Source organism: Sitophilus oryzae, unplaced genomic scaffold (genome assembly GCF_002938485.1).
Source record: "Sitophilus oryzae breed Bouriz unplaced genomic scaffold, Soryzae_2.0 scaffold_1063_pilon_pilon, whole genome shotgun sequence".
In the NCBI taxonomy this organism is placed as follows: Eukaryota; Metazoa; Arthropoda; class Insecta; order Coleoptera; family Curculionidae; genus Sitophilus; species Sitophilus oryzae.
The window spans coordinates 1,555,148-1,699,326 of NW_022145686.1; the positions used below are offsets into that span (position 1 = coordinate 1,555,148).

The following is a 144,179-nucleotide window of genomic DNA, read 5'->3' on the forward strand; positions in this document are numbered from 1 at the left end:
ATTGAACGAACCGCGGTCGCCATTAAAACTGCAGCATTTTTTAGGTTATTATATAGTTCTTATCACGAAACTTTTCCTCTATATTTTTCTACATTTGGCATCTTGTATGTCTGGCAAACGAAAAAAAAAACTGGGCAATACCTAGGCAGTGGATATAAATGTGTTCTGATGTAATGCTATATTACAGTCCAAAATAAGAATATTTAGATCTCAAGACATATTAATATTTTATTATCTAATCTAGATTAAACCTTATTTAACTCTTCTCTGCTGTCTCAGTAATTTTTAGCAACATTTTAAACAACAATTTAGACTTGGCTTTTAGTCCGTCCCCAATTCAAGCTAAGCATATACAGGGTGGTCCGAATTGTATTCCGAAAACTTCGGCAGCATATTCTACAGATAAAAATAGGTGAAAAATTCGTATAAATGTATGTCCTAAAATGCTTAGTTTCGGAGATACAGGGTGTAGAAATTTCATTTTTATTTAGATTTTTTCCAAATAATTTCTGAAGTAACGGCAATATTTAGATGAAAATTGATGTTTGGGAGTTTTTTGATATGAGAAATTTGATTTTGATGTCAATATCACTCCTACTGGTAGAGGGCGCCACCTACATGTGTTTTAACTGTTTTGAAGCGTAATAACTTTTTGTCCGTACCTGTATAAAACTACCGAGGAAAAAAATATACATCTCTGTGATTTTTTACGTAAAAAATATCTCTTTGTAAAAATCGCTACGAGCAACCGTTCTTAAGATATTTAGAATGGAAATAGTCAATACATGCCATTATTGACGAAAAATTAACACGTTGAGTAGATAGTTATTTCACTGAAATAATAAATTTGGGAAATTTTTATTTTTTTTTAACTTAATCATATTTTTCTGCAAAAAAATGATGATAAAACAGTTTTTGTTGAACTTTTGGTACAAAAACATTACAAATATATGATCTCAGTCTAATAACTATTTAGCCAACATGTTTAATTTATGTCTGTGATGACAGGTATTGATTATTTCGATTCCAAATATCTCGAAAACCATTACTCGTAGCGATTTTTACCTTTTTTATGTAGAAATCGTCGTAAATGTATATTTTTTTACTCAGTAGTTTTATACAGGTACGGACAAAAAGTTATTACTCTTCAAACCAGTTAAAAAATATGTAGGTGGCGCTCTCTACCAGTAGGAGTCATATTGACATCAAAATTAAATTCCTCATGTCAAAAAACTCCCAGACACCAATTTTCATCCAAGTATTGACGTTAATTCAAAAATTATTTGGAAAAAATCGAAATAAAAATGAAACTTCTACACCCTGTATCTCCGAAACTAAGCATTTTTGGACATACATTTATACGAACTTTTTTACTTATTTTTATCTGCAGAATATGCCGCCGAAGTTTCCGGAATACAGTTCGGACCACCCTGTATATATGTTTTCTCCGTTAACCGCAGTGTTCGCGTCAAATTCGTCTACCTTTTTTCAAAAGGGAGCTCGAAAAATATTGCAACCAGGCCCCCAGTTGTCAATCTACGCTACCGTATTCTTAATATACATTTAGATCGAGAGTATTTAAATTTACCTAATGCTAATCATTCTTTTTTTGTTGCCAGTCAGTCATATTTATTAATTATTAATAAAAGAATAGTGGATAAAACTATACAGGGTGAGTCTTAAATAAGTGCAAATATTTTCAGGAGTGGTATATTTCGACCCCAGGAACACGTCTGAGGTTTTTTTGCAAAAAAAGATGTTCAAAATCGAGCATTTTCTTTTAAATTTTCCTGTATATTTTAGAAAAATTTTTAGAACTTTCCGTTCACCGCAAATTTTCCCACGGTATAGTTTCTTAATCTCTGATATTACGGCACTAAAAGAGATGCAAATACCGAAAAATTGAGGTGGCTCAAATTTTTTTAAAAATAAATCTATTTTTTTAAATTTCCGAACTTTAATAACTCGATTGTACTTATTTGAAACTCGATAAAGAGAATACATTATGTTTATTTTATTGATATTTACCAGCCCTGAAAATATTTGCACTTATAGACTCACCTTGTATAATAAAAATTTTCAAACCGAACAAACAACATATTGTTAACTTTACTTTAGTCCAAATAAAGCACCATTAACTTAATTAATGTTTATTTTACACTTTTATTTCGTCAGCCGATATTAACAATAAATTATTATACTCTCTTGCTGTACAGTTCTCTTCTAAAACTCCCCTCTCTTCCTCTACGTCACCTTTTTCAAGGCTCTAGCTGTATAACGGGTTGCATACCATTAAATGTCGATAACAATCGGCCTTCCTGACGGTATTTTGTCCTCAAAATGGTAGAGAAAACTAAAACAAAGTAAAAAGAAAATAAACAAATTAAAATACAGATTTTCTTCAATAGTCTTCGGAGTCGATCAGCACAAAGTCTTGGTATCTTGCTGGGATCTTCCTGCTTCGTCGTAGTCTTTTCTCTTTCCCCATTTCTTCATGTTCATAAGGATCTTCCTCCTCTTCTTCAGAACTTACATCTTCTTCTATAGCATTCTTGTAAATTTTTAAATGTGAAATATGAACATTCATAGTATATTGTCGCACAGTTTCATCCAAAGTTTTCACCTTGTATATATTGCAGCCCAAGTCACTGATTATTACGTAAGGTCCTTTGTATTTATATTGTGTCTTGGTTGGTTGTCCCGTTGCTTCAGGTGATCTCTTTACCATGACAATATCTCCAACTGACAATTGTTCATAACACTTTTTCTTGTCATATCTAAATTTCCATTTCTTTTGTTTTTCTTTAATTTCTTTCTGAATTTCTTCTTGTAATATTTCAGGTCTCTGGTACTCTTCTATTACAACTTCATTCGCAAACTTGGCATCTTGAAACCTCGGTGTATATCCCAATAGGCATCTATATGGCGACTTTCCTGTTGTCTGATTTACAGCAAGATTTAAATTTCGTTCTACTTCTTTGATCTTACTGTCCCATTCTTCTTCATTTTCCAAACTAGTCGTAATGACTGGTACAAGAGTCCTGTTAACTCGCTCAACCTGTCCATTCGCTTGTGCCCATTTACTTGAAGTTAAATGATGTTTGATACCTCGTTTCGAACAAAATTCTTCAAATTCATCAGCTGTGAAAGCAGTTCCTCTGTCAGTAACAATTACTTTAGGACTTCCGTATCTATCAATGAAATGTTTAAATACCATTGCTGCCTCTTTGCTGGTCGTACTTCTAACAGGATATAAGGTTACAAACTTGGTCAAAGCATCTACAAAAACCAAAATATAGGAATTACCTCTGGTACTTTTGATAAACGGTCCTAAATGATCTGCATGAACTCTTTCCATTGGTCTTGAAGGTGGATCCACTAGATGTAAGGGTCCTGGTCTCTTACCTCCTGGTGTTTTCTCTGTAGCACACTCAAAACATCCATGTATATGTCTTCGGACATATCTTCTCATACCCTTAAACCAACATGTCTCTAGTATTTTCTGTACAGTTCTGTCAACTGAAAAGTGTCCCATTTGATTGTGATATTTCACCACTATGGATTTCCTCATATTCGGTGGTATTACATATAACAATCTCTGTTCTCCCTTGACTTCAACTTTTCTGTACAATCTGCCATTATCTAACTCATAATTCTGTACTTTATTTCTTTCTTCTTGGCTCCTATCTTCGGAATTCTTTCTCAAAATATCAATTAATGTACTTATACTTTCGTCATTTCGTTGTATCATTAATACTTTATCGTGTTCTTCTAGCAAACTGTAGACTCCTAAATTAAGATGTTCCATTTCACCTACTGGTGCTCGGCTTAATGCATCTACGTGTGCCATCTTTTCACCTTTTCTATGCCTGATCTCGAAATCATATTCCATCAATATGGCATACCATCTGGCTAGTTGTGGTTTCATTCGATGTGCGTTTAGGTATACTAAAGCTTGACAATCGGTGTATATGATAAAATGAATTCCCAATAACATAGCTCTCAGTCTCTCCACTGACCAAACTATTGCCAGTAGTTCTGTGCGGTAGGAATGGTATTTTTGCTCCGCCTCTGTGTTCTTCTTGGATACACAATAGACTAGATGCATCTTGTTATCATCACCTTTCTGCAATAACATCCCTGCTATTCCGATAGAACTGGCATCAGTGTGTAGTTCCGTTTCTGCACTTCGACTATACAGCTGCAAAGCTGGTGCATGTAGTAATTTGTCCTTTAATTCACGGAATGCTTGCTCTTCCTTTTTACCCCATTCAAAACTTCTATCCTTTCCAGTTAGGTCGGTTAATGGTCTAGTTATAACGGCATACCTTTCTACGAATCTCCTAAAAAATCCTGTCAATCCAAGGAATCGTCTAACCTCATGAGCGTTTCTAGGTTTTGGATAGTCCTCTATAGCTGTCATCTTTCCCTTTCCTGGTAATATACCCTTTTCTGATAATTCAAATCCCAAATAGGTTACCGTGTTACTGCCAAAAACACATTTTCCAAGGTTCAAGGTCAATTTGGCTTTTTGGAACGCTTCAAACACCATTTCTAATCTTTCCAGCATCTGTTGCCAATCCCTTGCTGGTATAAGAAATCATCTAAAAAATTAACACATATTTTATTCTTTAAGTCACCTAATACTAAATTCATGAGTCGCGAGAATTCATATGGTGCGTTTGTTAATCCAAATACCATTTTAGTAAATTGTCCTGTATCGTCATTGGTGATGAAAGCTGTCTTCTCCTGGGCCTTCTCCGTCAATGGTACCTGGAGATATCCACTTGTTAAGTCCAACGTGCTAAAAAGTGTACAGCCACTTAACCCTTCAAACTGTTCATCAATTTGTGGTATAGGGAAATTCTGCTTTATCGTTTGTTGGTTTAATTTTCTAAAATCCACCACCAACCTCTTTCCTCCGTTTTTCTTTCCAACCAATAGCACTGGGCTTGCATACTGAGAATTTGTCTCTTTAACGATACCCAACTGTTTTAGTTCACCAACCTGTCGTTTAATTTCTTGTCGATCCTCGTAAGAGTTTTTATATGGTTTATGCCTTACTGGTATGTCATTGTCAACAATATCCATCGTAATTAAATCGGTACATCCAATCTCCTTTAACGTCAATGCGAATATGGATCGGTACTGATTAACCAAATTTAATAAGTCTTCCACATGTTCGTGAGGTGTATGCTTATCCACATTCAGCATTTCCTTAGAAATCCGTTCACAGTCACTAACTGCCTGTACTGTATATTCCTGATCTCCACGTAACTTAATATTTTGTTCGGATATATCTATATCATGGTCTGTGGTATTAAGTATTGGTACGTACAACGCCTTATGATCTTTTATTTCTGCTTGAATCACATTAATGTGGTTCTTTCGAATGACTTGTCCCTTGGTAATTTGTATATGTTTACCTTGTTTATCTGCTTCTGGAAAATCACAAAATGGTTGTGTCTCTGAGTATCCAAACACTAGTTGATCTCCAACTCTATAGTAAGCTAAATGAGTCTGCTCTGTAAATGTCCTGCCCAAAATGACATCGACTTCCTGAGCATTCTTCGGCACTACAAAGACATCTACCTTAGCTGTTACATTATCTAAAGTGATTTCCTTAGCAATTTTCATATGTGTGGTTAGAACTGGTGCATTCTGTCCAAAACCATACAATACCGTATGACACGGGATAGTTACTACTCCTAGTTTCTCTACTATGTCGTTTCTTATTGTGCACACAGCGCTACCACAATCTATGAAAGCCACTATCTCTACGTTGTTTATACTTATCTTTTTGATGAATTTATCAATTGAATCTCCTTCACGGGACTTTTCCACAATTATTGACTGTATGTTCCTATTTTGGGTTTGATTATTTTCCCTTATTCCCCTAGGGCAATTTCTTTTCAAGTGTCCTCGTTCTTTGCACTTGAAGCATCTAGGTCCTTGTTGCTCCTGTCTTAAACTGTTTGGTTCTGATCGTTCCGTCAAATTTTCTTCATTGGTGGCACTCCGCATATTTCTTGACCCTTGAGCTTGATCTTCCACTTTAGAAAAATTGACAATGTCGTGCAATAATTCGTCTGCATCCTTGTGTTTTACTGCCATTAAACCTGGAATGATTTTTCTGTTTATTAAACCTATCAAAATTTGCTCTTTCATTTCTTCGAATTCTAAATTAAGTTGTTTACATAAAGAGATTTTATCATGGAAATACAGAAAAATACTTTCCGACCTATGTTGCCTTCTATTTTTCATTTTCTCCCAAATTTCAGTCATGCTAATTCTTAATTTAAATGTTTTCTCAAACTTAGATTTAAAATCGTTATACTCCTTTATTTCCCTGGCATTTGACATATACCAATTCTTAGCTGCTCCAACTAAATGTATTTTCGCAGTTTCTAACTTGAATTCTTCAGGCTATTTATGTATTATCGCAGTAGTTTCCAATTGTTCCAACCAATCCATTGCAGTCTTCCCCAATGTTTCTCCGTTAAAATCACTAATAGACTTACTGAAGTCTGGGATAATTTGATATTTCTGGACATTATCTTGTTGCTGAATAAGTCTCGTTAACCTTTCTTCACTCGTTATACGGTTCTGTTCCATCATTTGCATCAAAGCCATCATCTGTTTTGCTAAATCTGACGATTCCATAGCTCCAGAAGCTTCTGTAAAATTAGGATTCTCCATTTCCCCGGAATAACTTGTAAAATTCTGATTAAATCGAGGCATTCAGATTTCAGAATAAAATTCTCAAAACAACACTTTTTGTCCTTCACAAAACGTCAATTCTCTTCACCTAACTTCAGTTCTATTTTTAGCTGTCAATTGTCAACACTGTCTACTGCCTTGGTTTATTCTATATCTCTGGGTTTACTGCTTGTTTCAGACCAAATTTTCTTAAAAGAAGAACAGTACCAACTGTTCGATCAAAAAGTCAATATGTCCCTAGATTAAGACTCCTTTTCCACCACGTTGTCCACGTTTTCCCGTCTAACCTATATTTTTCACCATATAACTTATTTTCGATTCCCGGCACTACACGTTGTTATTAATCTCACTTCTGAATTGTTAACTTTACTTTAGTCCAAATAAAGCACCATTAACTTAATTAATGTTTATTTTACACTATTATTTCGTCAGCCGATATTAACAATAAATTATTATACTCTCTTGCTGTACAGTTCTCTTCTAAAACTCCCCTCTCTTTCTCTACGTCACCTTTTTCAAGGCTCTAGCTGTATAACGGGTTGCATACCATTAAATGTCGATAACAATATGATTATTAAAATTAGTGTCCTAGAGAAAGATATTTTACAATAGTTATTTTACAAATTGGTGTTTATGTTAAAAAGCAACTGACGATTATACTGATGCAAATTGATTAGTTAATTATGGATCACTAAGGATCTTACGTCGCTTTAGTTAGAAGATTAACCATTTAATTTTTGCTAATCCAATCTTTTTTGGGCTCTGATCGGGACCGGCCCACCGGCCCATCTTTCTACCGGCCCACCGGGAATTTTCCCGTTCTCCCATATGGCCCATCCACCCCTGACCTATGATCTTGTCTGGTTAATGCTAAATACTAGACGAGTGTTTCGCTGACTATGATAGCATTAACACTTCAGATTTAATAATCTGCTGATGCGATGCTAACACAAGGAAACGCGCGTCCAGTATACATAATAGTTTTGATGTATTAGTGATAAATAAACAGGCTATCTTTTTCAATATGCCTGCCTAAATGAAAAAGAAAATCAAGCCAGTGGACCATTGCAAGAAAAAAAAATTGCGGTATTATTTTTTCGAGGTATCTGTTAGGATTGCATGAGAGCCGTCTGAGCCGTAGTTACTATAAAATTTTATAAATAATAAACACTATATTATCCATCTTTTATGAGGAAACGGTTGCATTAATTAAACCAAAATAATTCAAAGACGGTTCACGCAAATACAGGGTGTCCCAGAAATAAGTGCAAATATTTTAACTGGTAGTTCAACCCCAGAAACACGCCTATGAGGTTTTTTTCGCAAAAAAAAATTTTGGAAAATTCGAAATTTTTTGAAAAATTTTTTGGAATTTTTTTTAGTTTTTAGTTAAAAAAATATAATTGCTTGATAATATGGCAACATAGGTATTAGATTAAATTTACCAGAAATAAAATCCAGAAAAGATCCAGTGGTTGTCAAAATTTTAGCAAAAAATCATTTTTTTGGAAATTTTCAAAGTAAAATAACTCCGTTATTTTGAACTTATTTGAAAAACGATAAAGAGAAAATATATTTCTTTTATCGAGATCTATCACCTCTTCAAATATTTGCACTTATTTCTGGGACACCCTGTATAGGCAAACATTTTAAACCGGAAGGCAAACTTTTTCAAAAAACTTAAAATATACAGGGTGTTCAATGTAAAAAAAAACGCAGTTATTTTTTTTATTAACTTTCTAGCTTGAATTTTGTTTACTTTTTATTTCACTTTCTTGTGGTTTAGGTGAAACCTTACAACTCCTAAATTTAAAGGTTTTGCTATCTCCAACAGGTAAGTCTGCAGGTATAGCATTAAATACTTTCCAAAAAAAAATCCTTTATGACTAAATTTCATTGACTATCCACCATATTTTATTGACAAAACATTAAACGAAATACAAACCCCAAATCACAATGATAACAATACACAATATATACAACTTACAATTCCATACATACGAGGCGTTTCAGAAAAAAATATGAAGGATAGGAAAACAATATAACATACGAACATCTTTCAAAACGCAAAATACACTTAGATCCATTTTATCACATACTAAACCAATGAATACAGAACAACAAACAAAAAATGTAATATACCAAAAAATACCCTGTGAATGCGATAAATTTTACATTGGTGAAACATGGCGACCCTTAAATGTTAGAATTAAAGAACATAAGATTATTTAAGAAAGGGAGATTTTCACAAATCTAAGATTTGTCAGCATTCATGGGACACAGGGCACAGAATAAATTTTAATAACGCCAAAATTATAATGAAAGAAGCGATAGCCTCTAAAAGAAAGATAAAAGAGGCTTTTTTAATTCAATCTAATAAAAATAAATGTATTGCTCATCCATCTGTAGATCAACATCTATATATATATTTTTAGAAAGTTTGGACTTTTGGCGAGCTTTTTGGTTTTACCTTATTAAGTAATTGTTATCAGGTAGTAATTGTTAATTTTGAAGTTTAACTTGATATAATGTCATTTTATCAGAACGTCAACGGTTTCTTGTAGACGTATCTGTTTTAAAAAAGTAATGTGTTCTCGAATAATTGAATTTAAATATTTTAAATAGTTTTTTCTTTATTCTTTGTATTTTTTTGCTTCCGACGACGGAAAGAGATAAACTTTCCGAAACGTTAAGCATTTTTTTCTTTGTTAGGCAAATTTGTATAACTGTAAATATTACTTCTGATAAGCAGTGTCCGTTTAGGTTTAACGCAGAAGTGTTTACAAAGAATAACTATCTTATTTTGTAGATTTTCTTGCAGTGCAGTGGCGAAATACCCATAAAGAATTTTTTTGGAGAGATGAATCCGCCACATAGGTATAGACATTTTTTACTATTAAATACTTTCTCTGAAAACCCTGTACCTGCCTATTTCCCTCCACAAGAGGCGTGCACCATTTTTAAGTCACCATTAAACCTAATCGATAATTGATGAGTGGCTTCTCTATCCTCAATATTGAATTCGCAAATAATATCGAGAATAATATGTAAGGAATGGACTTATCTGATGAAGTCAAAACATATTATAATGTAAAACTGAAATATTCAATCAAAAAATGAACTAAGAGCAAATAACTTATGCAACCAGATATACAATTCTAAATGTAGATATTAAATGGAGGTAATTTACGAATAATTTTATATTATTAATTGGTATTTTTAGAGGAATTTGAATACATATGTATAAGTAAAAGTATTTACAAGAACAATATTTCAGTACCTGTATATTTTTACAATTATTGTGTTATTCATAAGATTATACCGGATGTTCTCAAAAGTGGCTCACTCCTACAACTTTTTTATTTTTTTCAAATAAAAAAAAACGAGATTTGGCGCGTTTGGTATATGACGTAAATCAGGATTGATTGACGTATTCAATTGTTTTCGGTCACTTCATGTTTCACAGAAAATGACTACTACATTTTTGATTATTAAATGGCACCTTCCGTATGTTTTTACTTCAGAAGAAATTGATCTGAAAAAATTAAAAAGTTATAGAGGTGAGCCACTTTTGAGAAACACCCGGTATATTTTTATAACAATTTTAATAACTACTAACGTTTATTGACAACGTAAAATAAATCAACAAATTATTTAGTAAGTATACTACACTACATTATTTTTTATACCTACGAGATTTGGTATCTCGTTCTTTTATCTGAAAAAAATAAAAAAAGTTATAGGGGCGAGCCACTTTTGAAAAACATCCAGTAGCGTAAGTATAATTTTCCCTTCTTATTTTCTAATAGTCTACCCTCGAGTCTCCATTATAAAGTATAACAAAAAGCATAGTAAATAATATAGCACCGTAATGTAGGTATAATAAAAAGTATAACAAATTTCATACGTATGTAGATTTTACCTACCTACCCTATTTCAAAAAATACCTAAAGGTTGTTTAACCGCTTACCCCTTTAACGTTTAACTCTTTTAATTGTGACAAAAACTGACCATTTTTAAAAAAAAACTATTCAATGTAGGTCAAAAAGTTTTAAGATTTTATACTTAATAGAACTATACATTTTTGTTTTGTAGTTTAGATTAATTTAATTTACTCTAGATAAGAAAATTAATGTTTTCAATTAAAAATCTTATTTCTACTACTTTAAATTATTGTTTAAATATTGAGACGCATTTCAAACACAACATCAACATACCTATCCATGCGCAGTTGGCTGAAGCGTATGATGATGCCATCTGATGCCATGGCGCTTGCGTTCCGTTCTGAGTTTGGGATAATGGCATCTAGGGAAAAAACATATCCGCCATGGGTAAACATGAAGAAAGAAAGCACATTTACAAAGTTACTGTCTATTTTTAATCAGTAAAATTTCACATTATTAAGGGTGTACCGGATGGTACATCGTCGTTGGAAAATAGAAAATCCCAATCAAATTTTGAACTGTCCAAATATTGGCCTATTTTAATTTAAAGGTCTGCCTATGCTGAATACACATGCCAAATTTGAACAATTTTGGACAAGTCGATTTTAAATAATTTAATAAAAACAGCATCTATTTTTAAATTAAAACTGATCAGGTAACAACGCAAGTCAAATGTCAACATACCTTAAGTTGTCAACCTTTTATTATTGTCAAATGTAATTTGTTGGGCTGTCTACACTACTACTTTATAGCACCGTACATAAAACTCGTACATAAACATAAAAGAGTTTTATGTACGGTGTTTATAGTATGTACCTACGTAGGGTCCCCGAAATATATTTTAGTAATTTAAAACTGGTTCGAATGAGGCAAAAGCCTAACGTTATACAATTTGACATTGACAAAATTATAAGGTGTTGTGACAAAATTATTACTTGTTCAGTTTTAATTTAAAAATAGATGCAGCTTTTCTTAAATTACTTAAAATCGGATCATACCTATAAAAATTTATTTACAAATTCGCTTTATAATTAACAGCCCATATCTGAGCCAAAATAATTGAGAAATCGCACATAAACTGTATCTAACTTCCCTTAGGAGATGTAAGACCTTGTCGTTGGTGGGGAAGCTCCTGGTCAGCTGCTGGGGGGAATCCCCTCTAGCACTTGGCTTGGTCTAAGAAGCATCTCACTCATCGTCTTGTCCCTGACTGTAGTGTCGTGGCCAGAGAATTGCACCAAGACATATAACGATACCGGGCGGGGCTACAGACAGCCTCAACCTTGGGGCACCCCATTGTATTTTACCCCTTACTTCTACATGCGGGGCTCTCTAGAAGTGGACCGACTGTCCCTAGCGACTCATAGGAACACTATGAGATCTAGTAATAATAGTAATAAAAACATCACCGGTGAAGCTGTGGGGAAACCCCCTAGCGACACTGGGAACAGTAACAATGAAAGTTCCAAGGGGCCAAACCCAAAGAGAACTACAGGAGAGGTGGCTGACACTTGCGTGAGACCATCCTCCGCAAGTGACATACAAGCTACCACCTCCTCCAAGGGTCGGGAGCCTACCTCCTACCTCTAAACCCAACAAGCGACACAAGCTACCGTTTCGTCTACCCGGCCTGGGTCGTAGCTCCGCGACTGTGAGGGACACGGGTCTCCGTAGGAAGTCCTGGGACTGTATGATGAGTTATAACTCAGGAGGGGGGGACACAGTGGATCTCTAAGGTCGCAGAGATTAACCCCCCTCCCACTTATTCTAAATAGAAACGAAAACAATTGGAGTGAGTAATGAGTTAAATGTAATTAATCTAATCTAATAAACTTAAACTGTGAATGCTCATAATAATAGTTTACAAATTTGACATGATCATAGTCTGTCGGTGTCGGACAAACTTAGACACATTCTGTCCGCTTCCGATAGAATTCTGACAGTGACATTTGTCTGATATTGTAATTTTTATTGTTCATTTTTTATTTGTCTGATATTTTATTTTTTTATTAATTTAATTTTTTATTATTGAATTGAAAGATAAATTATTTATAGATTTTTGTATTAATTTTTGAATGTCATCTGTCTAGTCTTTCTTTGTATTAATGTTTGAATGTCAAAATTCATTCTCTTGTTGCACAGACTTTACTAGAGTTGATTACCAAAAATTAATAAAATAAATATATACCTCATGTGTTTATGAAACCTATTTGTTTTGAGATAGAATGAAAAATGGTTAATACAGGCATTTTAATTCAAATTAAAATATTAGAAGTTAAATATTCCTTTTTTGCAAATAAAACTGCAAGCGGAAGCTCAGTGTATTTTATTATTATTAATTTTAAGAATTGTATTTTATATTTTTCTAACTTTCTATTGAATTACACTGAAAATTACAGTAACAGTTGTCTGAATTTTAATTTAAATACATTTTTTTCCGTAAAATTTTTGGATGTCGTCTATCAAAATAGTCTCTTATGTTGTTGGACAGTCTATACTCTATGTTAATTTAAGTATTAATAAAATATTCATAAATTCTTAATTACTAATAAATACCATACGATAAAAAATGGGATCAAAGACGACTAGGCAATGAAAATGATTGATAATTTTGGCATCAAGCCTTAGATATCAGTTACTTGGCCTGTACTCTTCTTTATTTCATAATGGCACTTACTGCTTACTGCCAGTTGGCCTTAAGAAGGTTGTAATTTATTTTTATATCAAGTAGAAATGATATTTAAATGGTGCTTAAAAAAAAATTTTGGAAATAGATTTCCAATCTATCCCATTTAAATCTTTCTATAATAAGTGTTAACGTTAATAAGGTTTACGTTAACTTTTAGTAAATGACATCATCGAGAGATTGACCTCGCCAAAATTATTATCGATTGTCATTCCTCAGCCGTTTTCTTCGATCATACGATCATGCTGAAAGACAGACGACTGGTCAGTCAGTGTCAAAGACAAAGATAATCAGATAGTCGAATGTCGCAGACGTGTCTTCAACAAAAATGAAGCAAATTTACTTATCCACGAAGTTTATGAGATCTAGGATTTTCATTCAAATATTGACGTTGCTTGGAAAAAATCGAAATAAAAATGAAACTTCTAAACCCTGTATCTCCGAAACTAAGCATTTTAGACATACATTTATACGAACTTTCTTACTTATTTTTATCTGTAGAATATACTGCCGAAGTTTCCGGAATACAGTTCGGACCACCCTGTATATTGAAAATAACCTAGGTAGTTTGGCAAAGGCGCGGGGAAATACCGAAAATAAGAAAATAATAAGGAAGCCAGCTGGAGTTTTAGGGGTTAGGTCAGACCAGGGCCAGTCAACTGAGATATACGACCTTGAACGATCTGTTTTTGGGGAAGTAATTTCCTGGGGCGCTAGATGGCGTATTTTTATTTGAATTTTTATAGTTACCTTATAATTGCGTACAAAATTGTTTTTGTAGTTGCCTAAATAGGCCTATTAATTATGTTTTGTGATTGTTCTGTATGTCAAATCAGTTTTCCGTTTCCGGCTTCCTGCTTCCTCTTCAGTTGTGTTTTGCCATTGAACGGAGATGTGCGTTTCGCTGTTTTCTGGTTGTTTCGCTGTGTTTTTTTGCAATCTTCTTTTTACAATCGTGATTTTGTATTTTTGAATTTTTTTGAACTTTGTTTTGTGTTTGATATTTAAGATCTTTATTAAAGGTAAGGTCTGAGTTAAAGGTCTTTGATTTATCTAAAAATTTTATTTAATAATCCCAGAAAGTGAGGTGAGGTAACCTAACCAAGTCCAAATATTCGTGAATTTTATTTTTTAACAATGTAATATTTACGCCATATATTTTTACAAAAAAAATCGATCAACTCCATATTTTTGTACATAAACTCCACAATGTTATATTACATAACTGTTCAAGTCCATATGTAAAAAATACACGTAAATAAAATATTGTTTCTAATAGACTTAGTCACTTTCTCTTGTATTCCAACGATATTTGTTATGTGTTCTTAAATCTGGTACTATAGTAAACATTATACTTTTTAATCTGGTGTTTTATTTGTTTGTAAAATGTTTCATGGTATAATGTTCTGTAAATTAAAACCAAGCCAAACCAAACCAAACCAATAGCCGCGTAAGCGGCAGTCAGCGCAGAGATGTATTAAAAAAAATTTTATACGTGACGTAAAAAATTATTCGACTGGTGCTAGAACATAATTTAGATACACGTTTTTTAAATTGTTGACTTTAAATAAATATGCATTCTCAAATAAAAACATTTAAAAAACAAATTAATTAATTTATTTCTAGAAATAACAGCAAAATGAAATAGGTACATTGATTACTTATAGTTATTTACGAATGTTTCCAAATTAGGAGCTTTCGGTTTTTGTTTGCTACATTAAGTTCTTATTAATATTCTTTAAGGTATTAATAAATTAACTTTTGCGTATAATTTTAACAAAAAATACATTATAGGAAATGTTTGACATGGATGGTTGAATTTAATTGTCTGAAATAATTTAACGAATTTACATAATATATTTTCATTTAAGGTAAGTTCTTCAAAATTGTTCTGATAAATTTTATAACAACAACAATATTTTTTACAACTTTTTTAAAAACAAGTTTTCATTTAAATACACTAAAAAGAATAAAATAAACTTTTTCTTTAAAACTTTTATTATGAACTTATAACGTCATTACACAATTTTAATATTAATATATAAAAGCTTGCCGCGAAATTTGAGTGTACAGTTGCACTCATAAAAATCTGGTACGACAACTTTATCTTGTAATTCCTGGTCTAGTGGTCTATCATAACACAAACTTTGAAAATGAGACAGGGTAGACACAGGTTTTAGTTAATTTACTTGTTTATCGATGTAGAGAAATCTCGCGACAAGCTTTTATATAATATTAAAATTGTGTAATGGCGTTATAAGTTCATAATGAAAGTTTTTAAAGAAAAAAGTTTATTTTATTCTTTTAGTGTATTTAAATTTAAATAAAAGCTTGTTTTTTAAAAAAAGTTTTTTGTAAAATTTATTTTCTACTTTTTAGTTATGCTGGTTTCTCAGTGCCACACATTTAAACTCAATTTTTTCTTAAATAACTTTCTATGGGCATCCTAATAATATGTATATCGATTTTCATTAAAAAGGAGAACTTAAAAAAAACGACAGCTGTCAAATTTGACAGTTCAAATATGAGACAAATAAAATGAAAACCGACTATGGGGTAGGGGGCATCCAATATATCGATTTTTATCAAAATCGGACAAATTTGAAATTTTTTTGACAGCTGTCAAATTTGACAGCTCAAATTTTTTTTCTTTCATTTTAGCCCATGGCCATCATCGATTTTTATCCAAATCGGACAACTTTGAAATTTTTTTGACAGCTGTCAAATTTGACAGCTCAAAATTTTTTTCTTTCATTTTCGCCCATGGCCGTCCTATATATCAATTTTTATCAAAATCGGACAACTTTGAAATTTTTTTGACAGCTGTCAAATTTGACAGCTCCAAATTTTTTTCTTTCATTTTGCCCATGGCCATCCTATATATCAATTTTTATGAAAATCGGTTGACTGTGAAATTTTGACATGTCATTAAACTGTCATTTGGCAGTCCATATATGGCCATATATTTTTTTCATATGTATATACCCACAACATACCTATATATATATATATATATATATATATATATATATATATATATATATATATATATATATATATATATATATAATTTTAGCCCGATCCATTCATAAATAGAATTTTAAAAAATCAAAAACCTCAAAAATGCCCCCATTTTGACAGCTGCCAAAAATTCGGGTCATGCCTTGCAAAAAATGTATTGTCATCGGGTCTGAACCTACATGCCAAATTTCAATCTCCTACAATAAAAGGAAGTGGTTCTAATTTAGCTTACAAGATTTGCCCCGCAAAAACAAATAAAAAAATGGTCACTTGGCATTAGCAAGCCTCCAAATAAGTGGTCTTTATCGTTTTGAAAAGCTCTAAAGTGTGAATACTTTTGAATTGAACATTAATTTTGAATTGAAAATTAAACAGACTATATTTTGAATTATTTCCATAATTATTTGTGTAACCAGCAGCCGCACATCCCGGAAAACCTTTTCCCATTCCCACAATAAAAATAAAATTGAAATAAAAGCATAAAATAATATAAACTTAAATATAAGAAAAAATCGAATAATTAAAAACTTCCGTAATACGGCCCTACTCGTCACCGGTGGAGGTTATGCATCGACTGAATGAGGCTGACTGTCGCTCGCTTAATTCAGTTAAGCATCGTCGGAGTGGGGCGTTTTAAATTCGAGCGTGGGAAAAATTGGCGAGTGTCCAAGCTATATTATTCTGTAAGCTGTGACATTACTATGTACCACGTTTTGCTAAAGAATTCGTCCTTTCCAGCGAAAAATCTATGACTGGACCTGTCTGGTTAGCAGGAATTTGCTTTTAAATTAACCATTGTAAACAGCCGCAACCGAAAGAACCATTAGTACTTATGGATTTGTCCATATATATATAAAAAATTAAACACAAAAAAATATTTTCTAACTAACTAAACAAAACAGGTGCGTACTTTGAAAAGCAAACTTTCAAATTCCAAGTCCTTGGAATAATAATAATAATCCTTACAAACAAGAAACGAAAAAAGAAACTTTTCTAAACTAAAAAACATGCAGGTTCTTAGTCAGGCACTTTAGGAAACAGGTTCCAAACAACAAGCGTCTAGATTCTAAGTTCTGGATTTTCTTCCATTATAATTAAGCCGTCTTCATCTCTCTGTTTACTGTTCGTTTTCTACCTTTGCCAATTTCACAAGGTGTAACTGCGGTATTCATTATTATTTTTATTTTAACGAAGAATGGCAAACACGAGCGATGGTAATTATTACTACTACCCTTTACCAAATCCAGATAAAATAATAAATAATAATGCATAACATGCCTACGTGCACTTAATCACGCGACCACATAAGGCGCAACGCCATTGGCCAATTGCATTTACACAGTTTTGCATCTGACAAGTGAGAGCAAATACAGAGTTTTGCATTTAAGCTTTGTTTTCAAATGTATTTTTAGCATACAGATACACAGTTTAGCAACTTACTAACTAGTAGATAAGGTGCATGTTATGATAAGCAAGGGAATGGCGCGAAAATCCCGCTTTTCAAAATTTCGTCAAATACCGAGTTTTGCATTTAGGGGACTCAAATATAAAATACACGGAAATAACCTGATAACCGCTAGCCGTCCAGTGCTCTACTATAAAATTAGTAAAATGGCCCTTATAATGTTTTTTTTATGGACCCTTCATATGCAAAGTGAAAGTTATTTGTTGCTCTTAAACTATTAATTTCTAAAGTATAAAATTTAATTTTAAAGAAAAATAATTAGAATTAATTAAATTAATAATTAAATTTAAAAAATGGGCTTAAGAGAAATGTTGGTAGAGACTGCTGAGAAAGAAATGGATTGACTCAAAGAAAGCGAAAGAAGAACTATATGACAAGATTGAGGATGATTTACCATTATCCACTCTATTACGTACTATACAGGGTGTCCCAGAAATAAGTGCAGATATTTTAACTGGTAGTATAGTTCAACCCCAGAAACACGCCTATGAGGTTTTTTTTGCGAAAAAAAAATGTTGAAAATTTAAAATTTTTCTTGACATTTTCCGGGAAATTTGAAAAAACTTTTTAGTGCCACTTGTTTATTCACCTGAGATTTCTCTACGGTGTAACTAAACCATGCAGTGTTGTAACCTCCTATGTTATCCACATTCTACATAGTTCTACATTTATAAATTCATAGAAAAATTTCTACTCAAAAATTAAGAATGTTAAATTTTCATCAGTGCTCATTATTAATAATTATTATAGAAAAAAACACATTAATTATTTTTAGTACTTACCCTTTCAATGAAAACTTAACAAAACCACCGAAAATTAACTAAAACATTACGTTTATGACGTTTACGAAAATGATTCATCATATTATTCACAACCAGGTCACAAAAAGAAATTCCTAAAATGTTTATCGTAATTTAGAATTCAATATTTGTTTTCTTTCATGTTTCTCTGTTTTATTTGAACCACTGATTTACAAAACACCTTGAAAGCGCACATTACTTTGAATACCGTCTCTTATCGCCACTTTACGAACTACTTTCAATTTAAGACATGTTTCACTCAACAATTTTAAATACCTATTTTATTTTATGTATTTTGACAGACCGACCGTCGCGCGTCGGCCAAGAGTGCCACGTGTGAACTGGTCCTTTGAGCCGCGCCGTCGTGGCAGGCTTGCGTCAGACGACGATGTTAAGCAACGTTGCCGTAGTTACAACAATTTCAAATTCAAGAGATTCGAAGCAATCAAATTTGTATTAAATTTTAAAAATAAAACAGAGAAACATGAAAGGAAACAAACAAAACGAAAATGAATTGATTATTCGTCGGGCTGTTTTCGATACATTGAATTCTGAATTACGATAAACAATTTAGAAATTTCTTTTTTGTGACCTTATCAATAATCAATTCATTTGTGTTTTGTTTGTTTCCTTTCATGTTTTTCTGTTTTATTTTTAAAATTTAATAAGAATTTGATTGCTTCGAGTGTCTTGAATTTGAAATTGTTGAAACTACGGCAACCTCGCATGACGCAAGCTCGACACGCCGGCGCGACAAAGAAGCAGTGAGCAGTTACCAACCAGTGATGCGTGGCTGTCTTGGCCGACGGATGGTTGAGCTGTTGACGGAATTGTCGAAATACATCGAAAAAATAGCGAAAAAGCAAAATACGTATTTAAAATTGTTGAGTGAAACATGTATTTTCTTAGATTGAAAGTAGTTCGTAAAGTGGCGGCAAAAGACAATAATTCTCAACATTTATCCATTCAGAAAGATATTCAAAGTAATGTGTAATGTGTGCTTTTCAAGGTGTTTTGTAAATCAGTGGTTCAAATTGTGATGAAGCCTATACGAAAATAATGTGTTAAGTTAAAAATGGGGACTGTTATTTTAGCAGTTTTTATAATAGCACGTACAAGTAAAGCAGCACAATGAAGTGTATTTAGTTAAGTGTGTATCGCAAAAGAGAACTGTCTCAGTTAATACATCGATCTGTCATAAGTATCTTTTTTAATGTTGGGTAAGTTTTTTTAATTTAACTTTTAAACATTTAACTTTTAATTTATTTTATGTAATAATATCACAATCTTAAAAATGTAATGCATCTCTGCAAACTCCTCAGGTGTTGTGATTTTATGACTTACTTGTAAACATAGACTTTCTTGTCCATATGGCAACACAGTGCGTCGAATTAACTGAAATCCGGGCTTGATCGGGTAATTGGATGTAGTTGGCAATATCTGCCGGCGGTTCTCAAAATGTTGCGATTATTTTTTTAAATTTTCAAAGTTAAATAACTCAGTTATTTTCAATTTATTTTAAAAATGGTAAAGAGAAAATATGTTTATTTTGACCAGATCTACCACCTCTTAAAATATCTGCACTCATTTCTGGGACACCCTGTATATGTTATAACATAGACCACTCTGACTCTGACTAGCTTAAAAAACGTTCTTGTCTTTTTTTATGATGTTTTTACAGTTTTGAAATAAAAAATATGATATTATTTTATAGGCTGTTTTTTAAACAGTTAAACAGTTTTTATAAATTACTAATGTTACCGTAATATTACGGAATATTACCGGTAATATTACCGATTTATAAATTACCAGTAATTTTATATCACTATGTAGAACATCATTGCATACCTTTAGTAGCTGCAATGTCAAAAAATGGTATGAAAAAATAAATTAAATGAACCTGCAGCCTGCAGCTCGAAAAACTTGTATTACTTATAACAAGATTATAAAAAAATAATTAACTAAATAAATATGTAAAAAATATATACTTAGACAGAATTTTAAAAAATACAAAGTATTCAACATTTTTTCATTGGAAAAATCTCATACCGGGTGTTGCATCGTCGAGCGGGACATAGGAAATCCAATGTAAATTTTAATGGGGTCAATTATGGGCTTCCCTAATTATTTTAGAGAATAATTCTATTTAGGTTTATTGAAGAGCACTAAAACCCACATTCAAAAGAATAACTTTAGATATTTTTGATTAGCCCGTTTACGAGTTATCGCCGATTTCTTTTTAAATATTTCTCCTTTCTTATGGCCCTGTATTTACTTATGAGCACCAGTCAAGGTAAAAGTTAACTGTCAAATGAAGTTGTCATTTCAGAAATTTATCTATTTAGTGCTTTATTATTATTATTAAAACTCATACCTACATCGAAAATATTAGCCATGAATTACACTACCGAAGAAAAAGTATTGATGATTAAATGGTATTATCAAGGAAATAGTTATCAAAAGGTGTCGGACATGTCTGCTGCTCTGTATCCGAATAGACCGATACCTGGAAAATCTACAATCGCAAGGAATATCCAGAGATTTGAGACCAAAGGTACCCTAATAAATTAAAAAAAAAACAAAGAGAAGATGCAAGAAATGATACCGACTAGGAAGTTTTATTGTGCGTGGAATGGAACGATGGAAAGGTCAGCACAAGGAAACTTGAGGATGAAATAAGAATAGATCACACTACAGCGTTTCGAATTTTGAAACGACATAAATACTGTTCCTTCAAATATGAAAAGCACCAAGAGCTACGAGATGGGGACGAAATACGGCGGCAGGCGTTTTCGTCTCCCGTGTTTTGTTTTGATATTATGGAAAGAGCAAACACGGATAGGGAATTTTCAAAAAACATATGTTTGACTGACGAATGCACGTTTACCTTAAATAATGAACCTACTGTTCAAAATTATCGATATTGGAACAAAGAAAACCAACACAGGTTTGTCGAAACAAGGACGCAATATCCACAGAAAGTAAATGTTTGGGCAGGGATATTCGGACACAATATTATCGAGCCATTATTTCTTACGCGAAATTTAAATGCAGAATATTATTTGGAACTACTCAAAAATCATATTTTACCTGCTTTACATGATACCGCTAGGGAAAATCAGGAAGTTTGGTACCAAATGGATGGCTGCCCGGCATTTAGTACCCTGGCTGTTCGGGAATATTTAGACAATAGTTTTAACGGAAACGTTATTGACCTAAATTATACAGTAAATTGGCCAGCAAGATGTCCTGATATTTCGCCAAATGATTTTTTTCTCTGGGACCATTTAAAAAACAGGATATACAAGGATAAACAAGGATAAAAAGTACTCAAATCTAGACGAGTTAAAAAATGCTATTTCTGCCGAATGCAATAGAATTTCAGTTTACCAACTAGCGAATGTAAGAAGAGAATTTTATGATCGCCTGGGTTATTGACTAGCAGTCGATGGAGGAATATTTAAACATCTTCTTAAATCCTAAAGTTCTAACAATTTAATAGTACCTAAATTAATAAGTTTAATAAGTTGAATATTGTAATAATACTATAATTAACCTTGTAATTGATTACTTTATTTTACTTTAATTCAAATTAATTTGTATTTATATATATATATTTAAAGATTTCCGATGTAGGAATGGGTTTTCAATAATAATAAAGCACTAAATAGGTAAATTTCTGAAATGACAACTTCATTTGACTGTTATCTTTTACCTTGACTGGTGCTCATAAGTAAATACAGGGCCATAAGAAAGGAGAAATATTTAAAAAGAAATCGGCGATAACTCGTAAACGAGCTAATCAAAAATATCTAAAGTTATTCTTTTGAACTGTGGGTTTTAGTGCTCTTCAATAAACCTAAATAGAATTATTCTGTAAAATAATTAGGGAAGCCAATAATTGACCCCATTAAAATTTACATGGAATTTCCTATGTCCCGTCCGACGATGTAACATCGGGTATATCTGTTTATGGGGGGGGGGGGTTATAACATTTCTGTTTATTTAACACCCTATATAATATTCAAAATAGACACCTGATTATTTATTATCTACTTACCTGACTTTCTATTCTTCATTCAAGTTCTTCGTTTTAAATTTAATATCCAGCTGTCGATTTCTGTTTACAACTCTCGTTCAATTACCTTTCCAAAAGAAAAGCCCCCAACCGTTGGCGGCAACAGCCGTCGCCATAGGAAACAGATGCCTGCCGGTGGAGTAACGTGGGCAAAGTTGGTGGGGAGAACGTCAAAAACACACGAGACGACTGCGATTCGAGCATGGAGCGCAAATTTTATCAGTAACTATGAGCGTACAAAAATAAGCGACTTAAATCGAGTGAATTAGTTTATAATTTGACCGGCTCAATCTCAGAGTAGGTTAGTCGGCAAATTCCGAGAGTTTTTATCTTGGCCACTTGTGTGTTATCGCGAACGATCATCGCGCTGCCGACGATTTTTTTCAAAATTTCTACTCCCAGTGCTTTACATTCGATGACAATGGTCGCTGATGTTGTCCTATGCGTGTCGGATATCAATCACACCGCGACAGATATTTTCCGGGAAGAACTATCGGTTCCTATAATGCCAGAAATTCCGGGATTCTTCACAGGACTCGAATACACACCGAGCTTGTGGGCCATGTTTGGTTCCATCCTTGTCGGACTCAGTGGTGTGCTGCCGCTCCTCGTCATACCCATTGACCAGACTGACAATTTGAAACAAGGAGGTTAGTTTTGTTTACGTTTAGATTTTTCTGTAGTTCTGTGCTGTAGTTTGGCTGTAGTTTAATGTTACTGCTATTGTGTTTCTGTTAATATCGATGCATGTTTGTATATTTGCAGTAAATATGCAATTTCGGACTCGTTCACTCACGTTCTGAAGATAAATGTTTCTCAAGTGCCTAGATACCAATTAGAACAATTTAGACTACGGCAGTTTAATCTGAATTTATATTCGATATCGTTATTGAATGTTAGGTAATTTGTCTAATAATAAGTAAATAATACAATGTTAAAAATATTATATCACAAAACTATCTGTGGCAGACATTGATGTACCTACTTATTGATTAGACAAAAGGTATGTAAACAAATTCTTGATATTTTTTTTAATTTTACAATTATTGTATCTCAAGATGTTTCGATACATATTAATATATATTAATGTAATAGATATAGATACATATTAATGTAATAGATATAGGTAATGCCGGTTGTCATTTATAACTAGATGCATATAATGCTAAGGAATTATTAATGTGTGTTTCTGATATATTAACTATTTATCATAAACCAAAGTTTACAGTTCTGTAAACTTTGTCATAACTGGCATTTTTTTAAAGAAAAAAGAGAAGACAATATAATTAGTTTTCGCAACAAAATATAAAAATATAATGTAATTAATCAAATAAAACAATTTATGACGATATAATAATACCGACTGTTTATAATGTGATACACAGTATATACACACAACTAAATTATACAGTGTGGTTTGGTTTGAAACATAGGAAATCCCATGCAAATTTTGAACTGTCCAAATATTGGTTCCCTATTAATTTTACAACTAAATTGTAAATAGGGTTTTCAAAGGTCTGTCTGTCTAATACATATGCCAAATTTGAACAATTTTGCAAAATCCGATTTTAAGTAATTTGAGAAAAATTGCATCTATATTTAAATTAAAACTGTTAAAAATGCAAAACCAGTCAAATTTCAACATACCCTAAGTTATCAACCTATACTTAATTTTATCATTGTCAAATGTAATTTGTTGTGTACCTAAGCTAAGTGTCCACGAAATGTATTTTTGTAATTTAAAACTGGTTCGAATGAGGCAAAAACCTAACGTTTAGAAAATACAATTTGACATTGACAAAATTATAGGATGACAACTTAATGAACTTAAGGTACGTTGACATTTGCCTGGTTTTGCATTTTTACCTGGTCAGTTTTAATTTAAAAATGGGTGCAGTTTTTCTTAAATTACTTAAAATCGCCTTCTCCAAAATTGTCCAAATTTGGCATGGGTATTCAGCATACTCACACCTTTAAAAAAACTATTTACAACTTTGCTGTAAAATTAATAGGGGAGCCAATATCTGAACAGTTCAAAAATTGCATGGGATTTCCTATTTTCTAAGAGTTTCCAACGACAATGCACCACCCGGTATGTAGGTATGTTATTTCATTGATACCGGTACATTATAATATTTGTAACTATGTTTTCGATATCTCTATATGAGTTTCTTAGCGGGTTCCAATTTCATGAATTCATGAGTTTCCAGTTTACACAATAGTTTTTACTCATACAAGTCACAGGATCAAAATGTGACTACAAAATTTGTCTTTCCTAGCCTAATATGAAACTGAGTTATACAAAACAGCATACCTAATGTTTACTTAATGTTTAATTCTCTAATAGTCATATGATTTTTTTAAATAAAGCCGTGAAAATAACGCTATTTAAAATGGGATGTTTTTCATGTAATAATGCGTGTGTTATTAATACTAACAATGAAAATTTTGAAAGTGATACTGTTTGAAGCATATACCTATTATTAGATCAAACATAAGATAGAAAACATCATAACAAAGCTAAAAACTTTATCTGAGAGCTTGTTTGTATGTAGTCGGTAGCAACGGTGATATTTACTGTCTGTCAAGGTTTACAGAATTACCTGTAAAGTATTTGTCACTATTTACAAGTTTATATGTAAAGTCTGTCCATAGAGAGAACGAATTTTGACTTTTTAACCTCCAAAATCTGAAGAAAAATCAATTAATTTTTTAATTAAAATAACAACCATTATCTCTCTCTGTCATTGTAATAATAATATATACTCCCGCTGGACAGACTACATTTTTCACCTTAATAGTTATTAGTATAAACTTAAAATTTACTGTAAAGTCTGTTCAATGATAGTAAACTTAACAGTGACAGTTGTTTTCTGTAATTTTAATTCAGAGGTAAATTTTATTTTCTGTATTTTTTGGATTTTGTCGGTCAACATTTTCCCCGACGCGTTGGACAGGCTTAATTAGTTTAGGATTTTTTATTTAGTACATAGATTTTTAAGAGATTGAGTTAGAAATTTAGGACGTATCATATTAGAATAATATGGCCTTTATTAGGTGAATAGTGAGTCTGATTTTATTTATACACCTGCCTTATAGCATTTTACCTAAAATTTTAATATACCCATGCACATGCACTAATCGGTTTGGAGAATACGTTCACCTCCTATGAAAAAATGTACGTTATTGTTTTTTATCATCAAGCAGTCTTCTGCATCAATCGATGGACTTAGTATCAAATATAGACTTTGTTAGAATTAAATACCTCAAATGGGCAATGGCCAGGACACCTGGCAAGAAGGACCGACAACAGATGGACCACAAAAATTACAGCATGGTACCCACGAGGAATTAAGAGACCTATTATATGAAGACGAAACCTGAGATGGGACCATGATATTAGGAAATTAGCGAGGATAACTTGTGCCCGCATAGCCAACAATAGACAACAATGGGCCCAACTACAAAGAAAGTATCTTAATATGTGAGGGAGGCTAAATCATAATTGGAAATGGTCGAATAAACTGAAAATGATGATCATGATGACAGACTTTGTTAGTATGCTCTAATTTGTTTTATTTCCTGTGAAGTTGCTCTGTTTGTTGCAGTTATTGCATAAACTTTTGATGTTATCTAGTTCGTCTGCCCATTCGGATCGTCATTTAATTAGCCGTTTTGTCCATATATCGTTGCATACGATCTGTTAAGACCACACTTAGAATGGATATAGATTTTTCTGAGCTACTGTTATTTTTCTAGTGATTGCTGTTGTAAAGGGAGTTTCTGAGTCATCTGTCATCCCTAGTAACATGCACTGATATGCGTTATGCGTTCGCCTTTCTTGTTGGGTATTTCAATATCGCTCTTAAAAACCTTCTTAAATTTCCTTATTGCCTAATACAGAGTTAGCGTTCTATGTAGTTCGTATATTTAACCATTTCTAGAGATATAAATAATATGTGTGTACATCTCCTGATCTCCACCAATATCTAAGCTACAAGTGAGAACAAGGTTTGGTTATACATTTTTATTTGGATAATTATATGTTATTATGTCGAATAACTCATCTCGTAACATCAGTTGCATCTCCCTTTGTTCATAATCATAATAAGTGGTAATTACGGAGAAACTTATATTTTCATTTTCTTAATATTTTCCCAGGTTTCTCAGTATTTAGAAAACAAAATGTACTAAGATACCTCTATATAAGTACTTCCTAAGTGCAAAACAGATAATGTCAATCGAAATTGATGGATTGGAGAGATAGAGGGCATATTAATATACACAACCAAACTTATATGGAATCACTCTTTATTTCTGACTAAATTTCTTGCAAGGATAAAAATTGGTATACAACTTTAAGGTAAGGCATTTTGTTTTAAATAAACATGATAATAAAGAATAAACGACTGCTGCGATTTATTTTCTTTTGAATTTTGTGTTAAGCAGTAAAATCACGATTGTTTGGTAATTTTCATTCGATCCAAAAAAATTAAAAAATGCCTTATGTTGGATTAACAGTTGTATAGAGGAGAAGAATTATTGCTCTCACCGAACAAGAAATGCTCCAAAGAGACGTAGCATAGATAGTAGGCGTTACCAGGATATTGTATCGAACACATTTGCAAGGTACTTGGAATTAGGAACACACAAGAATATGACCAGACAAAGTCGTCAAAGAGTCACAGCTGAACAATATGACCGCATTGTGCGCCAAATTGCTAGAATAAATCGCAAAGTTTCTCATCCAGAGCTACAAAGACAACTTCTGGCAGCTACAAGTGTGAACGCTTCAGTTGAAACTATAAGAAAAAGGCTTCGTGGTCGAGAGTTTTACCGTAGGAGAGAGTTACGGATCCCACAGTTATCTCGGCAAAATAAAATTGACTGGCTAAATTGACGCCTTCAACATCAAAACTGGACAACTGAGAATTGGCAAAATGTTCATTTTTCGGATGAAACCAGAATTGGCCTAAGATCAGATAACCATCGAATTCGGGTTCTCAGAGCTCCAGGAAGACGAGCGAGACTTCAGGCTGCCAAATATGTACCAAGATATAAAGGAGGAACTGTAATATTCTGGGGAGGTATTATACTGGAAGCAAACAATCCATTGTTACCACTTCAACAAACTTTAACGGGTCGGAGATATGTTGATTTAGTGCTAGAACCAATCGTTAGTCTTTGGAGAGCTGCAATTAGGGATAATTTTAACTTCTTGTACGATAGTGTACCTCCCCATACCAGCAGAGTGACTAGAGACTAGAGAATGTCTTGAAACGGAAGATGTCATAGTTTTGGACTGGCCTGCATGTTCACCAGATCTAAACCCTATCGAACACTTGTGGGACTAGCTTAAAAGAATGGTTAGAGCTCGTCGAAACAATCCAGGAAATCTTGCACAGCTTATTGTTGCAGCATTAGCAGAATGGGAAAACATACCCCAAGACAACGTTGATAATTTAATAAAAAGCATGCCAGCGTGGATAAAAGCTTGCATAAGGGATAGAGGTGGCAACAGGGAATATTAATATTATCAATTTTCTTTTTGTTTTTACTTTTTGACCATTAAAAATTTAAATCTTAATTTCGTTTCAGAAACCAAAAAAATACCATTTTGTTTATTTTGGGAACTGATTTTTTTTATTGCTATATGGATTATTTTTCATTAAGTCATTAGTAAGGACTGAGTTTTATTCATAAACACAAAATTTTCATACATCTGAAAAATTATGAAAAATAATAGATGATTCCATATAAGTTTGGTTGTGTATATTTACAACTGACATAACAACAACAAATACGATTTTTGTATAATAAATAAATACAATAGAAGATATCACAGTAGTTTTCTTCGTGTATTTAGCATCGTATATTGGGCCTAGTATTCAACTTATCTTTATTTATTCTTATATTGACATCGTATTTAACAAAACTAGAAATTAAAAAAATATACTTGGGTTGTGTACCTTAGTGTGTTCTTTGTCGAAAGGTGCATGGTTCGTATCTAGAAAATTTTGATTTTTCTGATAGATTATCCTGCTGGAAGCTTCAATGGCTTGTTAAATTGTTGGTGTCTTTGCCAAGGCTCTATATTGGACTGTTAATTTTGAAGTATTCTGCGCAAAATTTCTAGTCCGTGGTTTTGGTGATCAACTAATTAAATAAATTGAAAGTATTTTTGTAGGAAGAGATTAGGATGTACTTTTTATTCACCTCATACATATTTAAAGTGATTTTAGAGTTGGGTACCACAGATCACAGAAATCTCACCTCGCACCTCTTCTATTTCTGCTTTAAACGCTATAAATGGTGAGCTCTTAAGAAATAGATAATTGTCATATTTAATTTTTGGTAATTTTAATTTACTGTTACAGTTGGGTAATCGTTTTCTAATATTTTTTTTCGAAAATTGTTCCTTTCAAAATGAATTCAGCTCGTATCAGACCTAATTTTTTTCGTTCCATAATTTTCTTGTAAATTTAATGTAAGGTATAAATCAAACAAGTATTTAGATCATACGACTTGGGTTTTAACTCCGACGGTCTACCCAAAGCGCAATTTATTACAAAATAATTCAATAAACCGTGACTCCTGTACTACAACAGTTTAGCAAAGCGTGAAAATTGATATTACACAATGTATTAAGAGGACATTGTCGCCGATTTTGACATAACGGTGTTCTAGAAAATTCTGCAGATATTTTTCAAGTGCAACCGGTGTAATGATAGCGTTTCGGCGTCTGAACGATGGCTGGGCAGCGGAGCAGCAAGAAATTCTTATTTTAGAGTTGGATGGACGACGCGACGTCAAGAAATATTGCCCTAATCTTATCTTTAAGAAACACTCTTCTAGGTATATTTTGTGTTATTTTGCATTTGTTATAAGCAGATCATAAAAGTAAATACTTAAGAATACATTATTTTTTAAATTATTTTTTAAATTATATTTAAATAATTCCCAGAAATTTTGCAGTTTTTCAATCATCATTAGATACTATTAAGTCAAAAAATAGTTAAACACATTATTAGTATGTAAAAATATAAAGAAAATGTTTATCTTAGCAATGTAATTTTCTGTAGTCTTTTATGACTTAGAATAAAATTATATTCAACATTTCTACAATTTGAATTAACTAAATACAGCGTATAGTCATTTTAAAACGAACCAATTTATCAGTATAGTTGTTGTCTTATTAATGTTGTATACGAGGCTGTATATTATGATCCATAATTGAACTCTCCAACAATGAACCTTGACATGTTTTTGGATAAATCGAATATCTTATTTACTTTCGATTATTTTACATTTATTACTATTTATTTGTTAACTCTCCAGGGAAAAAGTAGATATTATTATGACTATTTTAGGTGGATTTCAATATTATTTATCCCTTTTTTTAAAACTGGGTTTTTCAGAGTTTTGAACTATCCAACATTGAACCTTGACATGTTTAGAATAAATCGAATATCTTATTTACCTTCGATTATTTTACATTTATTACTATTTATATATTAACTCTCCAGAGAAAAAGTAGATATTATGACTATTTTAGGTGGATTTAAATATAATTTATCCCTTTTTGATACAGTTGAGTATATGACTAGGTATCATCACATGTAACATACTATATGTTACCTGTGGTCTCAAGTTTATCACGTGACCTATGATATCATGTAGGTACCTTGCTCTTACGACGTTTTTCCTTGTTAAAAACGCCCACCTATTTACTTTTCATTATAGTACATTATTATTAGTAACGGTTATACCACCGTTACTAATAAATCAATATTTCTGAATTTCTATTTACCACATTAAATAATTATGATAACGATATTACTCATTAGGCACTAACGAACATATTCCAATACGATTAAAATTATATTATGCTCTAATCGAATATTATTTTGAGAATCGTGTTATTGTATTTACAATTTACATGGTTTATAAAAATGCAGATGTTCCATTTAAAATATAAACAACGACGTAATGAGTCAATTCGTCAATAAAAATAACAAACTTATTTTTATGATCCTTTGTTGCCTTTATCAGCACCACAATATATCAGAACGAATGATAAATATGAAGATTTCAACTGGGATTTACCAGCTTTTTTTTGTGTTTGTTTTTTATTAATAGAAGTTTTGCAAATATTTTTAGAAGGGTTATAAAAAAATAAATAACGCTTTATTGTACAAAAAGCCAAAATAGCTTCATCGACAAAGCATTTACAAAACAAACAAAAGCACAAAAAGTATACAAATAATAAAAAAATATCATACAATACAAATTAATTCAAAAAAATTTTCGTTATTAAAATTACAAATGAAACATACATGGACATTGCAGAACACAAAAAAGGCGTTCAATAAAATTTTACAATAGGAAAATTGTAAATGGATATAATCATGTAAGAGTTATAAAATATTAAATATTAAATACTAGACCTTTAACCAGTGTGTGAGATGATCAAAATTTAAAAATTCAAAATTGTTCATGATTATACATCAACAAAAAAGTCGTTCGCTGGCTCTATATATCTATATAAGTATGATTTCAGAGCTTTTTGCGAAATGCGGGAAAGAATGAAAGCGACTTGATATTCAAAGGCAGATGATTGTACATTTTTTTGGCATTGTACAGTATTGAGTCTTTAACTAGTTCTGAGCTCGGGGCTGGCAGATAAAGATCGTGCTCCGCATTCCTAAGTGGATAGTTGTGAGATGGCCTTTCGGGAATAGCAGATATGTGCTTGCGAATTAAGCAAACGGATTCAAAAATGAATAAAGGAGGATCAGTATTTTGAAATTTTTAAAGAAATTCTGGCAGTGAGTTCTACTGTTCAGTCCCAATAAATATCGAACTGCTCCCTTTTGAAGTTTGAAAATACGATCAAATTTTGTTGCGCAGCAAGTACCCCAGAATGGAAGGGCATAACGAAGATGTGACTCAAAAAGGGCATAATAGGCTATTCTAGAGGTTTATAAGTTAAGTTCCTCTACAACAAGTCCTAAGAATTTCACAGAGTCCACGACTTCAATAGTGGTATTATTAGGTACAAAAGGTTGTATAGTACTTTTATATGACAAAACTTTAGTTTTTGATAGGTTGAGGCATAGGAGATTAGAATCGCACCAATATTTAATGGTGCGTAAGTCACTGGATATAGAATTATATAGTGCCGTAACATCTGGGCCGCTCCCAGTGAATCTAGTATCGTCCGCAAAAAGGCAGATTTTACCGCTAATGTCCAGATTTCCAATGTCGTTGATAAACCCCAAAAACAAAATAGGGCCAAGTACTAAACCCTGAGGGACACCACATTATATAGGCTTACAAGAAGACGTAGACGTATCAATCCTCACAAGCTGCCTTCTGTTGCCAAAATATGACTTAAGCCATTCGAGCGGCACTCCCCTGAATCCATAGTATTGCAGTTTGTTAATTAAGATATTATGATTTACAAAGTGGCAAGCCTTAGAGAAATCACAGAAAATTGTTGGTTAACTATATTACTTAAAATATTTATTTTCTTTTTGTTAAACTGACTATCATCATAAAGGTGCCCGGTGGCGTAGAGGTACAGGCTCTCGTCTACCAATCTGAAGGTAGTGGGTTCGATTCCCACACCCGGCATTTCATCAGCCGACTATTTTTATTAAAATAAAAATAGTTTGGGTACCTAGGTCGACTCAGCCTTAAATGAGTACTTGGGATTTACAATTCTGAGGTAATAATAGGCGGTTGAAGCGTAGTGCTACACTGAAAGAAAGGATCTCTCTGTCGAAATGAATATGACTTTGACCCAAAAGATTGGCGCTTTTCAAGGACCAAGAACGACATTTCTTTGCCCAAAGCATTAACTATCTTTTGATAAGCTTTAAAAATTACTTTAGAGAATAGAATAATCTATCTGTTCAAAGTATTTCACTCTTGACCCAAAATTAATATGCAAAGAAGTTCTTGCTACAAGAACAATAGTCTCTTTGATTCATGCAAAAATTCTTGATTGAAAAGGGACATTTCTTCACTAAAGAGACACTTTTCTTAAACCAATAGTGAATACCATTGACTCAACTAAAATTTATTTTGATCTAAGAGAAGTCTATACATCATCTACAGGCATATTACGAGGTATATTATTTTCTAATAAATTTAGGTTTTCCTGGTCTGTAGTAAGTAAAGTGATATTATTTTCCTCGATAGTAGTTATTTCTGCTTCTTCACTCCTTGGTATTTTTTGGGGTGGTTCATCTCACTCTACAAATTATAAAAAAATGTTACATCACGATTAATCAAAGTAAAGCAAACACATTATTAAAATTATAAGCTTTGGACACATTTTGAATTTTTTAATACGACTTGAAATTCTAAAATGTTTGTAATTATTTGCATAAAAAACGCATGTATTATCTAAACAGGTGCATTAGGTAAATGTCTCTTACCTTCAAATATAGCAAATATAACGATCATTAATTTGTTATACGATATGCGTTTAAAAAGAAAATTATGCAAAATTCCAAGTGGAAAATTTCAAGCAACAAAGCCCGTGCGTACTATGATGTGCAACCTATGAAATGCGACGTACGACTGATCGGACTGCCAACTTGTAATTGTATATACCGTCCTTCGTCATGGTCTTTGCGTGTCGTTATTATTTTTCATCAAAAGAGTATTTAGCTATTGGAAAAATGGCCATGTTTCTTGAATCAAGTACTTCCTAGCGTATTTTTGTTATTATCTTAAAACAAAGTAACTTGCACTTGGTTGAATGAAAATAGATTCAAGAGAAATTTTCGAATTTTTCAAGAGAACCAGTTTTCTTGAGTTAAAAGAGTTTTTCTTCAGGCAAAATATTTTCTTTTACGCTAAAATAAATTCTCTTGCCACCAAACTTTTTTTTCAAGAACGATGACGACTTTAGTTTAAGTCTATCTTTTTTATCAGTGTAGCCACATTACCTTCCTTGTATACCGAACGGCTCTAGTATGGCAAGCTGTACCTTGCTACTCCCAAGGCGTTAAACGCTATATACGGGAGCTACTATTATATACTATCATCATCAAAATTGTATTTACTAAAATTTTCCAATTTGTGAAATAAATATGAGATACTGTCGAGAATACTACGAAAATATATGTATAATGAAGTATCTGTAACATCAGTGCTACAACTTAACAAGTATAGCTAGAGACGTAAGAAATGCTATGAATGAAATGCGACCGGTGCTGTCCCCAAGTCTCTTCCTATATTTGTACAACTGTACTTTTATTAACACTATTTGTTTCTTTCTGTTTTTCTAAAATTACTTAAAACAGGATTGTTCAAAATGTTTCAAATTTGGCATGTTTTCAGCTTAGGCAGACCTTTAAAAAATATTTTTACGACTTAGCTGTAAAATTAATAGGGAAGCCAATATTTAGGCAGTTCAAAATTTGCATGGGATTTCCTATGTTTTCAAATTTCCAACGACGATGCACCACCCGGTATAATGCACAACAATAATCGAACGAAATATTTAGTTAACTATAAATTAAAATTGCTTTTTGATTAAAACAAAGGGACAAAAATGGCGTATTATGAATAGACACTATTATAACTCAATTTAATTATTACAGTTTAACGGCTGTTCACCGACGGCATTGAAAATACTCATTTGTTATTTAAATCAAGTTAAATTATTCACTAATAACTAATGGGTAAAATATAATTTTATAGTTGGTTATATTATACAGCTCCACTGTTGTATAAAAATATATGTATTAACAATTATTCTGATAATTAATATTATAGATTATTAATTATTGTTAATTATTATCGCTTAGATTATCTGAAATATTAAATATTTGTTTACCTATAATTTTAAGATTGTATTTAGCAGACATTAGGGAATGCTTTGCTTAGATTTATTTTTAATAATGTTATTGTTATCAGACAATTATTAGCTTATCAAAAGATAAAATATTAATTTCATAAGTGTAGGTACATTTCATTCAAAAATCTTTATCATAATTATTAACGTACTTTAAGTTGCTTTAAGGTGGGTCCCTGATATAAAATTTCCGATTAGGTATACCTAATTTAAGTACATTATTTTAGATCTAGGTATTTTTTATAATAACTACCATATGATCACATGAAAACTGGTCTATACATATTTATGAATTTTTCCTGTCATGGAAAACAATCAGTTTATATTATACAGTTTATATGATTTTATTAAAATAATATAAGCCTAAAAACATTAGTTTAGGTAATAATACCATTACTTTACTTAGATACAGTGCCAAGTAACTTTTGGTGCGTACAAATAAATTTTGGGGTCTGAAGTTGGATCGAGTAAGGCATTGAAATATCTGGGGGTATGGCTAGACAGCAAGCTAACTTTTGAAGAGCATGTAAGTAAAATTACTGCTAAAGCAGAAAGAACGGTTACGGCGCTATCCTCGTTGATGCCAAATATCCGAGGTCCTAGGTCATCCAAAAGACGGATCCTGACAAGCGTTGTGCATTCACAAATTCTATATGCCGCACCGGTATGGCATAAAATAGTTGAGAATCGCAAACGTTTGCAGAAGCTTTTTAAGAGAGCGTTATGTATAAGGGTGAGCAGTGCATATAGAACCATATCAGGAGAAGTTGGGGTCATATCTGGAATTTCTCCTATAGATCTCCTAATAAAAGAGAGAGAAGAGGTGTGAAGATTAGCCAGAGATTTACTGATAACCAGATGGCAGGAAAAATGGACACAGGGGACCTATGGAATATGGACGTTCAGACTGATTCCAAATGTGAAGAAGTGGTTGGATCGACCCTGTGGTGAGGTGGACTACTATCTCACCCAGGCATTACCGGGGCATGGTTACTTTGGAAAGTATCTACATATACGAGGTAGAGCAAACACCCTTGTGTGTAACCAATCCCAGGAAGAAGAGGATGTAGAACATTCTTTGTTCAAGTGTCTCCGATGGAATGAAAGAAGAAGAGAATACTTTAGAACAACAGGCAGAATATTTGATTGATGAAGTAGTAGAAAGACTGGTAGGAACTGAACAAGACTATCAAGATGTGAGTGAGGGATATAGTGAGAGAGAAGAGACCAGCAACATGATTTAAAGTAGTTTTGTATACAGCCACTGCGATGAAGTAATGCGCGAGCGGTTCCGTTGCAGTTGGTGAAGTAAAAGGAGGCGGTTTTTTTAGTCGGTAAGAATCCGGCACTACCTCGACAACTAAACATCAGTCGTGGTGTCTTATGCAAGATTTTTTCCCCTCCAACAAAAAAAATACAGTGCGCCATCAACATAAATTCTAGAATTTATAACTCGTTGTGACCGCTTCAGTTTATTATCGTATAGGAATGAATAATGAAATAAAGTAATACTACATTTCTTCCCATTTTCAATATTTTTAATTATATTAAATTTTTCTATAATTTGTTTGATTTCACAAAATCATTTAATACCATTTTTTATCTGACAAGTATTTTTAGCCGACCATACCAACAATGGTAGGCTATTAAGATCGGCAAAAAAATAGTTTTTTTAATTTCACCCAAAATGAGTTATTTGGGTGATAAATGACCTAACTGATGACGACTTACTAAATTGCAATATTAATTACAATTAGGAGTAATCCTGATTTAATACAGACATCTATTTTAACAACTACAACTGTGTTTTCTTCCGTATTTTGCCAACCTTTTCAGTTTTAGTGTAATTATTGTCTTTCTCTAGTGAAATATTGATGAACTTATAACTCGGCTTTCCGAACAATACAAGCTGCCCTGTGCAAAGGCTTTGGTAATAATAGTTTTTTAATAATAATTTTTTATTAACAAAAACCGTTACGCCCTTATTTTGGCGCCCAACGTGGGGCCAAGATCTCTACACTTGTCCAGCGTACTTCTTAGACTGAAACACAGAAACTGTTGTCAAAAAAAATAGAAGGTATTTAATAATCTTGCGTACCATACTACCTCTATTTTATTTTATTTTGGCGAACAGTATAGCTTGAGTATCTCTACACTTTACAGCGTATCCAGTGACCTGCAACAACTTGTTACACGATTATACGGTATATGCACAAAATAAATGTTACTAGAACATTTAACACACTTCTTAAATATCAAATAAACATTGAATAAGAACTATAGTAAACATCAAGGAGTTTTAGTAATTTTGACATTTGACATGTTCTTTGGCAGCTCTGAATCAAAAATACAATATAATCGAACAAAACGGCGTCCATCTGGTTTGGAGATGACGTTCGATGACATTCCTCATATAATTCTACATATTATAAAATGACAGCGATCTTCATTTCATAGCCATCGCTGACGCCGTTTTTTTATCATATTGTATATTTTGATACAGGTCAAATTTCCTGTCATTTTCTAATTTCTTCCATAATTAATTGGACAGACTTTATAGTATTTATTTTTCCCTATCTTTTGTTTGTAAGTACTTTGTTTGTTTATATTAAATGATTCTCGAGATGATTCTGAAAACTCATAACAAAGAAAATGCATTTTAGAATGTGGCTGGATAGAATCTTCCAGGAATATAAGATTAGTCGTTTAAAAAATATCTGGCACTTTAAACGGTTTATTGCGCGTCAATATTCTATATAAAGCAGACCATTTCTGCTTTTTGTTCTGATATTTATTTTTAAATATGTACGAATTAGTGTACCTAATTGAATTATTTGGCATATTAATTGATTATTTGTAACAAAATATAGTTAAACAGATCGGTATAATAATTATATGTACCATTACTAAAAGGCCATTACTAAAAAATTCTCCATAAGTTCTGAAAAATAAAAAAAAATATTTTTAGTAAAATGTCCCTGTGTAGAGTACTAATGGAAACCATTTTGTCAGTGGCTTTTTACTAGTAAAACAAATTTGCCCATCCATAAAAAGAATGCTTAACGTTTCAGGAGGTGTATCTCCTCCCGGCGGCATTTAAGCAAAATGTACCATTATATAGTCCATAATGTGATTTTCCTTGCTCTCATTGGTTGAGACTAAACGCTAGTGCGTTTTGCCAACCGTGACTAAAACGTGGTACGTTCTGCCATATTCTTTCTAGCATCATGCAAATGTTTTAAGGACAATGCAGATTACACTAATATGTTATAAACGCCATTATTAAAATCTTTGATTTTTAGGAATGACCACAGAATTATCCTATTTAATATTTGATCGTCTTTTTAGGATCAGCGTGAAATGTTAAGAAAACGCATATTTTATAAAAATATTAGTCTGACACTTCTGAAAAATTGTTTGTTTGATTTCCGTGTGTCGTGGCGTCTTTGTAACACAGACAGGTATATGTGGGAAGGCAATGTACATAATTTAAAATTATTTTGAAATGTACAAGGTGTGTCAGAACTAAGATCCATATAGGTATTTTATTTCATTTTTGGATTTTTGAACATAAAATAAGACATTTATTATAACGTTTTAATATGTTTATTTGCTTTGGTTTTTGAGATATTTAAAGATATTTAAATATGCATGCTATGATAAAAAAGTTTGTCATCACCTTGTACATTACTTTTCAGAATTAATTCTTGTGCTGACTTTCAAGCCAGAGAAATAAACCTTACTAAAAAAATTGATTGCTTCCTTAAATGTATACAGGGGTATCAAAAATTGCATCATACATAGAAATAACGAAGTTTTTATGCAAAATAAATATTTAAAATAGGCCAGCAATTTTTGATATCCCTGTATACATTTAAGAAAGCAATACATTGTTTTAGTAAAGTTAATTTCTCTGGCTTCAAAGTCACCACAAGAATAAACTTTGAAAAGTAATGTACGGGGTGTTGACAAACTTTTTTATTAGAGCATGCATATTTAAATGTCTATAAATATCTCAAAAACCAAAGCATCTAAACATATTAAACCCTTTAAATAAATGCCATATTTTATGCCCAAGAATCCAAAAATGAAATAAAATACCGGGTGTGTGTTCCATAAGAAAAAATATAACTTTGGTATGGATCTTAGTTCTAACACACCCTGTACATTTCAAAACAATTTTAAATTGTGGAAATTGTTTCTCTACATATACCCATAAAAAAATTGTTTCTACCTCTTTCCGTTTAATCAACCAAGGCGAATGAGGTGCGCCACCCTGTATAATAATGGTCGATCTTCTTTGGAAACTGCGTGATTTTTGTCACAAAGCCACCTCCATACAGCCTGTCCAAATCGGAATCCATTACTTTGTTCTGTAATAGTTCGCCGTCCAATCCAGGAAACTGAATTTAGTCGCGAAAATTCTGAAATCCATGCGTCGCAATCTTCTGCTATTTTTAGTTCGGCATAAATAATTTACCTTAAACCAAAACCAAAACTTCTTTTACACTGTATCGAAATTGATCTGGTAAAATATACGTTGAACCTTCAGATGTCAGTGTAGATATCAATTAAAAATGCTAAAGATTATTCAAACACACAAAAGCAACGTATGTCTAATGAAAACTACTTGATAGAAGCGTATAACGGCGCGGCGGCGTGTTTTTGGCGAGGTTGTCATATCAATCCGTCAATTCTTTTTTATTTTTCTCAGGGCAATTGAAAAGGTTAATGCCATTCGATCTCAGGCATAATACACCACGTTTTAGTAAAGTTTAACAACATGTACCTGCGTTTGGAATACCTCACGCTAACGTGGCAAAATGCACCGCATTTTAGTCATATTTGGCAAAAAGCACCAGCGTTTAGTCTCGACCAATGAGAACAGGGAAAATCACATTACGGACTAAATAATGGTACATTTTGCTTAAATGCCTCCCGGCGTCAAAAGCAAAAATATATCACAAAGAAAAAAAACTAATTAAAATATCTTATTTTTGTGTCTCCCTGTAACAGAGAGGAATGGTCTTATATCGAAAAGGATATTAGTACTGTCTAATGTCTAAGTGTAAAGTACTTACGGACTTACTACGCTAAATTAAAGAAGGCAGAAGTTAGCTTGATCAACATAGAACTATTTCAAAAAAGATATAAAACAGCCTTGATACCAGAATATTTTCTGACAATGATTAGATATTCTCGGGAATGAAGATTAGCCTAATATCAGAAGAAACTTTTCACAAAAAACAGTTCTTCACTATAGTACAAAAATCGGTCCAACGTTTTAAGCAAGTGTCAAATTTTATTTGATGAAGAGATATAAAGTCTATTTGTTATAGGAATAATTTTTATACCTATATAGAATAGATATTTACGATACAAGTGAGTTAACAGCATCATTAAGATACGGGTGTGAAGTGTAACCACACAAGTATCGTAATGAAGTTAACTCCCGTGTATTTTACAATATTTTATCTACGTCTAACTATAAAAACACACAATTAATTTTAGAAATTATTGTACTTAACTCTATACCTATCCTAAAAATCAATTACCTTAATACTTTTGTTCAAATAACACCATGCATGGCAATTTCAATATGACAGTAAATAATATTGATGTCACTAGTTTAAAAATGAGCGATTCGGAAAGTATTCCCTCTGACATTGAAGATGCATTCAGAGCTATTTCTGGATTGCTTCCAGCAAGATCGAAACAGAGGTATGCATACACATACTCTAAGCACAGCTTCTCTAAGTATGAAAAATGGCGCACCGAAAAAAAAGTACACAACTATGGAAATGAAAAGGTACTCATAACATATTTTTCCAATTTAGTGCAAAATAAATGTTACAAAATATTTTTTTTCTCTTTGGTAGTCATCTAAACAAGGAGTGCGGTAATGAAAATGCATGATTTAAGAGCTTCTTAACTCACTGACGTAGATAAAAAGTTAAGTTTTTAAAAAATTTGTTTTTTTATTTAAATCTACGATTAAAATAAAAAAAAAATCCGTAGATTTAAATCTTGCACCCTGGGTATAACAAAGAAAGCAGCAATAACAAAGCAGAAATCTTAATTTATTATTACTAATTTTTTTCGTTTAAATGGTACAACTAAAATATTAGTGAAGTATTGAGAAAAAATAAAATATAATTTGTGAGAAAGTATAAAATAAATAAGAAAATTATGGAAATTAAAGGAATTATGATATAAAGACGATAACTTTTGCGCACGTTGACTGATACAGTATGTTTTTCACTCGGTTTGAGAGGCGAATTTTACGAATTGAAAACCGTCTAACATATTGTAGCACCAAGTACTACTGTACAGCATCGTTGCCAAACCATAAGTAATTCTGTAGAATTTTATTAACTTTGAATTGGTGAAACAAAATCGTATTAAAAACAGAATTGTTTTATTCAAAAAGTATATTAACATTTTTAAGACATTACCAGAATTTGTAATTTTTATTTAGTTCACTTTACGATTCAACTTCCAAATAATAGGTAGGTTTTGAAAACCAACTTAATGTATCAATTTATGTATTTTGTTCATTAATGAGACCAAAAAGCTAATCTGTCCATTTTGGCATTTAATGTTTTGGGTGAATTTTGAACTTTATTTAAATAAAGAATTGATTTAAGAATGACAAACCTTAATCTGAAAATACCTAGTTGCTAAGCTGTTTTCATAGTTTCACAACTATTAGAAAAAGTAAAAAATAAGGCTTCAACATAATCTATTAGAAAAAAGACAGCCCAAATATATAAATGAAGTTATTAACAAAGAAAAGTATATCTTGGAAAGAACAAAAATAATAGTGAACTAAATTTATTTCTTCTTTAAAAACTAATAACAATAATTTAGTTCCTCACAATATACTTTTAGAAATATACCTACTGTATATTTTTAGAAAAACTTTCTTAAAGTATATTGAGAAAAACAGTTACATTATTCCGTTATTTTTTTTTTTTTTGTTTTTTAAAATTTTGATATATAAATTTAAACTGGATATTTCGAAAACGCATTATTACAAGAAAAACATTAATTTTATGAGAAGAAACTTGACAACGTCGTTCTTGTATATGTTTTGCACACGAATCTCGATTGCACTTGGTCTTGCTGTGTTATTGTTTTTTAATTGTAATGCATTATCATTTCTGGCATATCCTTCGATTAATAATTACGCATTATTATTAAACATTGCATATAATAATACTTGTAACCTATACTATAGAAAGCGACCTTATTTCCTTATTCCTTATTATAATTATTAAAATTTTGTTACTCTTTTTATTCGGATGTTATTGTTTTGGCAATTTTTCAACTATTTTTAACGAGTCTTTGGAATGACATTCACTAACAATCACTGACAGTTTGAGTTTGGCAAATACATTAATAATAATGCGTAAGAGTATAAAATTATATTTAGTTCTGTTTATGTGTCCTTGAGTAGCCCGATCTCTGAGTTCATTAACATTTTCTTTGTATTTTTGTTCCAATTTAATAATTATAAAATAAGTTAGTAAGAACCGAATTTCAATAAAAAAAATAGTTTCTTTTGCCCAATGTAATGAAATATTAGATTATATGGCATCATCTTCTTAATTGTTTTTTTCTAGGTTACAAAGAAATTGACAAGTTCCTAATGTATGTCCATTGTACATTAAGAATATAATTAAGTATTAAGCTAATTATGAATTCTGTAAACAGTGTCATGGTATAACAACGTTGGGGTTTTTATTATTATTATTAACTGGCAAAATTTTGTTTCGTTTTGATTATACCGAGGTTTAATACCTAAATATATTTGCTTATTAAAAAAATAACACAAATAATATCATAATTAATCTCTTTTAAATCGTAAGGCACTTGTCCTCTAGTGCGTATCTAGCTAATGATTAACGGTGATTCACTGATTAACAAGTGTTAAGCCATTTATTTTTTTTTCTTATCATAACTACACTATGACAATAAATGCATAACATATTTTTATTTAAATTAGAATTTACTTTTGTATAAAATGGATTTTCAGTAATTACATATTATTTTTCAATTTTTTTTCTAAAATGTATTCTGTTAAATTTACTGCAAAACTAGTATTGTACAGGGTTTACAGATATATTTAGTGCTATATAATTGTGAAAAATAAAGTTCCAACCCTCAATGCAACATTTTTTGTAAACGTCTACTTGTGCGGTTTGAAATTTTGATGCAAAATCCACCACTACCCTAGAAATATATCAACTAAAATTTTATCACTTTTTAATGCATTTGATTTTTTATTAAGGTGTCTACGACACTGTCTTACAATCTTAGGTTATAATCCAGACAACGCTTTTACGATGACCCAATGAGGTTATAAGGGGGGGAGGCGACATAAGCTATCGAGAAGTGTACCCAGTTACGCCATATTGGTACTGGCAATTCTGACAGTTCAGTTTTTGAGGTTAATTGCGTTGCTGCGAGTGTTTTTTTAATTTTCCAAGACTATTTTTGTGTTTTTATTTGAATATTTGGACTTTCCGAACATGTCTTCGTGTGCTGTAAGTAGTTGTTGCAGTCCACAACGTGTAGAGAGGAAGAAATCCACTGAAATTGCATTTCACAGGTAATTGTAAACATAATACAGGACCTGATTAAATTATTTTCCATTTAACTAGTTATGCGTTTATTAATTAAATATTAAGTGTTTCTATATTGACAAAGTGTTTAGTTATTTAATACTTTGTTAGAGGCAATTAAGTAATTAAAACATGCCTCGACTTCTATTCTTGTAAAAAAATTCTTAACAATATCTGTTATTTTTACTACATATACTTTTTTGAGAGGAAAGAGTATTTTGCTAGCCAAATTTAAAAGTTTTGTTTTAACTACGGTTTATTTTTCTATTTTTACACTAAGATTTTGTACTTAAACATTTATTTACATTCCTTTTTAGCATCTGCTAGCATATACTATGTACAAACTTTATATAGTATAGCTTCAATTTTTAGATAAATATTATAAAATCAACAAAGTAAATTTACTTTTTGCAGATAAAGTCTTAACAACTTATATTTATTGATAAACATTTATTATTTTAATAAAATTTTATATCAGAACATTTTAAATTTAGTACGTAGTATATAAATTTTGCTCTCTTTAGAAAATTTTTATCAAATAAATATTATATTAAATTTGATTTTTAGGTTTCAAAAATCCCATCCGTCGAGAAGCTTAGGTGAAGTTTATGAACAGGAGAAACTGGCAAGCTACATCAGGTAGTGTTCTATGCTCGAAACATTTTTCTGATAGCTGTTTTGACAGAACATCTCAATAAAATATCTCAAATAAATAATTATTTCCTAAGATTTCTAAATTTTAATGATTATCAAAATGTTAATTATGGTAAATCAGTAATCATGTTTAATTATTTTCCGCTTTTTTTCTAATTTTTTTTAAAAATGTTAAGGTTATTATTGTTAGATACATCAATAAAAACAAGGCAATTAGTTTAAGACATACTAGCAACAAAACAGTGTTATTTAGTGAGCAATAAAATTTAATTTATTTAATGTGTATTATTTTTTTGTGTTTCCTCCTTAAATATACATAGTATATAGTCATTAAAATTAATCTTGTAATTTATATTTTTGAAAAAATTGTAGGTTTTGTATAGTGATTTTGATTAATTAATTTTTTATTTAAAAAAGTTGAGGTCGTTATATTGTGTAAAATAAAATTTTTCAAAGAAGTTTCTCTAATCCGGCCCTGCTAATGCCGCCATATTGGTGCTGGCTTAAGCCACGCCTAGTGTTACCATTTTTCGCAAGCACTTTAAATGCTCATAGCGTCTCCCTCTATATAACCTCATTGCGATGACCCGATCATTATACAGGGTCGCTGTATGGAAACGGATGATTATTGCGTAAAATAGAGGAGGTACCGCAAAAAGTTAAATACAAAAATTATAGGGTTTTTAAATGTCTATTGGCCAGTAATAAGTTTATGTATACAAGGTAACTCATAAAGTCGTGGCACACCAAAGTTGCATTTTTTAAATGTACACTGATAAAAAAGATAGACTTGAACTAAAGTCGTCATCGTTCTTGAAAAAAAAAATTAGTGGCAAGAGAGTTTATTTTAGCGCAAAAGAAAATATTTTTCCTGAAGAAAAACTCTCTTAACTCAAGAAAACTGGTTCTCTTGAAAAATTCGAAAATTTCTCTTGAATCTATTTTCATTCAACCAAGTGCAAGTTACTTTGTTTTAAGATAACAAGAAAAATACGCTAGGAAGTACTTCATTCAAGAAACATGGCCATTTTTCCAATAGCTAAATACTCTTTTGATGAAAAATAATAACGAGACGCAAAGACGACGACGAAGGACGATATATATATACAATCAGTCTGCAGTCCGATCAGTCGTACGTCGCATTTCATAGGTAGCACATCATAGTACGCACGGGTTTTGTTGCTTGGCATTTTCCACTTGGAATTTTATTAGGATCGTTATTAACATGCATTTGTCATTTTTTATGGACACATTTTAGAATATTTGGATTTTTTAAAGGAGTTTCTGAAAAAATGGAAATTAGAGCATTTATTTGCTATATTTGAAGGTAAGAGACATTTACCTAATGCACCTGTTTAGATAATGCATGCGTGACTATAGATAGAATAAGAATATAGGTGTCGATTTTTTTATGCAAATAATTACAAAAATTTTAGAATTTCAAGTGGTCGTATTAAAAAATTCAAAATGTGACCGAAGCTTATAATTTTAATAATTTATTTGCTTTACTTTGATTAATCGTGATGTAACATTTTTTTGTAATTTGTAGAGTGATGAGCCACCCCAAAAAATACAAAGGAGTGAAGAAGCAGAAATAACTACTGTCGAGGAAAATAATATCACTTTACTTACTACAGACCAGGAAAACCTAAATTTATCAGAAAATAATATACCTCGTAATATGCCTGCACTGAAAAAAAGGATCTCTCAGTCGAAATGAATATGACTTTGACCCAAAAGATTGGCGCTTTTCAATAGGGCCAAGAACGACGTTTCTTTGCCCAAAGCATTAACTCTCTTTTCTTAAGCTTTAAAAAATTACTTTAGAGAATAGAAGAATCTATCTGTCCAAAGTATTTCACTCTTGACCCAAAATTAATATGCAAAGTTCTTGCTACAAGAACAATAGTCTCTTTGATTCATGCATTTCTTGATTGAAAAGGGACATTTCTTGATTAAAGAGACACTTTTCTTAAACCAATAGCGAATACCATTGACTCAGCTAAAATTTATTTTGATCTAAGAGAAGTCTATACATCATATATAGGCATACAGGCATATTACGAGATATATTATTTTCTGATAAATTTAGGTTTTCCTAGCCTGTAGTAAGTAAAGTGATATTTCCCTCGATAGTAGGTAGTTATTTCTGCTTCTTCACTCCTTGGTATTTTTTGGGGTGGTTCATCACTCTACAAATTACAAAAAAATGTTATATCACGATTAATCAAAGTAAAGCAAACAAATTATTAAAATTATAAGCTTTAGTCACATTTTGATTTTTTAATACGACGACTTGAAATTCTAAAATTTTTGTAATTATTTGCATAAAAAAATCGATACCTATATTCTTATTCTATCTATAGTCAGGCATGCATTATCTAAACAGGTGCACTAGGTAAATGTCTCTTACCTTCAAATAAAGCAAATAAATGCTCTAATTTCCATTTTTTCAGAAACTCCTTTAAAGAATCCATATATTCTAAAATTTGTCAATAAAAAGTGACAAATACATGTTAATAACGATCACTAATTTGTTATATGATAGGCGTTTAAAAAGCAAATTATGCAAAATTCCAAGCAACAAAACCCGTGCGTACTATGATGTGCTACCTATGAAATGCGACGTACGACTGATCGGACTGCAGACTGATTGTATATATATCGTCCTTCGTCATCGTCTTTGCGTGTCGTTATTATTTTTCATCAAAAGAGTATTTAGCTATTGGAAAAATGGCCATGTGTCTTGAATGAAGTACTTCCTAGCGTATTTTTCTTGTTATCTTAAAACAAAGTAACTTGCACTTGGTTGAATGAAAGTAGATTCAAGAGAAATTTTCGAATCTTTCAAGAGAACAAGTTTTCTTGAGTTAAGAGAGTTTTTCTGCAGGGAACATTTTTTTTTACGCTAAAATAAATTCTTCCCACTAATTTTTTTGTTTTTCTAGAACGATGACGACTTTAGTTCAAGTCTATCTTTTTTATCAATGTGTATATGATATATAGACTTCTCTTAGATCAAAATAAATTTTAGTTGAGTCAATAATATTCGCTATTGGTTTAAGAAAAGTGTCTCTTTAATCAAGAAATGTCCCTTTTCAATCAAGAATTTTTGCATGAATCAAAGAGACTATTGTTCTTGTAGCAAGAACTTCTTTGCATATTCATTTTGGGTCAAGAGTGAAATACTTTGGACAGATAGATTCTTCTATTCTCTAAAGTAATTTTTTAAAGCTTATGAAAAGATAGTTAATGCTTTGAGCAAAGAAACGTCGTTCTTGGCCCTATTGAAAAGCGCCAATCTTTTGGGTCAAAGTTATATTCATTTCGACTGAGAGATCCTTTTTTTCAGTGTATGATTCTACGATATTACCTCGGTAGGCCTGTATATTATTGCCATATTTCAATTCTTCCTTCAATTCTAAGCAAAAATCGAAATACACAGAATGTACTTCAAACCAACCGTTTCCGAGTTATTGACTTTTGAAAATATCAAGATATGTTCAGTTACATTTAACGATGCCTTTCTGCCGAAACTGTGATACTTAATAATATTTGACATTACTTCTCAAGTTAGCATTTATAGATGTATAAAATGAGATTATATCAAGTCTGGAAATTACAAAATTTTCGTTTAACATTTCAATTCTTCAATTTATGTACATTGTATATTATGATTACTGCTTAAAATTGAAGGAAGAATTGAAATATGCAATAATATACAGGGGGTTTCTTTAAAAAAAAGAGAAAGTTTGATGTGCCACAACTTTATGACCGACCCTGTATACTTAAATTTACTAGTAGCTAATAGGCATTTAAAAACCCATTACAACAGTATCACAGTTTCGGCAGAATGGCATCATTAAATGAAACTGAACATATCCAAATTAATTAAATCAAATTGTTTAAGTGATACGTTCGAAAGTCAATAACTCGGAAACGGTTGGTTGGAGGTACATTGTGTGTATTTCGATTTATGTTTAGAATTGAAGGAAGAATGGAAATATAGAATAATATAGAGGGGGTTCCATTTAAAAAATGAAACTTTGATGTGTCACGACTTTATGACCGACCCTGTATACATAAATTTATTACTCGCCAATAGACATTTAAATACCCTATAATTTTTGTATTTAACTTTTTGCGATACCTCCTACATTTTACCTAATAATCGACCGTGTTCTAACCTAACACAGCGACCCTGTATATCACCCTGTATTTAACACTGGGCCATCCTGTATACATTTATAATTGTTTAGGTTTAGGTATTATGTGCAATGAACAAGTTTTAAAACTGCGCGTCTTATAGCTGTTTTTTTTATCCAATTACAAATGTTTGCGACATATATCAGATGCGTTCCAAATTCCACGATTACCATGCTACTTTTACACTGCAAATATTTGCAAAATATTGCAAAAACACTTGTAAACAGGTATTCGACCGATAAGACTCTTAAATTCAATAAAGAAATTTATAGATATTTTATTATTAGCACAGTAATTAGGATTTTTTGTAATCTATATGGATTAAATGAATTGTATTTTTAATTCTACTTTTGTTTGTTTACAGCGAGCGCAAACAAACTGAAGTCTCTGCTGAGTTTCGCTGTTGGAGGACTATTAGGAGATGTTTTTCTACATTCCCTCCCAGAAATATGGGCGAACGACTTGTCTAAAGATGGTAAGTAAATTTGGATTAATATAGAAATAGTTTATGTAGAAAGGCAAAAAAAGATCTAATTAGTTAAAATGTATTACATCGCGTGATCCCCGAAGTTGGAATAAAATCAATTTCATTCATTTTTTTCGGAATATATACTCGGATAGGTATGTAGAAGACCAATACACAATTTAAATAACATAAAAGACTCATTACACTAAAACTAATACACAGCTGGGGATCTCTACTACCAGAACTTAAAAGAATTAAGTTAGCATGGAGTACTTATGGAAGAAACTCAATCATATTCAAAAATCTAGAATCTTCAAAAAGAAATTAGAAATTCAAAAATCTAGAAAATGTAACTCTTGTTTTGTTGATACAATTTTTAAAGAGATATCAAGTAACTCATGCGTTCAAATTTTGATTCCTATATAAAAAATGTGGGAAATATTGAGGAGTTGAAAGATTGTAAGAGTATAAGAGACTCGTTTTTGCCGAACCAGTTAAAAATGAAATTAATGTAAATGACCTATTGGGGCCCTCTAATATTTAGATTTACATTCTCAGTGGTATGCTTTTCACAAAGTCTAATGGAGATAATGTTTCATATAGTTCTTTTTCAGTGGCTTATCATTGCCAACTATAAAATTTGCTATCGCATTGACAAAAATTGTGTTTTACCTATTCTTTATCTGATTGACAGAATCTGCACACAGCTTCGTCTGTTAATCCTATCAGGTTTAAATGTGTATTGAGCTTGCAATGCTCATTCACCGATATTCATCGGTAAATGGTCTCTTTTCTTGCATTTATTCAAATGCAAGACCAAGACCAGGGACCAGGGCTCTCTTGGTTTTGCAGGACCCATTTATTGTTTTCTTCTTGCTGCAATATGAATGAAACTTTAAAGAAAGAATTAATAGAACATTTTTCTGGCGAAAACTTTTATTTTTCAATGTATTATTATTTTGAATCAGCATTTCTTTCTTTATTTTTTTTCAATAATCAGGAAACTTTTTGTAATAAATTATAACCATAATTTTGAACAAATAAGTAATTTCTTATACAAAAACGTGAAAAAATGCAAGACCGCAAAAGTCTTGCATGCTTGGTCTTGGCCTTGCGAAAGAGTTGCACTGGTCTGTCTTGGTCTTGGTCTTGCAGATCAAATGATCTTGGTAATTGTGTTGCACCAACTACATCTGTCATAAATTTTGGAGAGTGTTTTACTTTGAACTGTTTTGCTTGCCTCTGTTAGTGATTTATTGGGCACCAAGTTTTGTGGTCATTTTTGTTATTGCGTTTACAGAACTAAATGTTGCAATTTGCAATTTCTATTGATAACTTGTATTGCAGCATCAGAAATTTCAATATCATTTTACAGTTTTGTAATACTCATCGTATCCAAATTGAAAGCTATTCATGTTGCAACTGTTAAGGCGGTATAGACATAACATTTGTATGGTAATACTTAGCTCCTCTATAATTGAAAAAAAGAAGGGTAATAATGAGTAGACATACAAAAAAAGTGAACATGTTATTATCACGTATTATTTTTATTGCAACTGTTTAATGCCACGTAGGTAACATATTAAATTAAAAAAAGGAGTAATTTAAAAACGATTAGAGGTAGTTACTAACCGAAATGCTGTGAATAAATATTAAGGAAATAAATAAACAGCACTATGCTAGTTCAAAAAGCGTTTAAACTCAAAACTGTCTACTTTCTTCAAATGAAATAAAAAACACTGTTTACAGATTTAATATAAGCAGTAAAAACTTAACGATCAAGATGTTGCAAAATTAATTTGAAACTTGACGAAGAAAATTATTACGAATAAAATTAACGTCATTTTTAAATTAATCTGGTTATACAGATTTATGCAGCTTATAGGGTGTAAAGTTTTACTAAACAATGTTAAAAACGGACAAGCAATTATGGATTAGTCTTCTAAATTTTCATTTTAATTAAGTTTGCTAACGTATTTGGTTTTTTATTTCAAGCAAATATACTTCTACTTGTGTTAACTATAATTTTCTTATTTTCTTTGCTTCCAGCTAAAATAGTATAAAAATCAGGGTTGGAAAAAATCATGATTTTTTTTAAAAAATCAAAAAAATCAGATTTATTTGATTTAAATCAGATTTTTTTGATTTTAATTCAAAACAATATTTAAATCGGATTTCCAAATGACTAGGACTTATTTCCAATTAAAGTCCTATCCTAAATGGATAAATCATTATAACTCTACCCGTTATCAATAACATTAATAATTCTAGGGTGCGTTTGTCATTTTTCCACATCGGTCACCAATATATTTCGCAAAAAAGTCGCTCGCTTCAGATCAAAAGGATTTTTTTTTCAAACGTCTCAAAAGTATTAATTTTTGTCATTTTAACGCCTAGGTATAAAAGTAAAGCACTGTTACGCCTAAGCATAAAACTACAAAAATATATTATTAAACTGATATTAAGTGTCAAATTCAACCAGTGTACAAATTGTTGCTCGATTACTGTTTATATTATTTGCAATGTTTGAAATTGATTAAAAATGATTTGTAATGTTTTAAAAATATAGTATGTATGTTTTATTAGGAGTAAAAATGTACTTCTTGTGCTTCCTTGTAACGTCGGAATAGCTTTACGATGGTCCTTCAAAGGTACAGCATCATCAAAAAAAGAATAATTTTTACTCCTAATAAAACAATACATTATTTTTCGGAAATACTCTTCAGTCGAGACTGAAATTAGTATTTTTGTCACTTATACATAAATTTTAAAATAAATCCCTGCGTTTAGCAGTCTAATGGATTCACACGAAATTACTTCAAAAATCGGTCCAACATTTAAATTGATGAATAGATAGTTTTATACCTTTTTTATAGTTTTCTAGGACTCATTTTTATAACTTTTATATTTATTTTTTGATTTATAATAAAGTTTTAATAAAATTATTTTTTTTTTATTTAAATCAATGATTAAAATTAAAAAAATCACTTGATTTAAATCATTTGATTTAAATCATGCCAATCCTGATAAAAATGCTTTGATAATAAATGAATTCAAAGTCGTAATAATTTCTTTTGAATGAATTGTCTGATTATTTATTAATTAAATTTTATGTCGATGTTGTGCATGTGGTGCTAATAAACAAATATTTTAGCATAACATACTGAACATGCACACGATTACTATATTATAATATTCTATTGTTAAGAGAAGTGATAATATTTTAATGGATAGTTTTTATTATGCATTAATTTCGAAAGATTTGTTTAATATTTTTTTTATCAGTAAAACAGGAAGAGCAGTCATTTGACATTTAAAAAGTACTTAAACATTTTGTGCCAAGGTTATGATATAATAATTACACTGATGAATTTATTTTGTATTGTTATTGTTAGCGATTTCCTTATTGGTTAAATACTTGGTGTCGGTATTCATGCAGTACATATTAAAATGGATACCGTACGTGTTTTAATAGTGATAAACGGTTTAATATAGGATATCAGATATTTTTCAAATTAATAAATTGTAGAATGTAGAATGACTGAGGGGGGGGGGGTTAATCACCGCGACGCGCGACGGTTAAAGATTTATTGTGTTCCACTTTTTTTTCTGTAGTAGGGGGGACAGGGTATTTCCCATCCTCTTCCGAACATCTGACAACAGATGTTCTTCCTCCGAGGAGTGGACATCTACCTCCTACGAGGGTTTACACCCTTCCACGGTTTGGGTTTGGTGCTCCGTGTCCTTCACAGTCGAGGAGCTTTTCAGCTACTCTGGCTGAGGTACCCGTGATGTGAAGGCTGGATGATCTCTCTCCTTTTCCTCTACCTCTTTAACTTGATCTCTCCTTAGATCTGATACCTGTGTTGTACCGATATATCTATCGTATGGCTCACAGCAAAACACATGAGACCGGTATCATCGTACAAATAAAAGTAAAAACATAAATATGCGTGTAAATAATAATCGGGCAGAATTTAAAATGTACAAACAAATATAAAAAAAACTCAAAATTTAAGTGAGGATGCAGTCAATAATCACCACATAGGCTAATAAAACTACCTTTTGAAATTTGTCAAGCTTTCGGGAATTTTATTCGAATCATCAGTACAGTTCACTCAGTCAAACTGTCCTGATGATGGGAATAAACTTCTCGAAAGCTTGACAAATTTGAAAAAGTAGTTTTATTAGCCTATGTGGTGATTATTGACTGCACCCTCACTTAAATTTTGAGTTTTTTTCTTAACTTAGTCAGTCACGACTAACCTGCTATTTTTCAAACAAATATACATATAGCAAATTTAACAAACAAATATCTAAATTGCGGATGTATTCGACTTCACTGTCTGTAGCTTCCGGGAAATCATCAAAGGGGCCGGAATAGGATCTTAATGGGCATGCTTCTACTATGTGCCGGATAATTTGACTGCCGATGTTGCAGTCGCATTCTGGGGAAGCTGTCTTTCCCCATTTAAACGTAGAATCAGCACACCTCCCATGATTTGTCCTTATACTGTTCAACGCACACCATGTTTTTCGTGGCATATCAAAGCCTGGTGGGTTCTGGGTTATAGCCGGCATATCCCCGGCGTGACCTGGCAACTCTGATTCCCCCTCTACTCCAAAACTCCATTAATTTAAAATTGTTCCGATGTAGGCTGATTGCTGTTGTCAATGTTGGATGCCTTGAACGGAGCCTGTTCCTATCCGGATCTTGGACATTCAAATATATCGGCAGTTGAGACATGTTTGTAATTTTAGAGTATTCTATAATAAGTGCGTTGTGTCCGCGAACATGTGGTGGAGGAATATGACTTAGAATAGGAAGCGATTGGGTGGGAGTTGCTTTTACTGTTCCTGATATGACAGCCAGTTACTTTCAAACTTTATTTTAAGTTCTTGGTTTACTAATTTATTATTAAGATGGAAACAACTAACTTCCGTCTTCATCGCGCTCGGTTGTAGCCTCCACCTACGGAAATAATTTCCCAGGGAAGACAGATCCTCCGCAAGAATAGCCTCAGTCTCTCGAGGTGTCTATGTCTTGTTTTCTATAGCCCAATCATCCGCATATCCAATTTTTTTAGCTGAAGTAGCCGGTATATCAGCGATATATAAATTAAATAGCAATTGAACTAACACAGAACCTTGTGGCAATCCGTTATTAAGTTTCATCTTTTTGCTTTCTCTCTCCCTCAGATTTACCTGAAAGAGTCTGTTTCAGAGCATATCATCGATTAGGCTGACGGTTTTTCGGCAGGGGATTTTTGTTGCTAGCTTGCAGATTAATCCATGTCTCCAAAGTGTATCGTACGCTGAGGGCAAGTCAATAAAAGAAACTGATGTTTTTTCTTGGCGTTGAAATTCTGCTTCGATGTAAGTTGTTAATGATAAAACCTGATCTACGCACCTACGTCCGGGTCGAAAGCCAGCTTGTTCAATCGGTAATCTTCATAATTTTTGGGCTTATTCTGTTGTAGATTAATCTCTCCAGCAGCTTGTAGGTCGTGCTCAGCAGTGCGATTGAGCGGTAACTTTGCAGCTTGTCCTTAGGCTTACCAGGCTTTAGGATGGCAATGATTTTAGCTCTTTTAATGGTTGTGGAATAGTGCCTGTTTTAATTATATCGGTGAGAAAGTACCGATATAATTAGATCATGTAGTAGATCAACCATCGTTTTGTAAATTCACCACAATTCAGAAGGAATTCTGAGTGGATTCCGTCAAATCCTGGAGCTTTGCCAACTTAGTATGTTCCAAGTCTCCTCAGCACAAAAATATCCCGAATCTATAATGGAGGATAAGGCTCAGCAGGTAGGTGGTGTCTTTCCCTTTGCTCCTCGGCAGAAAAACCGTGATGTTGAAGAATTAATAAATTACAGAGACTTTTAAAACTTGCTTAGTAGATTGCTTAGTAGATGTTTTATACTCCTGAATTAAATGTGAAATTAATTTTGTTGATGTTGCCTCATAATTAAGTAGCATTTTCTAAACAAAATAAACAAAATGTAATACTAAATCGAAGGCTTTTATCAATGTAAAAGAAAATTGCTTATTATGACTTTTATGAAATAATATTAGTTTACACTGAATTGAGAGTTTTTTTTATCAATCTTGTGCTAGGGATGACTGATTGACTAAATGATCTGGAATGATTGAGACCAACGATTGAATTATTAATACGCTATAAACGTGCGTGACATGAGCTCTCAATTGAAGAAGGTGGCGGAGTTCCAAACATAAGATATTTAAAAGTTAATTTTCTGTATTATTTTTTTTTCGTTAATTTTTCCAATATTTTAATAGTTATTCTGTTATTCGGGGAGGAGATGAATCTTTGAAATCAGAGATCATTAAAGTCAGTCCAGCCATTAAAGTTCGATCCAGCCGTTCAAAATTTTAAGGTGCCGGTTTTTATTGCCGGTGAGTGTAGTATCTAAATTTAGCAAACTTTTAGATGGGATATATTTAAGTGTTCTAAATTATTTTATAGTTTTTTTTAGATAAAGAGGCTCTATTTTCATAACTATAAGTGTATCATAATTATAACTGTATAAGCATAAAATAATGTAGCTGTGTAAAATATTTTATAGGATTTTTCATGCGAGCAGATGAGTATTAAAGTTTATATATCTATTATTAAAGTATATCAAAAATAAATAGGATGTTCAAAGATTTTACACAATTAGAAGTGATATTAACAGCCTATTGTAATAGGAATTTTTAATACTTTCTAAAATATTTGTTTTTCAAATTTATGGATTTAATTTATTATGCAGCACATAGTCACGTCATTTATTCGTGTTTTTTTTTGTTCTTTGGTTCCTTGTTTCTATCTGGATTTCCGGACCATACTGGACTGATATTTGTAATAGCTCGTTTAGTTTGAGCACGTGGGAAACGGTTGAACAAAAGAACATTATTAATCGTAGATATTTTTTGACAATATACGTGGTTGGAAAGTGCCATAAATTTTGTCGGAAATGTATTTATCTATACATCCATAAAAAGATAAAATATAGCGCAAAACACTATTTTGTAGAGAATATTTGTATAACCATTTTGCGAGTAGTAAACATTGTGTGCTAAATGTAGGGTTGCCAACTGTCCTCTATTCCAGAGGACAGTTTTCTTTTTGATCTCACCGTCCTCTTTTCTCCCACTTATTGAAAAAGTCCTCTTTTTTACATACCAAACTCGCCACAATGCTTTAAAAAATGGTTAATCCGAGGGTTAATCTGTGTCTTTCGCTACTCCCACCCGTTTCTAGCGATAAACATGTTTAACTATTATATATTTACTTACTGTTAGCTTAAGTACAATGCGCGGGAGAACACAATAGAAGAACTTATTCACTAGCTCATCTATTATGCTCAGACAGTCAGGCGGCACTTAAGGCGCTCATGAGCCCAAAGGTATCGTCGAATTCCTGGATGAACCACACATTGTTTAATAACAGAGGTCTTTGCCAGGAATATTGAGTCCAAAGAAAGAATGTATTTTTAAAATTGTATTTAATATGTGAATAATTGTTTTAAGGAACTGGTATCAGGATAAATAAGTGGGGTAAAGAGTCAGATAAAAATTATTGTATATTTGATAGCGCCGATTCGTTATTATAGGCAGTATAAAAATACATAATATATTTACAACAAAATACCTTAATACTTAATTGTGCCTGAAATAAGTTTTAATCTGAGAGAACTGATCTGATCTGAAATGCCCAAATTTGTTTCAAACAATCAAAATGTATTACTTAGTTAAAAAAAATATTTTATTATGCGAATAAATGCTGATGCATATTCGCCATCTTTTTTCAATGTACTAAATATTCAGTGCACTAAATATTTTATTCGATCATCCTTTATCGCTTGATCACATACAACGACCCTATTCACTGTCGGTCTCATTGCCAATTTCAAGTTAACTTAATAAAGCAAATTGTTCCGTCCTTTGTAAAGCAATTTGTATGCTAAATTTATATCCTCTCACATTGACTAGCCACTCGATTTTCGTAATAGGATTTTATATATTATGCTAATAATTGAATTATCTTGTTTTAGGGGGCCATCATAACAATTACAGCGGATTATTGATCCTCGCCGGACTCATTACTTTTGTGATAGCAGAAAAAATATTTTCGGTGATAGAAAAAGAAGCCGAAAAAGCGGAAGAAAAGGAAAAGGTTATGGAAAACAACAATACAAAAGGGATAATGGAGAGTACGAGTAAAAAACAGGTAATAAATATATTTCTGTATAAATTTGAATGGTAATAGATACATACTTATTGTTGATATAAAGTTCTAAGAAAATTAAATATAGAAATATAACAAAGTAAAAACAAAAAATAAAATACAAATAAAACATTAAGAAATTAAATACTAAGATTAAATACTCAATCGTAATTTCTATCTTTCTTTTCTTTGTTGTAAAAATTATCAATTTTAGTTTCTCCATCTCTACTAACTAGGGTGTCCGTTATTTACCAAGTTGGTCATTTCTCTCACGACGCGACGCCCTCTAAATTTTTAGTTTATTGTCTAAAAAAAATAACAGACCATTGTAAACCCTTAATATTCACATTACATACATACATACAGCCGTTACTCGCTGACGAGTATTCGACACACATAAAGAAGATGGTCACACAAGGCGTTTTCTTTCATGAGCTTTTCTGTGACTGAAAAGCCCGATACGTGATGTTATCAAAAATTGCATTGCTTTATTGCTTCTTTACTTTTTGGTTGACGCTGTTAACTGAGGTTACAACTCTTCTCCATTAAGTTCTATTGTGAGCCGCTTTTGCCCACTCATTCTTCATGTTAATCCCCTTAAGTTTTCGTGGAAAATGTCCTTGTACCTTTTCAGTTGTCCACCCGGCCTCCTCTTACCGTCTACAAGCTCACCGTAAAGCAGAGATTTTGGTATGCGGTTTTCTTGCATTCTGCATACGTGACCAGCCCATCTTAAGCGGGATTTTGTGACCATAACTTCAATACTCGCGCAGTTAGCTTTTTCAAGGACCGATACGTTTGAGACATGATGGAACCACCGGATGCTTAAGAGTTGTCTAAGCTGTCTCTGTTGCAACTTGTTTAATGCGTTCATGTGTCGGCGGTACAGCACCCAGGTTTCACTCCCATATAACATGGTGGGGATTATAATTGCTCGGTACACTGCAAGTTTTGTTTTTGTACTCAAGTAATGATGACCCGTTTGCGATTCTGGAAGGATTTTTTCTATATATGGGTGCAGGCGGTTTGACATTATTTTTGCAAGATTTTTTCCGCCGATTTTTCTTTGATGGCTTCCCGGAGGGCGTCGGCAGTATTGTTGTTCTCTAAACCCCGTACGTTCAATCTGGTCACGTTGTTTTGCTTTTTACAGTGTGGATGTTTGGGTTTTAACTGGATTTTCATTTTTGAAATTAACAGTCGGTGGTCAGTGCCTCATTCGGCATCTATTCTAGCTTTTGTGAGCCTAACATCTTTTAGATGCGTCTTTCGAACGATTATGTGGTCCAATTGATGCCAGTGGCCCGATCTAGGATGTTTCCAGGTACCTTTAAACTTGTCCTTCAACATGAACCACGTATTGGTGATGGAAAGATTATACTCTGCGCATGTTAATAAGCGTTCACATATGTTAATAAGCGTTCACCATTGCTATTTACGTTTCACATTCCATGTTTTCCCAATACGTCAGGCCATATTTCCTGTTGTTTGCCAACACGGGCATTAAAGTCACCTAGCAAGATGATTCGTTCGTGCTTTGGAATTCGTTGGAGGGCATTTTGTAAAGCTTGGTAAAATTTATCCTTTTCCTCAATTTTAGCGTCAAGGGTGGGAGCGTAGTCACTAATGATGTTGACGTGAGTTTTGTCTGAAATGCTTCTAAAATGCTTAATCCCGTTTATACTTTTCCAACTTTCCACACCGTTTTAGAGAAAATAAAAAAACATGAAATGCGATTGCTATGTGTAATATTATTTTCATTTTTCCAGATATCGGGATACCTGAACTTAGTTGCCAACACAATCGATAACTTCACCCACGGCCTGTCGCTAGGCGGCGCCTTCCTGGTATCGCCCAAACTAGGACTACTGACCACGTTCGCCATTTTGGTGCACGAGATTCCTCACGAAGTGGGCGACTTCGCTATTTTGCTCAAATCGGGCTTCACCAGGTGGCACGCCGCAGTTTTCCAACTGATGACGGCCGGCGGAGGCTTAGTAGGGGCACTGTTCGCCATCACGTTCAGTGGGGCCAAAACTTCTTTAGGTAAATATTTTTGTTTGGTATAACGCTTCCTTGCTATACCTAATTAGAATGTTAAAGATCTCGTAGTTTATTATACTAGGTGATAATAAAATTTTTGGACAGTCTGCCATGCCATCGTTTTTTAATGAATAAATATTATATTCGGCTACATAGAAAATATAGAACATAATATCTTACATTTTCCATTAAAAAAATATTAAAAACGCACGATTTTAAAGAAAAATTTCCTATAAACATACGCCCTAAAATGACTCCCGAAGAAATTGCAACCTCGAAAGCATAAATAAAGAATATATATACTGAAACTCGAAAGAAGATCATATATGGTAATCGCAAAACAATTTCCGATGCACGTGATCAACTTTGAGTGACAAGCGATGGCAGATTGTGATGGATTTATGGGATGAATCTTAATATAAAATTGGGAAACAACATATTTATTATATCTAAACGTTCTATTCTATTTATATCATTTTTTAAAGATTTTTACGTTTTATTTTTAATTTTATAATTCATATTTTAGTAATAGATTTATTTGTTTTCTAAGCGTTATTATGAGTTAAGGTTGATTCTCACTATACCTTCCATTTCCATTCCATATCCGTTCAGTATTTTTTATTGTATTGGCGCTATACCTAAGCTTCCATTCCATATCAGTTCCATACTTTTTATTGTACGATCTATATCTCTACTCGAATGTTTACCAATATTTACCAATGACATCGAAATAAATTTATTTAGAGGTCATTGATATTTACTATAAACTAACTAAATATTTTTGAATATTATTTTTGTTTTTTTATTTTTTTTTATTCTTTGACATTGTAAAAATTTATAAATGTTTATTTTAAACAATAAGACTGACAATATTATTTGTGTAATGTTTTGTATTATCTTTTGTTTGTTTGTTTGTGTACCTTGTTTGTTTACTTTGTTTGTTTACTTTACCTTTGTCTACAAATTGTATTTTTTTTTACATTAAAGACATTTATTTATTTATCAGTACGAAAGTTTTATTTTAAAAATTTGTATCTTTTGAAAAAGATAATAGATTTAATTAAGAAGTGAAAGAATAAATATCAGCAAAATGTTAACAGAGCTGGTACAAATGTAAAAATTTGACAACGCTGTTTCCTATACGCTTCAGTCCGTCCGCCAAAAAAATGTATGGAAGGAAAGGATATGGAACGGAAAGGAAACGGAACGGATAGTGTGCAATGTCCTATTCATTTACATGATATAACATTTTATGTGAACGGAAGGGACCTGATATGGAAGGTATAGTGAGAATCAATCTTTATTTATTTAGTGATGTACAACTTATACCACAACAAGTGGTAATAACAAGTAAGAGGGTGCCATTAATACACAAACTAATAATCACAGAATGTACTAAAAACTAACATAGAAATAACTTTGAAAGTGGTATAATGTGCTTACCAATCAAACTTACTTCTCTGTATATTTTAATTTCCAAGCGAATGGGTATAGTGTAAAAATCCGTAACAGTCCTGAAAGGAAACTTTCCATTAGGGCAGAGGGAACTATGGTGGTAGCTTTAAAATCCTAATGGATACAGCAATTTCAACAGGTGATATAAAAAGTTAGGACTTTTTACGTAAAAAAAGGTTCTCTTCGTTCAGTTCAAAACGGTGAATGATTTTTAAGACAATGGCTTAACTTTGCTAAAGCTTACGATGCGTCGATTTTAGTATTAGCGAAATCATGAAATGTAAGGAAATTTTTGGAGTGTATTAAAACAATTAACAATGTAGTTACATACCGGATATGATCTAAAAAATTACAAGATATGTTTCAAGTGAGGACTGAAAGAACTGTAAAGAGTTTCTGTAAAGGCTGTAGATAAAATATTGTAAACTTCAGTGGATGAAAAAGATAAAGAAAGGATAAAAATAAAAGAAAAAGTTCCTATAAACACATGCCATAAAATGCTTCCTAAGGACGTTACAGTCCTTACAACCGTCAATTTTTTAGATCATATCTTTTATGTAACTACATTCTTAATTAACATTATTACATTAATTAATCATAACATCTCATGGAGTCGCTAATACTACAATCGACGCTTAGTAACCTTTAAACAGAAATATCTTCAAAACCGTTTACCATTTTGAAGTAAACGAAGGGAAGTATGCGAAACGAAGGAGTATCCATTAGGACATAAAAATATACTACAAGTAGTATACTCTTACTCTAATGGAAAGTACCCCTTCCAGCACAGCTACGAATTATACACTATCGCCATTCGCTTTGGAATTAAAATGTTTTTAAGAATACTAAATTTCAAGAAACCCGGTTTACTAAAGCGTTTAAAAATAACCAAACTATATTATTTTTATTTCCCTTTCGAGGTCTGTGACTTCCTCGTGAAGCATTTTAGGGCGTATGTTCATAAGAATTCCCAAGTTTGGTACACTATTTTTTACACCTTGTATATATAAAAAGAATAATAATTATACATAGTCCTTAAACCCATATTTTTAATTTTACTTATAACTGGTTGGTATTGAATAATAATTTTCTTTTTTTTTCATATCCGAATTATTACGTAAATTCGCGCTAACAATTTTCTATCATTAAATTTAATTATCATAATTTAGTTAAAAATTGTTACCGTAGATAAACAGCGACACTGGAAAAGTTTTCAGCAAAATCACAAAAGATCTTTTAGGTACCTACTAAAATATTTATTTTTATGTATAATTTTGCTGTTATTACTAGATAACAAAAAATACTCATTTCCGTTTTAAAGATATGTTATTTCGATCTAATTTTAATATATTAAGTGATATAATTATTAATTATTTATAATAGATTTTTTTGTATGGTATTATGGTACATTCAAAATATTTTGTTATTTACTTTGGGGGGAACAATTTTCCTTATAATTAACGCTAAATAATACCTGGGATTAATAAGTCAAGAGAATCTATCATATCTTAATCTGAAGATTAATATGTACTATAGAAAGTGATTATGGTCTGTACATATATAGTTCCTAGTTTTTTTTTTATTAAATGACTTCCATTAACGAGATAAATATATTTTATATAACTTACTATGTCTACTTTTAATTTTTATAGCTTTATGCACACATAAAGTAAACGAGCAGTTTAAGATTATAAGGATTTTCACACAATCAAAACAATGTAAGAATAATAACAGCTAGGCAATGACTTCTTTAAGTATGGCATGACATAATATCCGACTCCCACGCTTAGATTCCAATATAATAAAATGCCCAGTTAGTTCACTAAACAAACAATGTACTAAAGTGAGTAAAATCAAAACAGAATCTTTACATTATTTGTTTTTAACTGCAAACGTAACTAACTGATGAAGATGTAAACGAAACGTCGTATCCGACTTTGCAGGGTGGGACCGTGTGCACCATCGCTCACATAGTCAACCTACCAAATTTGGTCGCGACTGGAGACTAACTTTTGACGTTTCTTACGGCAAAGCTAACTGTCACAGTGACACGTATGGTACACGGTCAAGTTGGCCTTGGTCCAGTCTATCGACATACCAAATTTCATTTGAATCGGACAAATTTTTTATTTGATTCATTGATTATGGGGTTTCGTAGTGCACGAAACGTCGTCTAAATATCATGACAAGATGGAGCTAGAAGAGCCCATCTACATTCCGAATTTCAGCCCCCTAGCTCACTTAGGGCCCGAGTTACGATGCTACAAAAATCCATCTCAACTTCCTCATTGACTTACTACTTTTTTCTCGCTAGCTCCTCTGTCAACGCCGTGCTGTGTCAAGGCCTTGAATTTTTACTCTCATCGCGCGTAAGAAAGTCTCACTTCAATAATGTACATGAAAGATTATTTTTGGTTTCTTAGAATTGCATTTTAGTTTACGATTTAGTAATTTTTTGTACTTAATTCTCATTAAAGGTCAATAACTCAACAAGGAAATTAAATGTAACTTGAATGCCTTTGTCAGTAGGTTCCAAAAATAATCGTATGGCTTATTGTTCAATAGGAATTAAATTATTTATAGGAAACTGGGACACAAAGTAAAATTTGCATTATACTAAAGATATATGGTAATCGCGAAACAATTTCCGATGCACGTGATCAACTTTGAGTGACAAGCAGTAGCGACAGCGCTGCCAGATTTTGATGGATTTATGAGATGAATGTTAATTTAAAAGTGACGAACAATATATTTATTATATCATTTTTTAAAGATTTTTACGTTTTATTTTTAATTTAATAACTAATATTTTAGTAATTAATTGATTTATTTGTTTTATAGCTTATTTTACTTATTACATATTGGCAAAAACTAGTCCATTATGAACATTATTCTAAGCAGTTATTATGGGTTATTTATTTATTTATTTATTGATGTACATTTTACAACGCTATAAGTGGTAATAAAAAGTAAGAGGGTTTATTTTCTATTAATGCACAAACTAATAATCACTGAATTTAATAAAAACTAACGTAGAAATAACTTTGAAGGTAGTGTAATGTGCTTATCAATAAAACTTACTTCTCTGACTGCAGTTAAGGGTAATAAAGGTCCTTTATTGTCACGTTCTCGTTCAAAATAGTTTATCAGGGAAGCTTCAAGTTCTTTGTTTCGACTGTTTAAATGCTTCGGCATATTTTTAACACACAATTTTAAAAAATACAATACAAAAACTCGAAAGTTTAGTTCCTAAAAGAACTGTTTGTACTTAAAAGTGCCATTTTTAAAAAAAGACTATGAAAATAGGCAAAAAAACTAGAATTACTCGCAAAGATTCAACAACACGATATTATACAAAATAATGATTGGCATTAGGATAATTGTCAAATTTTAGTAAAATAAACGACAACCTTGCTGAAAACGGCGCAGTGTGATATAGCGATAATAACATTCGGTTTAAACTAATTTTTGCAGCTTTAATCTAAATAAAATATCTGTTACAATCATTTGTAACAGATATTTGCTCTATAAAGTAAAATGAAGAGCTGCTCGGTATCTTAAATTATACAGGGTGAACGTTATCCAAGGAGAACGACAGTTTGTATTAAAATAAAATTTTGTGAGCATATGTAGGTTAATTCAGAGCACTTTTTAAAAATATAGAGAGTTCTACAGGGTGTCCCCAAAAAAGTTACATATCAAAGTGTTGTTTTTTGTAATGGAACACCCTATATATTAATTGATTTTCGGATTCTGGAAGAAAAATAAAGGTGAGTTTTATAAGAGAAGTATATGACTAAAATGTAAGTTTTTTGACATATTTAACATTTTCTAGAAATAAAGAACCATTTTTAAGTTACAATAAAAGCTACCTAAATTGGAGTTTACCCGGTATAGCCTAATATTTAGTTAAATTAACTATTATACTTTAAATCAAATCAAAACTTGACCCAAAAAGTTATACAGGGTGAGACAAAATTAATATTGAACATTGGTCACATTTAAAAACCATGTCACTCTCTTATTTTAAATGGAACACCCAGTATATTATTCCGATATTCAATGGAGAATTCATATCTCTTCAAAATACTATTAAGGTTGCCTATCCCTCAAACAAAGATTTTCCTAGATATGTTCACTTACATAATTTGATCTGAGTAGATCTTTATTATTTGATAAAATCTAGGTGGCTGCGATATGCCTGACGTTACTTCAACATAGCTGTCTAGTTAGTCCAACAACTAGTTGTTTTAACAACTAGTTATCATTTTGTAACAGTTAAAACAAAACAAAATCTCAGATATTTGCCGAAAATGCAAACTTATACTACATCATCAGAGAGAATTGATATGATTCTATAAGTTGATGAATGCAATGTGCATTCACCAAATAATAGAATATGTTTTAAACGTGTATATTTTTATTGTGGCAGTGTATCTTAAATGGCAGCTCTACACCGAGAAATTAACTGAGTATAATAAGGAGATTAGAAGGGCAAAACGGTCTGACTTCAGATCCTTTTGCGAAAACATCACTTCAACTACTTATGCAGCTAGACTACACAAAGCTATGGCCAAGAGTGGGCCCATCCCCAACATGGCACTTAAGAAACCTGACGGAAGCTACACGGAAGGAGATGAAGAGAGAGCCAACCTCCTACTTCATACACACTTTCCAGGTAGCATATCTATTGATACGCAAGTAGCTCCGACCGAACCCCACAATCCTCACAGGGAAGACTGGGAGATGGCGAAGCTAGTAATAACAGAACAAAAACTGAAATGGGCTATTGACACCTTTCAGCCTTATAAAACAGCAGGAATAGATGGGATTTTTCCTGCCCTTCTAAAGAAGGGTGAGGAAATAGCTACACACCATCTATTAAACATTACAAGAAGCAGCTTAGCTATGGGATATATACCAACCATCTGTAGAAGAGCGAAAGTAATATTCATACCCAAAATAGGCAAACCTGACTGGGCTAACCCCAAATCATTTAGGCCTATTAGTCTCACATCGTTCATATTAAAAACGATGGAGAAAGTAGTGGACAACCATATTAGAGTAAATCATCTAAACCACTGCACGATAGTCAGCATGCATATAGAGCGGGCAGATACACAGAAACTGCTCTGTACCAGTTAACTGAACTAATACAGGCAAGCCTGGATAGCAAAGAAACAGCACTTTGTGCCTTCTTGGACATTGCAGGGGCGTTTGACAATATACCTCACAAGGTGGTCAAGCGATCTCTTGAAACAAGAGGGGTGAACAATACGATAATTCGCTGGTTTTGGGAAATGCTCTCAACACGAACAGCAGAAGCTGAGATAGGTACCAAAACTGTAGTTGTTAAAACAACGCAAGGAGCTCCACAAGGTGGAGTGACCTCCCCCCTACTGTGGAGCTTGGTAGTGGATGAACTACTGGAAGAATTAACTCTAGCGGGAATACACTGCATAGGGTATGCAGATGACATAGTCATGATTGCACGGGGGAAACATGAAGGCACCCTGTGTGGTATTATCCAAAGAGGAGTCCGCATCACTGAGAGATGGTGCAGGACTGTCGGGCTGAGTATCAACTCAGATAAAACTGCGGTAGTGCCATTCACCAGAAAGCGAAGTTTGAAAAACTTGAAAAGAATCCATCTAGATGGAAAGCAAATACTGCCATCACAGGGGATTAGAAGGGCAAAAGGAGATAGTGAACCCTGGATAGTAAACTTCTCTGGAACAGGCATATTAAGAACATTACCAGCAAATCCACAAAGGCTCTCATGATATGCAGAAGACTGGCGGGAAATAAGTGGGGCTGCGCCCCTAAAATTTTGCGCTGGATGTATACCATGATAGTAAGACCCATGATTACATATGGAGCAGTTGCTTGGTATACAAAACTAGAGCAACGTACAGCAAGGCAAAACCTGTGCAAAGTACAGAGACTGGCATGTATCTGTATCACAGGTGCCATGAGAACATGTCCAACAGCAGCAATGGAGGTCATTTTAGACCTAACACCACTGCGCATTGTCGTCGGTAGTTATACCAATGCGACAATGATTAGAATGGTCATTGACGGAAACAGTACTGGGAGAATTTATTTATTTAGGTCAGGGGCTTGGAACACCCTCAAAAAGAAAATTCCACTTCTCCAACTCCCAGTGGATAACATACCAAGAATTTACAACTTTGAGAAACACCTCACTGTAGTATTGAGTAATAAAAAGGATTGGAAGGAAGAAACGCTTACTCAGCATATAAAAGACCATACCATAACGTGGTATACTGATGCTTCAAAACCAAAGCAGGGACAGGGATAGGAGTATTTGGGCCGAAACCAAATACTCCGAACCAATGGGCACCTACCCCAGTATCCTTCAGGCAGAAATTTACGCTATCGAAAGGTGTGTACAATTTATCTTAGATAAGGAACTATCGAAAACAGGAAATTGCCATCCTATCCGATAGTCATGCAGCACTAAACGCGATCAACTCACTAACCATCAATTCGAGGTTGGTCAAAGAATGCCTAGAGAAGCTCAACAAGTTGGGCAAAGAAAATAAAGTCCTCCTACTCTGGGTGCCTGCTCACCAAGGGATAGAAGGCAATGAAAAAGCAAATAATCTAGCTAGGAAAGGAGCGAACACTCCACTAACTGGACCAGAACCGTTCTGTTTTCCAAGCGGAAACCATCTGAAAGCGGAACTGAAGAATCTGGAAGACTCCAACCGTAATTTGGAATGGGTGTCCTCCAACGGTCTAAGACATTCGAAAAAGTTCCTCAGAACCTACGACCGAGAAAAATCAAAGGTTTTCCTTGATTTAAGTAAAAACAATCTTCGGATTGTCACGGGGTTTCTAACAGGACACTCAACGAACACCTCAGTAGGCTGAAGCTGAGAAACAACGGCGAATGCAGATTCTGTGGGGAATATGGGGAAACACCTGAACACCTCATCACTGAGTGCGCCGAGACGACGACCATTCGTGCCATGAACTTTGGTACGGCTGATGTCAAGGATGGAGAGCTAGCCTCTGTGGAGCCGTCTCAGATACTGGCTTTTGTTAAAGCCTTGAGACTGTATGATGAGTTATAACTCGTTATAACTCAAGAAAGGGGAACACATAATAGATCTTTAAGGTCGCGGTGACTAACTCCCCTCCTAAACATTCTACATTCTACATCTTTTTATTACCCTTGAGTATTTTACTCTACAATCTTTAATTTTTAACTTTTAACTTCAACTAAAATTTAGGTAGCTGTGTTCGAAATTTAAAATTTACTCTTCATTTTCACAAAATATGAAATATGTCAAAATTCTTAGATTTTAGGTAATAGGCAAAAAAACTAGAATTACTCGCAAAGATTCAACAACAACACGATGTTATACAAAATAATGACTGGCATTAGGATAATTGTCAAATAAAATAAACGATAACCGTGCTGAAAACGGCGCAATGTGATATAGCGATAATAAAATTCGATTTAAACTAATTGTTGCAGCTTTAATCTAAATAAAATATCTGTTACAATCATTTGCTCTATAAAGTCATTTTACTTTCTAGATATGAAATATGTCAAAATTCTTAGATTTTAGGTATATGCTTCTTTAATAAAACTCACCGTTATTTTGATCCCAGAATCCGAAAATAAATTAATATATAGGGCTATTAGAAAAAATACAACTTTCATGTGTAACTTTTTTGGGGACATCCTGGATAATTGTATATATTTTTATAAAATGCTTTCAGTTAACCTACATACCTATATGATGCCAACATTTCATTTCGATATAAACTACCGTTCTCCTTGGAGCGTCCGCGGCGTATGAGAGGCGCCATCCTGTACAACAAATTTAAAAATTGTTGCCAAAATTTCATTTAGTCAGATTTATAGACTTTAGTGTCAATGTCGATATGATTGATGACGTGCATCGGAAAATATTTTGCGATTACAATATATGAAGTAGTGCTTATTTATGTTTTAAGCCAACCACTATGATTAATTAATAAGTGATTAAAGTAACATATTTATTTTCTTTTACAGAAGCCAGAACATCTTGGATTATGCCATTTACTGCAGGCACGTTTCTACACATAGCCTTAGTTACCGTCCTGCCAGACCTCCTTAAAGAAGAAAGCCCCAAAGAATCTTTCAAACAGATGCTGGCCCTTCTAACCGGCATTTTCATCATGGGCGTAGTTACTAATCTTGTGGAGTAATTATTATTATTGTTTGTTTTTCATTAAACTGTGTGCCATAAAGATGCAGTTCGGAACAGAATTCTTCAGTGATTTTTTCAGTTACTATTAGCAGTATTGTTTTAGATATTAGTTTTTTGTTTAGTCGAAACTGTTAAGTAATCTGAACGGACAAAACGAGTTTCTCTGTGGCACAGCGGCTGTAATAAGATATAAGTAGATTATTGTTATACCTTGTTACACTAAATCACTCAAATACTCATATTTTTTTTGATATAATCAAAGCTATTTGCTGCAGGCCAGTCAAGAACAAAAATATATACTTATAAAAATATTTAAACAACATTTTCATATTATGGTAAAATAAAAAAACACGGTTTATTTATGAAAATCACTTTTATAGCTCACATTCTTTTTTACGATATGAGAACTATGAGTTATTTACATATGAAGATCGTAGTACTGTTGTGGTTTTATCATAATACCTAATATAACACGAATTGCCATATATTTTATACTTTCGTTGTTTTCTATTAAATAGATTGTAGAATAGTATTTAAGTCTAAATATATTTTTATACTTGTTAAAGAGTGATTTTAAAACAATTGAAAAATGGGAGAAAATATTACTGAACAAATGAAAATGTACTAATGATGACTTAAGAAGAGTTATTTTGTGATATTGTAACAATTTGTGAAATGATGTACAAAAAACGTTCCAGTTGAGAAAAGGGCAGTACTTAGGAGTGCTGTTACAATATTACCTTATAAATAAATAAAGACATTCTTAAAAAAATAACTTGTTTCATTCTAAAAATTCTTCTTAGTTTATAATAAACAACTCTTAAGGTATTGTTTTAAGAGTCTATTTCACTAGTCCGAAAAAGTAGCAAAATAAGCGTTCGGCATTTAACGTTTTATGTAAAACTGGCTATGTATTTTTACACAAATGAACAAGGGAATTAAAGATAAAGGATTATATATCCGTACTAGTTGAAGCCTGGCGCATCCGCCACGACATCAGGAAAAAAATACTTTTTATTTTTTGTTTAATTAAATGAAAAACAAAAAATCCGGCGACGACAGTTTTTAGAAAAGCCAATTAGCCATCTTTTAGTAAAAAAGCAACTTTCTAGAGCAAGTCGTTACTGCAGTAGAGACGACACAGATAAATATTAGCATTTTATATACAAATTGTAGTATATTTTGGACAACTTCATTATTTTTAAGATTTTGATGGTCAAACAGCAACAAAATATTCCTTATATTTGGACTACATTTTCTCGAAAATAAAGGCATAATTTAAAATTTCGTTACAATACGAAAATAGATTGAAGTTTTGTGATTACAGTGATATATAATTGATATGGTTTTGTAACAAATTGCTCGCTATTTTGTGGCAAATGGTAAAGCTCTGCAAATCTTAACCAAGCCTTAATCAAGGCACCTGTGTTTGGAATTTTGGGTGTGGCTTAACACGACAGTTCGGGCTAAGCCTTAGGCAGATTTCTGAAATATAATATATATTTCCTTCGGCCACACACCCGCTTTACCCAACCCCTGAAAGCAACCCGAACAGTACAGCGTAATAGACTCTTAAGGCTGAGGCCACGCTGAGACACTGGTAGTGCGCAGATACTGCCAGTTGCAGAATTCAAACCCACAACCTTTAGATTGTTAGACGAGGTTGTACCTCTATGCCACCGGGCATCATAAAGGTCTTTTTTTCTCATCAATATTGTAATATTTTTTTTAATTAGTTACTAGTGTTGTTTCTTCAGGTTCTCTTTACCTCTTGACTGTGGGGAATTCGTCCTTCTGGTTAGTACTGGGTAGTACTGGTGGTTCTGTAGTGCAGGAAGTTTCTATCGAAGATATTTGATGCATAAAAATTCTCTGGAGCGGCGTTATGTCACTCTATTGAACTCCCGCTGAAGAAATATTCTTTTCCTGTTTTTTGTGTGGGTAAAGATTAGTTGTTATTACTTTAGTTTTGATCTTTTACTTCGATTTTTTTCGCTAGTTATCAAATGTTTTCTTTCATTGTGCAAAGAAAATTCTCATTCCTCAAAAAGAATCAAGAAGTTCTTTCCATAAATATGCCATGCACTTAACACAATAATTTTGTTGTTCAGATGGTATTTTTTATATTTAAGTAATTAGTGGTCAATCAAATTCCCTTGCTTGAAATACCTATGATCGAAACAATACGGCGTCAGCGATGGCTATGAAATGATGAAATATAACTAATGTGATAAAGGTTTTTAAAAGCAGCGTAGTTCTGACCTTTGGTCCTGACATAAAAATGTCGGAATGTCGAAACGTCGCGTTGACTTCTTTCTAAACTAAAAAATAAGTTTTATTTGATCCAGATCCAACAAAACAGAAAGAACCAAATCAAACCAATAAAAAAAAGATTAAATGCATTAAATAAAAACTCAACTTAACATTTCTTGAGAAAATTATTCTCTTTACGGGGCACAGTGCCATTCACATTAGTTGAAACCTTGTTGAAACCAATTGGTCGAATTTCCAATGAAAAGCAAACATTACTTTCCGGATAATGCAGTTCCCAAACCAAGTATATAATAGCTATATACCTACTAACTAGCGTTGATTCAATCAACGCTACTAGTTAGTTGATCCTATACCAATACTATTTCAGTGCACCCTTAAATGCATCTAGTTATCTGTCTTAAATGCATTATGGGGAAAATGCTTGGTTGGAAATTGCTGGATGGGGACCTTATACCTATATTGCCATTCAGTGTTCAACTCCCTAATCCCTATAACTCAGTAGTTTCTTTAGAAATAATTTTCTATACATTTTGTGAATGTAGAGTTTCCAGAAATTATTTTCATTCAGTACAGCCATTTCTGTACAAATTTTTATCAAAGGAAATACAGTAATGTCTGCCTATAAGGAACCCGCTTATTGCAAACTTTCGTTTATAACAAACCAAATCTATAGGTACGAACTTCCGTATTACAAAACGTGTGTTATTTTTTTCGCAAATAACGAACCCATTTATAACGAACTTTCGGATAAAACGAACCTTAAATTTTGATATAATCGTAAAACTTTTTCTTTTATAACGAACCTAAAACGGTATTTTACCGCTCATGCCACCAAATACCAGTTCCAAATAACAACCTATGAATCAGGGTGTCATCCATAGCTTAAATAGTCATTATCGTCGACTTCTTCTTTCGAAAATGGCACATTTTATTGATAGTGGGGGTGACATTTTTTCTATCAACCTCTTGAATGGAATAAACTTCATTCATATGGCATGGCAGAGGATATCAAAACAAACAATTTTTAATGGTTTTCAACACGGTGGTTTCCTAAAAGTAGAAAATGATCTCGATTCAGACGATGACTTGACAGTAGCCGAATGGCTGAAAAAAGTATGTAAAAATATTCTAGACAATCTTCCTTGCTCTGAAAATGAGTTTAATGAATTTGTCCATATATATTGATGATAATCTTATAAGTGTCGAGTACTTGGACGATGATGCCATTGTCGCTTCTGTGTCTTCTTCAGTTTATATTGATGATGAGGAGGAGGCGGAAGATGAAGAACCTGTGACTACAGAATTGAGACCAGTTCCGACCACATCAGAGGCACTTCAACATATTGATAATGTTCATCATTTCCTTCAGTCACGAAATACTCCGCAAAGTGTTCTTAATCAATTAGCCGAAGTAGAATTACATATTAATGATATTCGATTTCACAAAAATAAAACAAACTAAAATAAAAGATTTCTTTTTAAATTAGACTCTTAAGAACAGTTGTTAATGTATCTAGCAATATTACATAATATATATTATGTTTATGTTTAGTTTTATGTTTAATGTAGTTTTTATGAAGGTCTTTTCTGTACCACGTTATAAGTAAGTTTTTTCTTCTTAACTTTTAGAGCAATAATTGTCTAACATCTATTTCCATTTTAGTGTCCTGAGGAAGGAATGAATAAATTCCGAAAGCTTGACAATTAACAAAGTGTATTAATTCTTTGTCAAACCCTTCCGACTGCAACCCCACTAGTTCCTAGATTTTCTTTCTCAAGTCGAGACTACTTTCTGGCTAATATATTTTATGTACCATATCTATATATGTATTAATCACATCTTTTCTATTTATCGGCATTTATCGTATATTGAGAACTTTGCTTATAACGGACCGTTTCCGCCGGTCCCATGAGGTTCGTTATAACCTTAGATTAAGAATGTTATAACCGAACATTACTGTATTGCGGAAAAATAATTTAAACTTAATGAAAAAAAAAACAATATATTAATTTAAACATACAGATAATAAACTTATTATAATAAAATCACTTTTAAATAATACAGTTACAAGTGAACAATCGAGGCACGATAAAATCTTTCAAAGTTGAATTTTCAGCAGTCGGTACGTTTTGTCTAACGTAGAACTCCATCGAGTACAAACTCACTAACCATCCAGACCCCAAGGCCATGATATACCAAAACATTATATTAACGAAACTGTGGTTGGGAGTCCGTAGGAATGTTAAACAACTACCGGTAAATAAGAACACTAGAAACAAAGCTGGGAAGAAGAACCCGAACATGTAGGTCAAAACCCATTCGTGCACGACAGCCGAAATAAAAAACACTAAAACTTTGGCGAAGGTTTTGTTTCCGGGCATTAATATTTCGTAACAGTCTTTATAAATGTACGTGTATAACCAATCGGACACCACTATGTTCCATGTTCGGAAATAGACGGAATAATTCGTAGATGTCCACCAATCTTTGTAGAATTCTCTGTCACCAAACATAAGTAGTTCTCCAACTAGGTTCTGTACGACATGTAGAACGACGTAGAAGGCCACCAACATGAACAGTAGTCCAATGGTACCGTGGTCGCACATGATCAAGAAGAGTTCGCTGGTTGAGTAGTGTCTTAGGCCGATGTCTTTATGCGATGGGATTACGAATCGTTCTAGTAGAAAGGCGTAGTAGAATATTACTCCCACGACTTCTAAGGTCCAAGAGAATATGAAGTCCCAACGGATTGTTTTGCTCCTAGAAGAAAGAAATTTATTAATTTATATCTGAAAATATACTAAATCAATACAAAATATTGTTTTTGCTTAATATTGGGACAACTAATACACAGCTCGGGATCTCTACTACCAAACTACAGGTCGCACAACGCTCATTGGAACGAAATATGCTGGGAATAACCAAGAAAGGCGCTAAAAGAATAGAGTGGTTACAACAAAAGACCCAGGTAATAGATGTCATCCACAGAATCAAATCCCACAAGTGGCAATTGGCAGGACACTTGAGAAAGACAACAGATGGGCCACAAAAATTACAGCACGGTGCCCACGAGGAATCAAGAGATCTAGAGGAAGACCAAACTTGAGATGGGACCATGATATTAGGAAATTAGCAGGGATAACTAGGGCCCTTATAGCCAATAATAGACAACAATGGGCCCAACTACAAACAGAGTAGGGGAGGTCGGGGCATGATGACGAACGGGGCAAGATGACGAAGTACTGATTTAAAGAAAACTGTACATCCTAAAAATCCCATTTATTTTTCTATAAATGCCTTTAGGTGTATAATACGTCGGGTTACACATAGATGGAGCTATCACTTTTTCAGCGGGTTTAAAAAATCATAACCGCTTTTCACACCTGTTAGATGTAAACATCCAGCTCCAGAAAATAAGCAATTTCGCAGGTTTAAAGAAAAATAGAAGCCCCTTTCATAGTTAATCTTGATTATTGTGAACATTTTAAATATTAGACGGTAAGATACAACCTAATTTCACTTAATTAATATTTTAATTTTTGCTGTTTCTTAAAAAATGTTTCCTGGGGCAAGTTGACGGAGGCAAGATGATGAATTCGTCAACGGAGCTACGTTCCACCCTTTTTATTTTTGGAGGAGTTAGGATGCGACCAGATCTTTTAAATGGATATCCTCCAAACTCTGGTGGTATAGCTCAACCCAGTAGATGGATGAATACAGAAGCCTTTGTCCTATGCCTTAAACATTTCGTGAAATTTGTTCGCCCAAACAAAGAGATACCCGTATTGTTGATCGTTGACAATCACTCGTCTCACACTTCACTGGAAGCTATCAATTATTGTAGGGATAATGGAGTACCCACCGCCTACAACCGTTGGATGTTGGTTTTTTTGGAGCTCTCAAAACTTTCTATAACCGGACTTGTGATAACTATTTGATAAAGAAGTTGGTCAGTTGTTCGGGCAAGCTTATCTAAGGGCTGCAACTGTAGGAACAGCCATAAAAAGTTTTCCCGCTTGCGGCATTGAGTCTTGTAATTGCAAAATCTTTGGAGATGCCGATTTTGCCCCTTCTATGGTGAGTGAAAGGCACCTAACTGCAGAACACGAGTTCTTAAGCAGTGACGATGAACCACTAGCAGTTCCTGGGTTTTCAGGCTCAAACAGAATTGATCTAGCCAAAACGAAAAACAATGAAATACAAGATGGTAAACCACCGCCGCGAAAAGCTTGTTAATTTAATTCTCCCAGGACCCTCAGGATTGAATAAAATGGATTCTGCAAAGAATAAAAACTATGAAACACCAGATGCTGAACCCCCATTGCTTTCCAAAAAAAATCAGCAGGCAAGGTCAATGAATTTGTCTCTTCTTGAACCTTCAGGCCTACAGCAAAAAAATCCTGCAAAAAACAATGAAGCACAAGCTCTTGGTACTATAAGTTCATCCAGCTCCAGTCAAACAGTCTCTAATGTTGATAGTCGAGTTACACTACTTGAAATGAGACCCTTTCCCAAATATACACGTCCCATAAAAACTACCAAAAGAATTAAACAAAGGGCTTCTCTCATCATCTCACCACCCAACAGGAAAGGAAAAACAGTGAAAAAACTTAAAAGAAATTAAAAGAAGGAAGGTTGATTCTGTGAAAGTCAAGAGAAAGGTATTTCAAGAAAATCGTGAAAAGCAGGTAGGAAAGAAGAAGAAAACTAATGACATTTTTGTCCTGGCTGCCAGTAATCCTATATTGAGCCTCCTACAGAAGACTGGATTCCACTGTAACACGTGCGAGAGTTGGTGGCACGAGTCGTGCACAGTCTACGAAAAAGATGGCACATATACCTGCGACATTTGTTTATAATCGTCATCTTGCCCCTATAGGCTCCTTATCTTACCCCGGTACTGGGGTAAGTTGACGAAAATGCACTTTTTTGTTTTTTTCTTTATATTTTTTCAAGAGTACACTTTTATTTTGTTTTTTATATTTTATTATGTACCTGAATAAATGTACTAACAGATGAAATGGGATCTTTTTTTTAAACCCGTTAGTTCGTGTTTTGGAGCCTTTTGTATTTTACTTCGCCAACTTGCCCCGATCTCCCCTATCTAAATATGTGAGATAGGCTACACCATAATTGGAAATGGCTGAATAAGCTGAAAATGATGATGATGATAAGACATGAAACTTATGTTTAATTAGAGGTGATCGATAAAATAAAATAAAATGTAAGAAATGGTGTAAACGTTGTGTATATCTGTAGTCAACAATGCTTAGATGAAATTTTATCTACACAAATAAATCGAAGAGTGCACTCAGTTTACAAACACCCTTTATGATATTTGCTTACTTTGGATATGCATCTTTGTAAACTGCTGTAGGGGCAAATAGAAAATAAATATAATGCGATAAACTTGCAAGCTTGAAACTGTTTTCGCTTTGTGGCTTAAAGTTTATAACTTTTTCAGCATTACTTCTTATAAAGGCGTGAGTCTTCATTAGCAGTCTCGTCTAAAAAATATTCAATTTATTACTATTTAATAATTTACTTATATACAACATATCAAACGTTATGATTAAAAATGTTTAAATCTTTAAAACATATACCAAAATCATACTTATAATACTTTTTAAAATTTATACTATCTTGAATATTTCAATACTAGTGTTAAACGTCTATTTCTATTTAAAATTATGTGGCAAAGTTAGATAAATATTCAGCTTAAATATACAATATGAAATATGATCGAAAAAAAACCGGCGTCAGTCATGGTTATGAAATGAAGATTGCTGTCATTTTATATGTAAAGTTATATGGGGAATGTCATCGATCGTCATTTCTAAGCCAACTGTCCAACGCTGTTTTTTTAGCACTCGTATTTAACATTTATGTAATTATTTTAAAACCAAAGGCAAATCTAACATTAAGAAGACAGTTTGTCTAGTTTTTTTAAGGATTGCCAATTATTCAGTACGTTTTTTAGTAATTATTTAATTTTATACTTTACCTGTTCCAGACATATTATGGCTGACGATGCTATAGGCATATTTAAATGTCTCACTATAAACGATACTGCTCGAAAATGGAGTAGGTAGTAGATAGGTACAGCAGAGAACCAGATATTGTCCCATATTTTTAAATTCCTGGCTAAATTAGGTTAAATTAGACAAATAACTACGTAACATTATGTATATTATGTATTATGGATTGATATAAACTTAAAGAAAATCAATATTTTTAATTAACATTATTTGCAGTTAAATAATTTTTTTTTCGTTGTTTTTTTCCATCAATACTCTTACTTAGTTGCGTTCAGACTGCAATATTATTTGTGTTGGCCTACTTAGTAGTTACCAATAAAGGAATAAGAACATTAATCTTTATTGGTTTCGTTTCGTACTTATGTTGTACATTGTGATACATTCATAATACATTCATAATTTAAGGTTTGCATTTAACTAGAACGAAACCTTTTTTTATCACAAATATCCAAAATGTTTTAAAATTCTGAAATTAAGTGACTGACAACTGAAATGATAATTTTCAAAAATAATATTTTCAATTAAATTGATGAAAGTGAATTGTGATGTGAACTAATAGATACTTAATTGTTCTATATCAGAATTGTGATGTTACTAATAGATACTTAATTGTTCTATATCAGATAATCACTTATGAGAAAATAAGGGAATGTATAGAATATATCTTTCTGCATTCTTGTATTGTTTTAAAATAATGTAAAAATCAATATCTTTTTATTCAACTTACATTTTGGAAATATTCTTATCCGTATATCAGCCCAAAGGTGAAAACAGAAATAACACAGTATGGAGAAAATGTTTAATACTATCCATATGGCAATCACCATACCAAATTTTCCAAAACCTTGTGATATAACTCCTAAGCCCACTTTAACTCTAAAAATGAGAAATATTTTATATTAAAAATAATTTCAATTCAAATCGACTTAGTTGCTTTTTCAAAATGCCAACAACTTGAACTACTTCAAATAATAAAGGCAATAAAAAACGCTGCTAAGGCTATCAAAATGTTGATCTAAGAACAATTTGACGTTTATACTATTACGTCAAAAGCAACTTTTTTCCAACGCCTACCATGACTTCACTGAATCATCGTTTCTTGTTCACTGTTATTAATATCTTAATTATTAGATATTAATACATCTGGTATTATGGTATTCTGGTATTTCGTCGATTTTAAAATAAACTAGCTGTTTTTATCTTATTTTTTGTTAGAATGGGCATAAAGGGCTACTGATACCGTATTGTAAAAATAAGGTAATTAAAGGCTTATTTTTTGGTATTTATTATAATTTGGTAATATTTTCGGTTTGAAAGAAGATATCAAGATGCGATTTTCGCTGACTTTTTAAGCTTTTACTACTCTTTCCGATCAGCTAAAATTGCATATACTATTGCATTTAATTTTTTTGAAAAAACGCGCAATGTTTGTTAAATTGTAAGACAACGCCCCCTAGCGTCTATGTTTAAAAGTTTATTATTATTGTTTATATCGTATAATATAGAGTAAGAAACGCTCTTTTACGAGCCCTCGTTTGTTGGATTCTAATCATCCAGTCCAGAGTTATTAATATTTAAATAAAAAGAGATCTAACCTTCCCCCACCACTTTATTTTGGTAGATAGAGGAAAATGACTCTAACAAAAAATATTCAAAATTTACTAGATATTATGAAGCTATTCCTTATAGTACACCTTATCTAGGCAAAATTGTGAAAAAACTCCATTTTCTTATTTTTTTGTTGTAGTTGCGCCCCGTAGCGGTCGTTCTACAAACTTGAAAATAATTTCCAGCAATTTCTCATAGCCTCTTTAGTTATAAATATTTTTTTCCGCAGCCCCTAGGGCTAATACTTTCCGAGATACAGCCGAGAGCTATTCGTAGTGGGACACCCGGTACATGTAGACATGTAGTGCTATTATTTTTTAGGCTTTGATTTGTTTATTAGTTTCTAAATTGTAAAGAACCGTTCATAAAACATTCTGTTTTTTTATAAGTTTTAATCATAATAGAATAAGAATACCATGCCAACTAAGTGAAATTTGTCAAAAAAGATAAGAATTTGCTATAACTTAGTAAGTTTTCGAAAAAAAAACGTATTATAGCTTTTATCGCTGCAATGCTTTAAAAGTTACTCTTTTTATGAGGTCATGGCCAACTATGGTTTACATTTAAAAAAAAACATATGTTTGTGTCATATGTCAAAAATAGGCTTTAGAGAAAAGCCTCATTTCATTAAGGATGTGATTATCTACAACTTTTATCTGAAAACTTTTTGTCTAAAATAGACTATAATGGAATTTGGGAGCATTTATAAAACAGCTAAAATTGTTTCTTTTTTCGAAATATCTAGTAAGCCATACACTTTTTCAAAAACTCGAAAGACGCATATTTATTACTCCACAAAACTGCAATTATTTTCTCATTTAATCGACTCTCTATATCCTGTAGTTTCCGAAATACCCTTTCTAGATTTTTCAAAATATTATATTAAATTCATTTTTTACACAAAGTTTTGAGAATTTGAGGAGAGCTGATAAGAAAAATACGTGTTCGAACTTAAGTTTTATCATCAATTTGCTGCAAAAACTCATTATATCAATAATTGTTCATTTATTATAATAATTTACTATGCAAAAACTATGATTGAAAGCACATTTTCTTCTTCTTGCAATAGCAAGTGTCCCTGTGTATAAAACAGCTATTTAAGTCTATTCTTATCTAGTCAATCTTTTTGGTATACTGCCAGACGTTCCAAACTTTTACAGAAATTTAAACTATATTAATATTCTTGTTTAATATCAATAGAAAACTAATATAGTTTTTGAAATATACTATATCTAACTAGACATGGAAAGACTACTTTACATTTAAAAATATTCAGACCTCTGACCTCAAACTCTAATACAGTACAGTAGGTATTGTTTGCTTAGTAGGAAATTGGTAGAAGGCCAATAGCAGGACAGGCATATATTATATCAAGTTGTTCTTTCGGGCATATGGGAAATTGAAGTGTAACATCTCAAATTATATGTAGTAAATGCTACTATATGTATGTATAATCCGGTCGAGATATTAAACCCGTGAGTTTTTTTAGAGGGCCTTTTTATGATTCTAAATAATTTTTCAGGTGCTGACGTTGAAATTGAGCGTGGAAGTCACTTCGAAAATCTTGGCGTTTGGTCGCTACATTAAATTATACCCAGCAGAAAAAAAATAACGGTGTAAATAAAAATAAGATGATTCCTCTCAGAAACGGTAAGTAGCTAAACGACCAGTGAAGCCTCTACGGATAGAGCTAGTGGAGCTCTATATTCGCTCCATTTAAACTGTTTCGAAAATGAACAGTTTCCGAGATATTTACTTAGAAAAATTTCGATTGTCGATTTTCTGGAATAGCCCTTTAATAAAAATCTATTTTTTTAGTTATTAACTTTTTCCACTTTTCTCACCTGGTGCTGTTAGAAGACGTTAATGTAAGAATTCTAAATGCAATTTGACCCCATTTTAGGTTATGTTGTATTTTTAAAAATTGCCGAAAATTAAAAAATTATTTTTATTTTTTTTTACCCAAATTTAACTAATCAAACTGCATCGATCCACGCACAAATATCTTTTAAATCGGAATATGTGAAAAAAGCTCGATTTTGGCAGGGACATTTTTTTGAAAATTTTGCTTTTTCAACTTTTTTTTAATATCTACCAAACCCTTCAATTCTAAGAAACAATTTTTGCATCCTCGGATATAAGACTGATGGGATGGGGCCCTCCCATGGCCTATTTTTCATTTCTTAGATCTTCATAAGGACTCGTTGAAAACGAGTTAAAGTTGAAATTTTGCCAATATCGAAAAATGCAAATATCTCGGAAACGGTAAGTAGCTAAACGACCAGTGAAGCCTCTACGGATAGAGCTAGTGGAGCTCTTAATCGCCCCAATAAAAAAAAAATTCTTCGAAAATTTCCAAAAATGTTCCCAGCCAAAATCGAGCTTTCTTTACTTATTCCTATTTGAAAGATTTTTGGGCGGATCGATACAGATTGATTATTTAAATTTTTTACTATACTGGGTGAGAAAAAAAAATAAAAACCGATTTTTTAATTTGCGGCAATTTTTTTAAAATACAACATAGGGGATTAAATTGCGTTTAGAACTCTTACATTAACGTCTTCTATAGTAACAGTATCAGGTGAGAAAAGTGGAATAAGCTAACCTAACTAAAAAAAATCGATTTTTTTTAAAGGGGTGTATCCAGAAATCGACAATCGAAATCTTTCTAACTAAATATCTCGGAAACTGTGCATTTTCGAAACACAGTTTAAATGGGGCGAATATTGAGCTACACTAGCCCTATCCGTAGAAGCCTCTCTGGTCGTTTAGCTACTTTACCGTTTTCGAGAGGAAACATTTTTATTTACACCTTTATTTTTTTTGTGCTGGTATAATTTATGTAGCGACCAAACCCCAAATTTTTCGAAGTGACTTCCACGCTTATTTTCAACGTTAACAACTTAAAAATGATTTAGAATCATAAAAAATAGACCCCTTCTAAAACACACAGATTTTGGTAGCTCGACCGGACTAATAATAATTATTATTAATTATAAAAAAAGGTTATTGCGATAATGATTGTCTAAAATTATAAAAATATACATATAGTTAGTCAAATATTGGATGATAAGTTTAATGTTTAGTAGACAGTATGATATTCACCGAGGTTTAATTTGTATCTGCTGCCCGTTTTACATTTGTATAGTCTGCGAAAAAATTTCGTTTTTATTTTTATGACTATACAACCCAGGGTGCTCAGGCCGTCTATTCTCTCCACACGTTTCGGGCCTGAGTGGTTTCTTTCCAGTTTTTGACGCCCAGAGTTTGGTGGTTTGGCCAAGATCCCCAGTCAAGGTCTTTACGGATCTAATCACGCCTTAGGCGTTCAAGTGGTCTTTTGTTGTTATAGGGGTTTCATTCAGACCATTTTGATTAGTCTTCAGTCATTGTTCCCCTGAACATGTCCTAGCTATCTTAGTCTGCTTGATTTAATTTCCAGTACTATACTTGCGCTATTATACTATAATTTATTGTACTAAATGCATAAGATGTGTATTGTGTGAAGAGGGGGTGGCAATATTTATATACCCCGCTGGCAAGCGAAATCTTGGGTCGGCGTTTAAATGTATAGGAGTGAATCGCTATGGCAATTACTGTTCCATTCCCGCAGTTGTGCAGCTTGGAACTGTTCAAGAACGCGCGATACTCTCACTCCATTTAATTGAGTCATAAAGTTCAGAACTTGTTCAGAACTGTTCCGCGCCATATGGAGGCACCAGGCTATCGCGCACAGCTCCTTTCAAAACCGTTCTCGAGTAGCCCAGGGCGTAAAGCTCTGGAACATTAAATTCGCGAAAGGAGGACAGCAAATCTAGTAAGTCGGAGAGAGCAAAAATACGAAGTATTTATTACATAATCACTTAATCTGACGCTAGATTCCATGCGCTTGGGAAAATACTTGCCTTCTGTCTTTATTTAGTGCATCTTATTTTACTAAGCGTATTGACCCCACTCTTCGTACACACGAAAATCGGCTGACCCGACAAACGTTGTTTCGCCATAGGAACAGCAGTCATTTTAATTCACGGGGTTGAAAATTTCTGAATTACTAATATCGCTATTAAAAAATAGGGGCTGATGGTAGAAGGGCAAAAATTTGCGGTTGTATGTATTTTTTTAATGCCACATCATAACAAGATAAAAATAATAAAAAAAATCTGTGTGGTAATGATCCTGATAAAGTCCCCCCGCCCCCCTAGTATATACCTAGATAAGACATAACCAACTTCATTAGCGGGGAATAGGTACATTGTACTAGTGCAAATTTATGAATTACATAATTGCTAACTAGCACTCATTAAGCTAATACAGCTATAAATTTTTGTAACACGTGGGGAAATTAAATTACAAACAGTGTAATCCGGGGGGCTAGTTTTGAAATAATTATCTATATCAGGATGTTAATTCTAATATAATTTTGGTACGTGCTAGCAAACGGTTCATTCTAGGAAAAATACAATTAAACTGACAAATTTTAATCAATTATTGAATTTTTAAAATGTTTTTAGCGACATGTAAACAGGGAAGTACACTCTTTTAGAGAGGGTTATCAAAAAATCGAATTTCTATAAAAAATGTAATTTATATGAAAGAGAGAGAATATGGTTTTATTTAATATATTGACAGGCAGTTGATTTTTTTATCAAAATGGTAATTTTCAAATTGGTTTGTGTATTTAGAGCCACTCGAGAATTTTGATAATACGAATTTATTCCTTAGTTTATGGCACTTTTTTCTTTAATTATTTTATACAAAGTCCGCATTAAGGTTGATACTCACCATACCTTCCTGATCAGCTATCTTCCGTTTACATAAAATATTATATCATGTAAATGAATAGGACAATGCACACTATCCGTTCCGTTTCTCTTCCGTTCCATATCCTTTCCATCCATACATTTTTTTAGCGGACGAACTGAAGCGTATCGGAAACAGCGTTGTCAAGTTCTTACATTTGTACCAGCTCTGTTAATATTTTGCTGATATTTATTGATTCTTTCACCTCTTTCATCTTTCGAAGTTATATAATATATAACGTCAATACAATAAAAAATACAGAACGGATATGGAATGAAAACGGAAGGTATAATGAGAATCAACCTTCATAAGGAACTTTTTTTATTTATTAACTTAGATGAAATTTGACTTTAGCTATAGTTTCTGCTTTAATTTCTATTAAAAATAAGATCAGAAAATCGTGCCTGTTGCTCTCGGGTATCTGTCAAATTTGACATTTAAAGTAATAAATGGCTAAAAATTGGTTTTTATGTGCCTACATAACTTCTCATACAGCACATCAAATCATATTTACGATGTGTTTACATTATTAGATGTAGACACAGGGTGACACAATTCCCCCGATGTAAATATGCTACGTTTACACATTGTAGTTCAACACGTATGCACAAAGGTTAAACGTCCGCCTCACAATGTAGCCACAGTATAGCATTTACGTATACACAAAGTCAGGGATACACAGTGTGCCGTAGGATACACAGTGCTTATGTATTACGTTTAAACTATGTTTACACATTGCAGTTGTGACTACCGCGTGTATACGTATGCATTTTGCTTCGTACATACATACATCTTGTGCTAGATAAAACTACTTCTTATGAACGAATTTAGGAAATAATACAAGTTTTGATGCCTAACTTTTCGTTCTTTTTAAGAAATATTTATTCAATGATACAAATTATATCTTTTTAGAACGAAAATTAGGAAGGCAAAACTTTGTATTTTCCAAGAGAAGTAGTCTTAAAATTGTTCCATTTTTGTTTTGTATTAAATGTACCATTTTTCTTCCATAAAATGGATTCAGTGGTTAAAAAATAAAATTCTTATATTTCTTTATATCATGGAACGCAATAGCGCAAATAACACAATAATAATAATTATTTACACTGCAGAAACCAGAAGTAAGAAAACACTGTAAAAGAACAGAATTTGTATCAAAATGTATTAAAAATATAAGTACCTAGTATAACAACATACTAAAATGGTAAACACTGGTATATCGCCACGATTTGGTGGACCTCGTTTAGTCATTTTTCTCCTCTTTTCCCTCCAAGCAGTTGGTTTATTAGCATACTCATTCATCGAGCACTCTGTTGGACTTTGTTGTATTTTATTTCCAGATTAACAATTTCACCCTTAAATTTTATATGAAACTGATTATTGAATATTAAACATATCTGTATATTGATCCATCAATAACTTACCGAATATCAGTGTAAGAAGTTCTTTGCAGTGTTTAAATCTTTCTTTCTCTGGTCCATTTAGATTTTTATTATTTCTAAATTAAAAAAAATTATATTGCAGAGCTAACTCAGCTAACCTCTTTATCATTATACGAGAATATTTGGAGTGTTCATTCATTGGAGTCAAAATTTGGTAAAATGGGTATCGAGTAAGGGACGATTCGCTGCTATAATATTAATAATACTCTTAGGAAGGTGTAACAAGGTAATTAAAAACTTGTACTTACCTTAAAATCTCTTTTAAACTACACACAAACAGAACATTTATATAGAGCTTCCGAATGATAAAACAATAATGGCTGCTAGCCACACACATACCACTCCTAGAAAGGAGAAAGGAGAGAGGACACATAAGATACACTTGGTCGGTGTATCTACGCTGAGGCCATCCGCGCATGCGCACACCTTCATTTCATGCTAGAATGTAGACACAACAGTACACTATTACAAAGTGTCTATATAGATATTTATATTATGTGTATACGTCACATTTTTACAAGGAGTGTACTATAGGCACAACTATGATACGAAGTATCACACATACATATGACTTATACATTGTATGTCTCATATACCGACGTCAGGTTTCATCATTTTAATAATTATTTGTTACGTTACAAAAAACTCTTTAGAACCTTGAGTGCATACGGTATACAACTAGTAAACACTGTATCACACAATTCTGTCAATATAAACCTGCGTGTATCTCATATGTATATGTTAGAACTAGATGAACACTTAGGTTCACTTTAACATATGTTGTTTCTCATGTGTCTCCCTTGTAGAAACGTAATTTCATTTGGACGTGCTATATGGGTTAATGTGACAAGAATCATTCTTTGTAAGTCAGCTTCAGAGAAACATTCTTTTTTTCCTCAAAAGTTATGCGCGGTGGCGTTTTTTAAGGGACAAAAAATGTAGTAAATACTAGAAGGACTATTTACGAAATAAAAATCAATCGTCGCGCGTCGGTGGAGTCGGAAAATATTTTTACGAAAATTTATGCAAGGGTGGAGGCACTTACCAAAATATAGCCTCACCAAGTCTCGTTCAAATCGAAGTAGCGGTTCTTAAAATATATTAAAAAATGTTTTATTTTTTTTTAAAGTTTCATTTAAAAAAAACATTTTAAAACATAAGTACTGTACGCGTCAGGCATCTGTAGCTCCTAGAATAAAAAATAAAACTTGGGAACTTAGTTTAAAGGCAAACGTAAAGTATGTACTAGGATGTTTTTCACGAAAATATTTTAACTTCTATAGGTTGGCTCAAAAAAGTATGAGTGGATCGGATTATTTTTTTTAAATAGAACACCCTGTATATTATTGCATTTGTGGCTTCCTTTCTAGATCACTTTACGCAATGCTATGATATGAGTAAATATATTTCGATAGTTTCAGAGATATTAAAATTAAAAAAATTGGCGGCGGGAGGCACGTATAGCCGCCCATACTAAAATATGTTAATATCTCGAAAACTGCGACTTTGTCTGATTTTGACGTTATAACAAATTTTGTTGCAAATATTATTCCTAATCTTAAATTGAAAACCGCGTTTCGCTAGCTACTGTAATTTTGGAGTTACGACTTTTTTAAATTTTTAACCCCCTCCCATACCCCCTTACCAACCCCCACCCCCACCAAAAACTAATGGCCAGATTCTCGGGTGCCACAATATTTTTGTGCCAAATTTGGTTAAAATCAGTTCAGCGGTTTTTGAGTTATCGTGTTACAGACGGCAGACGGACGGACGGACGGACGGACAGACAGACAGACAGACAGACAGACAGACAGACAGACAGACAGACAGACAGACAGACAGACAGACAGACAGACAGACAGACAGACAGACAGACCTATTGGTATGGTCGGCTAAAAAAGATAAAAAAATTAAAAAAAAACTTAGAAAAAAATTCTTGGGGATAGTGGTCTGAAGGCAAAAATTAATAATAATAACTAATTAATTTTTCCTTTCTATGTCATTTTTTTTATAAATGTCTATAATCATGACTGTTTAAGAGGTTTTTTTTAACACAGCCTTTCTTAAAAAAAACAAAGAAAAATCATTTAATTCTTGTACCTATTTATAATATATTTTTTAAAGAAGGTTGTAAAATTGGTATGTATATATTTTTTATTTAATTATTAATATCTCTGAAATTATTATTATACAGGGTTGTTCACCACATACGACACGGAGTATTGTAGCAAAACGATGAGATTTTTACAAATTGTAAGTTTTGGGTTCGATGAAGGACTATTAGAGGTACAATTTAAAAATAATTTTACAAGATACAGAGTGTCCCAAATAAGTAAAAAATATCAAAGTTGTATTTTTTTAAACGGAACACCCTGTATATTATTACATTTTTAGTTTCTACGATTAAAATAAAGGTAAATTTGATTACGATTTATTATACTTAAACCTTACCGTTTTTGAAATATTTTCAATTTTGTGAAATTGCAGTAAACATTTTAAGGCTTCATTTCTTCAAGGGTATCAAAGTTTTTAATACTAAATATTTACTGTAGTTTATTTACTGATCAGTTATTGTGTTGCAATAATAAAAATAATACTACCTTATACAGAATGTCTAAAAATTTATTTTAAATAATTATTAGCTTCAAACGGCAATAACTTGTTTAATTTAAATGGAACACCCTGTATATTTTACCAGAATCAGATGCACAATTTAATTGTCTATCAAATTATATTTACCATTTTTTACCTATCTCTTTAAGTTTCCGTAGAAAATTTATTTTCTTGTAATTTAGAACTTATTTATCAATATATCCATGGACTATTGACATTTTAGATTATTTTTAAAGATGTATCAAATTTTTAAAGAGTACAGATACTAATATTGTCGATATAATTCGTTTATTTCATTAAAAAATAAAAAAAAACTGTTCAAATATTTGTTAAAGAGGACCAATTAATATGATCCAGTATTCAAACTACATTAACTGACTGTTTGCATTGATTAATAATAATTGCTCCAAATACTAAAAAACTGAATTTTGTATGGGCATTAGACAGTGTGATAAAAAGTAACACCTTAAAAATGATATTTCATTTTTTAATAAATGCTTATTTATAACAACAGAGACTTTAATTTGATAACTTATTATTATATTGATTTCTGACTCAAATCCACATTTATTTATAATAATTTATTAACGAACACAATTAAGTATGTAATTAATTAGTATATGGGCGGAAATAATGGTGTTATATTTAATTAATGGTATACTCTTTTATAAAGATTTAAATAGTTTTCTTTTTGCATACAAGTGAAGTCTGTACATTTTGTACATTTGTTTCTTTAAAAACAATCTAAAATGTCAATATTCCATGGATATATTGATAAATGAGGTCTAAATTATAAGAAAATGCATTTTCTACGAAAACTTGAAGGGATAGGTAAAAAATGGTATAATACAATTTGATAGACAATTTAATTGTGCATCTGATTCTCCTAAAATATACAGGGCATTCTATTTAAATTAAAGAAGTTATTGCCGTTTGAAGCTAATAATTATTTAAAATAAATTTTTAGACACTCTGTATAAGGTAGTATTATTTTTATTATTGCAACACAATAACTGATCAATAAATAAACTTCATTAAATATTTAGTATTAAAAACATTGATACCCTTGGAGAAATGAAGCTTTAAAATTTTTACTGCAATTTCACAAAATTGAAAATATTTCAGAAACGGTAAGGTTTAAGTATAATAAACCTTAATCAAATTTACCCTTATTTTAATCGTAGAAACTAAAAATGTAATAATATACAGGGTGTTCCATTTAAAAAAATACAACTTTGATATTTTTTATTTATTTGGGACACTCTGTATCTTGTAAAAATATTTTTAAATTGTAGCTCTAATAGTCCTTCAACGAACCCCAAACTTACAATTTGTAAAAATCTCATCGTTTAGCTACAATACTCCGTGTCGTATGTGGTAAACAACCTTGTATATATTATCTATTATATTATTATCTCTGGAATATATTTACTGATACCTTAGGATTATGTAAACTGATCTGAAAGGTAAAGAAATCTAACTAAACCAAAAATGCAAAAATATACAGGGTATTCAATTTAAAAAAAATCATCCCGATCCACTCAAAATATTTTCCTGAAATAAATCCTATACCTTCGTCCTGTACATAGGTACTTTAGATTTGCACTAAATTTTCAAGTTTTTTATTCTAGGAGCTACAGATGCCCGATGGTCGACGCACTATTGCCGGACCCTGTATAAAAAAATCAACTTACTCTCCTTTTTTAACATAATCATGGACACAGGTATTTACAAACAATCCTATCAACGACGCAATGAATATATGTTTCACCACTTTTATATGAGGATTATCAAAAAGAATAGTTAATAATGATTCCTTCACTTGAAACTGTTTAACCGGCAACACTTTTTTCTTTCTGAAGCTTAAAATGACGAATATTATTAATCTCGAAAATATAGTCGCATAAAATTATTACCTGCCATTCTGTACACCTGAATTTGAAGATTTAACACTATTTGATTTAGTACTTTGATCACTTTGTTCACTATTTGTTGACATGGTAATATAAAATAAATAAGACTAGTTTTGTTCACTCTAAAAAGAAGTTTAAAAAGTGTTCTCGGATTATAATACAGGAAACTAAAACGACTCACCCAGACAGTATAAAAATATCACAGAACTGATATATTTGAAGTCATATTTTATTGTTTACTATTTTGAATCACACAAACATTACGATACATTTTAGGCGGTTAATAGCTGTATTTAGTAATTTAGAGATAAGTACCGGGAAGATATGGATGTACTCGTACGATTTTCTAATCAATTTTATTACTGTAGCGCGAGGATGCGTTGAATAGTGACACTACACTGAATCAAATGCGGCGACAGGAAAAATAAAGTGGCTAAATCAGACTTGAATCGTTCTGAATAATTTTTCTTTTTTATTCAAGTTATTGTTAAATTTTGCGCATGCTTTCTCCCTTATTCTTTTCTTCTTTATTGGCGTAAGTGGATTAGGAATGTTTTTACTTTAACCTTTGGTCAATATTTACGAACTTATTTTGGTATGCTTGATCTTTCATCCGTATACAGTAGTTGGGATAAATCTAATTTTTATTCTTCTTGTGTATAACTTTATACAGGGTGTTTCAAAAAGCATGTGCCATTCAGATTCCTCACGTAAAAAGGAGGTTTATTTTTCATATCAACATAGGGTCCGATTCTGCTTTGCTTTGTAGCTACAGGGTGTTAAAGTCTTAATAATCTTTCTATATGTTATAATTTTCTTGCAAGTACTTGAAGTGATTCGAATGAAGTTGAGGGTAAAAGTTACTATAAGTAATTTTAATGCTAAAAAAGTGTCGATAAATTAACCAGGGACGTGCACTGGAATCTTCTTTTCTCATAAAGAAACATGTGCGTCACTGACTTTTTTCTTTTGATGTCAAAATTGTGTAGGCCGTTTAATGCCAATTAATAGTTATCTCTTGATATTTTGAAGAATTCGGCCTCCTTGATGAGATAAACGGAATTTTATTAACACAATTAATAAAATTAAAAGAAAACTAAAATTAATAAATTATATATTTTACCTAATTTATTATTAAGTATTATTACTATTAGTTATTTTATTACTATTACTCCAATATGTAGCAATTTCAAATAAAAAAATAATAGTATTTAAGATAATTAAAAAAATCTCATTTTAAAAAGTTTTAACATCCTCTGTAACTCTAAAACTATGCATTTCCATATCCATGTATATAGGAACTTGACTTTTTTCTTTGATGGAACCATGATATTAAGAAATTAGCAGGAATAACTTGGGCCTGCATAGCCAAGCATTTAAAAAATGTGAGAGAGGCTACACCATAATTGGAAATGGTGAAATAAGCCGAAAATTATGATGATAATTCTCTATGATATCGAGACTTTTCTCCAATGTTCTTTTCTCTAAGATCTGATGGCAAGAATGCAAAATAATTTACTGTACCTCCCACAATCACTGGTAGCTCTACGTAAAAAAGTTCAGGTGGCAGAATAAAGGTAGGAGAATAATACCCCAAGAAGAGATTAACAACCTTATCTAATCCATGCCGTGACAACTTCATGTGTCAGAAAATATATAAAAGACAGGAGATATGAATGTTAGGTATATTATTACGAGTTTTATGAAATGTTTCAGATATTAATTCTAATCACTAACTACTTAGTGGGAGGCCAACATGTTACTATCCCAAGCAGCATTTGGACGTCGGGACAACGTCGTGTCACGCGACTAAACGTCGGGGCGCAACGTCGGCACAACCTCGTGCCAACCCTAGTCTGCACTACTTTGGAGAATAATTTTTGGGTCGAAACGACGTTGGATACCGACGTTGGCTAGAAGCCTAATTTAGTACAAATTGCAACGTTGTTTAAAATCCTAATTCACAGAAATACAAAACTAATATGGCGTCTAAGTCGCGTTTTATCCTAAATTGGGATAATTATAGTAAAAATATTATTTTTATGATTTAGTTAGAGACATATGACAGATGGCAGTGAAAGAAAACAATACAAAAGTATTTAAGTGTGGAGGATGTTTTGAGATCATAATTATTGAAACACTTTAACCGACTCTGTAACTCATTACCCAAGGCAAAAAAGTTAAACGCAAACAACTTTATTGATAAATGTATTGTTTCTACTTTAAAAAATACTAATGGGCCTTAAAATTAAAGAAGTTTTAAAAATTTTCTTGAATTTTTTTTTAGTAAAATGAGAATAATTTATTCGCAGTCGAAAAAATTGTTTCCGCGTGTTTTTAGGGTCAAATATTTCAAGTTAATGTATTCAAAAAGCAGGAATTGCTATTTTAGGAACGAAACATTTTCTTATTTAACAACATGGCGGCTTTCACTTTGTTGTTTTGGAGATTAAGATGGAGTAGTTCGAGTAGTCGCATACTGGACTAATAAAGTCGCAGTTCGGCCTTAACAAGTAGTATACTAGTCGCAAGATTATCTAATTTAGTCATCCTAGAGTCTAGCTTGTGCCGCCCTCTATAATATAAATAAACGAGGGAGTGGATAAACTATCGGTAATATATGTCGATGTATATTTAAATTTAGTTTTATATGTACCTTTCTTATGTCCCATTTTAATTAAGTTTTTTTATAAAAACAAAAACAGCACTGAACTGTCTGACTGAACAGAACAATGAAGTGAAGATTTAAAATTTAAGGTTATGGTTCAATACAGTTGCAAAAAGGTAGTGACTCGACGTCCTACCAACGTAAGAATAAGGAAATCTAAACAACGTTGGAATTAGTAAAACAGACGACGTTTGCATAACGTTGGAATAGGTCCTGAAACTGACGTCGGAAAACTCTATATTGTCCAACGTTGTAACTACGTTGTCCGAATCACCTAAAGATCACTTAAGCAAAAAAAGGTTACAAGACAACGTTTATTCGACGTCGCAGAAGCTTCTACTTTGCTGTAGTACTAGTCCAACGTCGGCACAACGTTATAAAAACGTTTAAATTTATTTTAATACCCAAGGTAGGGAGCTAACTATTTTTTGGAACTAACCCAACGCTGTGTTTAGTAAACATGTGGTCGCAAGTCGTGAAAATGCTACTTGGGTATAGATAGGGTTGTCAACCGTCCTCTATTCCAATGAACAGTCCTCTTTTTGATCTCGCTGTCCTCTTTTGTCTCACGTAATGAGAAAATCCTCTTTTTAACAATCGAAGCTCAAAATCTAAATTGTATAGGCCATCAAAATTGAATAGGCCGCTTAATTCCAATTAAAAGTTATCTCTTGATATTTTCTCCAATTCGGCCTCTCTCATGATATAAACGAAATTTTATTAATCACAATTAATAAAATTAAGAATAAAATTAATAAATTATAAATGTTTTACATAATTTATTATTAAACATTTTTACTATTAGTTATTATTACTATTTGTACAACCTAGAGCAATTTCAAATAAAAAAATAATGGTATTTAAGCTTATTATTATTTAAGGTATTTTAGATTACAAAAAAACTAATTTTAAAATGTTATAACATCCTGTAACTCTATAATTATGCATTTCCATGTTTATAGGAAATTTTTTATGAGGAATCAATGAGTACTTATTTAAAACTTTTGCAAGTTAATGCTATTAGGTTGTAATTAGACTGCATGGCATGATTCGAAGGCCCATTAAATCGGACGATTTTTTCGCCATTGAGGATGTAGTTTCATAGTGTACAAAATACCATGAAAAGATGTGGCTCGAAGAGAACATTTCGAGTTTCAGCTTCCTAACCTCCCTAACCTCCTCCTACCAACCATCTGGAGAAGAGCGAAAGTCATCTTCATACCCAAAATAGGCAAAACTGACTGGGCTAACCCCAAATCGCTTAGGCCTATTAGTCTCACATCGTTCGTATTAAAAACGATGGAGAAAGTAGTGGACAATCATATTAGAGTAAATCATCTACAGGTTAAACCACTGCACGATAGTCAGCATGCATATAGAGCTGGCAGATCCACAGAAATTGTTCTGTACCAGTTAACTGAGCTAATACAGGCAAGCCTCGATAGCAAAGAAACAGCACTTTGTGCCTTCTTGGACATTGCAGGGGCGTTTGACAATATACCTCACAAGGTGGTCAAGCGATCTTTTGAAACAAGAGGGGTGAACAGTACGATAATTCGCTGGTTTTGGGAAATGCTCTCAACACGAACAGTAGAGGCTGAGATAGGTACCAAAACTGTAGTTGTTAAAACAACGCAAGGAACTCCACAAGGTGGAGAGACCTCCCCCCTACTGTGGAGCTTGGTAGTGGATGAACTGCGGGAAGAATTAACTCTAGCGGGAATACACTGCATAGGGTATGCAGATGACATAGTCATCATTGCACGGGGGAAACATGAAGGCACCCTATGTGATATTATCCAAAGAGGACTCCGCATCACTGAGAGGTGGTGCAGGACTGTCGGGCTGAGTGTTAACTCAGATAAATCCGCAGTAGTGCCATTCACCAGAAAGCGAAGTTTGAAAAACTTGAAAAGAATCCATCTAGATGGAAAGGAAATACTGCCATCACAGGAAGTAAACTGCCATCACAGGAAGTAAACTGCCATCACAGGGAATAACCGCGGATATTAAATTTCTCTGGAACAGGCATATTAAGAACATTACCAGCAAAGCCATAAAGACTCTCATGATATGCAGAAGACTTGCGGGAAATAGGTAGGGCTGCGCCCCTAACATTTTGCGCTGGATGTATACCATGATAGTAAGACCCATGATTACTTATGGAGCAGGTGCTTGGTATACAAAACTAGAGCAACGTACAGCAAGGCAAAACCTGTGCAAAGTACAGAGACTGGCATGTATTTGCATCACAGGTGCCATGAGAACATGTCCAACAGCAGCAATGGAGGTCATTCTAGACCCAACACCACTGCATATTGTCGTCGGTAGTTATGCCAATGCGACAATTATTAGAATGGTCATTGACGGAAACAGTACTGGGAGAATTTTCAGGTCAGGGGCTTGGAACACCCTCAAAAAGAAAATTCCACTTCTCCAACTCCCAGTGGATGACATACCAAGAATTTACAACTTTGAGAAACACCTTACTGTAGTATTGAGTAATAAAAAGGATTGGAAGAAAGAAACGCTTACTCAGCATATGAAAGACCATACCATCACGTGGGATACTGATGCTTCCAAAACCAAAGTAGGGACAGAGATAGGAGTATTTTGGCCGAAAACTAAATACTCCGAACCAATGGGCACCTACCCTCGTATCCTTCAGGCAGAAATTTACGCTATCGGAAGATGCGTACAATTTATCTTAGATAGGAACTATCGAAAACTGGAAATTGCCATCCTATCCGATAGTCAAGCAGCAGTTAATGCGATCAACTCAGTAACCATCAAATCGAAGTTGGTGAAAGAATGCCTAGAGAAGCTCAACAAATTAGGCAAAGAAAATAAAGTCCTCCTACTCTGGGTGCCTGCTCACCAAGGGATAGAAGGCAATGAAAAAACAAAATGATATAGCTAGAAAAGGAGCGAATACTCCACTATCTGGACCAGAACCGTTCTGTTTTCCAAACGGAAACCAACTGAAAGCGGATATGAAGAATCTGGAAGACTCCATCCGTAACTTGGAATGGGTGTCCTCCAACGGTCTAAGACACTCGAAAAAGTTCCTCAGAACTTACGACCGAGAAAAATCAAAGGTTTTCCTTGACTTAAATAAAAACAATCTTCGGATTGTTACGGGGTTTCTAACAGGACACTGTCTCCTCAACGAACACCTCAGCAGGCTGAAACTGAGAAACAACGGCGAATGCAGATTTTGTGGGGGAAATGGGGAAACACTAGAACACCTTATCACTGAGTGTACCGAGACGACGACCATTCGTGCCAACCTTGGTACGTCTGATATCGAGGATGGAGAGCTGGCCTCTGTGGAGCCGTCTCAGGGCTTTTGTTAAAGCCCTGAGACTGTATAATGAGTTATAACTCGTTATAACTCAAGAAAGGGGAACACACAATAGATCTATAAGGTCGCGGTGATTAACTCCCCTCCTAAACCTTCTACATTCTACATTGAGCCCCCTAGCTTACATAGGGCCCGAGTTGCGACGCTTCGTCGTAACCTCCGCTCGTTACCACTTTTCCTGACGCTTAGCTCGTGTGTCACGACGTTGAATTTTTACTCCCAATACGCGTAAAGAAGTTTCACTTCAAAATTGCATGTTTATTTTTTGAAATTTGATGCCCTCTAACATACAAATGAAACATTTTGCATAGGGGTAATTTTAGTCCAGTGAACTTATTTTGATTCCAAAAAAATATGTAATAGTAATAAAATGACCGCTAGGTCAACTATGACGCTATTTTTTTTCGATCGCATTATCGTATTTCATTAGGTAGTAATTGAAAACAGATAAACATACGAGGTCATTAACGACGATGTCCTTTGCCTTGACAACTATACATCATCTGATTTTCTTTTATTTATACTGTTATCACTAACAATGTCAAGTGTCAACGAATATCATTAACAGTGTCAAAAATATCAACACTCAGTAAGTCATATTGTTCTAGTATATTGTACAGGGTGTTTCAAAAAACATGTGCCATATCTCGTAGGGAGATTCCTCACGTAAAAAAAATATTTTTTATATCAACATAGGTCCAACGTAAAATTATTTTAAATGATAAAAAGCATTTTTTGGAAATTACCCAACTAAAATAAATATAAATCAACTTACTTTCCTTTTTCAACATAGTCGTGGACATAGGTATTTACAAACAATCCGACCAATGACGCAATGAATACATGTTTCACCACTTTTATATGGGGATTATCAAAAAGTGTAGTTAATAAGGAATCTCTAACTTGAAATTCTTTAACCGGCAACACTTTCTTCTTTCTGAAGCATACACGCATTGATGACTATAGGATTGGTGCATTTCAGTTGATTTTCAACAAATTTCGACCGCAGAGCTTCAACGGCGGAAATCAGAAATTATCAGTTCAATTTTTATCACACACAATCTATTTCACGCCGCTGCACTATGGGGTATAACCAAAACCTGGCCAATAATATTTTTCTTTTTTTTGCATTCTTCCGCCTTTTAAAACGTGAGAAAATAAAAAAATTGCTTCAAATTTTAATACATACCTAGCGTTTTTTTATTGACAAGATTAAGATTGAATTATATAATATAAATACATAAGTTTATTCAGGGGTTCCTCATCATTCAATAACATGTCAATACTCGAGGGAGTGATTCCTCAGGTCATTTTATGGAGAAAAGTTCCAATAAACATACGTCCAAAAATGCATTGTTTCTAAGATACAGGGTGTTGAAAGTGAAAAACACTACATTTTTATTCGATTAAAAAAAATGTAACTGCCAAACTCGCAAAAATTAGCAAAATTTCTTATCAAGGCCTTCTAAAGGAATACTTACGCTACAAAACCACCCAGATTGATATACTTGATAAGGTTCGATTACATACTGAAAGTTTACATAAACATTCTGTTATAAATGAAATAATATGTCTATTATTAACTAGCAGATTAATATTCTTCTAACTACAAAAAAACAGTTATACTAAAGAGTAATACTAAACAAGTCTTTCTTCAACCCCTCCATACTAATATAAGATCAATAAAAGATAGCGATTAGTAAGAAAAACTAAGATAATTATTATTAATTAAATTTTCTAAAAGCACAGCGATACACAACCCGTCTATTCGAAGAACAATTTGTGATTGGCGCGGAGTGTAACACGGCATGTCATTGACCCCTACCACCCACCCTCAAATACTTTCATGTTTATACAAATAATTCCTGGTATCAGTTGTTTGATATCTTGAATTTAGATTTTTGAATATTGGCCAACTTTTTGAGTTAAATACCCTTTAGTGCGCCGCGCCGGCCGCGCTGGCATAATAGTGATTATAATATATTAAATTAGAATTATGTACTTTTTAAAAAAAAATCGTTATAGCCGAAATAGCCCCAACTGTGCCCCACTAGCAAAACCGGTGATTAAAACTATGCTCGCTAACGTACTTGAACTCAACGTAACGCTTGAACTCATCTAAAAGGTTTTTTTTAACTGAAATAATAATTTATAACAATACAAGTTCAAATTAATCTGTTCAAAAATCAAAATATTTACTTTTTTATTTTTATTTTAAGAATTTTCACAAATTATACTTCCTAACACTTTTAGAATAATTAAATAATAAATTTTTCGTATATTCGCTGTTTAAACCCGTGTATTTGTATATATCCTAGTTTCATAGTTTATTCCGTCTTTTTATGAAGATCCTTGGTCACTTCATGAAGCGTCGCGTCGCTTAGGTTAGGAGTTTAGTTATGTTATTAACGGTTAGTTTTTTTCATTAAGTGACTAGGATCTTCATAAAAAGGCGGAATACACTATGAGACTACGACATATATGTTAGATATTTACGATATTCTCTGATGATAGCAGGGGGCATCGGCGGAAAATGCACCAAGCCTATAGTTTAACTCGAAAATATATTTGAATGAAATTATTACCTGCCATTCTGTGCACCTGAATTTGAAGATTTAACATTATTTGATTCATTACTTTCATCACTTTGTTCACTATTTGTTGACATGGTAATATCATAAAATATATAACACTGGTTTTGTTCACTGTAAAAAAAATTGAAAAAGTTGCTTACTATTTTGAATCATGCATTGTGAAATTTTACTAACCTATTAATAATAAAATCGATTCTGAGTCAGAGTATATTATGTACATGTACCAGCGATAACGAAAAAAAAATAGAATTCAATTGTTCCTTAGGTAATACGTGCTTTTCGACCGTTATATAATTATTCTAAATGCGTTTGGAAGTATAATTTGTGAAAATTCTGAAAATAAAAATAAAAAAGGAAATATTATGATATCTTCAGAAGGTCCCAGTCTACCCATTTTCCCCACAGAATCTGCATTCGCCGTTTTCCCTTAGCTTCATTCTGCTGAGGTGTTCATTGACGAGACAATAAATAATTGAGGAAGCAATATAAAAACTGTCTTTGATTTTTATTGGTCGTAAGTCCTTAGAAATTTCTTCGAGTGTTTTAGACCTTTGGAGGATTTCCATTCCAGGTTACGGATGGAGTCTTCCAAGTTCTTGAGTTCCGCTGTTAGTTGGTTTCCGCTTGGAAAGCAGAACGCTTCGGGTCTAGTTAGTGGAGTATTCGCTGGTTTTCGCGCTAGATCACACACATTTGCCTTCTCATTACCTGTAGGAGGGCTTGGTTTTCTTTGCCTAATTTGTTCAGCTTCTTTATACATTCTTTGACCAACTTTGAATTGATTGATACTGAGTTTTAGATCGATTTCTGATCGCTTTTAACGATGCTTAACTAACAGATAAGATGGCTATTTCTTGTCTCCGATAGTTCCTATCTTAGATAAGTTGTACGCATCTCTCCATAGCGTCGATTTCTGCCTGTAGAATGCTAAGGTAGAGGTGCCCATTGGTTCGGAGTATTTAGTTCTCGACCCAAATACTCCGATCCCTGTCCCTGCATTGGTTTTAGCGAGTGTTTCTCTTTTCCAATTGTTGGCTTGTTCTTTGAGTTGAACTCCTCCAACTGCTGCCATATAAGTATACTTATATGGATGCCGCGCGCGTCTCATTTGTACGCTACTTGTATCGTACTAACTGTTTCATCCAAGTGGAGTTGGCATATGATATGTCATTCTTTTCAGAGTGTCGAATAAAGTTTTTAAAAATGAAAAGTTGTAATTTCCGGTTAAACGGGAAGTAACCGAAAACAATCGAATAATTGAATACGTCAACCAGTATTGATTTATGTCATATTTTTAGTTTATTTGGTAACTGACGTATTAAATCTCGTTTTTTATGAAGAAATAAAAAAGTTATAGGAGCGAGCCACCTTTGAGAAACACCCGGTATTATACAGGGTAGCGCCTCTCATACGCCGCGGAAGCTCCAAGGAGAACGGTAGTTTCTATCGAAATGAAATTTTGACAGCATATGTAAGTTAACTGAAAGCATTTTATAAAAATATATAGAATTATACAGGGTGTCCCCAAAAAAAGTTACACATCAAAGTTGTGTTTTTTCTAATGGAATACCCTATATATTAATTGATTTTCGGATTCTAGGAAAAAATTGAGTTTTATTAAAGAATTTTTTTTTTAGAATTTAGAATGAGTGGGAGGGGGTTAATCACTTCGACCTTACAGATCCATTGTGTCTCCCTTTCTTGAATCATAACTCATCATACAGTCCCAGGGCTTTGACAAAATTTTTATTAAAGAAGCATATACCTAAACTCTAAGAATTTCGACATATTTCACATTTTCTGAAAATGAAGAGTAAAGTTTAAATTTCGATAACAGCTACCTAAATTTTAGTTGACCTTGTATGGCCTGATATTTAATTACAATGACCATTGTATATTAAACCAAATTGAAATTTGACCCGAAAAGTTATACAGGGTGAGAAAAAATTAATATGGAACATTAGTCCTTTTTAAAAGTAAGTTACTCCATTATTTTAAATGGAACATCCAGTATATTTTTCCGGTGTTCAATGGGAAATTTATATATCTTCAAAATATTATTCAGGTTGCCTACCCCTCAGACAAAGATTTTCCTAGGTATTTTAATTTTTATGATTTTGCATCAGTAAATCTTAATTATTTGAAAAAATCTAGGTGGCTATGTGATATACCTTTTGTTAATTTAAAAAAATTAAAGATTGTAGAGTAAAATACTCAACGGTAATAAAAAGATACACGCTTAAAACATATTTTAATTATTACAGAATTAAAACTAGACAACGTACTAGACAAATTAGCTAGATGAAATCAAATGCTCAAAATGCTTCCTTTCCTGTAACTGCATAAAATTGTAACGTTTTAATAAAACGATACTATTGGCAATCCAACATATAGCCTACCGAATTAGTTCTGTCTAATTTCGGATACTCTGTTGATCGTACTTGCCCTTGTCGGCGCAGAACTAGACCATCTTTTTGACTATCGGAAGTCACCATTTTTGATTCAGATTTCGTGGCTTAAATATCGACATACTTATCTGAAGTCATCCGAAAAAGTTTAAACTTTTTAATTCTATTAACCTTTGGAATGTAGTCCTAATGGGTCCTGGCATTTAGGGAAGGAATCAATTTTAAGTTTTCATGGGTATTTTTGTGGTAAGTTTGATCTTCATCACATTTTTATTCTTTTGGTTCAACCTTATCTCTTTACAGATTTTCTAAACGTGGTTTTGGTTGTCCTGTCATGAATTTAATTTTTAAGTAAATCCTCAGCATCGTGAGGTAAAAACTTCTAAAATGCATTTTGTGCATAAGTTGTGTCGTTTCCAGGGTTTTACCGTCGAGTTACATAGCGAGTTATATGTCGTGATTGGTGGTTTGAGGTACGAGAGTGGTAGATTGGGGATGAGCTCCCACACCTAACGTCCACACACCATCCAGAAGGACGAGCATAAAGCCTGGAATTGCACCGGATAATCAGGCCAGATTTCATATTTTTTTATTAACTCATTTCAAATCTATTTACTTACTGTTGACGAATTACGTATTTAATTATGTAATTATTAGATATCATTTTTGAATTTCATTATTAAAATATAATTTTCTTAATTTTAAATATACAAATTTTTATATATTTTAATATCTTGTCAAGTATTTTGTGATGGTGTCACTTGACATATTTATTTAATTAACTTTTGATTGATTTACGGAATTAGGTGCGCATACAACAAGGTTCATGAACTGCGTTAGTTTGAGGTACTTATTTAATTTTATTTTGCGTAATTTAATATTAATATGTCAATGATTTTTAATCAACAAAACAAGTGATACTATTTTTTTTTATCATACATTTAAATTTTGATTACTTATTATTCCTAAGTATTGATTCATTTTAAAAACCTAACTTCATCCATCAATTACTGTCCTTGTCTATTTTTTTTTTAATTATAAATAAATTTAAGTTGGGGTAAAGAGATATATTATTTCTGAGTGAATGTCCTGGCGCCCAATAATTATTGTTTTATTAATTAATTATAACACCTAATAAAAAAACGAACCTACGACTGCTCACAAAGACGAAAAGCTGTCGTTTGCATTGTGTCAAGAAAACGTTACAAAATGATGGTTTTTTCAAAAGGATCTCATCATTTTAAAAGGCATATTTATGTGGAGTTCTATCTCGAAAAGCAGCTACAATAATTTCTCTCATGTTGTCGACACTAGTTGGTCGAGTTTTGTAAACACTGTCTTTAACATATCCCCATAAAAAACCAGACTAGATAAAATCAGGAGCATTTAAGTATTCTATTAATTTATGAATTCTATTAATTTATGAAACTAAAAGAATCATATCAATTCTTTCTGATTAGGATAAGTTTGCATTTTCGGCAAATTTTCTAAGAACTTTTTTTGTTTTAACTGGCACAAAATGATAACTAGTTGTTAAATTTGGACTAATTAGACAGCTATGTTAAAGTAACGTCAGACATATCACAGCCACCTAGATTTTATCAAATAATAAAGATCTACTCATATCAAATCATGTAAATGAAAATATCTAGGAAAATCTTTGTTTGAGGTAGTATTTTGAAGAGGCATGAATTCTCCATTGAATATCGGAATAATATACTACAGTTAACTACATATTACTAAACGTTATCTACATATTAGGCTATAACTAATAATAGGCTTAATTACATATTAGGCTATACCCGGTAAGTTCCAATTTAGGTAGCTTTTATTTGATTGTTCTTTATTTCTAGAAAATGTTAAATATGTCAAAAACCTTACATTTTAGTCATATACTTCTCTTATAAAACTCCCCTTTATTTTTCTCCCAGAATCCGAACATCAATTAATATATAGGGTTTTCCGTTACAAAAAACACAACATTGATATGTAACTTTTTTTGAGGACACCCTGTAGAACTCTCTATATTTTTAAAAAGTGCGCTGAATTAACCCACATATGCTCACAAAATTTCATTTCAATACAAACTGTCGTTTTCCTTGGAGCCTCCGCGGCATATGTATCCTCCGGGCGCCACCCTGTATATTTACTTACCAGTGAAAAGTTACGTCCTTATTTCTCTTTCCAATTTTTGACCGAGCTCTACCGTACGCTGAACAACTAACTATTTTACAGTATTTTTCTGGAATTCTGAATAATATCGCTATTAATACACTATGTTCCGGCACAACGTCCTTCTAGATTTACTTCCTCTGAACAAAACCAACCATAGAATAAATAATAAATACCATAAAATAAGATCAGAAAACCCAACAAATCCGCAATATGTCAAATGAAATTCAAATGTGTCGATTGAAACGTCAAACAAAACTGTCAAAATAGGGGGGCTTCATGATGTCGATTTGGACACTAATAAATGAATGTGTATAATATTGGACTCCTTCATTAGTCTTTTTATTCAAAGTAACACAATATAGTATATTATTTAACGAGCATATAATGGTGGCTGTTATTCACGCGGATGAAATTTAAGATACGAGCCGCAGGCGAGTATATTTTATCCAGGACAATCAAAAAAATTTAGATAATATTAATATAAGTTTTTATTTTTAAAAAACAACTTTTGAAACCCCCCATAGATGAATGCAAAAAATAACACTGAAAACTTCAAATTTTTAAATCGAATTTTAGAGTAGAAAATGGTGGAATTTTAACATTGTTTCTTTGTAATGATAATAATAATAATAATAATAATAAATGTCTTTATTTAAGTCAGTTATAATAACAAATAATGATTACATAAATTTTTAGACGGCGAGATCTAGCATAGCTACTCCATCTAACCGTCGCAGGAAATATGTATAAAGATATAAACAAAATATTTATCCATCGATATGCAAATAGATTCTCCCATTTCTTAAAAGAATGTATTTTATTTTTAAATAGTACTTCCTTTAATTTATATTTAAAACTAATTATACTTGGCGAATTTGTTACAGTATCTGGTAACGAATTGAACAGTTTAACGCCGTTTTAGCTAAATGACCTTTGGAATAATGCAGTGGAGTGTTTTGGTATTACTAATTTATTATTATAGCGGGTGTGCATGCCGTGAACTTCAGACCCCTTTATAAGCTTTTGTCGAAGATAAGTTGGAAGACCGGTACTCAATATCTTAAATACCAAAGTTGACAAGTGAGCAGTATATCGTTCCTCCAGAGTAAGCCAACCTGACATGCCAAAGAGCGGTGTAACATGGTCGTACTTTCTAATACCGTAGCTGAATTTCAAACAATAATTTTGTAGCTTCTGCAGACTCAATTTTTGACTTGAAGTCAAAGCTGGCCAATACACTGTGTCACAATAGGACTGACAAGAAAGAATCAACGCATCACACAATTTAAGTTTAATATCTGAATTTAAATAGTCTTTATGCAAATACAGTTGTTTGAGTTTACCATAACTTGACTGAAGCAATCTAGAAATATGAGTTTCAAATCTAAGTCCAACATGCAAATATAAACCGAGATTACGACAGCAGTCAGTACTGTTTATAATATCATTATTAATTTTGATCTTAAAATTAGTATTATCAATAATATTTTTCCTATTCCTCCCAAGCAGTACCATCTGAGTTTTTTTGCATTAAGAACTAGACCGTGTGCACTAGAAATTTTGTATATCTCCGCCAAATCTGAATTAATTAGTGCCACTGCACTGTTAGATCGAACCTCCTCAAAAGAAAAATACAACTGAAAATCATCGGCGTATTGATGGGAGGAACAATATTCGAGGCATTTACAAAAGTCTGCAGTGTAAATTGTAAATAATAGTGGTCCCAGAATACTGCCCTGTGGAACACCTCTAGTAATTGATACAGTATCTGATGATTTACCATTACTAAAATTCACTTTCTGCTCTCTATTCTCTAAATAACTTTGAAAGAACATAACTGTGCTACTATCTAATCCAAAATATGACAATTTTTTGCATAAAATTGTATGGTCTATAGTGTCGAATGCTTTGCTATAATCTAGCAAGAGCAAACAAGTGTTTTCATGTTTATCATATGCTCGGAAAATATTATCAGTGACATCTAGCAGAGCTGTATTAGTACTATGATGAGGGCGAAATCCGGACTGCGTACTTGGAAGTATATTGTTTTTCGCTAAAAACAGACTAAGTTGCTCATGGACTACTTTTTCTAATATTTTTGAAAGTGTAGGCAGTATACTGATGGGCCTAAAATGAGAAATTAAAGTAGGTTTTGAAATCTTGGGAATGGGTATTATTTGAGACTGCTTCCAAGCAGATGGAAATTCATTTAACGACAAACATTTATTAATAAGAAATGCAATATGAGGTGTTAAAAAGGGCGTTATAATAGATATCATTTTTAGGTTTATACCATCACTGCCAACAGCACTAGAAGTTAATTTAGAGATTATTTTCGAAACAAGCGTACAATCTACATTTTTAAAAGTAAATTTTTTAGTATTTAGTGTTATTGTCTTATTTACATAATTTTTGTCTAAAAACTTGTCATTTCTATCAGTGGCAGGAATATTCTCTGTAAAATGCCTATTGAATTGATTAGGGTCGTTATGGATTTCTTCAGGTTTTATGTCGGCAACCGATTTAATATTTAGCCACCTTATTGTCTTCCAGAACTGCTTGGGATCACATTTGAATTTATGGACAAGATAAGCTTTTTTCTCGTTTCTCACTGCCATACTAACAAAATTACGCAAATCTTTATAATAATTCCAGGATGCGTCCGTTTTAAGTTTTTTATATTTTGAAAGGGCTTTCTTTCGTAACTTCATCATCATTTTTAAGTTCTCTGTAAGCCACGGAGCAGGAGCTTTGGTAAATTTAGATGATTTAATGGGAGCGTGATCATCAAAAATTGAGTTTATGTTAATATTCAGGTATTCTACGATTTTATCAACTTCGTCCAGACTATATATATGATCCCAATTGCGCATCTCTAAATCATTCATAAAGTCGATATAATTAAAATTTGAATAATCACGATATGTACGATATTTAATTTGGTCAATTTTAGTAAAAATTTTCAGTGTACAAGTAACCAATGAGTGATCCGATATTGGATCCATATCTACAATATTTACATCATTAATTAAACTAGGACGAGAACAAACAATAATATCTAGCAACGTCTGAGAAACATTAGTTACTCTAGTTGGCGAATCCACCATTTGTGTTAAGCCATATTTGTTGAACATTTTTTGTAAAATATTATTGTCGTTGTTCAAATAATTGACATTTAAATCTCCTCCGAATAAAACGCAGTCAAATTTAGGCAACACATCAATCAAAGTATTCTCCAAACCATTAACACAGCACAACAAATTAGAATCGGGAGGACGATACACCGATCCCAGGCAAAAATTTAACTTACCCACCCTCACACTCACCCAGATCTGCTCCAACGTAGAGTCATCTAAGGGAACCGTTAGAACTTTGTATTTTAGTGAATTTTTAATATAGAAGCACACTCCACCACCTCGGCCATTTCGATCATTTCGTATTAAGTTATAAGCATTTAATAAAACAGCCCCATCTGTCACGTTACCAGACAGATGGGGCTGTTTTATTAAAATAATGGTGTTTAATAATTTGTTTACACGTCGAGATATAACATGAAACATGAGAGACTTATTAAAAAGGAAAAAAACTTTAAAAATCTTATGACAAGAAAAACAACTTTTGGAACACCCCATATGAATGCAAAAAGTGACATTAAAAACCTTATAGCTCTTTTTTGGAGTTTGGATCGAGATATGATCATATGCGTGGAAGCGGTGAATAATGAAACCCATTATTGAATAATGAATATTATTATTATTTCATAAACTCATGTATACGAGTCGTGGATAAAAATAAGTCTAGTAATTTAATTAGTAAACAATAAAATTTTATATATTTTTTTAATCATAATTTTGGAATTCCAGCTTATCTTTAAAATCCTAAAATTGTACAATCAAATATACTTTTATTTTTAGTTAAAAAGCCATATATTTTGGAACTGGTCAAATACCTACGAGGCCACAAGAAAATGGTGCATTCCTGTTTTGTTTTGTTTTGTGCATTCCTTCGCTACGTTTGAGACTGGTCAGTTTGAAACGTATTTATATTATACAGACTTACAAATGAAAGGCAACCAACATGCCATTGACTGTGTCTGTCCGTCCGCTGACCAACTCAAGTAAACACACAAATATTTATTTATTTAATTTGGAATGTTAGGAATTGGAAGTATTACATCGGACTTTGGTAAGATTTTCAAGTACCAGGGTACCAGCCGGCATCAGGAGGTGTATGAATTGAAGTCACGTAAAAATGCGGGCGATGTTATACAGAATGCATGTGCCTCTTCAGGTCTTCAATTGGAATATTAAAAAGAAGCATTGAATTTTATATGAGGGGAAGTTTATGTCTTGTTTGTAATAGTAAAATAAATAGTATAGCAGTAAGAATTAGAAATAGAACTTTCAAATTTCTTTGAGGTTCTAAAAGTTGAAGTTGAGAATGTTATCTTTAATAGAACTTTGGCAAAGCTTAGATAACCACAGAATATATTATTTTTTTTATAATTATAGAAACAAACATACAAACGACGGTTCTCAACCGTCCCGGTTTGGCCGGGATTAACCAGGAATCAAAAAGTTTGTCCCGGCGAAAGTTTTGCCTTGGCCGGGACCTAATGTTATGTTTTATGTTTAAAAATTAAAAAAGTGTGTACTACACACATAATATATTTTAATTTCTAATATTTAATGTTTTGTTTCAATTATTTATAAGCTTAAAAATAATTGTCCCGGAATCGCCGGTGCTCAAGTTGGGAACCCTACATACAACACGTTTTTACACAACACATCTTTGTTGACATTATTTTGGCTCAAATTCAATGTAAATCTAAATAGCTTAGAATAAAGCCCTGGAATTGGCTTATAATTTGGTTATTTGAAATAGAACCACGTAGGTAAATTTTATCGTGTTTTATTCTTCATAGATTTTGAAATAGTTTGAAACAGTTTTTGATATATTTTGTGTTTGGAGTAATATTTGAAAAAATTGCAATAAAGTACTTTTCCATAATTTTTTTCTTTCAGTCTTCTCTGAATGTCTTGGCAGGTGGTGTAGGTTCCTAGTAGCAAACAACAAAAAAAATATCAAAAAACAACTGATATCTGCCGCCAAAAAATAAGTGCCCACTTCCTCCAAGCCATTCCCTGTGAAAGAAGCTGATAAAGCACTGGAAGACTGGAAGAATCTGGCAAAGCTCCTGGATTCGATGGAATTTACCCCGAATTCCTCAAAAACTGCGTGAAACATACAAGAATGTGGCTGAGTAAATTCCGATATCCTACTAACAGGACATATTCCTGTAGAGCTCAATGAATCCAAAATAGTTGCAGTTCTAAAACCTAAGATCTTGTCTGGAAGCTACCGGTAGCCTTATTAAGTACACTCTACAAACTTCTAGAGCGTATGTTATTAAACCTACTAGGCTCATTGATATTGCAACATGCATTTATACCGTAGCTGTGTGGACCAGGTACTCAGCCTAACAACACACATTGAAGCAAGATTCCAAAAATAGCTGAAGATCTATGTGGTGTATGTTGACTTGACTGCGGCATATGACATTGTCTGGAGAAGCACCTAAAGTCGTTTAAGCATCTAAAGCTATATACTTCTTTAAGCATATAAAGCTAAGTTTCTAAACTTCAAAACTCTTTGGAATATTATGACATCTTAGAGGTCTGATCTCTAGTTCTAATTTCTATCAAAATCTTCTTTAATTCCGTTTAAGAGTCCGTTCCCTTAGAGGCACAAGAAAATACCGATATATTTTACCTATGCGAACCTCACGGTTCAACAAATTAGGCAAAGAAAATAAAGTCCTCCTACTCTGGGTGCCTGCTCACCAAGGGATAAAAAGCAATGAAAAAGCAAATGATCTAGCTAGGAAAGGAGCGAACACTCCAATAACTGGACCAGAACCGTTCTGTTTCCCAAACGGGAACCAACAGAGAGCGAAACTGAAGAATCTGGAAGACCCCATCCGTAACTTGGAATGGGTATCCTCCAACAACGGTCTAAGACACTCGAAAAAGTTCCTCAGAACTTACGACCCAGAAAAATCAAAGGTTTTCCTTGATTTAGGTAAAAACAATCTTCGGATTGTCACGGGGCTTCTAACAGGACACTGTCTCCTCAACAAAAACCTCAGTAGGCTGAAGCTGAGAAACAACGGCGAATGCAGAGTCTGTGGGGAAAATGGGGAAACACCAGAATACCTTATCACTGAGTGCGCCGAGACGACAACCATTCGTGCCATGAACTTGCCAGATACCGGCTTTTGTTAAAACCTTGAGACTGTATGATGAGTTATAACTAAGAGTTAAGTTATAACTCAAGAAAGGGGAACTCACAATAGATCTGTAAGGTCGCGGTAATTAACTCCCCTCCTAAACATTCTACATTCTATATCTCCTCACGGGAGATGGCACACGTATTTTTAAGTTGTTTCAACTACAAAATACAATGTATTCACAGTTCTTCGAGTTATTAACTTCAAATTGCTTTTATACGTTTGAAGCACTATTTACAGTTTACAGTATGTAATATGTGTTTGTCATTTTATACCGTATGATCGAGAAAAAACGGCGTCAACGATGGCTATGAAATGAAGATCGCTGTCATTTTATATGTAAATTTATATGGGAAATGTCATCGATCGTCATTTCCCAGCCAACTGGACGCCGTTTTTATTCGATCATACGGTATATTTAATACCAGTTTAGGGCCAAGTTTACAGGATGGCCCATTAGTGCGAGGAAGTACAATATCGTCGTTGTTGTCGAAGATATAAAAAAAGTTTTATACAGATGTTGCATTGTTTATAATATGCACCATTATGAATCCTAAAAATATTTTGTTGTATACAGGATGTCACAAAAAAAGTTATGATAAAGTTTTTTTTTTAAATTGCACCTCGTCATAAAATTCTGCATGTAGTACGCTATTTTTATTTAAAGCATTATGCGGTGTTACCATTATATTTCTTATTTACTAAAATTTTGGTTAAAAACATTTTATCCGAAAAGTGGTTAAAAAACCGGCTTGAATATAACTTTATTAATACTTAGCTATATTTTCCTAAATACCAAGGTTAACAGAATAAATTCGCGGAGAAATATTTACATTATCCTATACGGGGCATTTTTTATGGCATCACCAAAATCGGAATATTTAAAAAAATGTTATATCTCTATTTTTTTAAATGCAATACCCTGTGTATTTTTTTTTTCGTTTATGTTTTAATAAATAAGAAATAGAAAAGCAACTCTCCGCACAACGCTTCAAATAAAATAGTGTACTATATGCAGAATTTTATGCTAAATCCCAATTATCTAAAGAAAAATAGGAGGTGCAATTTAAAAACTTCTTGTTATCATAACTTTTTTAGTGACACCCTGTATACAAGAAAATACTTTTGGAATATGCACCATTATAAACCATGCAACGTCTGTATAAAAATTTTGTTTCATATCTTCGACAACGACGATATTGGACTTCTTCACACTAATGGGCCACCCTGTATGTATACAATTAAAATCATAATTGCTAATTGGTTAAATTAGCAATAAATTAATAAAAGCAGGAAGTCATTCAAATCCTAAACTAATGCAAACGGTTTAGCTGCTCTGCTGACCACTGATCAGTTACACCGCCTGCCTGCAAGATATGAAAATTAACCTATAATTTATAAAGCACCGACTTGAAATCGGGGAGATCAAGTTTTCGGAAAACCATCGAAATAGTTTTGGCCCCAAGTCGTTGTCGCGCCAGTAATCGTCGTCGCCACAGTCTCTCTTTCCGCTCCTGGTATCCTGGTGTCCAAGCCCTCTTAGTTATGAATTATGAGAAAATATTAAATCGGGAAGCGATCATATTTTATGACAGCTGTCAAGGCGCCCGTTTCGGCAAATATGATAAGCGAGAGAAACGGGAAAAGATGAAGAGATGAGACGCTAACCTAAAACATTTTTTGTTTTTCGAGTGTTGTTTTGTTTGGTGTTGTTTAAACTCAGTTTACTGTTCAGTTTTAGGTGTTTATGGTTGTGGGCTCCGATATTTTTAATATTTCTTAAGGGTTTTTCTTTCCAAAATAAGTTTTTTCATAATTAATTTGGTCTTTATTCTAGATTTTTCGTTAACTATGGACCATTACCATAGATTTTTTGTTTTAGTTTTTAGTTCTTAGAGTATCAAGAGAATATCCAAATGAATTTACAAACTACATGTGTTTCGTGTGTGTGTGTTTAATTTAATTGAGAAAATCTGAAATCTGCCGAAGGCTGGTGTGTACATCAAGTTATCAAAGATGAGCTTCTAGTGGCAGGAAATCAGAATGCGATGGAAGTTTTCGAACAGTTGACGAGGGAGTATGCCATTTTATATTTGAAGCGGCTGCGTTTACTGCGGATCTTGGTTAAAAAGAAAACTATAAACAAATTCAGGAAAGGAGACTCTTATTGCGTCGAAATATGTTTATTCAAGAAAGATATACAAAGTGTGTTCTTAGTTAAAATGGACTGTATAAAATTCTATCTATCTCTAATGTTAATGAGCCACCTACATTTGTTTTAACTGTTGTGAAGAGTCATAGCTTTTCTCTCGTCCGTACCTGTATAAAACTGCTGATTTTTTACGTGGAAAATGTTTTTTGGTAAAAATTGCTACGAGCTACCGTTGTCACGATATTTAGATTGGAAATAGCCAATAAATATCATTGTTGACAAAAAAATAAAATGATTCTTTAGGTTATTTGACTGAGATGATAAATTAAACTAAAATAAACTTTTTATTTTTTTAAATTAGGTAATCATAAATCATAAATCTCGAATCTTCGAAAAAATGATGATAAAACAGTTTCTGTTAAACTTTTGGCACAAAACCATTTCAAATTTATGATTTCAGTCTAATAACTATTTATTCAACAGGTTTAATTTATGCCAATGATTACAGGCATTGATAATTTCGATTCCAAATATCTCGAGAACCGTTACTCGTAGCGATTTTTACCAAGACACCTTTTTTACGTAACAAACGTCGTAAATGTATATATTTTTACTCAGTAGTTTTATACAGGTACAGACGAAAAGTTATTACTCTTCAAACCAGTTAAAAAATATGTAGGTGGTGCCCTCTATCAGTAGGAGTCATATTGATATTAAAATCAATTTTTTTATGTCAAAAAACTCCCAGACACCAATTTTCATCCAAATATCGACGTTAGTTCAGAAATTATGTCGAAAAAATCGAAATAAAAACGAAATTTCTACAACTTGTATCTCCAAAACTAGGCATTTTTGTACATACATTTATAAAAAACTTTTTTTATTATTTTTATCTGCAGAATATGCTGCTGAAGTTTCCGGAATACAGTTTGCACCACCTTGTATATTTCAACATGGTTTGTCTTCCTCAGGAGCGTATAAAGAATTAGAGATACACAGGTATATACACAAAATACATTAAAAGGATTGCAAAACAAACGTGAAAAATCAATTTAACATTGTACTTCCACGTTGTTCTGCAATTCTTTTAATGTATTTTGTGTATATACCTGTATAATTCTAATTCTTTAAGCCTCTGTTAATGGCCTAGCATGCCATTAACAGAGAGCTATATTGAGGGTTCAGTCTCCAAGTTACTAGACTTTTTGAAAAGGATAGGACTGGAGAATGTAACCTAAGGATCAAAAGAGGACTACAATAGATTTGAAAAGGTCGCAGTGGATCAGGCGGATCAACCCCGAATAATCTAATTTAATCTAATACATCAAAACACAAAACTTAAAACACCGGACGCGTGTTTTGCTAACCATGTTAGCATCATCAGCAGATGATTAAATATGAGTTTTAACACTGATTAGAACTGGAAAAAAAGTGATGGTTAACAAAGTTTTCTTCCAGAATGTTGGTAACATGTGGTAAACTAAGTTTGTGTTTTAATATTAACAACTTTGATCACGAGTGTTCAATTAGATGAGTAGGAATTTCACAAACACACAAAATGACGTACGATATGAATATTGAAATGAAAAACTACATTTAGTTGATGAATAGCAAAACAATATTAAAAATATATTTTGTAAATAATTATAAACACACAACTACAGGACGCGCAGTGTTTCAGGAAAAGTACAGCACTTTAATATTGGGGAAAACTGGATAGATATGAGTTAAACATAAATAAGCTGTTTTAGCCATTTGACTATTTAAACAGAAGAGTACCCATATATGCAAGGGTTATTTTGATGATCTTACACTCCCATTTGACGTTTATAAACTATTGAATTGTATATCTATGTTGTTATATTAAAAATGTCTATATTATTTGATCAGGTGTTCACTTTCTTTCAAACTCTAAATTTCGCTTATTCAATAAGCGCATTTTTTAATTCGTAAAACATTAAAATTGATTATACAAATTATTTTAATTTTTTTCTTTATTTCGTACATTTTCCGACAACTGTTTGGTTTTCATTTCAATTTGAACATATAATTGTATAACAGAATAATCCGTTTCTATAGTATGTTTTCTTCAATACAGGCAGTCCATTGTGGAATGGAAATTAATGACCGCCTGTTACATTACTTTAAATTATTCAAATTTGTATTATTATTAATTTAATAAGGGCAAATAACCATGTTGAACCAATTATTCCAATAACTGCTTTCTTTATGTTTATTAAAGTTAATTCCCCTGTGTAAACGTACATACTGAAAGATGTTGTGGTAAAGCGGTATAAATTTGAAAAATACCGCTCGCCACTGCTGTGCTCCTGTTACCGAGGCCGCCAATTTCCCGCTCAGGCAACCAACCAGAGGCCACGTGATGCATATACTGCGCCATCTATTGGGACGTTCGTGTACAATGCTGTGTATAACTGGTTGCCTATAAAAGATACATCAAATGTAATTATTTTTTAATAATCAAATTGACTTATATTTAGCCTCACTAGGCCTCACTAAATATAATAATTAGTTTAGAATATAAAATTTTCAAGCTTGAAACTAAATTGAATATATTCTGTTGTGCTCATATTAATTTGTTCTCTGAACGTTAGCGACATCTATCGGTAGATGTGTTTTAATATTAGCCTTATATTAGTAACAACTGTAGTTAGAAATTCTGTTTTGACCAATTTCAAGAATAGATGGCGCATAACGTATTAAAATTAAAATATATTTGTAATTTGATAATTTCACAATAGATCAATTTGATGGGGTACTTGTCTGCTTTAATTTATTCATTATTAAAAACAATTAATATATTTTATTTCTTAAGTCTAAGGAAGAAAATCAAATATTTCTTTAGAAGAACTATAGACTTTAAAAGTTATAGTTTGTGGAGGAACATAATTTCTGAGGAATACCTTTTAATAATGGATAATTTTAAAAGCAAGATTATATAAAATAATTTGTTAACTGAAATATAATAGGGTAAATTAATATGTTAATATACAGATACGTGATTTGTTTTTGAGCTGTTCCTTGTGCATTAGACAAAATTAATGTCTTAATACTTCATTTGAGAAAAATAATATACACGGTGTTGCATTTGAAAATGACCTACAATCGAGAAAATAGAAAAAAAAGTAGTTGCAGTGCTGCACAGAACTCATAGTTAGATAGGTCCGGATGAAAAATACCCCTGAAATGTTTTTGTTATTATCTGTAACAGCACATAAACCTTTCTTGAATTTTACATGCTAATTGATACAAAAAATACAAAATGGTAGATAAAGCTTTTATTTTTTTTAAATATTGGGGTAATTTTTATCAAAAAAACAATATAATTAAATTTTATCTTCAAGCTCTATACGCTATACCCTTTTTGTTTATTGTTTCGTTTGTCATAACATGTTTGGATGCGATTCACTTCAGACTATTTTGTTTTTAAATTTTGTGTTTTTTATAATTATTGTAATTCTGGGCTATGAAAGATGTATCTTTTTTTGATTGACTACCTATTTAAAAAAAATAAAATGGTCAATGATATAAAATCTGTAACAGCTGTAAGCCGATGCAAGTTTTTGAGAAATTTTTTCGATGTACTTAAACAGCCGTTAAACGGTAGCCTACTAAAATGCCGTTAATAGATATTGTGACGTCGTTCATGTCGGCGGAAAGTAATGCCTAGCCTTAAGCATTTTGCAAGAGCACCTGTGGCTCAGTGGCTGAGGCTATCGCTTCGTAAGCGAATGATCCGTGGTTCAAATCTCACGCCGACCAAGACTTTTTTATATTTTTTTTGCTTATAACGTGATCTTATTGCATTGGTTTCACTCTTTTTGGTTGGATTGGTTTAGTTATTTGGCGGATTGGTTAGCGTGGTTATTTGGAGGGTGTTAATTCATTGGTTAGTTGGTTATTTGGTGGGGTTGGTTGATTTTTACTAATTCATATTTGTTTTTTATATTTTTTATCAGTGTCGAGGTTAATTGCGTTGGTTAAGTTGGTTATTTGGTGGGGTGGATAGCTTTGGTTAGTCCTTATAAAATTCCTATATTTCATAAAGCCGTCAAGTGTGTCACATCAACGACGTCATACCTATTAACGGCATTTTAGTAAGCTACCGTTTAACGGCAGTTTAAGTACAGCCAAATTTTTTATTCTTATTTATCTACTTCTTAATAAACTACTAATAAAATAGTAGTTATTTTAGTGTAAACGATAACTTTAAAATTTTGTGAATATTAAAGTCTCACTCCCAGTCTAACTTTCAAAGTCAGTCTCATAAAATATATACCGGGTGTGTCTCAGAAGTGGCTCACCCCTATAACTTTTTTATATCTTCTTCAGTTAAAAAACGAGATTTGGTATGTTTAGTATATGACATAAATTAGGATTGATTGACGTATTAAATTGTTTCCGGTCACTTCCTGTTTCACCGGAAATGAGTACAACTTTTGATTTTTAAATGGCACCCTCGGTATTTTTTACCTTATTCAAAAGAAAATAACACTCTGAATAGAATGACATATTATATATGTCAACTTTTGACATTTTCGCATATGATTTATTTGAAATTATAACTTGTGGTTCGTAACGAAAATTTGACTCGAAATAGCAAATGTGGTATCAAATTATACGTAAAAAATGCTTTTTTCAAATATGCTAATGAGCCACCTTCGTTCCATTTGAAAAAATTGATATATGATTAAAAGTACGATTTGAGCATTTTCTAACTAGCCAGGACAAGAAACTAAAAATATTAGACGATCAAATCCTCCTTGATTAAAAATTAGTGTTTTTAACATAGCCATGGCACTCTAGATTAAATTTTAAAATACGATTTGTTAATAAGCAACAATGTCAAAAGTTGACATACGATATGGCATTCTATTCAGAATGTCATTTTCTATCGAATAAAGTAAAAAAATACCGAAGGTGCTATTTAAAAATTAAAAATTCAGTCATTTCCGGTGAAACAAGAAGTAACCAAAAACAATTATTGAATACGTCAGTCAATCCTAATTTATGACATATACTAACATACCAAATCTCGTTTTTTTTTATCTGAAAAAATAAAAAAAGTTATAGGGGGGAGCCACTTTTGAGACGCATCCGGTATATTTATAGTACCATTGCGATAAAAAAAAGTAGTACAAGAATTAGTAGTCCCAGATAGAACTGCTGGTCTACAAGGATATCTCACAATACTTCCATGTTCTCGAATTTTGGATTTAGCCTACAACACTGTTTTTTTGTTTATCCTTAATGCATCTGCAATGTATCCCTTATTGGAACCCCATCCCTTAATCGCGTAAATATAATCGCTTTTTGCTCTAAAGTTAAAGGCATTTTTTAAAAATTACGTGACACTGACACAAGAATTCTGATGACACTGAGTTATCAGTTTGAAAGAAAATATTTTATTATAGACCAGCAGATTAAACCATATTTTGTTGTAGTACTTTTTTTATCGCAATGGGTAATGTATGTAAGTTGTATACTGTATCGCAAATAGCAAGTTTTTGAAAGACACTTCAACAAGTCAACAGTATCTAGGTAACTCAGTATTTTACATTTTATTGCATGTGGTGTGTTTAATATTTTAAATCGTTAATACCTACACCAAAATTTAGACACCCTGTATAATATAATCGTCCAGACAATGACTAATACGGCCTGTCCATATATAACAGGCTTCGTCTGGTGGTGGCGTAACATAACGTATAATATAGGTATAAAATCGACGAAAAAAAAAGAAAGTAATAGCAGCCTTAGGCGTCTCCCACGTCGTCGTTGGGGGAGCCTCGCAGATTGCAAGTGGGCCATAGTGATTCGGGTTTCGGTGCTCGGACGGGTGGGTGGGTGTTTCTAATGGTACTGCTCACCTCCGGCAGAAGACCATAGTTGGCCGTTGCTAACCGGACCCACCGAAAACGAAGAAAATCGAATTTTCGGAACTTGCTTTAACCTTGGAGATGTATGAGAATATATGGAAAAATGTAATACATATGTGTTAGAATGTATAGGGTGTCCCATTATAGTTGATATCATACGGTATCTTCGCTAATCATGAAGATAGAAGGGTACGGTTTGCACAAACCTGTACCACTTTTTTGTCAAATGGAAGATGCTGTAAACAAAATTTTCATCGCCCCCAGAAAATTTTGCAATTTGGGACGCTCCCTGTATCTCTGTTATTGTTAAAGGTATCGAGAAGATAAAAACTGCTTATTGTAGAACTTTTTACGTAGAATACAGTGGCGTAGTCTGTTATCTTACGAAAGAAATATTTTAAAAGATATAAACTAAAGTTATGTTTTTTTTACATGGCACACCCTATATATTTATAAAATATATGATCTGGATTGCAATAAGCTTCTCAAAAATCATATATCACTCTATATTTATTTTCACTATTTACTATAATATTCATAAGTTTTTATTAGAATATCATATTTATTTAAAAGAAGTATAAAAGACTCGATCGGTTTTTATACTTCTTTTTAATTTAAACCAGGTCTCTTTGAGAAGAATGGACGCCTTCTTTAAATTTCATATTTATTAGTAGGCCGTTATTAATAATAAAAGAAACTAAAGAATTATTAAAAGTACCTATGTATATACTGCTATCTGCTGTTGGTGTTTCTTGTCTTATTTTGAGAGCCACTAATAAGTTGTTTATATATTAGGAAAACTTAAAAACTACCGCTATTTGTAAATCTTGGAAGCTATCAATACAGATGTGTGGTTAGGTTAACTTTTAGATATTGCTTTAGCTAATTTACGTGAAATATACTTTCAGCAAAATGCGGGGCTCTCCCTCACAACCTATACCGGGTGCGTCTCAAAAGTGGCTTACACCTAAAACTTTTATTATTTTTTCAGATAAAAAATCGATATTTGGTATGGTAGTATATGACATAAATTAGAATTGATTCATGTATTCAATTGTTTTGGGTCACTTCGTGTTTTACCGTAAATGACTACAACTTTCGATTTTTAAACAGAACCGTTTGGCAGAGTATTTTGTGACTTTATTCCATAAAAAATGACACTCTGAATAGAATGACATATATGTCACCTTTTGACATTTTCGACTATGGTTTATTTGAAATTGCAACATGCGATTCATAACGACAATTTGACTCGAAATACTAAGTGTGTGGTACCAAATTATTCGTAAAAAAATGTTTTTTACAAATATGCTAATGAGCCACCCTCGTTCCATTTGAAAAAATTGAGATATGAAGAAACAGTAAAAAGACAGCAGTGAAAGACAGTGAAAGACAGCAGCATACAATTTGGGCATTTCTTAACCGGCCAGGACAAGACAGTAAAAACATTAGACGATCAAATATATTTTTCCAAGGCTCCTTGATTAAAAATTAGTGTTTTTAACACAGCCATGGCACTCTAGATTGGAATTTAAAATACAATTTTGTTTTAAGCAAAAATGTCAAAAGTTGACATATGATATGTCATTATATTCAGAGTGTCATATTCTATCATATAATAATCATGTGTCATTTTCTATCATGAATATAATAATGTCAAAAAATACCGAGAGTGCCATTTAAAAATCGGAAGTTGTAGTCATTTCCGGTGAAACAGGAAGTGGCCAAAAAGAATTGAATACGTCAATCAATCCTAATTTATGTCATATACTAAAATACCAAATCTCCTTTTTTAATCTGAAAAAATAAAAAAGTTATAGAGGTGAGCCACTTTTGAAACGCACCCGGTATAATTACAATTCACGGGGAATAAAATACTAATTGAAAATTCTTAATAACACGTCAATACTCTACATACAATAATTTATTTAAAACTATTTTCAAAAAATAAATTTTCATATTGTTTACGTTTTAATTATCAGTAGCTATTTAGTGCAATTGAAAATAATTAATGGAGAGCTCAAAGCGGTATCACTTTTAAACTTAATATAAATATGTAAATATTTGCATGCATTATCATAATCAGTTTTTATTTATAAAATAATTTGTAAAAAAAATAATTTTGTTAATATAGAGGTTCCATGGTGTAATGGTTAGCACTCTGGACTTTGAATCCAGCGATCCGAGTTCAAATCTCGGTGGAACCTGTTATTTTTTGCCTCTACTATTTCCCAAATTTTATTGCTCAGAACTATGCCGATTAAAATCTGTAGACAGAAGTATTATACGAGTATACATATATATTGTTTTATTAGGAGTAAGAAGAGCGAGCCCCCCCACAAAAAGTAATTTTTACTAAATAATAAACATAAAATACGTATAAATTAAAAATAAATTAAACAATAATCATACAGAAAGTTTGAAGCTTTTTGGTTTTACCTTATTAAGTATTAGTTATACAGGGTGGCCCATCGAACACGTTCCGCAAGGCATAACGGCCAGGGTATTTATTTTTTCAAAAAATCCAAAAACACGTCAATTTTGTTTGTGACGGGGACAACTTTTGCCCCAAAAATGATCGCAAAATCTTCAACACTCTAAGCGGGGGTGTCATCCCCCAACTTCTTTGAAATGGGAAGGGGGGTCAAGTAGCACCGCAAGAAAAGAGCTTTTTTTTCTATATTTCCCCGCCTCGTTTTTGAAAATCGGTCGAGTCATTGAGAAAATATGAAGGATTGAAATTTGAAAAGTTTATTTAAACATTTATCAGAGTAAATGATAAGGATAAATTCTTTTGACCAATTTGAGTTTTTTTCTTATTATTTCTAGATGTTTACGCTTTTTTTCACTTGCTACAAGTTTGAACGATCAGGTGCGGTAGTTGCTAGATAGCCGTTCTGTGACTTGTGCGTTGAAGTTCTTCTCAATATCGTTAAACTAACCCGCAATAGAATTTCCAAAAATACCAGCTCACACATTTTAATATAAACTCAATTTCTGAGGGTTTTGTGTGTGCACCTCGTGAAAAACCGTGGGTTTGTCCACAGCCCAGTACCGACAGTTGTGACGATTAACTACACCGTCCAAAAAGAAAGTACACTCGTCCGAAAAACACACATTAAATAGGAAATTATTATCATTCGCCACTCGTTCACTCATAGTTTCACAAAATTGCAAGCGACGATCAAAATTGTCTTTGTTGAGTTCTTGTACCAACTGAATTTTGTACGGGTGGAACTTGTGTTTTTTTTTTAATATCCTTTGGACACTTGTGCGATTCACGCCGGTCTTATTGGCTAATTTTCTTGTACTCAGTACCTCCATAGCTTCATTTACTACAGTTTCCCTCTGCCTCATTTTATTCATAACGGAACAAGTTTCGCGAAATTTTGCTACTAACTCGCGTACAATTTTGCCATAAAGGTGTTCGTCAGGATAGCGTTCACTATTTTTAAAATATAAAGTTCGATTATTTCCACTTTTTCTGCAAGTGAGTACACCATAATTGTTAAAAAGTTTAACGATATTGAGAAGAACTTCAACAACGCGTAAGTCACAGAACAGCTTCTAATCCAGCAACTACCGCACCTGATCGTTCAACCTTGTGGCAAGTGAAAAAATGCGTAAACATCTAGAAATATTAAGAAAAAACAGCAAATTGGTCGAAGGAATTTATCTTTATCATTTACGCTGATAAATGTTTAAATAAACTTTTCAAATTTCAATCTTTCATATTTTCTCAATGACTCGACCGATTTTAGCCCTTTTCATTGCGGTACCACTTGACCCCTCTTCCCATTTGAAAAAAATTGGGGGATGACCCCCGCTTAGAGGGTTGAAGATTTTGCAATCATTTTTGGGGCAAAAGTTCCCCCCTCACAAATAAAATTGACGTGTTTTTGAATTTTCTGAAAAAAAAATTACTTTGGCCGTTATGCCTTGCGGAACGTTTACTGTATTTTTAGCAATTAAATAATAAAAACACAGAACCTTTCCGATAAACTACAATTCAACACATTTAATCAACTATAAATCACAAATAATACGTTAGGAAACTTTAATAAACACAGACAGCATTGAAACGAGCGTGCTGAAGTGTCTCATCACACTGGCGCGACCGACAGCGGTCCGTGCTTATCTTCCCAAAAAATAAATCAATTTTGTTTATATAATCATATTTCTAACACGGCCAATTCTGACACGGACTTCGCTCTCGAAGTCATTCTATTCGGAATCGGCTATTGAATATCAGGAAGGAATTCTTCATTGCTATCCACCAAAGGTGATATTCTGAGTAGTCAGTTGTTCTTATAGGAATTGGTATCTTAATTAGAGAGGTTTCTTTATAACGAATCCAGCTACTACTCTATTAGCTAATCAATTTACTCATAACCTTCCAGACTTTCAATACTCATTTATTACATTCTCAGAAATATTTTTTCTTATCTTATATGTTACATACTTATATGTTACATGTTACTTCAACATTTAAACAACAGTGCAAAGCGTCCATTCTATCAACAGTCAAATATAACAACAGTGCAAAGCGTCCATGCTTTCAACACTCAAATACTACAACAGTGCAAAGCGTCAATGCTTTCCACACTCAAATACTACCACAGTGCAAAGCGTCCATGCTTTCAACACCCAAATACTACATCAGTGCAAAACGTCCATGCTTTCAACACTCTACAACAGTGCAAAGCGTCCATACTTTCAACACTCTACCACAGTGCAAAGCGTCCATGCTTTCAACACTCAAATACTACATCAGTGCAAAGCGTCCATGCTTTCAACACTCAAATACTACATCAGTGCAAAGCGTCCATGCTTTCAACACTCTACAACAGTGCAAAGCGTCCATGCTTTTAACACTCTACCACAGTGCAAAGCGTCCATGCTTTCAACACTCTACCACAGTGCAAAGCGTCCATGCTTTCAACACTCTACAACAGTGCAAAGCGTCCATGCTTTCAACACTCTACAACTTCAACACCTAAATATTACTAAAACATTACTAAATTATTACATTACTAACAGCACTCACACACTCTCACATTACTCACAGTGCAAAGCGTCCATGCTTTCAACACATTCATTTATAACACGTGCCATTCGTATTCTGATATCTACATTAACTAATTATAATTAATATTTTTATCATCATTTTTTTATATTTCTGCAATACATACCAAAACTTAAGTAGACAATGACTAATAAACAAAACTAGTTCAACACATATACAAAAAATAAGTGCCATCTCAGTAATGCATCTCATCTATTAATAATTTGCGTTTTAAAATTAGTTGTTGAAATCCCCTGCATAAAACCACAGATAAAATAAACTCTCAATTTTTTGCATTTTGAATAAAACAAATTGAGAAAAATAGAAACAAACATAACAAATGCAACTGAATAATATTACTATTTACGAGTAATAATTAATAAGTTCAGTTAGAATGTTTAATTTTCCTAATATTTTAATAAAATAAAAACATAACGCTTGCTGAGAATGACCCAATAACAAAATATCGCATGTATGACATAATGACTAATTTAGCCACAACAACAAAACAAGACTATTTTAACCTGAAAGAAATAAGTAAAAAAACAACAGCAGCCTTGCAAACAAAAGCAACAATATTTATCACTTCGCCTGAATAAATACCGATCAATATTTTTTTTGACAAAAACTTCCTGTATTGCTATTTGTTATGCAATTAAAAAACTTATTCCGAATTAAAATTTAAACGGTGTGGCTAATTATTTTAACGCGATAAAAAGTTAATGTTGTTTTTTAATACCTTTCTGTATAATATTTTTATATTTATATCTGGCAAAACTATCAATAAATACTATTATTTATGCAAAACCTATATGCAGTACCATATGGCACAATACAAAAGCCGGACTAGTGCGGTGACGTCACAAATCGATGTCTCTGGCCTGTCTGATATGTTGGTCAAGGAAATAGTCATGTCTGCCAGCGCGATTCCGTAAAGCGGGGGGCGGCCAATCGAAAGGGTGAAATTTTGACACTTAAAATTTTATAAGGTACACGAGAACATGCATTCAGTCGATTAATGGTGGAATGTTATGTTTATTTATTTAGAAAACCGTATACAAAAGGGCAGACAAAAAAGTCGTGGCTCAATCAGCGGTAGACAGTAAGATATCAACAGTGCGATATTACTCTCTACAGGGTAAGTATTGAATATGTGTGAGTGGGGTGACTATATGGGTGAGTCTGCAAATATTTTCAGAGCTGGTAGATGTCGATGAAAGCAACATATTTTATTTTTACCGTTTTCCAAATAAGTCCAAAATAACCGAGTTATTCAAGTTTGAAAATTTAAAAAGAAATTGATTTATTTTTAAATAATTTTGTGAGCCACCATTCTTTTAGTGTCGCAACCATAGAGTAAAGCCATAAGCATGGTAGGTTAAGAAATAATTATACCGTGGGTAAATTTGCGGAGGAACCAGGCAGTTTTAAAAAGTTTTCCAAAATATCCACGAACATTTAGAAAAAAAAAGCACGATTTTCAACATCTTTTTTGCAAAAAAACTCATAGACGTGTTCCTGGGGTCGAAATATATCATCCCTAAAAGTATTTGTACTTATTTAAGATTCACCCTGTATAAGCGTTTTCAGGAAACGCATGCGCGTTGTCGATAATTGAAACATAATACCTACAGTAAGTCTACAAAAATTTTACGGTGCAGATATCGACTCAGAAGAAGACTCGTTTGCTGCATTATAAGATCATCTTATAAAGACATCTATAGGATATCCTCCAGACATCCTGAAATCCTGTAGATGTCTCAGAATAGAATATCCTATGGATATCTCTGTCGTCTATCTAATGTACATCCAGCTGAGATATCCAAACATGCTCATGATAATAAAATATCCTAACAATATCGTCTAGATATTTAGGAAAAATAAATAATGTACTACTTTTTATATTACATAAAATGCAATAAACCATACAGATAGATATATATTACGTCAAGGCAACAAAATATCCTGTTGGTATCTTCTGGATAATCTGGAATTTATGAGCTTGGCCACTCCCAGTAATACAGAGAATTTAAAACGCCCGCGCAAAAAATTTCCCACAATCCATCTCGACAGTTGTTTGTTTTTGCATCGTGTATTATTCAGTTCTTTGATTTAGTGAAATTCGAGGCGAATTCGGTCGTTTGTCGATATTGAATGGGCTTAAAAATGACTGAAACTAATAAAACTGGTTGAGTTTGACTTAGTTTTTTTCTTATACTCATAGTTTCTAGCCTTGTTCTAGCAGAAATTCTATCCTAACCTCAACTAATGTCGAAAAACGACGAACGACTCAGGATCTCACAATGAAAAATTTGTGACAAAATTATAGGTGAAAATTTGTTCTTTATCCCTAAACCCATTTTCGTGTTTGATCTATTCGAACAGAAATCCTATTTTTCTGTTTAAATTGTGAGTTTCTGGAATGTGTGGTGTTAGAAATTATACGTATATCCTGTGTGCCACTGTGTGCTAACTTTGATGTAAACTGTTGCTGCTATAAATAAACTGCTAGACTCCATAAAGGGTAGTATAATCTGGTATAATACCAAACGATCGAAAAAAACGGCGTCAGGTGGCTTGGAAATGAAGATTGCTGTTATTTTGTATGTAAAATTATATGGGGAATGTCATCGATCGTAATTTTCAAGCCAATTGAACGCCGTTTTTTTTCTCGATGGTACAGTATAAATTGAAAGGTCTTAACTCATACAAATAAACCTCTAAATTTTGACGCAAAATTCATTGACATAATATGTAGGTATATTTTAGAGCTGTTAATAAAAATATCCAATGAATAACGTCAAAATGTGGCCAAATAAAACTAAATCGGGAACGTTTTTACTATAAACTAAGGATGAAGAAAGTATTGTCAAATAACAGTCCTCATATAATGTCCTAAAATATTCTATAATGCTCCCAACATCATCCTTGTATTATCCTATAAATATCCCAAATAATCGTAAAAGGCTTGCCTAGGGATGTCTTGAAGATGACTTTTTTTGTCCCATCTGGATATCCCATAAATATCCTCCTCTGGTTTTTGGACATCCCTAAGATATTTACTATATCCTTGGTGGATATCCTCAAGATATCTATAGGATTGTGTTGTGTTATATGGGAAGCCACTACTGAAAATCAGACCGTTTGTATTAACGGAGCCGTGTTTACAAAAAATAACTATTTTATTTTGTAGATTTTCTTACAGTGGCGAAATACCCATAGGACTTTTTTGGAGAGATGAATCCGCCACAGAGGTAAAGACATTTTTTACAACTTATTGCTCCACAGATATTATTTTATCTCAAATATATGACCGATTTCATATTGTTTATATTTGAATTATCAGTAGTGCAAGTAAAACTAATTAATGAAGAGCTCAAAGCGGTATCAATTTTAAACTTTAATATGTTATTTTTATGCATTATCACATCAGTTTTCGCTAATAAAAGAATTTGCAAAAAAAATAATTTTGTTAATACATCGGTTCCATGGTGTAATGGTTAGCACTCTGGACTTTGAATCCAGCGATCCGAGTTCAAATCTCGGTGGAACCTGTTATTTTTTGTCTCTGACTCTATTATACGATATCCTGTAAAATAAGTGTAGTAAATATTAACAATAAAAATTCATTTTTTTTTTCAAACGTCACAAAAGTATTATTTTTTGCGACGTGATTGACAATATAAGAAAGTCATTTAAACGCCTAGGGATAAAAGTAAAGCACTTTTCGCATAAGCACAAAAGTACGAAAATATATTATTAAACTGACAGTGTCAAGTTCAACGAGCATAACCTTAGTTTCTCGATATATGATACAGGATGTTTCAAAAACCATGTGCCATCTCTCGTGGTGAGAGTCCTTATGTAAAAATAAAATTTTAAAGCTAAAAAGTGTCGACCTATTCACCAGGGACGTGCATGTGGGTTATTACTTGAATATTTTTCTAAAAAAAAACATGTACGCCACTGACTTTTTTTCTCTTGTTAGCGAAATAGTGTAAGCAGTTTAATGCTGATTAAAAGTGGGCTCTTCATATTTTGTCGATTTCGGTCTCCTTGATGAGATAAGCGCAATTTTATTAATTTTCCCATTTAATTGTATCTCATCAAGGAGGCCGAATTTGACAAAATATGTTTTTTGTTTTCGTTTGTCTTTCTGGGCCTGATGATAGGAATTGTTTAAGTCCCGAAACGTGTCGCCCCCCTGCTTTTTTTGAAGCATTTAAATTTAAATAAACATCTTAAAGATTGTGAGTTATTTGTCCCCTTACCCGCCTTCAGAGGTTTTACTTTGATAGTAAAATTATATTTTGGCAGTGCATGTACAAATGTACATTGTCTACCTTAGTAAGACAACCTTTAATATGTTGTCAAGTGTCACCCGAACAAGCTCAACCTGTATCATAGAAGTCTTTATTGAAATTAATTTTACCAAAAAATCATACGTGGACATTTCTATTTCACGGAATTGGTTTCATAACGTAGGTTACATAACTTATTTTTTATTACATTATAAATAAACCTCACAATCTTATTTTTAACTGAATATGTGACCGGGTCAACGTGAGTACTCTTGGTATAAATGCTCATTGAATTGAAATTACGAGTCGAGTGCCCGAAACCTGCAATTTATGAATGCAACGGCTCAAAACCGCTTCAACACAACATATTGTCTTTCATCGCTTGTCTTGTCAATTAAAGTTCCACTTGTCCCGTATTTTTTCAAGTATCCCCTGTCAATTTGTCAGACTTTCTCCAAATATGGTCCAAGGAATGCCTGAAAAAACGTTAAAGGGACCGGTTGTACTGGGTGTCCCGAACTGAGTAAGCTAAATTTTAAATCCTAGGAGAGAGACATCCTTATTTTTAAGCCAAAGAGAGACATCCTTTATATAAGTAATATATTTGTCATTGATTCATTACTGCATTGTTTTTGCCCAATAATATTGCATTGCTCGTGCATATATTTGATATCAATTAAATTTTTCGTTACGTAATCGAGGGCGCGATTTTTAAATTCATTGTTGCCAACCGTGGTCATATTCGGCGTCGGGCTGACTAATTGGAATTTAAATTTTCCGCTGTGGATTTAGGTGGTAGCTCTGTTGTAAATAATATCAAGTTGCCACATTGATTTATTTATTTCCTGATATTGTCATTCGTTTTGACACTTCAGTTTTGTATTACAAGTTTTTGGATTAAATAAATAATGTTGTGATACTTCAAGCTTTAAAATGATTACTAGCAGACCTTGCAGTCGAACATTGTTCTTTTTAGAACCTCTTTTAGTGCCAAGTGTACATGATAGCTTAATAGTCGTAAAAACTCATCCTAACTGTACTAGAATATTTTAAACGAGAAAACGTTACTAAAGGCCCTTTATGTCCCTTAAGTGCTGTTAAGAAGGTGAGTTTTGTTGATGCAAATAATAACTGTTTATGGATTTTTAATAAATTTATTTTTGTTACCTAAAATAGTTCGATTAAAAGAAAATATATAAAAATGGATATATAAAAATGGACAACGCTGTGCCTCAAGCTTAATCACGTGACTAGAATTTATTTGGTATGAACTGTATATATGTATGTAGATGTTATTTATTATTATTATTATATATCCGGTTTTATAGCGTTCTACGCCTTCCGGTTCCCAGTCTCCATTGCCTTTGATCTTCCCAATCTCCTGGAAGTAAATTTCTTTCGGACATGGCTCGGTTAATGCCCTCAATCCAGGTAGCTTTAGGTCTTCCTTTCTTTCTTCTTTCCGCCGGTGTCCATTTTAGGATTTGTTTTGGTAGACGTTCGTCATCCATTCTCTCTACATGTCCATACCATATTAGTTGGCGTTGTTCGATTTCATCGAGGATAGTTTTCTTTACGCCCATAATCTGTCTAATTCTCTCGTTGGTTATTCGTTCTATTCTTGACTTTCCGGCACATCTTCGCCAAAAATCCATTTCAAGAGCCAGTAGCTCTAAAGTTTTATTTATTTGCCAGGTTTCACATCCATACAATACAACACTTTTAAATATTGCATTGTATAAAAGGTGTTTTCTTTCGATGGAGATGTTTGTTGACTATAATAGTGAGTTTAGGCATCCTATAACTCCCTTTAATTATTCGCTCCAATATTTCTTCTTCAGTTCGTCCACTTTGGCTAATCTTTGTTCCGAGGTAGGTATAATCTGAACAATATTGTACTATGCAGCTGTCGTCCACTTCCAAATCTGTTCACTCTCCACCGATACACAGTTAATCCCCACTCTGCGTATTCTTTAAAAAGTTTCCTCGCCATGAATTCAAGGTCTTCCCTATCTTGGGCCACTGCCACTTGGTCATCTGCAAAATGAAGAGTATATAAGTAGGTGTCATTTTTTAGTTCTATTCCCATTCCACTGCAGGATCTTCTCCATTTCTTTAAGGCTTCATTGAGGTAGATTTTGAAGAGAGTTGGCGATAGACAACATCCCTGACGAAGGTCTTTGGTCACGTAAAAGGTTTCTGATATGTTACTGACGATCTTTATTCTGGAAAATGCTTGGTAGTATAGATGCTTGATGGCTTTGATCGCTGTATTGTTAATTGGAGAGTTCTCCAGCACTTGCCACAGTTTTTGGATTGGCACTGTATCATATGCTTTTGAAAGGTCAACAAAAAGCAGCCTCTCTATTCCTGGCTACCTTCTTTTCATTAAGTTAGGTTAGACTAAATATATGATCTATGCACGATGGACCAGCTCTAAACCCTGCTTGCTCTTCAATTTCTTGTGGACCATATTCTGTTTCTACGATGTTTCTAAGCAGTTTTCCGTATACTCTGCTCATTGTGCTGGTTACGGATATACATCTATAGTTTGAGCATTCGTCACGTCTTCCTTTTAGATGTTATTTAATTATTTAAAAAGTCATGCACATACAGGGTCGCTTTTATGTATGGAAACGGTCATTTATTATAGGTAAAATATAGGAGGTACCGCAAAAAGTTAAATAGGATTTTAAATATCTATTAGCGAGTAATAACTTCATATATTGCAAGTTTTATTTTTTTAAATAGAACCTCCTGTATATTATTGCATATTTCAATTCTTCCTTCAATTCTAAACATAGATCGAAATACACACAATGTACCTCGAACCAACCGTTTGCGAGTTATTGACTTTTAAAAGTATCACTTAAACAATTTGATTTAATTAATTTCGATATGTGCAGTTTCATTTAACGATGCCATTCTGCCGAAACTGTGATATTTAGTAATATTTGACATTAGTTCTCAAGTTAGCATTTATAGATGTATAAAATGAGATTATATGAAGTCTGGAAATTACAAAATTAAAGTTTAACATTTCAATTCTTCAATTTATGTACCGGGTGGCCAACTAAGAATGGATGCCGGCTGTATCTCAGAAACTACTTATCGTATAACTTTGGGAAAAAAAATCTGATAAGTAAATCGACCAAGATAAATCGCTGGAAATTATTTTCAAGTTCGAAAAATGCCCGCTAGAGGGCGTTTCTCTAATAGCCAATCAGAAAACAGGGTTTTTCTCAAAAATATGCAGGTGGACAGGTATTTTAAATATTACTATTGTAATCATCGAAAAATTTGTAATTTTTTTGATGAGTATTTTGCTCTATCTCATAAAATAAAGTGGTGGGGGAAGGTTAAATTTGCTTTTATTAAAATAAGGATAACTCTGGTATAGGTTACGCGATTTAAACAAGCTAGGGCTTGTTTAAAAGAGCTTTTCTTCCTTAATGATCTCCAATATAAACTTTGTTTCCACGATTTTTTTTCGTTGTAGCTAGAGGGCGCTGTTTGACATCATAACAGATATTGCGCTTTTGCGTAAAAAATTAAATAGGAGGCTATATTTCTCTTTGCACAGTTAAATAGAGCACAAAATTTCCAAAATATCAGCGTAAACCGCAACTTTTTATCTTCTTTCTAACTGGAGATATTAAGAGAACAAATCATGTTAGGCTGCCGCATAGTTAAAATTATAGTAGTAGGCTAGGAAACAAAAAGAGATAAATTGGTTACGTTAAAATATCAAAACATATATTTTAATTTCATTTTAATACTATTTACTTATTCCATGTTCGTTCTTGATTCGACCCCATAAATAAAACCCAGGCATATTGAATTCGATGACCCAACTGGCCATGGAAATATGCTGCTCCAGCGTCTCTATCTGCTAAAGTAAGTGCCAAGAAGTCCCACACATTCATAGCAAAATAAGCGGTTCCACTGCCTCAACTACACTAAATGCATCCATGCTGATGAAATTGCAACAAATGCAATTTCATCATGATGGATCCTCTAATAAAATTGGCAATTCATTTCTTAGAAATTATGGATAGTTCATTTCATTCAGATAAATAAAAAAGTCCAATCATTCGCCATTCTAGAATACCTGCGCAAACATTTACCGACCAACGATATTGGTGCTAAACTACTTGCATCAAGGGTAGATTTGGACCAGTAGCGCATATTGTATAAGATTCGCACCTTCGTTCGGTGCTATATGAAAAGTGACCCAAACGACATAAACTTTATAATATAATAATAAATAACACAAACAACAGGTAAAACACGAAAACAAGTGAAATCAAGGACGAACTTGGATTAATAACTAATTGACGTTACATGAAATAAATCCCTAGTTTTAGGCCATACGAAATTCGGCCGTTTTCTGTTAAAAGCAATATGGCGGCACAAAATTCCTAGAAATTTTAACAAAATTATTGATTGTCCGACTTTTGGACATTTTAATTTGAGAACTACTTACCTATTATCCAAGAAATTCGTAAAAATTATATGGATGGATGATAATGTTACATAAACACGTTTAAATAATTATGTCATTTTTTTAAGAAAACGCCCGAAATTCGGATGCATGAAAACTGAACTTAAACATTTTGATATTTTGACGTAACCAATTTACTTCTTTTTGTTTCTTAGCCTAATCCTATAATTTTTTGACCATATAATCCGAAGCGACAGCCTAACATGATTTGTTCTCTTAATATCTCCGGTTAGAGAGAAGATAGAAAGTTGCGGTTTGCGCTGATATTTTGAAAATTTTGTGCTCTATTGAACTGTGCAAAGAGAAATATAGCCTCCTATTTAATTTTTTTTACGCAAAAGGTCAATATCTGTTATGATGTTAAACAGCGCCCTCTAGCTACAACGAAAAAAATTGTGGAAACAAAATTTATGCTGGAGATCATTAAGGAAGAAAAGCTCTTTTAATCGAGCCCGAGGTTGCTTAAATCGGGTAACCTAAACCAGAGTTATCCTTATTTTAATAAAAGCAAATTTAACCTACCCCCACCACTTCATTTTATGAGATAGAGCAAAATACTCTGTATCAAAAAAATTACGAATTTCTCGATGATTATAATAGTAATATTTAAAATACCTATCCACCTGCATATTTTTGAGTAAAACCCTGTTTTCTGATTGGCTATTAGAGAAACGCCCCCTAGCAGGCATTTTTCGAACTTGAAAATAATTTCCAGCGGTTTTTCTTGGTCGATTTACTTATTAGAATTTTTTTCCCAAAGTTATACGATAAGTAGTTTCTGAGATACAGCCGGCGTCCATTCTTAGTTGGCCACCCGGTACATTGTGTATTACGATTATTGCTTAAAACTGAAGGAAGAATTGAAATATGCAATAATATACAAGGGGTTTCATTTAAATAAAATAAAGTTTGATGTGTCACCACTTTATGACCGACCTTGTATACTAATTAACCAAAAAAGAAATTTCAAAAAAAAAGTTCAAAGCAGAATAGATGTCCAAAGATAGCATCGGTTTTAGGTCAATTGCAGTCTCAATATTACTGATTCTTTTTCAACTTCTAACAATTTCTCCAGTGTGAACATTCAAACGCGAGTGAACCTGGATTTTACTTTGTTCAAAACTATACGTATCTTGAGATAAAGACTTTTATGATATTTCTGACTTCAGTAGTCCAGTTTGATAGATGTTGATAACGTAATCACGATTTTGTTATATAAATTTTGCCCAATTAGACAATGAAGATTTCGATAGACGATATTCTAAATGCCACTGTTTAATATCATCTTATTATTTCGAAGTTAACCAAAGAATGCATAGAAAAGCTGAACAAATTAGGCAAAGAAAATAAGGTCCTCCTACTCTGGGTGCCCGCTCATCAAGGGATAGAAAGCAATAAAAAAAGCAAATGATCTAGCTAGAAAAGGAGCGAACACTCCCCCAATAACTGGAACAGAACCGTTCTGTTCTCCAAGCGGAAACCAACTAAAGGCGGAACTGAGGAACCTGGGAGACTTCATCCGTAATTTGGAATGGAAGTCCTCCAACGATCTAAAACATTCGAAAAAGTTCCTCAGAACTTCCGACCGAGAAAAATCAAAGCTTTTCTTGATTTAAGTAAAAACGATCTTAGGATTGTCACGAGGTTTCTAACAGGACACTGTTTCCTCAACCAACACCTCAGTAGGCTGAAGCTGAGGAACAACGGCAAATGCAGATTCTGTGGGGAAAATGGGGAAACACCAGAACACCTTATCACTGAGTGCGCCGAGACGACAACCGTTCGTGCCATTAATTTTGGTACGGCTGATGACGAGGATGGAGAGCTGGCCTTTGTGGAGTCTTTGGAAGATACTGGCTTTTGTTAAAGCCTTGAGAAAAAATGATGAGTTATAATTCGTTATAACCCAAGAAAAGAGGCCACACAAAAGATCTGTAAGGTCGCGGTAACTAACTCTCTTCCTAAACATTCTACATTCTACATCATCTCATTGGACATAGATTAATACCTAAGGCCTAACCTAACCACATCAAACCTGGGTCCAAGTAGTGCAGTTACATATATGGCGCATTTCAAGGAGAGTGTGTAGTTATTGTATTCAGTATCCATCAGCCTCATTTATTTAGTGTGTTAACTTGCAGTGCTGTACGAAGCACACGCGCTGCATCAAATGCTGTGGTATAGAGCATGTTTAGAAAATTATTATATTTATTTTTGACTTCAAGAAAGAGGAATCGACTATTATTTATATCAATAAGATAATATATTATTAGCTATAGAATAGTGAGGTAGATGAGATGACTTTGAACATTTAGCACTTGACATTAGGAACACCCTGTATATCAGACATCGCATCACGTTTTGCATCCAGTCCTGTATAACGGTGGAAGCGGAATTTGGCCGTATTTCGCGTGAGGATATGCGGGCCTCGCGAAATTTGGGCTACAAACAAAAGACAAGACGATAACTTGTTTTTGTGGCAGTAGGACCATCCACCCGGCCAACCTTGACTGGCCGGCGATGCGCTCGTGTTTTGTTTTTTTTTTCTGAAAAGATACATGGGTTTAAGGGAGATACCGGGCATTGTAAAGATTTTATACACTTTTGTGGACGATGTGCAATCTGTTGTAGTTTTTTTGCTACTTAAAGTTATTTTATGTAGAATTGTTAGAAGTACCAAGATCATAAATATATTTTTCAAATGTTTTTTTTTCCTGTTGTAATAGATACTTGGTTTGTGTGCCGTTTGATTAATATATGACAAGCTATGTACTATTGTTTTTTTCATATTTATGTATTTATTTATTTTTCTTTGTTTATATAGGGTGAGTTCTACGACGTTCTCTATGGATATCTCGGAAACTACTGGAGACAGAGAGTCGTTTAAATGGGGAAAGAATTGCAGTTTTGTGGTGTCATAAATATGCGCCTTTCAGATTTTTGAAAAAGTTTATGGCTTACTAGATTTTTCAAAAAAAAACAAATTTCGGCTATTTTAAAAATGGCGCCTAATTCCATTATAATATATTTTAACTAAAAATTTGTAGATAATCACATCCTTAATGAGATTGTGTTCTCAGTTTTTTTAAAGCTTGTCATTTTTGACATATGACACACACATATGTATGTTTTTATTTATATGGAAACCATAGTTGGCCATAACTTCATAAAAAGCGTAATTTTTAAGTTTTTCAGCGATATATTAATTTCTTTTCCAAAAAATTATTGAGTTATAGCCAATTCTTATCATTTTTAAACAATTTCACTTAGTTAGCCATGGAAACAAGTTCAATCGTCGTTGCTCTCAGAGATGTCAAACTGTCACATCCAAACTTTGTAAATTAAAATAAACAAAAACTGCAAATATAATTTTTTCAAATGAAGAAAAGCGTGTTGAATTATTGGTTCAACTTTTCTTGGTCATACATTTTCGAGGATAATATACAGCTAAAAATATACCTACATGTCCAAAAATAAAGTCCTGGCCAACTACGATTTCCATTTAAAATAAACATAGGTTTGTGTCATATGTCAAAAATGACAGGCTTTAGAAAAAGTTATAGCCAATTCTTATAATTTTTGAACAATTTCACTTAGTTAGCCATGGAAACAAGTTCAATCGTCGTTGCTCTCAGAGATGTCAAACTGTCACATCCAAACTTTGTAAATTAAAATAAACAAATACTGTAAATATAATTTTTTCAAATGAAGAAAAGCGTGTTGAATTATTGGTTCAACTTTTCTTGGTCATACATTTTCGAGGATAATATACAGCTAAAAATATACCTACATGTCCAAAAATAAAGTCCTGGCCAACTACGATTTCCATTTAAAATAAACATAGGTTTGTGTCATATTCAAAAAATGACAGGCTTTAGAAAAGTTATAGCCAATTCTTATAATTTTTGAACAATTTCACTTAGTTAGCCATGGAAACAAGTTCAATCGTCGTTGCTCTCAGAGATGTCAAACTGTCACATCCACACTTTGTAAATTAAAATAAACAAATACTGTAAATATAATTTTTTCAAATGAAGAAAAGCGTGTTGAATTATTGGTTCAACTTTTCTTGGTCATACATTTTCGAGGATAATATACAGCTAAAAATATACCTACATGTCCAAAAATAAAGTCCTGGCCAACTACGATTTCCATTTAAAATAAACATAGGTTTGTGTCATATGTCAAAAATGACAGGCTTTAGAAAAAGTTATAGCCAATTCTTATAATTTTTGAACAATTTCACTTAGTTAGCCATGGAAACAAGTTCAATCGTCGTTGCTCTCAGAGATGTCAAACTGTCACATCCAAACTTTGTAAATTAAAATAAACAAATACTGTAAATATAATTTTTTCAAATGAAGAAAAGCGTGTTGAATTATTGGTTCAACTTTTCTTGGTCATACATTTTCGAGAATAATATACAGCTAAAAATATACCTACATGTCCAAAAATAAAGTCCTGGCCAACTACGATTTCCATTTAAAATAAACATAGGTTTGTGTCATATGTCAAAAATGACAGGCTTTAGAAAAAAAATCCGAAAACACGATTTCATTAAGGATGTGATTATCTATAACTTTTATCTGAAAACTTTTTTATCTAAAATAGATTATAATTGCATTAGGGACCATTTTCAAAATAGTCGAAATTTGTTTTTTTCGAAATATCTAGTAAGCCATGAACTTTTTCAAAAATACGAAAGGCGCATATTTATGACCCCACAAAACTGCAATTCTTTTCCCATTTAAACGATTCTCTATCGTAGTTTCTGAGATACCCATAGAGATCATCGTAGAGAACTCACCCTGTATCAGAAACATCTCATAAGTAAAAAATTAAAAACAAACGAGAAAACATGCAGAGATAATTTACTCAGAATTTTACTTAGAGATCTCGGATAGATCTCAAGATTGGAAGCGCTCACCTTAAACCACAGAGCCCACCGCCGAGCCGCGGCCGTTTTTAAATAATATGTAACTTCGTTACAGTTGAGAAAGAAAGAGAGAGAGATAGTTTGTTGATCAGACATATTATTTTATAATAAAACATAGGTGCTATTCCTCTCCTCTTTGCAAAAAAAAATAATTTATATTTATAAAAAGATATATTTATAGTTTCGAAGAATAAAAGATCATAATATTATTCTTTTCACGTTTACTTAAGTTTGAATATCTTATAAGTGCTACTTTAAAAGCTATACACTGCATAATAATTGAAAAATAATCTGTACGTGTAATGACTAACTACTTCATCCGTTTAATGTTGCTGTGGTGAAGGAACCATTAATTACTTTTAATTTAATCATGTCTAAAAAATAATTATTACGATATACCTGGCGCTTTTATTTTTATGCATAGATATTATATTTTTATTTTTGCATCATCATGCAAAAAAAAAGAAAATGTATCTTTAAAGGATCAAAATTATATCTACAATAAAGTCAAAGAACTACAACAAAGAAATATTAAAGGGCCCTACTCAAACATCATGTGGGAAAACTAAAAATTTGCGCATATTTGAAGTGAAACTTGTTCCTTACAGTTATTAAATTGAAGGAAAAGTAATAAATTAAAAATTAATAAATAGTTTAATTCACTTTCATAAAACTTTAATTCGCTTTCAAAAAACTCAAAAGAGGCATCTGTTCGAAACATCGAGGGCGTCATCTTGTAGCCCGTCCCCAATTATACCGATATCAACCCACATTTTTCTTCAAAATGAAATCCTTATTTCCACCCTGATGAAGATGTAATCGAAAGTCGAATACAACTTTGCAGGGTGGGACCTACCATAGCCTATCCACCAAATTTGGTCGTGATCGGACGACATCAACTTTTGACGTTTCTTACGTTATAATAATTGTCACAGTGACAAGTCAAGTTGACCTTGGTCCCATCTATCGGCATACCAAATTTAATTTAAATCGGGCGATTTTTTTGCCATTGATGATGGGGTTTCATAGTGCACGAAACGTCGTCAAAATATCACGAAAAGATAGAGCTCTTTGAGTCCCATCTACATTCCGTTTCAGCCCCTTAGCTCACATAGAGGCCGAGTTACGACGCTCCAAAGACCCATCTCAACTTCCTCATTGGTTTCGATCGTTACCACTCGCATGTCATCTCGCTAGTTCGTGTGTCACGGTCTTGAATTTTTACTCCCTGCGCGAGTAAAAACATTTCAGCTCAAAAATGTCTATGATTTGGGTCCTCATAAACAAATCTATGAAATAGAGTTTATGTTTTCTTTTAACTGCCATTAAAAAGTTATATTATTATTGTTTGTTAGCAGCTATTCTAGAAGAGTTGGTTCGAAACCGTCTTTAATTAAAGCAACATAATAGCGGATACAACTTCTGGACTTAAAACCATCTTCGCTAGGATGCTGCTAGGGTAACTGTAACTGCTAACATACAATAATGACATGACTTTTCAGTAACAATGATATTACAAAAACAATTAACACTATTTGATTGGTGTGTTGATTACAATCAAAAGTATGCATGCTTTTATGCTAAAATTGTTATTAAATTGATACTGTCTTCTTTAATAAAGAATAATTTTAACATAAAGGGAAGAATTTAGAAGTTAGAGGCATCAAAAAACAAACTAATGAGAAAATTGCGATTTAATGATAACTGGGTAATTGCTTACTTAGCTAAACCATTTTCATACTTTCGCCAAAATAACATTTCCTTTTCCTTCGTATAACAGACAGATGAGGAATTTAACTTTTAATTTAAAAAGTGACTAACAAGTGAAACAATTACCGTCCATCCCTAATAGGTAATGTTATAGGTATATAGCAACATATAAAGCAACATGTTGCAATAATTGTAGCATCAATAATTTTGCGAGAAAGTTTTACACCCGGTCAGAAAAATATATCCCACTATTTTTTGATCCCAAAAGAAAATATTTACTTGTCGCCTCTGCACATCAAGCTAGAGGTTTTCAAACCATTTGTGAAAGAAACGGACAAGACAGGTGACGCAATTTAATTTTTGAGTACTAATTCGCGTTAGTGAGGCCATAATCAAGAAAGGAGTTCTTGTGGGTCCCCAGATTAGATAGTTTTTCCAAGATTCGATGTTTATTGATCTCTCTTCAGTCCTTCACCCTACGTGAGAGTATGGTGACATCATGTGTTGATTCCCGTCACTTCCTCAGACCAAGTTGTTCGATACTGCGCCATATGTGAGGCTTCGGGGAGGTTGTTGCCCACTAGGGTTTTGACTTGGTCTACTCACCTCTTATGTGATCTTCCACATGATCGTCTTCCCTCTACCTTCCCTCCACCATCAGTCTCTCCATTGAGGTGCCACTCCTAGCAATATGGCCAAAATATCGGAGGATTGACTGATTTAATTTGGTAACCAGACGTGTCTCAATTTTTCGTTCTTCAATTAATGGAAATGTTTGTTCGATGAACAGTCCAGGGAATTCGCAGCAGTCGTCGATATACCCACATCTCCAAGGCGTTTATTCTTTGCTTATCACTTTCCTTTAGTGTCTATGTTTTAGAACCATACATAGCTATGGGGAAAATGAGAAAATTTTGAATGCGCAGTTTAGTTTTTCGTGTGATTGCTGTAGTCTTCCATATCTTAGTCAGCTTTGTTGTTGCATTCCTTGCCATTACCAATCTGCGTCTGATTTCAGAATCGCATCCTCCAGAGTTTGCTATCATGGAACCTAAATAATTGAACTGGCTCACAACCTCGTATCGAGCCACGGTTCGGACATCAGGTTGTTTGTTGCGGAGACAGTCAACAATCATCGTTTATTGATCACCTGAGTCGAAATTAGAAACGAACTTGGTTTGCATTCTTAAACATGTGTACTAACTTTTTGGGTAACCACAACCACAAAATTGCTTAACGTACAAGGTCATGGACTGAAACATGTCCATGGAATACAAGGCCATAGAATGTCACCAAAACTTCTTTCCTAAAAATTTAGGAGCAGTTTCGGATGAACACGGAAAACAATTCAATCAAGACATCGCTAAGCTGGAGAAGAGGTTTTCAAGGAAGTGAAATGGGCCAGCATCTTGGCGGAGTACTACTGGTCTTTGGGACGGCAGAGTTATATCTCAGGGTATAAATGACAAGCAACCACCAAATAATAATAATAATAATAATAATAATAATTTATTCATAAATACATATAAGTACATATAAATAAATAAATAGTATACGTTATAAAGTCAAAGACTTGTTCGTATAAATATTATCTAAATTAAAAACATAAACAGAGTATAAACAATATTAACAAGGAATAATCAGACCCTTAGATACAACCTAACCCAACTAAAACAAAAAGAAAAGAATTACTTAGTATTTCATCTCACTGTATAAATCCTTGAATTGAGAACAGTATCAGCAAACGATCTGCCCTTCATAATTACCCACAAACGGATTTGTTTTTAAAAACATATATAGAGGATGTAGTTCTAAGCTCCAATGGTATCATATTATATAATTTTGGTCCAAGGTAATAGAAGCTATGTTGTGTATGTGTTCTTACTGGTTTAGGCAACTGGACATTTTTTTTATTGCGTGTCTCATAGGGATGATTCCTTTGAGATAATCTTGCTCTATGAGTGTACTGTGTGATAAGTAAATCACGACAGAAGAGCTGTTTAATGTCCAGAACACTGGATTCCCTGAATAGTGTCTCTGTTGGGTACGTTCTCACTCTAGCATGAATTATTTTTAAGATACGTTTTTGTAGAACCTGTAGTCTATGTATGTGTGTGTTACTGGCTCCACCCCAAGCCACTATTCCATATGTCAAATGCGATTCAACCAAGGCATGGTACAATATCTGGAGATCTTACATGTTTAGAATATTTCTTAGGTGTTTAAAATGGCTAATAAATTTCTTATTTTTGGCATATATAAGTAATTTGATGATCCCAACGTAAGTGACAGTCGATAAAAATACCCAGATACTTAAATTTCACTGCTCTTCTTATCGTGTAATTCACACATTGACATGTGTTTTTACCTCTAAATTTTCAAAAGTGGAAGACTGTCTTTATAAATGCCGAATGGTATAAAGCAGGTTTTGTCAAAATTTACTGTCATTCGTTTTTGCTTAGAAAATGAATAATGCGTGGTAGGTCATTTTCTACTTTTGTTCTGAGATTATCCCAATTCTTGTCGCTATAAAATATGGCAGTATCGTCGGCAAACCCAATTATGTTCCCATGAGAAGATAAATGAAATAAGTTGTTTATATAAATATTGAATAAAATAGGCCCTAAAACAGTACCCTGTGGGACTCCATCTTTAACTATGCTAGGTTTACTAAATTCATTTTCTATTTTCACTATTTGTGTTCTGTCGGCTAAAAAACTCTCCATAAGACTTAAAGGTTTCACTCGAAAACCAACACATTCCAAAGTTTTCAGTAGCTCTTTATGGTCCACCGTATCAAAAGCCTTCTTGAGGTCCAAAAATACTACAAGGGCTGGTGTGCTAGAATCCAATGATTTATATATTTCTTCAGTTGAGTGTAAAATTGCATCTTGGGTTGATTTCCCCTCCTGAAATCCATATTGATTTGGAGATATGATATTGTTATTTTCAAAGAAACTGTTGATTCTCACTTTTAGAACCTTCTCAAAAATTTTTGAAAATATCGACAGTAAAGATATGGGTCTGTAATTGGATACATCTGTATGACTATTGCTTTTGTATATTGGGTTTATAACAGCCACCTTAAAAATTTTGGGAAATACTCCTTTTTCTATCAAGGCAGAGATATTTTTATTTATCATTATTTACAGCTAAAATAATTATTTTCACCTCTTCAAATTAAATTTGTATCCATGAATTTATTATTATAATAAGAAAAGAGATAAAAATTTGTTAAAAATAAAGAGGGGAGCTTCCCCAAAAATGGTGGATTGTAGAAGAAAGCGAGAGCGATATTTGGATTCATTTAACATAAGAATCAGCCAGAATAGTACCAGGGCTCGAGAAAAAAATATATTTTTTGCACACCGGTGATATTAGAATTTCTAAATACTTTTTAAACCCGCCACTGGTTAGGTCAATTGGGAAAACTTAGTACAATACACGTCTGGAGAACGTTGGATGCACGTTCTCTTCCGTAATCTTATTATCTTACTTGTGTTCCTCGTTAAAGCAAAGCCTCGGTACACTATTGTTGCTTGAACAAACTGTCGTGTCGACTGCGGAACGCCACTAGAGAAAAATGTGTAGTGGTCGGTTAAGGTCCGTTCGCCTTAAGATAAATTATTCAGAAATTTTAAAAATTGTGTCTTGAGAGCATAGCATGCACCGTGCAGAAGAAATTTTAGAAGGTATAATATACCGGATGTAAACGAATAAGCGCCAAAAAAATTGAAGAGGATTTCTTTTTAACAAACAAAGAATGGTGTTGATATAATATATTCATATCGATTTATTTGTTTGAGTTCTTTTTTTAGCGTTTTAACAAACGTATGTATCAGCACAGCCCTTGGTTACTGTACTAAATTTTTTCTACGCCGACTGATATCATTGGTCCTCAAAAACATTTTTTTCCACACATTTACATTCCGAGTTTCAGCCCCCTAGGGCCCGAGTTACGATGCTTCAAAGACCCATCTCAGCTCCTCGTTGGGTTTCCACTTTTTCGATCGTTACCACTTTTCATGACGCTAGCTCGCGTCTCACGGCCTTACATTTGCCAGTGCGCGTAAAAACGTTTCACTTCAATAAATAAGATGTCCGCGCGCGACCGTTTGTGATACGATTTTTACATCAATAATTTTATAATGTCGAACAAGGTAAGTTATTTTACTGATTTGTTTTAATTGAAAATGAGCAAATTGTGATAAAAAAGTGGATAATTGACTTTTTATTAAATAAGAATTATTTTTTAGATGTACTCTGCAAGAAAGATTGCAACTGCTCAAGCAAGAATATTTGAAAGAAGATAACGATTTAACTACTGAACATGACGATAAAAAGGAAGAACAAGAAGTGGATATTATAGAAAGGCAAGGGCCCAAAATAAATTCTGATACTGGAAAATAAATTTCAGATTCTGAAGCACTGAATACAGTATTACCCGAGGATCGGCAATACAGAATTGTGATAGGCGGAAAAACAGACCAACCCGTTACTCTTTTTACAGTGTTACAATTTCGTATGTTTTGAGCGCACACAAATATTTTGTAATCACTGTTATACGGATATTATTAACTTAATTTTTTGCGTGTTTTATGTTATGTATTTTATGTTTATGTTTGCTATTTGTAATGAATTAGTGTTATTTTCATTACCATATTATTTTATGCCATTACACCACTAACAACCCTTAAGACCTCTTGAATAAGCATGCGGACACACAGTCCGCGCGAGACCTTTCATGTAACAAATAAAGCGCGACCTCCGAAAGGTTAGACATAAAACTACTAATGAATTGTAAATAAATAAATAAATAAGTAAATATCTTTATTGTCAAAAAAACGTTCAACTTGTAGACAAAGGTAAACTAAACAAACAAAGTAAACAAAAAAGGTACACAAACAAACAAACAAAAGATAATACAAAACATTATACAAATAATATTGTCAGTTTTATTGTTTAAAATAACCATTTATAAATGTTTACGATATCAAAGAACAAAAAAATAAAAACAACATTCAAAAATATTTAGCTAGTTAGCTAGTAAATATCAATGACCTCTAAATAAATGTATTTCCATGTCATTAGTAAATATAGCAATAGCAAACATTAGACCAGTGTTTACAAGATCAAATTCGATTTTCAAAATATAATTCATTTATGTGTGTTGTATTATGGGTGATTGTGCATTTTTTTCGAGTTGTATAATATTGAACTTTTAACTAACTCTGAGCGTGGGGTAGGTAGATAAAGATCTTGCTCCGCGTTTCTGAGTGGATAAGTGTGAGATGGCCTTTCTTGAGAAGCTGATACATGCTTACGTATTAGGCAAACGGGTTCAAATATAAATAAGGAAGGAAGAGTCAATATTTTTAATTTTTTAAAAAAGTCCTGGCAATGAGTTCTGCTGTTTAGTCCCAGTGAATATCGAACAGCTCTCTTCTGGAGCTTGAAAATGCGGTCAAACTGAGTCGCACAACACGTACCCCCGCATGGAAGGGCATACCTGAGGTGCGACTCAAAAAGTGCATAATAAACAGTTCTATCCACTGACAAATTAAGCTTCTTAGAAACAGATCTTAATGCAAAACAGGCAGAGCTCAATTTTATCGACAAAGCTTCGATATGTATGTCCCATTTTAGAGAATTCTCTACAACAAGCCCTAAAAATTTTACAGATTTTACGACGTCAATGGAGGTGTTGTTAAGTACAAAAGGCTGCAGCGAGTTTTTATACGACAAAGCTTTAGTTTTAGAAATGCTGAGACTCAGGAGGTTCGAGTCGCACCAAGGTTTAATAGTGATTAAATCATTTGATATAATCATATGAAGTGCTGTGACGTCCTTGTTGCTCCAAGTGAAGCTAGCGTCGTCCGCAAAAAGACATATTTTGCCACTGATGTTTATGTTAGCAATGTCGTTAATAAAAAGAAGAAACAAAATAAGGCCTAGTACTGAGCCTTGTGGTACTCCACATTCTATTGGCTTGCTAGAAGACAACACCCTCACAAGTTGACTTCTGTTGCTCAGATACGACTTAAACCATTCGAGAGATGTTCCCCTGAGTGCTCCAGTTTATTAATTAGGATCTTATGATTTACACAATCGAACGCCTTAGAAAAATCACAGAAAATTGTTGCTGTAGAATGATGGTTATTTAGGCTGGAGTAAACTTTATTAAGGAGGGAAAACATAGCGTCATTTGTGGACTTGTTGCTCAGAAATCTAAATTGATATTCAATAAGTATTTTGTACTTAAACAGAAAAGATACCAGCCTTCTTTTAACCAACATTTCTAAGATCTTAGATAGCGTTGGAAGGAGTGCAATAGGGCGACAGTTAGAAACTTCATCTTTGTCTCCTCCTTTATGCAGAGGAATGATTATTGCCGTCTTGAGACATTTTGGAAAAATACCCTTTTGGAATGACATGTTTATTAAAGTAGTTAGGTGATTCAGAGTGCTTTCTGGCAGATTCGAAAACATTTTTAAAGTTAGCCCGTCGCCGTCGGTCCCAGATGAGGATTTATTTTTGATGGTAGTAATTGTACTGCGAAGCTCTTCTAAAACTACGGGCGAAAAAAAGAAACTGTGTAAGTTTACATTATCATTAGAGAGATATGAAAGTGGATCATGAGAAGGACATATGGTATAAGTTAAGTTTTTCGCTACATTTACAAAGTAATCGTTAAGGTTCTCAGGTGAGGTAGAGATATTGCTAGACGAAGAAGCTTTGTTTCTCAAATCATTCACAATAAACCATGTTTCTTTAGCAACTTTACCAGAATTGACTATTCTCCTATTATAATAAAGGTCCTTAGCGGCTCTTATAGTCTTATGATAAATTTTTCTGTATAGTTTTACGTAATTGTGGAAGAAGACACTGTCTGAGGATTTTTTTTAAGTGAGATAATGAACGCAT

General features: G+C 32.8%; 2 protein-coding genes and 2 non-coding genes across 6 annotated transcripts; 3 read left to right on the top strand and 1 right to left on the bottom strand.

Moving 5' to 3' along the window:
- Positions 1-22,887: 22,887 nt before the first annotated feature.
- On the top strand, positions 22,888-69,264 carry LOC115878849 (zinc transporter ZIP13 homolog). Its single transcript, XM_030895469.1, has 5 exons — positions 22,888-23,364; positions 48,438-48,548; positions 56,602-56,777; positions 58,544-58,820; positions 68,323-69,264. The coding sequence occupies exons 1-5, from the start codon at positions 23,130-23,132 to the stop codon at positions 68,496-68,498; spliced, it is 975 nt and encodes a 324-aa protein (XP_030751329.1). The 5' UTR covers positions 22,888-23,129; the 3' UTR covers positions 68,499-69,264.
- Positions 69,265-72,757: 3,493 nt separating this feature from the next.
- Positions 72,758-97,964, bottom strand: LOC115878857 (sterol O-acyltransferase 1). 3 transcript variants are annotated; one of them, XM_030895478.1, is made up of 7 exons: positions 89,371-89,645; positions 89,193-89,311; positions 88,971-89,138; positions 77,541-77,689; positions 76,780-76,919; positions 76,122-76,282; positions 72,758-73,535 (listed from the first exon to the last, which is right to left on the bottom strand). In XM_030895478.1, exons 2-7 carry the CDS (start codon positions 89,273-89,275, stop codon positions 72,827-72,829), a joined length of 1,410 nt encoding a protein of 469 aa, XP_030751338.1. In that variant the 5' UTR covers positions 89,276-89,311; positions 89,371-89,645; the 3' UTR covers positions 72,758-72,826. The 3 variants fall into 3 exon arrangements, with proteins under 3 accessions (XP_030751338.1, XP_030751346.1, XP_030751348.1); XM_030895486.1 differs by lacking the exons at positions 88,971-89,138; positions 89,193-89,311; positions 89,371-89,645 and adding exons at positions 95,997-96,158; positions 97,807-97,964; XM_030895488.1 differs by lacking the exons at positions 88,971-89,138; positions 89,193-89,311; positions 89,371-89,645 and adding an exon at positions 97,807-97,964.
- Positions 97,965-118,874: 20,910 nt separating this feature from the next.
- Trnaq-uug lies at positions 118,875-118,946 on the top strand. The gene has a single exon. It is a non-coding gene; the product is annotated as a tRNA-Gln (tRNA).
- Positions 118,947-125,286: 6,340 nt separating this feature from the next.
- Trnaq-uug lies at positions 125,287-125,358 on the top strand. The gene has a single exon. It is a non-coding gene; the product is annotated as a tRNA-Gln (tRNA).
- The last annotated feature ends 18,821 nt before the right edge of the window (positions 125,359-144,179 follow it).

What these genes read in the sequence shown, in the direction of transcription:
- LOC115878849 (XM_030895469.1), top strand. Translation starts at nt 23,130, where the DNA reads ATGACAATGGTCGCTGATGTTGTCCTATGCGTGTCGGATATCAATCAC. An exon ending in TGACAATTTGAAACAAGGAG is followed by an intron (nt 23,365 to 48,437) that starts GTTAGTTTTGTT and finishes GTTTGTTTACAG; the next exon opens with CGAGCGCAAACAAACTGAAG. An exon ending in TGGGGCCAAAACTTCTTTAG is followed by an intron (nt 58,821 to 68,322) that starts GTAAATATTTTT and finishes TTTCTTTTACAG; the next exon opens with AAGCCAGAACATCTTGGATT.
- LOC115878857 (XM_030895478.1), bottom strand. Translation starts at nt 89,275, where the DNA reads ATGTCAACAAATAGTGAACAAAGTGATCAAAGTACTAAATCAAATAGT. An exon ending in TCAGGTGTACAGAATGGCAG is followed by an intron (nt 89,139 to 89,192) that starts GTAATAATTTTA and finishes CGTCATTTTAAG; the next exon opens with CTTCAGAAAGAAAAAAGTGT. An exon ending in CCATAATATGTCTGGAACAG is followed by an intron (nt 76,283 to 76,779) that starts GTAAAGTATAAA and finishes AATATTTTTTAG; the next exon opens with ACGAGACTGCTAATGAAGAC.